At 36.2% G+C, this 123,703-nt stretch overlaps 11 protein-coding genes across 16 annotated transcripts; 5 read left to right on the top strand and 6 right to left on the bottom strand.

The window, feature by feature from the left end:
• Positions 1–213: 213 nt before the first annotated feature.
• On the top strand, positions 214–6,018 carry LOC120001925 (nuclear transport factor 2-like). The gene is made up of 10 exons (XM_038850812.1): positions 214–467; positions 550–636; positions 735–869; positions 2,088–2,394; positions 2,935–3,197; positions 3,329–3,515; positions 3,748–3,869; positions 4,055–4,120; positions 4,595–4,673; positions 5,492–6,018. The coding sequence occupies exons 2-10, from the start codon at positions 598–600 to the stop codon at positions 5,710–5,712; spliced, it is 1,419 nt and encodes a 472-aa protein (XP_038706740.1). The 5' UTR covers positions 214–467; positions 550–597; the 3' UTR covers positions 5,713–6,018.
• Positions 6,019–12,087: 6,069 nt separating this feature from the next.
• Positions 12,088–14,924, top strand: LOC119997082 (auxin-responsive protein IAA13-like). Of its 3 annotated transcripts, none has more exons than XM_038843894.1 (5): positions 12,088–12,846; positions 13,605–13,927; positions 14,106–14,223; positions 14,333–14,394; positions 14,484–14,924. In XM_038843894.1, exons 1-5 carry the CDS (start codon positions 12,461–12,463, stop codon positions 14,546–14,548), a joined length of 954 nt encoding a protein of 317 aa, XP_038699822.1. In that variant the 5' UTR covers positions 12,088–12,460; the 3' UTR covers positions 14,549–14,924. The 3 variants fall into 3 exon arrangements, with proteins under 3 accessions (XP_038699822.1, XP_038699807.1, XP_038699815.1); XM_038843879.1 differs by having other exon boundaries at positions 12,097–12,846; positions 14,100–14,223; XM_038843887.1 differs by having other exon boundaries at positions 12,101–12,846; positions 13,608–13,927; positions 14,100–14,223.
• A 2,356-nt stretch (positions 14,925–17,280) lies between these two features.
• On the bottom strand, positions 17,281–25,464 carry LOC119997076 (3-isopropylmalate dehydratase large subunit, chloroplastic-like). Its single transcript, XM_038843868.1, has 15 exons — positions 25,343–25,464; positions 25,030–25,164; positions 24,768–24,938; positions 24,093–24,245; positions 23,942–24,010; positions 23,724–23,840; positions 21,418–21,492; positions 21,216–21,293; positions 21,019–21,114; positions 20,831–20,880; positions 19,384–19,438; positions 19,081–19,212; positions 18,535–18,582; positions 18,266–18,424; positions 17,281–17,683 (listed from the first exon to the last, which is right to left on the bottom strand). The coding sequence occupies exons 1-15, from the start codon at positions 25,394–25,396 to the stop codon at positions 17,543–17,545; spliced, it is 1,533 nt and encodes a 510-aa protein (XP_038699796.1). The 5' UTR covers positions 25,397–25,464; the 3' UTR covers positions 17,281–17,542.
• Positions 25,465–28,399: 2,935 nt separating this feature from the next.
• Positions 28,400–51,554, top strand: LOC119998293 (DNA mismatch repair protein MSH1, mitochondrial). 3 transcript variants are annotated; one of them, XM_038845589.1, is made up of 22 exons: positions 28,400–28,736; positions 29,335–29,467; positions 29,586–29,683; positions 32,982–33,057; positions 33,211–33,330; positions 34,030–34,077; positions 34,451–34,515; positions 36,557–36,642; positions 38,696–38,860; positions 40,156–40,265; positions 40,374–40,479; positions 40,571–40,646; positions 42,474–42,532; positions 43,658–43,725; positions 44,286–44,459; positions 44,913–45,119; positions 46,610–46,866; positions 47,030–47,173; positions 47,830–47,887; positions 48,440–48,739; positions 50,100–50,837; positions 51,057–51,554. In XM_038845589.1, the coding sequence occupies exons 1-22, from the start codon at positions 28,618–28,620 to the stop codon at positions 51,282–51,284; spliced, it is 3,435 nt and encodes a 1,144-aa protein (XP_038701517.1). In that variant the 5' UTR covers positions 28,400–28,617; the 3' UTR covers positions 51,285–51,554. The 3 variants fall into 3 exon arrangements, with proteins under 3 accessions (XP_038701517.1, XP_038701526.1, XP_038701534.1); XM_038845598.1 differs by lacking the exons at positions 28,400–28,736; positions 29,335–29,467 and having other exon boundaries at positions 29,668–29,683; positions 32,982–33,038; XM_038845606.1 differs by lacking the exons at positions 28,400–28,736; positions 29,335–29,467; positions 29,586–29,683 and having other exon boundaries at positions 33,029–33,057; positions 33,211–33,861.
• Positions 51,555–56,721: 5,167 nt separating this feature from the next.
• LOC119995212 (antifungal protein ginkbilobin-like protein 2) lies at positions 56,722–57,120 on the bottom strand. The gene has a single exon (XM_038841644.1). The coding sequence runs from the start codon at positions 57,118–57,120 to the stop codon at positions 56,722–56,724; it is 399 nt and encodes a 132-aa protein (XP_038697572.1).
• A 20,640-nt stretch (positions 57,121–77,760) lies between these two features.
• Positions 77,761–82,570, top strand: LOC120014088. The gene is made up of 4 exons (XM_038866041.1): positions 77,761–78,036; positions 79,960–80,030; positions 80,314–80,449; positions 82,192–82,570. Exons 1-4 carry the CDS (start codon positions 77,880–77,882, stop codon positions 82,275–82,277), a joined length of 450 nt encoding a protein of 149 aa, XP_038721969.1. The 5' UTR covers positions 77,761–77,879; the 3' UTR covers positions 82,278–82,570.
• Positions 82,571–83,136: 566 nt separating this feature from the next.
• On the bottom strand, positions 83,137–87,697 carry LOC120000506 (histone-lysine N-methyltransferase family member SUVH9-like). Of its 2 annotated transcripts, XM_038848615.1 has the most exons (3): positions 85,350–87,697; positions 84,832–84,894; positions 83,137–83,577 (listed from the first exon to the last, which is right to left on the bottom strand). In XM_038848615.1, the coding sequence occupies exon 1, from the start codon at positions 87,428–87,430 to the stop codon at positions 85,430–85,432; it is 2,001 nt and encodes a 666-aa protein (XP_038704543.1). In that variant the 5' UTR covers positions 87,431–87,697; the 3' UTR covers positions 83,137–83,577; positions 84,832–84,894; positions 85,350–85,429. The 2 variants fall into 2 exon arrangements, with proteins under 2 accessions (XP_038704543.1, XP_038704533.1); XM_038848605.1 differs by lacking the exon at positions 84,832–84,894.
• A 9,345-nt stretch (positions 87,698–97,042) lies between these two features.
• LOC120003932 (surfeit locus protein 6 homolog) lies at positions 97,043–99,872 on the bottom strand. The gene is made up of 3 exons (XM_038853093.1): positions 99,667–99,872; positions 97,518–98,565; positions 97,043–97,247 (listed from the first exon to the last, which is right to left on the bottom strand). The coding sequence occupies exons 1-2, from the start codon at positions 99,667–99,669 to the stop codon at positions 97,519–97,521; spliced, it is 1,050 nt and encodes a 349-aa protein (XP_038709021.1). The 5' UTR covers positions 99,670–99,872; the 3' UTR covers positions 97,043–97,247; position 97,518.
• Positions 99,873–101,665: 1,793 nt separating this feature from the next.
• On the top strand, positions 101,666–102,915 carry LOC120003940 (transcription factor MYB2-like). Its single transcript, XM_038853106.1, has 3 exons — positions 101,666–101,932; positions 102,047–102,176; positions 102,267–102,915. The coding sequence occupies exons 1-3, from the start codon at positions 101,767–101,769 to the stop codon at positions 102,763–102,765; spliced, it is 795 nt and encodes a 264-aa protein (XP_038709034.1). The 5' UTR covers positions 101,666–101,766; the 3' UTR covers positions 102,766–102,915.
• A 4,516-nt stretch (positions 102,916–107,431) lies between these two features.
• Positions 107,432–110,689, bottom strand: LOC120002998 (probable folate-biopterin transporter 8, chloroplastic). Its single transcript, XM_038851887.1, is given in 3 exon segments — positions 107,432–108,007; positions 108,010–109,044; positions 110,053–110,689. Coding segments are annotated over 3 exon segments (1,296 nt in total). The 5' UTR covers positions 110,204–110,689; the 3' UTR covers positions 107,432–107,897.
• A 6,131-nt stretch (positions 110,690–116,820) lies between these two features.
• On the bottom strand, positions 116,821–117,758 carry LOC119995220 (the record flags this gene model as incomplete). The annotated part of the gene is made up of 2 exons (XM_038841656.1): positions 116,821–117,085; positions 117,174–117,758. Coding segments are annotated over 2 exons (699 nt in total), but the record flags the coding sequence as incomplete, so codon positions are not given.
• Between the last annotated feature and the right edge of the window lie 5,945 nt (positions 117,759–123,703).

Genomic DNA, 123,703 nt, shown 5'->3' on the forward strand with positions numbered 1-123,703 from the left:
TACATGTAAATGAAACCTTATATCTAGGAAGTTCAACCCAATGTCAGTCCATTTGAATAAGAACTTAATAGGTGACAATAGACATCTCATATCTAACAATATAAGTATACTAAAATACCCACTTAAATGTGCCAAATAGAAATAACCCCTACTACTATAATGTCTTCTGAGCACAGGATAACAGAGAAGGAAAGTGGTGAGCACAGGGCAGAGTAGGGATAACAGAGAAAAGTTGCTTCTTTTTTCAGTATTTAAGGTGAAATGAAATTAATGGAGACTTTTACGCAATAAAGATTGGCGACGGCTAAATACCCAAAAAGAGCAGCAAGTGATATATGTATGTGTGTGTGTATATATATATATAGCAGCAGCAACAACTCATACGCGCACACAAAACAACAAGAAAGCCAAATTCAGCAACTCAAAAACCAGTGGAGAGTATCTCCTATCAAATCTATCCCTCAGAGGTCTCTCCCTAAACCACATCATTTCTCACATCTCTCCCTTTATTTCTTCTTTATCTGTATATGTTTTTGTTTGGTGGTGCAGATCTTGAGGGGCATTTTGGATCTAGGGTTTTTTGAGGGTTTTTTGAAAATGACCACTCCGTTTCCGATTCCGGTCACTGCTGCTCAGGTTTTTCACTTTTTTTTTTGTCCTATATCTGATTCTCTATGTTATCGGGTTTTCTATTGTTGATATTTGTGTGTTAATCGTGGATTGGGTGTCGTCAGGTGGGGACGTACTTTGTGGGTCAGTACTATCAGGTACTTCAGTCGCAGCCGGACTTTGTGCACCAATTTTACAGTGACGCCAGCACAATGCTTCGGATTGATGGAACCACCAGAGAAACTGCCACCGGGATGCTGGTACCTCTCGACTTCTCTGTTTCATTTCTTTCCCAAGTGAAATGCTTGAGTTGGTCAACGGTTATGCGTGTGGTAGAAAATTGTAATGTGAACAGGCTTGAGTCTGGTCACCAAATGTAAAATGTTCAATAGACAATAGATAATGTAATTGGCCCATTTAAAAGATTTGTTTTTGTGTTATTTTAGTAATGATGTTTGGTGTTCATTTATTATTAATTTTGAAAGGGCTGTCTGGTTCCAACTAATCAAATTTTTTTTTTTTCTTCCTTTCAAAGTTTTTTGAGAGTGTGTTCCTTTTATTACATTGGTTGATTTCACTTGGTCATCGTACTATCGTTGTGGTGTTCTAAATTCTGAAATAGTAAAAAAACATATTGATTAGATGAGGGAATTATTTTGATGTGCATTTCGTGGAGGTAACACAGGAGAACTAGTATTTCTGAAGAGTGTGAAGATAGAAAAGACTGGAGTCAGTCATTAGGATGGTTGGCTAGTCAGAATTAACTTTGTTGAAATTTCAAAATAAACAAGGATAAAACTTGGTGTGGTGGACAAAGTTCCTTCGATGCAACCTAGGGGTCACAGCTTCAAATCTTTGAAACAAGCTCTCTGTAATGTCGGGGTATGGGTTTGTACGTTTACCCTTCTTCTACTCTGCCTTTACTTCCGGAGCCTTGTGCAACTGGAGTTTACCTTCTTAAAAATTTCAACATAAATTTGTTTTATATGCTGATTCATACGTATATGTGTTTTTGGTTGGTCCTCTTATCAATGCTGCAATTATTCTGAGAATTGATTTTGTGAAACTTATGCATTCTACAACCTTATTGTAAATGAGCATGTTAAAAGTTTAATGGACAAGTGCTTAAAAATTTAGTCTTGCACACATTTTTAAATTTTAAGTCTTGGGTGGCTATAGGCTTTTAAAGGTTGCTATAACATGAGGGTGTGTTGTTTATCAAAACCAGACTAAATAAATAAATAAAATGAGGGTTTCTTCATCCACTCACTATTACATGCTCATTGTTAGCATGTAAGTCATAGGTGTACCATAGTTCATAGTAGTTGATGTTATTTGTCTTAAAATTGAAAGTACTTTTTCTGCTTTTTTTGTAAATGCTTCCTTGACACAGCCTTTTCTGGTTCACCTTCTGTTTTTCTTTGTAATGATTAGAGCTATTGGATTACTTTTCTTCTTATCATCTTTGACTATTACAGCAAATTCATGCACTCATATTGTCGCTCAATTATACGGGTATTGAAATCAAGACAGCGCATTCACTGGAATCTTGGAATGGAGGTGTTCTTGTGATGGTTTCCGGTTCTGTGCAAGTAAAGAATTTAAGTGGCAAGGGGAAATTTATGCAGACATTTTTTCTTGCTCCTCAGGAGAAAGGTTATTTTGTCCTTAATGACATTTTTCACTTCGTTGATGAGGAACCAATTCACCATCATCCTGCCATTTTATTAGCCCAGAGCAACCTGGATGCGAAGTTTAACCCTTCTTCTATGATTGCAGAGCCAGGTATCCTAATGTTACCTGAGTGGAAGAGAGATATGGATTTCTTGACTCTCACAATCGCTTGGCGTAATGACAAAATATTTATGTGTTCCAACAAAGATGTGAAGGCTTTTATGAATATAGCTTGCTAATATAACTTTGTAAAGCTGCGTGATTATATATCTGTGTTTAACTGTGAGAATATTGCTGATCATAGAAGACGACAAATGTTGTCTAGATAGAATAAGTTAGTTTGGATTGAAGTAATTGGTGATGATGAAATAAAAACGGTGCTGTTTGCTGCAAAAAAATTATTTTATCCCCCCTTTCTGTCCAGCAATCACATTTGAAGTCTAATATGAGTTACTTTTATGCGTCTCTAAACATGCATTGATAAAGTGAGAACCCCCCCACCCGGGAAAAAACCCACAAAAAATGCATTGATAAAATGCCTTCAGCTGACCTTGTGATAAGATTTTCTTTTTTATGATTAGATGTTAGTGCATATCAAAAGATAAAAGAATGTACTCTTTCTTTTGCGTTTGTAATATGACGGTTTTGCAGTTTCCAATTATTTGCTGGGTGGAGAAATTCAAGCAAGGGATTTTGTGGTCCCTGCTGATCTCAGAGAAAATGGTCCTATTGACAATTATAGTTTCACAGAGCAAGAGCTGCAACAAGTACCAGAACCTGAGACTGTTCTGGTTGACAATGCTGCTGAAGAGAATGGTACATTTCAAAATTCATTCAAAACTGTGCAAGATCAATTGCCTGCTTCTGTCGAGGAACCTGTTGGAGAGCCCCAAAAGCACACTTATGCTTCTATTGTATGCACTATAATGAGTAACTTCGTTGTTATACTATTATACAGAGCCACCATATGCACTTGCATTTGTGATTATAGAGTACCTTATATTTGGGGTACTAATTATTTTTATTTTTATATCTTAATTTGAAGCTGCGGGTAGCTAAAGTGCAATCTGCAACATCAGTTTCTCCTCAGCCTACCGTTAACAAAAATGCGCTGCCTGCTTTGGAATCAAACCATGCTTCGCAGGCCACTCAGCAAGCAGTTGCATCATCAGATGCATTTGAGTGGTCTGGAGGAGAGACGATGGAAGAGTTTTCGGCCATTGAAGATGAAGGTTTGCAATTATTTTTTGTTATTGTGCTTTGTACACTAATGATATCAACAGATACCACTCAGCAGTAGAAACCGAGGGCTGTTTTTGTTTTCGACTTTGAATAGTTCTGAAATAAGTTACAACTGTTTGTTTTCCAAAAAGTAAATGGTTTCCTTGTATTTTGTTGTTTCGACAACTTAAGTGGTAAAATTTTGAGGATATCTGGTGTATTAATTACTCGATAATGTTTCAGATGAAGTCAAGTCCGTTTATGTGAGAAACTTGCTACCTACTACATCAGAAGCTGAAATCGAGGAAGAATTCAGGAAATTTGGTGAGATCAAGCCTGATGGCGTTGTGATCCGAAGTCGCAAGGTTTGTTTCCTTGGGTTATCTTAATTGATATTCTTGCATTTGTTCATAGCTGCTTTGTAATGCAAGGTAAACAGTGTATATCTGCTTTGCCCAAACCCCACAGTGTTGATGGGAACCTAGTGCACTCAGTTAACCTTCTTTTCCTTGCATTTCTTCTTTAGAGCTAAACACTTCTTTTTCTGCAGGATGTTGGTGTATGCTATGCTTTTGTCGAATTTGAAGATATCTCGGGTGTTCATAACGCAGTCAGGGTATGATGTACTCTACAAAACACAGAGGCCTCAATTATGGTTTATGAGTTATAGGATTTACTAAAGACCTTAATTTATCTTTTTATAAGCAAAATACCTTAAATGTTAGATTTAAAATGGGCTTACATTGTAGACTCCAATTCCATACTACCTCTATCAGGCCCTGGTTTTGCACGAGGCTTGTAATTATTTTTAGGGAATTAAGGATTACCAAGATGTCCGGTCTTCAGAAATCTTAAATGATAGGAAGGATGAGATTCTTGACTTTGCAAGGAAGTCATTTCCATACTCGGAAACACTGCAGCTGTTGGCCACGTCAATAAGTTTGTATCAAGAAGCTGTATAGGGGTTGACCTATCAATTTTGACATATTTAATTTCGTTGTTGATTTAGTTTAATAGGGACCTTATTAATTGAGACATTGGGCAGGGACCTTCTCACTGGATTTGTGTGCCCCTTGTGTTGTCTCTGTAGGTGGGCACTGCACAGGTTGCCGGACGACCAGTATACATTGAAGAGCGGAGACCAAACAGCATCCCCTACCGAGTGGGAAGTATGTTTCTAAATTCCTGTCAAAATTGTTTATGCACGTGTTAAAAGGGCCTAAATTCACTGGATTTTACTGGTGCATTAAAAGTTTATTGCAGTTTGATTGACATTTTGACCAGATTTGATGTGACCTTGTTGAGTGAGAGAGGCTTCTCGAGTGAGCTTGACCTGAAGTTGAGTTGTTGAGCCTTCCCATACTTGACTAGTTTAAAGCGTTATTGGATCCGGTGTGATACTTTGGATGGAAATGGTCCGTGTTTTGAACTAATATAAATCATAATGTTCTTTTTGGGGAATATAAAATAAACTCGTGTCATCACACTGGATGAGTTTGGTTGGACAAATATAATTATTATTTGTCTCAACTTATAATTGCCATTCATGACATATTTCTTCATGAAGAAACAGTGCTTAGTATGCTTTAAAAAAATTTGTGGAAGCAAAAGATTTTATTAGTGGGTACCAAGGCGGTGCAACCAGAAGTTGCAAGGCACATATACTAATACTAGTAAAAAAGTTACTACACAAACCATGAAGCCATACTTTTACCCTCCTTGGCCAATTGAGCACTACATGATTGACAGTAGAAATATTTGAGCTAGCTTCTGTTCGTAGCATGCTTAGGGATCTAGGATAAAACCTCAGAAACACCTCTTAGCAATGTGGGCTTAAGACACCTCCTTCTGGCAGGATACCTGCCACTGTGGCACTTGTTTGCTTTTCCATTTATTTTGTTTGTAGCATAATGAAAGGGATATCTACTTTTTCTATGACAATCACAATCTTCTGTTGTAACTTTGTCGGTGCTCGTGTTCTGGACAGGAGGGAGGGGTAGAGGAAGGGGCAGCTATCAAACAGATGCTCCTCGGGGACATTTTGGCGCTCGAAGTTTAGGTAGGGGAAGTGGTTACGATGGAAGTGACCGGGAGTACAGCAGAATGAGAGGAAATGGCTATCATAGACAAAGTCCTCGCCAAGACAGAGGGTTGTCAGCTCACCAGGTATCAAGGAGTGGACATTATCAATCGGAGTATGCAGCTTAGATTCTTCTAACGTTTGGGGGAAATCCAGGTTTTGGTTCTTAGCCAGTTGCAAACTCAGCTTACTCATCTTTGTTAGTTTCAAGAATTACATAATGATATTTTCAAGAACCTGAGTTTTCAATGAGATGTGTTGCGATTATAAATCGCTTAGTTTGACTCTTCTTTCTTCTAGTGAACTAAGTTACTGTAATGGGTAATGCGTTTTCAATTTTGAGCTCATTTGTTCTGATAAGAAATTTTCAATGTACTGATGAAGGTTCTTCAGGTTGATATATTTATTAATTCATTTTTGGAACTTTTTCTTCAGATGTTAAGTTTCATGCATCTTGGTTATCCATTCGTCGTATTTTATTTCATTTAATCTTACTTAAGATGAGCATCTTGGTTAAACTGGTCATGGCACTTCATGGAGAATGGACTACTGAAACTGATCTTAACTTCTGTCTTTCCTCATCTTCTCTGGAACCAGTTACATGTTCAGTGAGCCAAATCCAGAAGACCCATACAACCCATGAACAAGGCCATGTGATGATTTTAGAACCTGGTAATGAAAAGGGGAAACAGTTCCATAGTCATATATTATATACCCTCATATTTCTTAACCTCAAACTCGCGTTGCTCCCTTCCTCTCCTCTCACCATTTCCCGTCGCAGGCTTCACCCCGCGACATTTGCAAGCTTCGCAAGGTAAGTTTCGGTTCACGCCCACATATTTGACTGCTTGATGTAGGTCTTACTTAGTGATGTCACTTTTTTTTTTCCCCTTCTCTGGGTTATGCCCGTCATTCATAAATATCGTCTGATCTAACTTCGATTAGGGTTAATTTCTTCTATTCTCTGTTTTGGGATCTAGTTTTTACTTGAGTATCGGAGTGTCTGCGGTCAAAGCACGATCGATAGGCTCACTAGTCATCTTTATTTTTAGGATTAGGGGCAGTCGGATCATGGAGAAACTACCAACCAAACAACCTCTCTTAGCACAAGGGAGTGTTCGGCCAAAGTAGGTACAATTTTTGTTCACTACACAAACATTGGAATACAGTCTCTTAGCACAAGGGAGTGTTCAGCCAAAGTAGGTACAATTTTTGTTCACTACACAAACATTGGAATACAGTCTCTTAGCACAAGGGAGTGTTCAGCCAAAGTAGGTACAATTTTTGTTCACTACACAAACATTGGAATACAGTCTCTTAGCACAAGAGAGTATTCAGCCAAAGTAGGTACAATTTTTGTTCACTACACGAACATTGGAATACAATGTTCCTGTCACAATTCTTTCACCAACCAAACATTGGAATCTTTGTTATTCCTATTTTCATTCTCATTCCGGTTGACTATACGAAACGTTCAATTATCTTCAAATGTTTTAAAATTGGAAAATATAATCACAATCTGATAATGTGAATGGTAGGAAACTGATATGTACAAAGTATGGGGAGGTGGAAGGTAGGAGAGATTGTTGGGGTGGGAGAAACAAAATGGAGCAAAGAAAAGCTGGCTGTCTGTCTAATCTTAACTAAAAAAGAATATCCCACTCAAAACCCGTTACATTCCATTTAAAGCAACTCCCGTACAATATCTTTCCCTACTCTCTCTTATAAGTTGTAGTACACCACGCGATCCCATATTGGGCGAGTGAGCTCGTGAGTAGGGCTCACCATTTGACCCGGTCCAAAATTATATCTGGTTTGGAGAGCGAGACCCAGAACCCTTGGGCAGGCATGAGCTCCATTTCTGGGGCTTGGCCAGAAGCCCGACACCTCGGGCCAATTTTAGTTCGCCCGAGCTCGAAGCTCGGCCTAAACCCAACTAGACAACATACATTATATATATAATATATATACATATACAGACAGCAGGGCAGTGTGCACTGTCTGCATATATATATATATTATATTTACAATGTACGTGGGTATATATATACATAATATATATACATATACATGTATATAATACATATATATTACACATGCACATATATTATATAATATTTTTTTCTCAAAAAAAATACATATATAAATATTATAAAGTCAAAAATCGAGCCCAGGCCAGGTCTGGCCTGGGCCAGGACCCAAAAAACAGGGTCGGCCCGATGTTGACCTCTACTCGTGAGTTTGCAAAAGAAAAAAGTTCTTTTTATCCCACTCTTAGAGCAACTTCAGTAGTGTTAATTTGCTAGCCCAGCAAAAATTTATATTGGGTCCCACTTCTATTACATAAAAAGTCAAGGCAAACACGTCTCTCAATACAACCACATCAACAAAACACATCTCCCAATATAATCACATCAACAAAACACAAATTCCTATACATTTTCCTTCCCACCCAACATGGTGGACAACAAATTCTCATGCCCTCCATGTTGTCCCCAATAAAACTACACTAAAACACAATCTTTCAATATAAAACACATCTCCCAATATAGCCACATCAGTAAAACACAAAACCCAATACAACCACATCAGCAAAACACAAAACCCCATACATATTTGTTAGTCCAGATAAAATAACACCATTGCAAGTACTCTTAACAAAAAGTGTCGAGCTGTCTCGGACTTAAAAATCGGAAAAGAAAAAAGAAGGGCGGGGGTTTGGTTTGGTTTGGGTCGGGTCGGGTCGGATCCCAATACCCCATCTTAGATCTTCCGGTCAAGCAGCGTACCCTGCCGACTTACGTGGCACACTAGGTCCCACCTTGTCGGTTTGTCCCCCAGCAACAACCCGTTTATTTATTTATTTCCTCCCATATTAATTTTATCACTCAACATTCAACATTATTTTTTAAAAAAGAATGTTAAAATATGATAATTTTATTTGTTAATTGAATAGTAACTACAGAAGGTGGTTGGATGCTTAGATTTAGGGGCGACGAAAAAAATCGGTTGGAAATTAGTTTTGGGTTGAAGAACAATACGTGTTTACAAAATATTTATATGTTCGGATCTTAATACGGATTGTATTTCGGGCGTACTTAATTGATCAAACCCTGATTGGTTTAAATTCAGACAAATAAATCAAACGATAACTTATTTCGAATTATGGTTCAGACAAGTAAATCGGATTAGATTTTTGTGTTTAGACCAGAATATGATTTTAAACCAAACAAAAATTTTGTGTTTGGACTTGACTTTCAGACATATAACTAATGTCTAAACTTTGTTTAATCTAGGTCGGACAAATTCGATCATCCAGACCGGACAGAGTTTTATCACCCCTAGTTAGATTGATGTAAATGAATCATTTTTTTCCACCGTTGGTAAAGTGTTTGGTAGGATGAGACGGTCCAAATATTATGAAATATGCAGCTTTTTTTTTTAAAATACCAGTGAGAAATATGTTTTTCATTGAAATCAAATCTTGAACACACATATGCTTAATTCAATCGATTATCAACCGAGCCACCTCTCGTTGGGAGGAAATATGCAGCTGTGCCAAAATCTTTTGGTTATTTTATTAAAAAAAAGGAAAATAATTTGGGTATCAAAATTATATGGGTTGGTAAAGAATGAGAACAAACCGACATTAAACTTTTTAATTGGTCTACTTTTTTTTTACCAAACAGCGAGTAGTGTGTATAGTAAAAAGTAAGCATCTTTTTCTTGGAGTGAGTATAATGAGCTTACCATACTGTCCTCGACATTAATTTATGGTAAACCTTGGAATGTCATGGCAAACAAGATTTTACATTTAGATCTTGTCGACACAGTCCTAATTCTGGAACAGTTTCAACAATACTAGTACTACTATTCTATGTTTTCCACTTTAATGGAAAAAGAAATGGACATATTTTTATACCCATAATTTTTTTTTAATCATCCTTCATTTCTTCAACAATTCCATAAAGTTTTCCTGATCTCGTAAGCTTTAAAGCTCACTTGTAGGGAGGGGTTAGGAGCTCCATTTCATCCGCATGAGTTTCGGTTTGGATTGTTCAGGTGACCCGAGATTTAGGCCTACATAACTGTCTGAAGGAAATGCTGGACTGAGTGATTTCTTGGTTAAAAAAATGACTAGGCCAACTTTGCCGAACAAAGTGCATATATATATATATATAATTGGTTGGATATTTGGATTTAGGGGTAACAAAAAAATTGGTTCCAAATTGATTCCGGGTCGGACAACAACATGAGTCTACGAAATATGTATTTGGATTGTATTTCGGACGTACTTAATTGGCCAAACCCGGATTGGTTTAAATCCAGACAAGTAAATCAAATGATAACCTAATTCGAGTTAGGGTTCGGACTAGATTTTTGTATGTAGACTCGAACCCAGTTTTAAATCAGATAAATTTTTTGTGTTTGGACCCGAATTTTAGACATATAATTTATGTCCAAACTTGGTTTAATCTAAATTGGACAAATTCGATTATCCGGACCGGATAGAGTTTGCCACTCCTACTTGAATTGGTGGTAGATGAATCATTTTTTCCCACCTTTTGGTAAAGCGTTTGCCAGAATGAGACAGTCCAAATATTAGGCAATATGCAGCTGTGCCAAAATCTTTTGGTTATTTTAGAAAAAAGAAGAAGGGGGGAAATAATGAAATTTTGAGTAAACATTGGAATGTTATGGCAAACAAGATTTTTGATTAGATCTTGTCGACACATTCCCAATTTTGAAACAGTTCCAACAATACTAGTACTACTATATGTTTCCAACTTTAATGGAAAAAAAATGGACATATTTTTATACCCAGGGAAAAAAAATTGTTGTGAATTTATTTTTAATCATCCTTCATTTCTTGAACAATTAATCAAGTGACTAGGCGAATCAATTGGAAGTATTTCCATGAGATTTTTCTGGTCTCATGAGTGTTAGGACCCACTTCCGGAGAGAAGTTAGGAGCAACATTTCATCGGACTTTGGCCTAGTTATGCATGTCTCCGGCGCGAGTGTTAAAAGTACCACATCAAAATATATGGGAAATTTCTTACAATTTATAAGGATTTTCTAGTTCAAGTGAGTTGGGCTTTATTGTAGCAGCTGGGTTAAGGATGAATAAAGCCGTGCGGGTCCGATTTATCCTTAGAAAGTATTTTCATGAGTTTTCCTGGTCTCGTGACTTTTAAGGCCCACTTCCCGGGAAGGGTTAGGAGCTTCATTTCACCAGCATGGGTTTCGGTCTAGTCTTGCCTCTCGTTAACGTGGTTTAGACTGTTCAAGTAGCCCGAGATTTACATTAACGTGGTTTAGACTATTCAAGTAGCTCGAGATTTACGCATACTCAATTGTTTGAAGGACATGCTGGACTGGGTGATTCCTCGATTAAAAAAATGACTGGGACAACTTTGCGAAACAAAACATATATGTGTGTGTCTATATATATATATTATGTGATGTGTGGTCCCTTACAGGATAGCTTGTAATGATAAATATATGGTTCAATAATACGGTTAATTCTGCTGCCTTTCTTTGTTATTTGGTTTTAAGACACATAGAGTGGTCACTTTTTTGGGGCAGACCCACACCGTCCAATGGAATTGCAGGTGTTTAGGTCTCAACTTTCTAAAACAAGGTTTCATGCCCTTTGTCCTTCAAATACTAGACAAAGCACCACAGAGGAATGCATACATATATATACATATACACAAAAGATTAGGATACATGCTTTTGCTTGTAAAAAGACTCAACCTTCAATAACACTTTAACCCTACCTAATGTGTGTGCTCCTCTTTATGCTAAAGTTTAGAGACACCTAAGCTCAATTTTTATTGTGGATTAATTAAGATCTGATTCGATTGACAATCGGTTAGGTTAAACATATGTATCTAAAGTTTGACCTAATGAGAAACATATTTTCAGTGGTATTCAAAAAATAATAATTTGTGGATTAATAACTGATTCTTGTAATTTATATTACAACTCAGTTTTTGGAGTTTCTTAAAAAAGTTGATGAGAATTTCATTAATGAAAAAAAGATTAGAGTTTGTTTGGTATGCTTGTTTTTCATTTAATTTTTTTTATTTTTTAGAAAACAAAAAATAATCTTGAAAATACATTTTGTTGTCTATTTTAGAAAAGATAGAAAACAAAAATAACTGAAAAATTGCTTGAAAATAGAAAAAAAATTAAAAAATATATAAATATTACTCTTCATTTTGCAAAAGACCATCATTAATTATTTAATTTGGATTGTTATCACAGAAATGTTTGAATTGTTTTTATAGGAAAAAGGAAATAGCAGAGAAAAAGAAACACAGCTGTGGATGTTCAGACTAAGAAGTGCAGAAGGGGGGCAGGAAAGAAAGAAAGAAAGAAAGAAAGAAAGCAGAGTCTCTTAACTGGTAACACTCTTTGAGTTCTGACTTCTGACCAGAGACTTAAAAACACCTGACCCCCAAATTGTTTGTCTGTCCGTCTGTCATTGGCTTATTTCTTATTGCAACAATCTTTTTGCCTTTACTCTCCCTCTCCCCAGTCTTCTGTTTCAGAATTTATATTTTTACTACAAACAGAGAAAGATGGACTGATAGAGAGTCTAAAAGGGTTTATGATCATGTCAAGAAAGAACTTTGAGAAGTGCTAGGCGCACTAGCAGACACATGGGCCCCATTATCATCACTCCTTCCACCACCAACTCCTCTCCCTCTTCCCTTCCTTTTCCACTCATACTATGCTCTCTCTTCTTCTTCTCCTCCTCCTCCTCTCCATTTCCGTCAAATTCTTGCACCTACTTGACGTCTCTCTCTATTTTCTTCATAACACTTCTTCTTGAGTCTGTTTGCTATCAATTTCTTGTTTGTTCTGATGGAAGGTGCTGCTCTTGGTTTACTTAGTTGTGGTGGTGGTGGTTCCTCTGGGGGCTCCACAAATGAGTCCATAGTGTCAAAAGTGGAGGTGGTGGAGCAAGATCAGTATGTGGAGGCAACTTCATACCCAACTGAGAATGAGGTTGAGTTGGGTTTAGGCCTGAGCCTTGGTGGTGGTGGTTGTGGAGGTGGTGGTGGTGGGAAGGGTAAGGCTGGTGCATGGGGTGAGTGTGGTAGAATCTTGACTGCCAAGGATTTTCCTTCTGTACTCTCTCATGCTCATAGAGGAGCTAATGCTTGTGCTTCCCCTGGGATTGCTGTTTCTGGGACAAAGAGAGCTGCTGATTCTTCTCCTCAAGAGGGTGGATCTCCTACTGGTGGCAGGTTTGATTACTGATTGAAACTAATGTCAAGAAAATCAAAATCACTATATTATCCTTGTTTTCTTATTTCTTTACTTCAATTTCCATTTTAGTACTGAGAAAAATGCTATTTGTTGAGCTATTTGAGAGGAGAGAACATTAATTTTTCTGGGTCTAATTTAATAAGAAAGCATTAAGCAAAATCCCAACTGTTCTAGCCTCTCTTTTTTTAATGTAGCTTCCCCACCTCTGATGAAACTGGAATTGACTTCCCCATTGGAATCATTTCATCCATTGATCATGTTATATTCCCCTGTTTGTTATGCTTCTTCCTAAATAATTATGTTAGGCTATATGTCTAATTTGTTGTGGTTCTGTTAAAGCTTTTCCATGATTTGGTCCTGACTAGATATGATTTCCTATCATTTCTTCCCTAGTTGTTCTGATGTGTAGGTCAGGTTTTTGACTTGTTTCTAGTCTGCCCTATGTTAAGGATTTTTTGGTGATGATCTTATGGCACTGTGGCTGCATAGAAATTTACTAACTCGATCGATTATAACTTGTTCTGCTACCATAGATGTATTGGCAACTTCCACAAATATCGAATCTCATTGCGATTGTTTAGATTCAGTTATTGGGTCTTTTTCTTTTTTTCACTCCAATGGTTTGCCTGGGTTTGTGAGAGTTAGATCTGAATATTCTGTAGGAATTTTCCATTCCTATTACCTGCTTTTCCTCTGATGACTCGAATACTAATCGTAGAGATTTACTTTGTTGCAGCAGTCAGGTTGTGGGATGGCCACCTATAGGGGTTCACAGGATGAACAGCTTGGTGAGCCAAACAAAGGCCCTAAAAGGTGAAGAAGAAAAGTCTGCAGTTGTTGGAAAAGACAAGTCTAAAGATGGTTCAAAGAAGAAAATATGCAATGGCAACAAGACCGGTATTGTGAGCGAAAATGAGCATCTGGGATTTGTTAAGGTCAATATGGATGGAGTTCCTATAGGAAGGAAGGTGGATTTGAATGCTCATGCTGGCTATGAAACGTTAGCCCGAACTTTGGAGGACATGTTTCTTCGGTCCAACTCAACTCTCAATTCCATTGGTGAGTTTTGTTGCCTTCTCTAGTGTCTTGATTTTCAGGGATATAAGTTCATATTTAGCGAGTTTCTTTTTCTCGATTCAAATAGTTAGTATGGAATGCTAGTCACAGTGAATACATATTCTTTGTAGTTATAAGCAACTCACTTTGGTGACTCTGTGTTCCTTGTATGAAGGATCGGGTGGAGAGAATGAACAAGTAAAAAAGTCGTCCAAGCTTTTGGATGGATCACGTGGATTTGTGCTCACGTATGAAGATAAGGACGGAGACTGGATGCTTGTGGGAGACGTTCCATGGGGGTATGAATCCGCTTCCTGAAGTATCAAAAACTCATTATTCAGTTCAAAATCAATTAGGTTAACTTATATGATGCTGTAACTTTTCTTCCACACTCTTCTTTGTATTTAGGATGTTCCACAGTTCAGTCAAAAGGCTCCGAATCATGAGGACTTCCGAGGCTAATGGACTTGGTATGTAAATGTACAACCATGACTCTTGTAACTGGCTTTTATTGCTTCTGGCATCTCTGATTGTTTGATTGCATCTCCGAGATTTGAAGATGGAAAGAAAGAAGCAAGTTTGTTTAGCATCAACGCTGGCCCTTCCAAAAATCCGATGAGATGAAAAAAAAGTCCCCCCCACAGTTTGAAAACACAAGATAAAGTAGAAAAATTGTTTAGTCGGAGCATTTTGCAAAGAGTGGTGCTGCGCTTTATTTCATTTTCGTTGTTGCCAACCATCCTCTGGTTCTCACAGCCTTTTTTGGTCTCTTAGGTGATGATATTCATTGTAGTTTTCGATTGCTTTATATGGTGCTGCCATATAGGCCTGCGCACTTGACGACTACCTGGTGCTTTCTCATACTGTAAATATGAGAGTACTTATATCTAGATTGTTAAGTTTTCTCAAGTTTGCAATCCAGTGGACTCGGATTTTGTTTGTTATAGAAAAAAGTGTTTGTTTGTGGCTAATTCAGAAAATTTTCGCTGTTTTAGCTTTTCGTGTTCTCTTATATATTGTAATTCAGTGTCTCCTTTTTTGAGTGTTACTGCTTGATCAATTTGATTAATGTTCATTCTGCTGCTGAATCAATCTCTGAAACGTATCATATGTTGTGTATGACCCGAACTTTTGATGTTAGGATAATGAACTAGACCTGTTGCAACCCGCATTATGGCGGGCAAAACCCCCGAACGGTCCCACTCGTGGATTGTTCGTACTATAAATATTTTCGTTGTGAAAATCCTAGTGATAATGTATTCAGATAGAGTTTGTGATAGAGAGCTCGTAACTTTATTAATAATGTTTATTATCGGCACCCACCACGTTACATCATTAATCATTTGTTCAAGTTCAACAAGTACATAAAACAGCTGGAGACAAAGATTGGTACTTGGCAACCACAATGTGATGGGGATATTTGTTGTTTTGGATCTTAGTTACTAAAATATCCAGCTGAAGATAACTCAACTTGTAAAGTTGCTTAATCTATTGTAGTATTGGATAAGGGGATGTTATTGAGACAAATGAATAGGGATAAGAGACTTTACAAGTTAAAGGCATGACGGTAATTGGTAGATAACATCTCTTATACTTCACAAAATAAATTAGGAATGACTCTTCACCTAATTCTTTTGTCTTTTTTTTGTTCATTTCTAGGGTAAACTTCAGGTTAGATGTGCTTTGGTCATTTGTGGTTAGGTTTTTGGATGGCTGAAAATGAAAACCAACCTAAATTTTAAAAATTCCAGCATATTTCCGGCTTAGAAAACATAATGTAAGCAATTTTCCTAACAACGGTATCCGAGACTTTGTCCTGATTAGTCTTTTTTTTTAAACCGAGAAATCCGTGCGGGAAATAATATTGAAACTGATGGCCATGAACTTGCAACCTCTCCGTATTTGCAAGGAGTTATCATAATCAATTTCACCATCCTAACCAAAACTTCTCTGTTCTGAATAGTCTCTAAGGCACGAGCATTGTCTCCGTCCTTCCCAAACCCTAATAAAACATAATGTAAACATTTTCCTAGCAACCCAACCAACCGACTCCACACTGGCAACATGAAAGACCGGCCGAAACCCATGGGGGAAATAACGTCGAAACTATTGAGCATGGGAGTTGGAACTTGTAACTTGTAACCTCCCACATTTGCAAGGAGTTACCATAGTCAGTTTCACCATCCCAACCAAAGTTTTTTTTTTGGTTCTAAATAGTCTCCAAGGCACAAGCAATGTCTCCGTCCTTCCCGAACCCTAACAGTACCCCCTAAGGAGATATTTGCGAGAGTAAGGTTTTGTTGGATTGATTGGGAAAGAAAAAAGAAAAACCGCATAAAGACTTGATAGAGGCCTACTAATCTTATCAAGTCCACTATGAATCCACATCCAGAGAGTGGGGAAAAAAGGAGGAAGAAGAAATGCACTTAGGTTTCTCAAAGCAGTGACGGTGCATCTGCATTGAAGGATACTGCTCTTCAAAATGGGACAGAGTTGATGCTTAAGATTATGCAATCATGGTGATTTTGACTTATTTTGAGAGTAATAGTGGTGGAGACCCAGTAACCATAATGAATTACTTTTAATTTGATTGAGGAACAACTGTATTCTACTACCAATGGAACCAAAAAAACTACTCCAAATCATTAGAATGGCTCACGCTTAGTCTTGTTTAACCTTCATTCTCTCATCTCTCCTCGTGATTGTTTGTCTCTATTTGGTTTCCATGTCTTGGAAAGAAGAAGAAAGTGAAGGATTTTGCCCTTTCTTGCTTTTGCACTTTTGTTCCAAACCTTGTCCTACTCATATACCACACAGAGTCTAATATGGAACTCTAATGATGGCACCAAAAACAGCTGGAAGGCTTTTTGCTCCAATGCAATCCCAGGGGGGGGGGCCTTAATGGGGTGTAAGAGGAAAGGTAGTCGCCATAATGTCCACTTGAGAGGATTTTCTCACCCTTTCTGTACATGTTGGTTTTACATGATTTTGCCACTTTGTTGGATCAGAAAGGATCAATTTAAACCCTCTAATTTTTTCTGCTAAACCGACATATTTCCACAGAGAACCGGTAAAAACTTATGCAACCAAAACAGGTTTTTTCGCAAGTGTAAAGGCAGAAGGCAGCTTAACTGCAAGACCAACCCGCCGAGTAGGAACGAAAGTAAGGGATGGTGTTTATGCATTTTTTGTGCGGTCACTGCCGGCATTTACACTGCAAGAGTGAAATCTTAACAAAAGAAGCAATATATTGCATCCATTACCAAGAAATGACAATGGTCTACAACGAATTCTCCTTGTGCAGTTACTCTTCAAATACCATCTTAGGAATATATTAACCCAACAAGAAAATGAACATCCTATGGCAAACAAAAGCTTCATTACCAACTAAAAGTACTAATATACAGTCTTTTTCGAACGGTACACAAGACATTGTGTTTACTTCAACTCCACCATTCAAGTTACACACAAATAAAAAGGTGAGATAATTAGCACCAAACAAAGTGAAAAGAGTACATAAAGCTACAGAAGAATTATCTGGGAAGAGTGCTAAAGGTGTACATATGATATGAGCTATGACAGGATTCTCTTCTTCCAACAAAACTGGTACGCAACAGCTTACTGAAGGAATTCTCTGGGATCGGTAACAAAACCAGTTAAAGCCGAAGCTGCTGCTGTGTAAGGTGAAGCAAGATATATCTGGCCTTCCTTATGTCCCATCCGGCCAGGGAAATTCCTGTTCGTAGTTGAGACACAGACCTGCAGAGCAATGCCCTCACAAGAGTTAGAAAAAAATCTAATACGAGTCATCACTGTGGGCCTCCGGATAGCCAAGCTAGAAAAAAATAACATCAAAGCAGATATTGACTAGTTTCATCCTCATCAATGGCTAACAATAACATGCAGTGAAAAATGTGCTCGGAGTTCCAATTTCCCAACTTCCATTGCCTAAAAAGTGCAAGACCCTTAAATTGGTGCAATTTATACCTCAATAGCAACCATCCTCCCCATTTCTGCTCACAAACATCTCAAAAGCAATCCAGTATTTAACGAAGATAACCAAAACATTTCCTCGAAGGATATCAAAAACTAAAACCATCAATACGTCTTCCCATGTACGTGTCATAAGGACATGATTGAATAAGTAACTTCCAACGATATTATTTTCCATTAATTTTGCATGCTAATATGAAGCAGCAAAAGGAAATAACAAAATTATTTCAAAATGCCAAAAAAAAAAACCCAACTAAAAACATCTACGTTTCCTACCGTTGAATCAAATGGAGCTTAATATCCTTCTTAAAACTGTGTAAAAAAGAAGTCAAGGAAGCTAAAACTTGCCTTCGGTTCATTCATTCGTGCATAAGTATCTTTAGGGCCACCCAAACAAGCACCACAACTAGGACTTGTAGGTGTGTCACAACCAGCTTCTTCAAAAATCTGGGAGCAAGTCTTGCCTCCTGATCCTGGCACAGGGAGACTATATACGTCCATCCAAACCTGAAAATTTACCGCTACCAACATTGATCTCAACTTTTCATTTTGAATTTTTATAACTTAATAACCACAAATCTAAAGTTGACAGCACATTGTAATACAGTTTTACAGACCTTTTGGGTGGCTGGGACAAGGAATGTGGGAACTTTAACCTTTTTACCCTGCAGATAAAGTAAATAGATACATGAAGCTCAAGGAGGAAGAAAATCAATATCCTAGCAGATTACCACTACTAGGCATGTCTAAGAAAACACAAAGGTTGGCTCCCCCGACCCCCCACAACCACAAAAAGAAAGGGGTGACCATAGCCCTCGTGATCCATAAAAAAGAATTCACAAATATACTTGAGGAAAATGATTGTATTGGTAAGATGATGCAAATTAAAATAACATTACCACATGGTATGTACAGTCATACAAGTGTTCTTAATGACATTGTTGGCAAAGCACATCCTTATCCTAAAGTGATACCCATCCCTCTAGCTAACATTGAGTAAAAATATTAGTGCATTGACATCAACAACAGCAACAATATTGGAAAGAACCACTCATGACTCATGACAATGATAGTACTAAATGGAGAAACACTAAAATTAAATGTTAAATATTTGTCAGGTAACAATCAATAGCACAGCAATATACAAGATTTATAGCTCTTACCGAAGCTAGAAAAATTTTGGCTGCAGCCATAAAATCCTCTGTTTTCCCACCAGTACAAGATCCAATATATACTCTGTCAATCTTCACATCTTTGCATTCTCTTGCCAATGCACGCTTATCAGGAGAATGAGGCTGTGAAATACGCGGACAGAGTTACTTCCATAAGACGAAAAGATAGAAACCATCTATGATCAAGAAGAATATTAAATAGCTTTTACGGAACATATACTATGGTTTCTGAAAAGTCTAGTTTCCAAATAAAAATTGGAATACAAAAATTTCTTTCACCCTCAAATCACCTACCTTAGCCACCAAGGGCTCCAATTTCGAGATATCAAATCTATACTCTGAAAGAAATCTTCATCAACAAAAATAAACTCGTCAGTTTGAATTTGAGCTGTGCATGACCAGAAAGTAAACTAACACAGAATATAATAAGTCAATGGGCAGAAACAGAGTTCCTTTGCCAAATGGATGGGGTAAGAACACCTACCCCTTTAGAAAATTCACATAGGAAATACTTTTTAGTAAATGAATTAAGTTTGTCTGCCACATGAAATGTTTTCTAATAAGTGTCCTTTTGGAAAACAAGAAACACGGTATTATCACAATCCAAAGATTTTCAATTGTTTTCTTCTACTTCTAGGATTGAAAATGAAATTAACTATAAGAACTAATGAGCCTGCCAACCACATTCCAAATTTACTCTCTTCATAAATGATATAAGCGATTTTAACCACTGAAATTATATTGCTGATGCTAGCTTAATCAATCTAACTCCAAATATGACTTCATAGTCACCATATGTTAGTTTTAGCGAGAATCATAACTTCAGTGATAAGACGGCAAAAGCAAGAAAAATTCCAAGTTTTAAGTAATAAGTTGTGTGAGGCCTAAAAGATATAACTTTGTTTGCAAATTATATGCGATAAATTGGTAGTTCCAGGCTTCCAGCTACAATAGATAGTTAGAAATGATGATTTAGAGAACTATATTGTTGGGCACACCAAAAGGCATTCACTGGATGAGAAAACACAATGGTACTGCATCTAATTTGACCATAATAGGTAACATTTGTTCTCTAAATGATACTTTGCCATCATCTCATTCAAAATGTTATTTAATTCCAAATAATAAATAGAATGATTTAATTAGTTATCACAAGGTGATTATATATGTACTACATAGAGAAAGTAGCGCAGTGTTGAGGAGAATCGAGGTGATTTGGATAGAAGAGTAGGAAGAGAAGATGAAGACTTAAAAATACATGGCTTGAAGTACTAAGAAACGACATGGATTCAAAGTCAGTTGATGAAAGTATGATCCTAGATAGAAATGAATGGCGGAAACGAATTCTTATAAACTCATGTAAGGACACTGAACTTTTGGGATAAAGGTTCGGATGATGATGATCAAGCAAGATGATTATATGGTAGGATACCGAAGCATTTTTTTTTCCACGTCAACGATTCTCCACTCTCCTCAAAAATAATTCAGCCAACTCCTATATATAATATAAACATATTTTATTAAAATGTAAAAAAAAATTCAGGTATATCAATGCAATGGAATGAAAATATTTTCTCTAGTCCAAAAGATTGTGTTACTTTCTCCAACTTCCCGAGAGTAATTCTGATCAACTAACACATTTATTGAATTCGATGAATGGGAAGGTGGGTACTACACCTGAAAAGGAATACAACCACATTTTGTTAAATAAACAAAGAAGCCATTTGATAATAGGATCTACCTTGCTTGGCTATCACTGTAAACTGGTTCATATGGCACAGATGTCCTATTCTGCAAAGAGAAAAATACATATCGTCCTCCATTAGTATCAAAATGTAGTAACATATGTAGAAAGAACAACTACTCCAAAGAGAAACATGTCTACTGAAAATGATATGCCCAAATGATACTAAAATCCCATTTACTAACCTCCAGGTACTTATACGTAGTACCATCAGCAGGGACCACACCATTCTTTCCCCCAGCTTCAACAACCATGTTGCATAATGTCATCCGTTCTTCCATCTATCAATTACAGCCAATCAGAAACATGAAGTTCAAGATCCATTGAAAGTATGTACTCTTGCAGGTGGTATAAATGTTATTTATTGTAAGGGTTTACTTACACTTAGATTTTCAACAGTAGAGCCAACAAACTCCATGGATTTGTATGTTGCACCAGACACAGATATTTCACCAATAATCTGAAAGAGAAGATATATCTTTGAGACAACGCCACAGAAAAACAAACATAGTCGCAAACTCTAACGAGGGTATTTTTCATGCCCACAAAAATAAAACAGACAACTCAAATTCAAGCACGCTTACTTGCAAAATCAAATCCTTTGCAAGCAGATAATCAGGCATTTCACCATCCATAACAAATCTTAAAGTTGGGGGCACCTGCAATAAAATGATGCAGGAAAATCACAGGTTACTGAAATAGCCAACCACAGAAACAAACACCCAAGACAGTGTTGCAAAATATACTTGTGACAGCTAGAAAAAAGTCAAAACACATAGAAGTCATAGCAAATTGGGAATGCTATTATTCAATATTTTTTATGACTACTGCCAACCGTCTCAAATGATCAATGTTTTCATGACTAAAAATCCTGATGTTCTTACTTTTTTTTGGAGTGCACACACAAAAATATGCAAGGCATCTTGGGGAAAATCAAAACTATAGATCACAGGAAAATAAGATCAATCAACTCAGCAACAAGAAGGAAGTATCTAGTAGCCATACCACTCCTGATTGTAAAGGGCATTCATATTAATTCGGATTATGGGTATCTATTTGGTGGTAACCAGGTTGGCAGAAGAAGAGATAAAAGGTTGCGATTACGTGACTAAAATAGCAGAAGAAAGAGACTTGGTTAACACCAATTCTTCCTCTGGTACTTTTTGGATGATTTGGAGGGAAAGGAATATAAAAGTCCAAGAAGAAAGGGGGAAAAAATTTGTAACCCTCAAGAACATTTGGAATATGCAGTTTCAAAAGCAAGTTTAAAGTTGTAAATAATAATCTACTCATGGACATCATATACCTTTTGTGTTATAGGCACTTGCAAGGGAATACCTTATTAATATCTTTCTTCGTCTCCAACAAATTTTTTACTCCTAGAAAAAGGAAGTAATAATGTGCGGATGGAATAATTGTTTGTGTGGAAATGACACAATGAGTAAACATCATAAATCATTATATCCAAACTAATTAATTGTGCAAAAAATGGACTCGTACTACTCAAATCTTAAAAAGCCCAAAAAGAGCTGGGATATTTTGCAAAAGTTTATAATTTCAAAAGGAGCAATTAGATGCACGTGTAGATTCAGTACTAACTCCATACAAATTAAAGTTATCAGACATGTCAAATGGTATCTCCAACAATAATCAAATATCAAAAGGCTCAGATCTCAGACCTAGTCTCGGTACTCTTTTCAAGCAGTTACTGAAGAATCATCACATTAATAAAGTGTGAAACTTAGACATTTCGCAATTTACATTTAACATTGAATTTCATACTAGGCCTATAAGCAAAAGCTCCTTCATCCTTTTTGAGATCAAAGAAAGAGTAACACTCCATTGATCTCCACATATATGTATTTGCACGGACCAGTATTGGAGCTCTCCATCTTGTGAAAGCATTTTCTAAGACAAGATTATTTGATAAAGGATGCAGGTATTTATGTCTAACTTCAAAACATATTAACAAAAAAATTCTAGCAAGTATCTCTGGCGACTGGCAATGCATCCATTTCACCAAGTTTTAGAAAATAGTTAAACTGGTACAGCCAAAATTCATTAAGGAGTGAGTGCGGAAAGCAGATTACGAAACATCGATTATTGCTCTCTGCAACACATCATGTTTGATTTCGTACGTCTGGGATGGCATGTGATGTAGAGTTGTATACTAAAGATTATTCACAACTTATGAGACTTAGATTTCTAAATGCCATAACTGATTCCATGTATTCTCAAAGATATTAAGGGCAAAGGTGTTTGATGAATTAAAAAAATACTTCAAAACATTAACAGGATGACCTACCTTTGCAAATGCCATAACTACCAACACTTGAAATCAAAGGAATTAAGAGTACGTGTCTGAAAAATTAAACATTATAGTACACAACAATTTCAGGATCACCATTTATTGTCCAAGCACTGTCATGATAGCAACATAAGTCATTATTCAAATGCTCCGAGGCTGATCACAGATTACTAAAACCAAAAACAACTTATAGATCAAACATAACCTAACTAGAGAACAAACATTTAGTAAAATTACTTCACCTATTGGCAATTACTGAAAGTTTGGAGAATTGTACTATAATAACTTACTTATAAACTACAGTTATACGGAAATACGATATATACATAGAAAAAGGAAGTTCCTAATTCAAATGTATAGAATCAAAAGATACAATGCAATAGAGTACCACGGAATCATGAGGAACAGTAAGGATGCTAATATATTAAATGAATTACCAAATTGCACATAAGTTTTCAAACATCAAAAATAAGAAGCACAACATACTCTATTAAGAGATCCACTACAATCAGAAGAAAAATGTATGTAAGCTTAAAGGATATGACTGATACAACCAATAATAAGATTTCCAGTCTTCCAGACCTTGAGCAGGAGTTTCCCAGCTCCGAGTACAAAACCTGCATCAGTGTTACCGATTCCAGTAGCAAATTGGCCAAATGCTCCAGCAGTACAGGTGTGCGAGTCAGTACCTAAAAGGACCTGAGCACAGAAGTAAAGGATTTTCATACCTAGTCTGGCACATAAAGGACTAAAACTTACATAAAAATAAAATAAATTCAATCATGAAAAATGCACTGCACCTCTCCAGGCCTGCAATGACCTTCTTGAGCAAGTGCAATATGGCATACACCTTTATAATCAGGGTTAGCCTGCAAAGACATGAAGCAAATTTTCCACTCAATGCTATAAAGGAATGAAGCTGCTATTGAAAGAAAAATCATGGAATCATACCTTGAAATTGCTCAGATCTTTAATATCATAAAAGTACTTTATATTTTGCTCCATGCAGAAGTCCCTCAAAATATCAACATTACGGTTTGCACGTTCATCACTTGTAAATATATAGTGATCAGGTATAATGACAATCTTCTCTCGGTTCCATACCTTCAATGTCAAAATAAAGGCTTCATGCCAATTAAGAAACAGGAGACAGAACCAGTGTAAGGCTAAGCCAAAAAAAAAATTCAACGAACAGACACATAGGCAAACAAGCATGCACGAGTGAGGGAGGGAGATGGAGAGAGGAAGAAAAAGGGGGGGGGGGTGTTTCTCTAAACCAAAGTATAAAAAAGCTTTCCATCAGACAGCTTCACTGTCAAGTGGTTAGAGCAAATATTACATGATACAAGCAATAAAACAAGATAATAATCAATGATAAGTCTGCAAATGTGATTTTTAATGTATCCAAATAGTATGATACATCACACGAATAGCTGCCAATGCCACTCATCCATTTACAGCATTTCCAAATGAAGCAACTATGTTAAGCACCAAGAAGTCGTATTCCAAAATAGAGGCTTGCAAATCCAAATCCCACGTAGAAGAAGCCAACAAAGTAATCGAATCATATGCCATTAAGTAACAGCTAAACAACTAGTAAATGTGAAAAATGCAAGCACGTAGTACCTTAGCATTCTGGCCGAACTCCTTTTTGAAGATTCCGATTGAACCAGGGCCACAAACATCATGGGTCATCAAGATATCAACGTTCACCCAAACATTCTCACCTGGACTCAACTGGGGTTTCTCAGAGGCCTTTGCCAAGATCTTCTCAGTCATGGTCATACCAGTTTTGACCTTCAAATCCACAAGCAACCCCATCATCAAGTAACGAAAAACTTTTGACACAAATTAATAAAACCCACACAGAAAAAGATAGAAACTCAACAGATCCAGTGGTCGCAGGCCTACGCTCCGCCTGCTGCGGCGCCATAACTGACACGATTCTCCTCAAAGCTTGTTTCTTGCATTTGGGAATGGAAAATGGTACCGGTGAAGAAAAAAATGAGAGACTCCCATCTCTCTGCGCAACAAAAGACAATACAAGTAATGAATTTTCGAATCATAGAAAACGAACCGAATCCCCTCAATAACAAAAGACAAACTAAATAACATCGAACTGTTGATCATAACTCAGTGTTCATATATCAACTGTAGCTTAACAAGCAAGAAAAAGAGGGAGCTCGGTAAAAAGTTCAAACCTTGTTGGAAATGAAAGATGACGACGGAGGGGCGACAACAGAGGAGGACGCCATGGGGGTTCGTTTGTTTCCTGGGAAAATAGACGCTGGACTGCGCACGATGAGCACGCGTCTCTAACCTGTATAATATAGGCCAAATGTCACACACACCCATGTGATTAGGGTTATTTCTACATGTACCCCTTATTTTGAATTCGCAAAAATTAGACCCCTATATTTTCTGTTTGTGTCATGAGTGGTCCCTCCGTTCAGTTGACCATCATTGACTCACGGTAAAACATAAAACACACCGTTTTGACTAAATGACATTCATAAAAAAAAACCCAAATAACAAAAATACCCAAACAACACTACATCTAATCTGGGATGTCGTAGCCATCCTTCTCCTCCATGGTAGAATCGGCATCAGCAACTGGTTCCTCATCTTCTTTCACTACTTTTTCAATTATGTTGAAAATATCATAAATGTAAGATGCCAAGTTATCATAGTAAGGTGAAGAGATGTCAAGCAAACACTCAAAAGCTGCCTCACATCATTGTTACTCTCAGAAGAGTTCATGCCTGGGCGTAGAGAAGGTGTTCGATGGAAGTCCCAACTGAGATCTGGCTTTGAGAATCATTGTGTGCAGGATGGTTTTTTAGGGCCAAACGCCAAGCGTATCAAAGCTTTTTCATCTGGGTCTATATTTTTGCATTTGGGGGAACAAAACAATCTTTGCTTCATAAGGATCCATTGGCGCACGATCCCGAGCAAGCGGGACTGAGAGTGAAGTCTCTCTTTCTTTCTTCTATTTTATGGATTTCTTTATTTTTGCCCCTCTTTCCCTCTATTTTGTAAATAATGTTTTATTTGGGCTCTTTTTTTTATCAATTTTATTAACTTAAAACGGCGTCATTGTGACTCTACCTTTGCTAAAAAATAATCAAAACGACACAGTTTTGTGAACTGTGAATTAATGACGGTCAACTGAACGGATGGACCACTCATGACTCAAACAGAAAGCATAGGGGTCCAATTCCTACGAATTCAAAACAAGAGGGTGCATGTAGAAATGACCTCAATAACAGGGGATGTCTATGACATTTGGTCCATAATATATTGGTGGTTTCACAATTCACATATAGGATGGCAACAAATGGGTTTTGAGTTGGGTAACTTTATGACATATTTATATACTTAAAATTGAATTTCGGACTTATATAATTGATCAAATCCCATATTGATTTAAATTCAGGCAAGTAAATCCAATAATAACCTATTTTGGATTAGGGATCGGACAAGTAAATCATACAAGATCTTTGTGTTTAAATCGGATACAAATTTTCTGTTTTGACTCAAATTTCAGACATATAATTTATGTCCATACTTTGGTTAATTCGAGTCGGACAAATTTGATCATCCGGGCCGAACATAGTCTAGTCACCTCTTTCGCATTCGGGTTGGTGTCCTCGATTTTCTTTGATGGCGGAACATGCAGCAAGCTGCAAATGCTTATGCTTGTGTGATCAATTTGTTAGATGGGCCGTTTGGGCCGCACAACCCATTCATCTTAATGATAAATAAATAAATTATTGTATAAGATAAAACCAAAAAACTCAATTATGGCAAACACCATCTATCCTTTTTTTCCACTTAATGCTCGGTTTGTTTGGAGGAAAACTAACATCTCATGGAAAATATATCTGAAGAAAATAATTATCATGGAAAAAAAAACTGGTTTCTAGTGTTTGGACAAAAAAAAATTACTAATGTTTTCTATTGTTTGTTTGGTGGAAACATAAATTTGAGGTACAATATTATTATTTTATTGTTATGATATAATGTGTGTATACATATATTTATCAATGTGTCAATACATAGCAACTAGAGAATGGGAGATAGTCTGGTTGGTCAGGTTGTCTGTCCAGGACCTTGAGGTCTAGGGTTCTATTCTCACTAGGGGGCTTGGGATTTGGGTAGTTTTTCATTCTCTGTGGTGGCCTTCATGCCCCTCGGGCATGGCTTAGCGTGTGTGTGGCCTGTGGGCCTTTAAAAAAAAAAAAATACATAGCAACTATAAGACATAAATATTAAATTATATTTTGAGACAATAATCCAACAAAATACCGAATAATCCAACTTCTTTTATGCTTTTTATATACAAACACATCCAATATTACTTCATTTCACTATATATGTGGATGTGTATATAACTATAAATATATGTGGATGTGTATATAACTATAAATGGTCAGTGTACACAAGTATGCTCAGTACATTCTCTAATAGAATATATTCACAATCACAATAATATAACTTGTTAAGACTAATATTTTCTAATTAATATTTTTCATATATATACATATAAGATGTATAACCTTCTAGCTTGCTAGCTTTATTCCAACACATGAGTCCCATTCAAATCACACTAACAACTACATCAAAAATCAATATTAGGTTCCACCTCTGTTACGCCAAAAAACAAGCAAACAAATTTATATTAATGTATCAATATATTTTGTTAGCCCGGCCACATCAACAAAGTATCCAGTCAAATCAACAAAACACATCTCCCAATACATTTTGTTGGTCCCAACAAATTTATACCATTGTGGTTGCATATGGTTTGCTCTTATGCAATTCAAATAGAGGGCAATAAGGAAGCTATGTGTGGGCCTAAAACTAGAGCCCAGAAAATGACCCTAGACTACCAAGTTCAAGCCCACAACCGAACTATTTATACGGAAGGGCATAAAAGGGAGGAAGTAGTTTTTTTGGTGTAATTGAATTTTCATTCGAGGAGAAAATTTCATTTGTTGTTGTTTTGGGAAGCCCAAATCACCCATCCCCATACGGCCATACCCTCATTAAAAAAAAATTAAAATACTACAAATGAAAAATTCAAATGTTTTATTTAAAAAATACTAGAGAAATATATTAGTTTAAAAGAAAAAGAGAAACATTATTTTATTTTGTAGTTGGCTTTCGCAGGAGGATTTCATCAAAAAAATAAAATAAAATTGAAATAGAAATGTCGAAGGACAAGATCTGAGCTTCGGACAGGACACGTGTAACACAAACCTTGATGATCAGACATCGTCTCTGCCCCTAAAAAAACAAAAGGCACTGTTACAGTGTTTAGTGGAAAACTTCTTCGCTGTTCCTTTCTGGCGGGAAGAGCAACCCTACAGACCAGAGACAAAAGAACAGAACAATCTCGAATCCCTAGAAACCCTATAATCAAGCTTTACTCCATTTGCTTGGGTAATCCGCTCATCCGAAGAGTGTTGATGCCATGTACTGGTTGGCCACCCGGAACGTCGTCGTTTCATTCCCCAAATGGCGCTCCCTTGCCTTCCTGCTTCGCCGCCCTGCGAGCAGATACTGTTCCTTTACCCCCTCGCCGCTTCAATTGTAATCTTCTAACCTTCTTTCTTTCTCCGTCGTTGAATTCTGCATCAGTGATACATTTTTCAATGACTTGCGAATTGCTTCTGTGTGCTATATACATGTGAGTGACTGTTCGTGCGTATGTATATATTTGCATTTACTGTCTGAATTTCGCATGTTGTTTTCACTTTTTTTAATAGATAAAGTTATTAGGGTAATTGTCGAAGTTACTCTTTAATTATTTTCCTTATCTATAGTAGGATTGTTTTGTGTGCCTATAGAAAGGCGTTTGTAGAACTTGTTAGAGACTATTTTGCTGATTTAAGTCATCGTTGGTATATTGAGAGGTTTAGGTGGATTCCTGATTTTAGGAGTATGTTAGTGTGTCTCTTTGGGATTTCTTGGGTGGAAGCTAGTTGAGGCTGCGTTTCTCTTCTCAATGGTATTTTCTCTTCAAACTGAGAGTATTTTAGGCAAAATCGGTGCTTATTAGAATATCTTTTTAAATAATGCAGGAAAATGATGTAAACACTATTGACTGCATATTGCATTTGGTTCTTGCTTCAATTGTGTGATCAGCAACAAAGTTTTTAAGATTTTTATTCATTAATGATTGCTGCAGACAGTTGGAGAGGATCCGTTGTTTCAGGGACCATAAGGTTTTGAAAGAGACCACTAGAAGTGCCAAGAAACAAAAAGCATGGAAAAGTGTTTTAAATGACAAGGATCTTTCAAACATAGAATGGTGGAAGGAGGTCTGCTACTTTTAATTGTTCCATGTGTTGCTAGATAATCCTCACTTCCTGCCATATATGGGCTGTTGAAATATTAGCTTTCCTGAGATCTTATCTTCTATTTGGCATTATATTGCAGAGGCTGCAGATATGCCGGAAGCCTTCTACTGTCCAGCTGGTTAAAAAGATATCATATTCCAATTTGCTGGGCTTGGATGTCAACTTGAAAAATGGAAAGTAAGTTCTTGTAATTTTGTGGTTTTATTTTACCTATAAATAGATGGTTCATGCTGATTCTTGGATGTTAATTTGTGTCATATCTATGTGTCTTATTTTAGCTGCAAAAATTTGTACTCTCTTAGTGCTGAAAAAGGTGGGAGTAAATTGGATTAACTATACTGCATGTGTGGATTTTACATGGCCAACTTTGATTTTTAAAATAAAAAAAAATGAAAGAGAGTTAATAACAGAATAATTTGCTGAGGTTCAGTTTTGGGAAATGGAAAAATAACAGAATAATTTGCCTTGGCCTTTTGAATTACATATTTGGGCCTAAACAAATTGCTTAAAGGTTCCACTGCATTTTGGCTTGATTAAATTACCAGATGAATCCGGCAGCCATTTTGGGCTGAGTTAAATCACTTAAAGAATCCAGCACCTTCAGGTTGACTTGGCCTGAGGCCACTCGTCTTAGGGTCACCGTGTGAAAACAATTGAGTTACAGGTATGCACCCTCTGTTGCACTCATTGCATGAGGCTCTTGCTACTGTTTTAGGATCTACCGATCTAGTGAGGGAAGTTGTAAGCAGCTTCACTCAGATATGACACAGAGGTGGTTTTCGTGGTTTGAACTTGTGATGCCTATGCTATATAGAAACTTTGCCAATGGGCCAAGACTTGTCCTCATTTAAGGTGTGCATTAACAAAACAGGAAAAGAAACCGTGCAATTGGAGTTTTTCGTGATGGATGAGATGATAGCTTAGATGATGATGATATGGGGATAGTTATGAAGACTACAACATTTTAGTTGACTATTATATAATTTTTTAAACCTGAACTGCTTGAAATGTTAGTAGATTAATTAAGTTAACTATTATATAAATGTTTATTATGTTCAAGTGGTCAAGCCAAGCTCCTCTCCACCTCGCCAAAGGGTAGAGATTCAAATCCCCATCCCTATTGCGTAATCATAAAAAAGAAAACAAAACAAAAACTTTATTGTGTTGCACTCTGGATTTGAGTTATTTTCCTTTGGATTCCCACTTGCAGCGAATCTTTACCAGTTAGCCATAAATTGGCTTCTATTTAAGTAGTCCGTCATCATCTGAGCCTTTATCCCGAAAGTTTGATGGCAGTTACATGAGTCTATGAGAAAATCAACGAAAATCCACTATGTGTATTTGTTTCAACTATTCAATCTATTTAGGATCATACCTTTATAAACTCCTATTGAATCCATATCCTTTCGTACTACTTCAAGCCATGTATTTTCAATTCTTCATCTTCGCTTCCTACTCTCTCCTATACAATTTTTCTCAATTCTCCTCATTGCCGCACCATTATCTCTACATTGTACATGCCCCTACCATTTTAAACGGTTTGTTGCATCTTACGTTCAATTGGTGCTACTCCTACCTTATATCTAATAATCTCATTTCTTATCCTATCCTCTCTCGTGTGGCCGCACATCCAATGAAACATTCTTATTTCTGCTAAACGTATTTTTTGGATATGTTATTTCTTGATAGCCCAACACTCAGAATTATACATCATCGTGGGTTGTATAACCGACCTATAGAATTTTTCAACCTTAAATTAATTCTACGGTCGCATGAAACTCCAGATGCACTCCTCCAGGCTCCACTTCATCTACTCATTTTTAATCCTATTAACTACATATTCACTAATGTCTCCGTCATCTTGAAAAATCGAACCAAGATATTTAAAACCTCATTTTTTTTGTTACTTGTCTCCCATCTATTCATTTGTTTGTTCGTTCCCTTGTCTTCTCTTACTAAACTTACATTTCATGTATTTTGTCTTAGTCCTACTTAATTTAAATCCTTTACACTCTAAAGACTTGTCTCCACATCTCGAGTTTTGAGTTAACTCTCAATATTGTCTCATCTTCTAGAACTATATCGCCCGCAAACATGCAACAAGGTACCTCAATCCGCCATCTCTCCTCACATGGAGTTCGTTTCCCCAACTAAACCCCCAATTTGCATTCTTGAGTAATCTCTCCCGAAAATCTTTATACTTGTCCACTTTTATATCCACCACCTAATTTTATACTCTCATGTGAATCTACTTCTTTTTGGCCATTTCTTAAAGCATATGTCCATCACTACCATTCTATGTTGTGTGTTTAAACTCTCTCCCAGAATCACTTTATAGTCCTTACAAAGTCTTCTTTTTATCTTTCGCATAAGAATGAAATCTTTCTGACTAGAGTTATTCCTATTTCTAAAGATAATTAAATGTGATTATCTCTTCTTAAACCGTATATTTACTGGATACAAGTCATGCAGAACCCATACCCTCCATGTATACTATCAAAGTTTCCACTATTTCTCCCTACATGTCCAGTTAGGTCTCATCCTAAAAAATATTTTATCCCTACATGGAATGCCTTGAACAATCTCATTGAGGTCCTCCCAAAATTATTTCTTGGTATTTTCATCTAATATTATTTGCGTGGTGTAAGCACTAATGATATTAATTAACTCATTCCCTAGCATCAATTTAGCTATTAAGATCCTATCGCGTTTTCTTTTCTTCTCTACAACATTTTTTTTAGTTGTTATCTATTACTATATCTACACCATTTTTATTCCTATCCATTCCACCATACCATAATTTATAACCCGTGTTTTCAAACTCTTGAGATTTTCCACCCACCCATTTAATCTCCTGTAGGCACATTATGTTTACTCTATATCTAATCATGGTGTCAACTAGTGCAGTTAATCAATTGGTAAGCGATTATATGATCCAAGTTAGTCAATTTGTAAGTGATTCTATGTTTCAAGTGCCTATCTTAATCCTATAATAATGAATTAGGTTCTTTACCCCACCCATCTATAGCGAGAGGCCTTGCCTATGTTTCACCAATCTGGGAGCCGATGCAGCGCGTCGCTTGCTGGAGGATTCCCTAACATGCCCTTGCTCATTTATCACTACACCTGGGTTTGATATGGCGTGTCGCTATTGAGGTACATCCGTGTCAGCCCTCGATCATTTTATCGATTCACCCGGGTTTCAATGCAATGCATCTTAAGTGGGGAACGCAGTACGAATTTCTCATTTTGACTCTGCCTGAGCCTGTAGTCTGTTTGCTTCAATTTTTCTTGGTTTGTTTCTGGTGGGATTAGCTGTGGAAGAGTTACTTGATTATATGTTGTTATTTCCTAATGTTTGAGTGATGCACGATCAATGGTTTGGACTACATTGCAAAATTTTGCACTTGCACTTTCTGTGGGGTAATAGCAATAGCGATTCATTTAAGTAAAGTTGCCATCCTTTGTACTGCAGACTAAAGGAAGGAAATCTTAATTGGGAAATGTTACAATTCAAGTCAAAGTTTCCACGGGAAGTATTGCTTTGCCGAGTATGTTACTTATTATTTTTCTTGGCTGTACTTAATTCATATGTTCGTCCAAGTCATTTATTCTTTTTCTTTCCTTTCTGAAAATTCTTATTTTGCCATTCATTAGTTTATCTGGAATCACTTGGTCACAGGCAGAGGTTTTAATGTATTCAGGTTGGGGAGTTTTATGAAGCCATTGGAATGGATGCTTGCATTCTTGTTGAATATGCCGGTTTAAATCCTTTCGGTGGGTTGCGCTCAGATAGCGTTCCGAGAGCTGGATGCCCTGTTGTGGTATTCAATTTATTTTTCTCATAGGTTTGGTAGGGTTTTTTGGCTATGTTTCATGCATTAGGGTGTCATTACTAAATAATCTGAGTTAGTCATATCTTTCTTTGTTTGTACATTAGACAAAAGGAAAACAAAAACTAAAGTTTGAATTGGCTGTTGTCTACAGAAAGCCTATTGGATTATTTAGTGGATGTAGGGATTTCCAAGATTGACATTTGTGGATGAGAGCCTCATTCATCGTTCAAAATTATTGTCCCTGACCCTCTATTTAATGCTTCAGAAAATTTACAACAATTGAGTTGAAGTATATAAAAATTGTTTTGGTGATTTTCCTTCCTTTTTTATTTCTTGGCCTAACTTGGTCATCTCAGTTTTCATCAACAATCATGTCAGATTCCTTTTCTGATTTCCAAATGCTTCATCTTAGTTGATTTTGCAAACAAGATCTGCAGGAAAATTACTGCTGTTCATACTTTAGTATGATTTATGAAATGAAAGATCAGATCTTTTGCATACTCTATTCGATGTCTCAAGGTACATTTCTGCTCTATATAATTCTCAGTTTGAGAGGTAATTGTCTAAATATGTATGCTGTTGCTGTCACAGATTTTCCTTTTCCTCTGCAATAGCATTTATAATGCATCTAAAGAGATAGGTGGTTTATTTTATATGCTCTCAATTTTGACCAACACTCTTTTGCAGAATCTTCGACAAACTCTGGATGATTTGACTCGTAATGGGTTCTCAGTGGTACGTGTAACAATTATGATGTCATAATTGTGGAATTATTATCTATATGGTGGAAATGCTTTTTCTTATGATATGGGTAAACGGTGGGTAAGGGGATTGATTTTTAATCCTACGTACAGGACTGAAGTTGGAAGTATCAATTAATCTTGCTCTATTAGCTTCATGCTTTTCACCTTTTACTTGCTCTCTGTGCATTATCATGTAAGATCTTTTAGTTGGTTATTTCTAATACAATGACTCCTGGATGGAATTTATATATTTTTTTTCTCCTTGAAGGAAATGGCGTCATTCTTCTTATTCTTTTATTTGGTCTTAATGATTACCCGCCTATTTAAACATTGAGTTTTCACTATTTGTGTTCTGGCTATTGTAGTGCATAGTGGAGGAAGTCCAGGGTCCAACACAAGCTCGTTCTCGTAAAGACCGCTTTATATCTGGGTAAGCACATGTTAGTAACTTGGTATGAAGCCTGTGATGACTTGAAATTTTGCATTGTTTTTGATTAGCTCTTGCTCTACAATTATATACATGCTTAGGTAATATCAATAATTCAATATGTACCTCGTGAAATTTCTTCTATTCTATTTGTTAGATTCATCTGGTTTGTCCTGGAAGAAAATACGTTAGCTTATTTACTGGAGTCACATATTCTAAAATATTACTGGTACACACTATATATATCTTTTGGCTCTGGAAATGTATTCAAGTAAATTGAATGAAATTTCATTTCCTGTTAAAAAGGAATCTCTACCGCGGTGAGACTTTTTCCACAAAATGAACATGTCCAGCTTCCTGAGAAATTATGATTGCTAAGAAGAATACAGTTTTCTAGATCAATTTAATTTGAAATATTTTCATGAACATGATGTTCTGTGAAAGGAAACTTTTTTAGCGAAGTTACAAAGATGTGATCTTTAGATAATTGAGATAAATACAATTTTTTTTGGTTCTGAAATATATTATTTGAGTGTTTGGTGATTCTTTACATGCATGGCAGGTATCTTTGAGAGTCGACTCACTGTTGTGTCGTTATTTAGGGGCCAGACTTGTTTGTGTCTGATGATAGGTCCTAGTTTTGCATAATCTTTTTTCCTTCCTTTCTTTATACATTTTAGTGTTAACTTTATATGTAGCTTAAAGTGGTATCTAGGCATTTCATGAAGTCTGAGTAGTCCCATATATTATTAGATAGCATTTCTATACATGCCATCATGTGCAGATATAATTGGATACATACATGCGACTGCCACATTCTGCTTGATTTTTGAAAATGAGTGGAAATAAAGTAGGGTCGTTAAGGGGAGATGAATCCTTTGTGCGAGGGTGATATGGAAAGTTAAGAGGAAATTTTCAAACTCTAATGCAGAGGTTGTTTCGTGTGCTGAGGTGGCACTTGTTCTGGAAAGTTTCTTTTTCTTTTTAAATTTTTTTTGAAATCTCACCTATCTTCTGGGAAAAATCTTATGTAGGTTTGAGAGAAAAATTTCTGTTACCCTTCCTTGTAGTTCTCTTCCTTCCCTTTGTTCATCTAGAAAACATGCTTATTTAAATTTAAAATATTTCCTATTTTTTGTCCACCCCATTCCTAGTAATCAATGTTGTCAAAACCGACCTGGACATCGACAAGGGACTGGGTCACTGGTTCAACCAGTGGGTCATCAGTTGAACCGTAGGTTCAATTAAAAAATAAAAAATATATTATAATTAAATTTAATGCTAAAAAATAAAAATAAAAACCAAAATAATGAAATATGATCATCCAAAAAAAATCTGTATGTAATATTGACATTTAACAATGTAATCATAATATATTATATTGACATATTGATTATATTGATATATTTTGATAAGTGATAATTGATACACATATATTGATATTATCATATTATATGTAAAAAGATGAAATATATATAATGAAATTACAAAAGAATTTAATGTTTTGTAGTCATTTAACCCTATAAAATAACCTCTCCGGTTCATATAAAACCGGTCGGGTCATCAGGTTTCCGGTCTGATCGGCCGGCACAGTCCGGTTCTCACAACATTGCTAGTAATATAGTGTTTGAGAGGTCAATGCCTTCATTAGAGTGCGAGGGAAAACCCTATCCCAAACCCTCCTCATCCCTAGGGTCATAGACTCTAATCATAAACCACAAAGTACAGAAATGATATTGAAAAATATATTGATGAGAAAAACGGTATTGAAAAGTATCACGGATCCTTTTGATCTTAATTAAACTCAAACAGCTCATCAGTGGATTTATTTTAGATATTATGGAAGTTACAAAAATAAGCCGCTGGCAGTTGCTTCTGATAGAGATTCTTAACATAATTTTATAATAATTAGTTTTACAATTTTCGGGCATATAGATCTGCTCCCATAATTGCATGGATTTTTGAGATTTTTTATTTCATTATTTTGTTTCTTTAATGCGCTTTGGTATTCATATCTTGCTCTGACTTACTTTTTATTATTCAGGCATGCTCATCCAGGTAGTCCTTATGTATATGGACTTGTTGCAGTTGACCATGATCTTGACTTTCCAGAGCCAATGCCTGTTGTTGGTATGAATGAACTATATTATACTAACTGATTAGTTGCTTTTGTTGTTACATTTCTGAAAATGATTGAGAACTTTCGCTAAATGATAAAGAATGTTCGCTTGCTATATTTGCGAACTTAAGTTCTCAGGTTATGCTGTCCATTTGATGCTACCAATGGTCTCTATTTATGCCTTTTAAAAATACTTCACGGTTGACACTGTCTGAGTCTATCTTCCCATGTCCCTCCCTTTACACCATAGTTGTCAAAAGCGCTTGCCGGGCTCAACTAGTTGTTCAGGTGAGCGAAGGCAAGGCCATGGCGCTTCCGGTACACTTGGGGCATTGGCCTTCACCTAGGCAGCACCAGGCAGTGCTTTATACCAGGCAATAGGTGACCTTAAGGTGTGCCTAGGTTTTTTTCCCCCCTTGGGCCATATTTTTGTGAGTTGGGCCTACTTTAATACCAAAAAAAAGAAAAAAATCAGCATACGTCTTAGTAACTAAAAGGAAAAAATGAGAGACAATTGTCTTGAAGACGGAAGGGTGAAGAGTGAAGACCTAATCATTGTTGCAGAGATTCAGCCCTAAGCCCCTTCAAAGCCACTTAATGTAGCTTCTTTCTGAACTTTATGGTTTATGGATGTAGTGATGCACTTTGCGGGCTGTGGCTTTGTGCTTTTACTCTTTAGTTCTTTAGTTTTACTGCCTTGTTTGATACAATGATACTTTGATGATCATTGATGTTAGATACTGAAGTATATTTTATTTAGTATGTGCTAGTATATAAATGATGTGAAAAGTCTCAACCCAACAAATTAACTTATCGGGTTAAATACTTAAATGGCAAAATATCTAATCTTAAGTCTTAACATGGTATCGGAACGAGAGTTCTTGGGTTTAAACATTACCTTCTGCAATTTAAACTCCCATTTGTTGTTGCCCTAAGTTTGGACCTTTGTGGGGCCTCTAGTGTTGAGCCTTGTTTGTTGTGCACGTGTTGGGTCGTTGGAGTTGTGCAGCCCACACGTGAGGGGAGTGTTTTTTTTTTTTTTTTTTGAATGGAAAAAGTTTTATTCAAACACCAAGGGGGTGCAGCCCAAACAAATTACAAGGGGAGATAAACAGATGATACAAAATGTTCCCAGAAAAGGAAGTGCCCCAGAACCTAAGGCAATCAAACCAGGTGACTAAGAAAGTGTCTATGGAGGATTCTTTGTTTTTGAACACTCTGTTATTCCTCTCCAGCCATAGCATCCACATCACAGAAATTGGAATTAATTGGATAAAACTTCCTTGCCTTTTGTCCCTGCCTGCACCCTTCCAAGCCAATAATTCTTTGTCCACTGAAGAATAGTGACCCAAGAAATGCCCAGCATCATCAGAACATTTGCCCAAATTTTAGAAGACCATGCGCAGTGCAAGAGAAGATGGCTGATAGATTCCAAACCTGCTTTACAGAGGCAACATCAGTTCATCAACGAAATGCCTCGCCTTTGCAAGTTATCCATTGTTAGGATTCTACCCCAAACTGCCGCCCAGCAGAAAAAAACACACTTAGGGGGAGCCTTAGATTTCCAAAGCCATTGCCAAGGGAATTGAGAGTTCCCATTGTGCAATTTATCTTTCAGAAGTTCCTTATAGAAAGAACTCACAGAAAAATAGTTGTTTTTTGCTCCCTTCCAACAAATTTTATCCTCACAAGCAGGATTGATCTTTGCACTATAGACAAGGCTCCAGAAGTTTGTGAAAGTCACCACTTCTCAATCTTGTGCCTCACAAGTGAAGTTGATATTCCAGGAAAAACCTCCAGCAGAGGCTTGAAATAATTGGATAATTGAAGCATCCTTCAGGGTTGCTAAAGTGTATAAATTTGGAAAAGAGTCCTTCAGAGGGGAGTGTTAGAACATAAATGATGTGAAAAGCCTCAACCCAACAAGTTAACTTATTGGGTTAAATGGCAAAGTAACTAATCTTAGCATTTAATATATGCTATGATAAATACTTTCTTTATGTGTGTTTAGTCTAATTTTACTGCTGCACACTTTGTTATCATAATTTTGTGTGGAACTACTAGGAATATCTCGCTCAGCAAGGGGTTATTGCATAACTTCGGTCTTTGAGACACTGAAGACATATTCTTCAGAGGATGGTCTGACTGAAGAGGCCTTGGTTACTAAACTTCGCACTTGTCGCGACCACCATCTATTTCTTCATAAATCGTTGAAAAACAATTCCTCAGGTATGTTTGTTCCTGTTCCAGCAATTTTGTGTTAACATTTCTTTTATTGATACTGTCTAGCAAGGGCTGGTCATATTTTTCCTTCCAATGTGCTCTCCATTTCATCCTTCTTGGTGTGGTTTTGTTGTGGAGCCATAATTCAATTACTTGGTGAAGGCACTGGCTGAGAAGATGACGAGTCTTTTGTTCTCTGTATTTATGTGGAGGTGAAAACATAAGGTGAGGTGGTTTGACCACCGCAGATGATGTACTTCCTTGTGGTTTAGGTATAAGCCTAATAAGATTGAGACTTGTAGATGGGAACCTTGTGCCCGTTTATTGGTAATTACAGAGCAAGGATTTTATTTCCCCTTCTGTGCTGTGTGAGAACATGAACTCCTAGTGATTTAATTGCTTCCGTGATATCAAGCACATCATCTTTTACATGTGTTGCACATTTTTCTAGGAGGAAAATTATTTGAGAGAAACAGGTATGTTTTAATTGCAGAGGACATGTGTTTTATGGATGAATTAGGCTATTGTCTGATTGCTCCAAAATTTGGCATGACGATATGCATAGGAGTATCAAATCCAGTAATTGCCTTGAACAAAAGGTGAATCCTGCAAAAAAGAAGAAGTAATGGCACTTATTTTTAAGGTGTATGCTTAAAATTGTTCACCCCCGATACTGGGAAGATTTAATCCAACAACTATTGAGTCAACTACATGAATATGTAACAAAGTAATGCTAGTCGTCCACCATGTTGATTTTTTCTTGCTGTGCTATACTACATAAGGCTACTCCACTAATCCTTTCCTTTGACACCCATATCATTCCTTATTATTTAACCATTCTTTTTTAGCCTTCTCATTTTTCTTGCCAAGTCTTCTTTTGGATTTTCTCACATTTTTTTTTCCATGTTGGCTTTTGCATCCTATGGTTTTACATGTTCAAACCACCTTACGCAATTTCTCTCCTCTTCCTTCCACGGGAGCTACCACTTACTAGCTCCCCATTTTGTATACTAGAGCATGACAATTTGTGTAGCTCTCCATTTTGTATACTAGAGCATGACAGTTTGTGTAGCATACCTGTAAAACTTATTTGTTAACCTTAAGAGCATCTTTAGGTTACACAAGACTTGGAGAAAATTACCTCTTCATAATTTGATCGTCATTTTGAATTTTTCTCCAAAGATGCACATAAGCCCTCTCTTAGGTATCTTTATAAAATTCTAAATTAATGGAATCTAGATTGCACAGAAAATGACAAATTTGTTGTCTTGTGTTTTATTGCTGTATATCCTTCTTCGCAGGGACTTGCCGCTGGGGAGAGTTTGGGGAGGGTGGCCTCCTATGGGGCGAATGCAGTGCTAGACATTTTGAATGGATTGAAGGAGATCCAGTCACTGAGCTCTTGTTTAAGGTGTACACTTTTAAATAAATTTATTATAATGTAATAGGCTAATAGCCATTTTCATTTTCTATTTTATTTGGAAATGCTAAGCTTTTGTAGTGTATTCCTTGTATTTAGGTCAAGGAACTTTATGGTCTTGAAGAGGCGGTTACATTTAGAAATGTTACAGTGTCTTCAGAAAATAGACCACGTTCGTTGCACCTTGGGACTGCGACACAAATAGGTCTGTCTGATTTTCATCTAGGCTTTATGATGTTTGTTTAGTTATGTAGTTCTCAGTCATATTACATGTTTTGAGTGTATGTAACTTACAGGTGTGATACCAACAGAAGGAATACCTTGTTTATTGAAAGTGTTACTTCCACCAGATTGCAAAGGCCTACCTGTATTGTAAGTGCTAAATTTTAATGAAATGCAGTGTATTCCATTATTTCATTGGTCAAGCCATGGAAAAAATTATTTGAGTTTTAAAGAACTGTTTGCGTCCTAAATTTAGGATGAAGTGACACTTGTAGTAGCTCCCTTGTCTCCTTCTCCCACTCGCTTTTCTACGTGACCTTAGGTATGCCCTCATTTTCATATGTAAACACTTTTTATCTTCGAAGTTTAGGGCATGGAATCTTGGGTACAAATTATTCAAAGTGGTCATAGTTTCAAACTTTGTAACATGAAATCCCAGGGAAATTATTGGAGTTAGTTTTAAGGCTTGATAATTGATCGTGGAGGATATAGGAATTAAAATGTGAGTTTAGGGACGATTGGTGATCTCAACTAAAATCAAGGAAATTGGTTTTACTTGCAAAATTAAGAAGAAATATGAGAACACAATGAAGAGAAAGACAGCATCTCAAATATGGAAATTATTGAGCAAATGATCTTGTCTAAAGACTGACCTTTCTGATAGTATCTCTCCACTTTTTGGCTAGAGCTCTCTCTTTATTTTGATACGGTGGTGCTCTTATATTAAGATGAAGGCCTCGTATCGCCAATGTATGTTTGTCAAGTTTTCGATAGTATTGCTGCTTTTCCTTAAGAACTTATTTATACTCCTTTGAAAACTTGGCTATCGCTGGAAGTTCCAATAACACTGTGAAGGGCTTTTCTGCAACCTTGCATCTTGGATGTCAACTACTTGCACAATGCTTTCCGTTCCTCTAAATTGGTCTATTGTCTCTCTTTTGTTTCCCATTATTCTTTTCAATCAATAGATCTCTTGTATTTTCTTTTCTTGGTCAAACATCATTTCTACAGAAAAATCCCTTAAGAGCAGATTGACAGTGGAGACAGATGATCTGTGGCCTGGAAATTCAAATATTTTATTAGCTGAAAGAGCTGCAGGAGTATTATTAGTGTTAGAATATGTATAAATAATGTGAAATGCCCCAACACACAAGCTAACTTATTGGGTTGAATGGTAAAGCAACTAATTTTAACATGGTATCGGAGCACGAGGTATTGGTTTCAAACTTCAGCTTCTGCAATTTAAACCCCATTTGTTGTTGCCCTAAGTGTGGGTCTTTGTGTGTGTTTATTGGTGCCCCAAGTGAGGGCCTTGTATGGGAGTAGCCCTAATGTTGGGCCCCGTTTGGGAGTAGCCCTAATGTTGGGCCTCGTTTGTTGTGACACGTTGGTCCGTCGGATTGTCCAGTCCACAAATGAGGGAGAGTGTTAGAATATGTATAAAGATGTGAAATGCCCAACCCAACAAGTTAACTTATTATGTTAAATGACAAAGTAACTAATCTTAACAATTAGATTTTGATCTCTTTCTTGTCAGTCAGAATCTTTCTTTTTTTGCTGTTCGAAAAAACAAGAATCCTATTAATTTTTCTTCCCTTTTCCTGGAATATTATCCTAGATTTTTAGCTCGAAACAAATATACTTATTTAAATGAAGCTCTTTTAGCTCGGGAAAATATACTTCTTTCAAAATGAAAATTTGTATTTCATGAATTCATTTCTTATTCCGGATGGGAGTTCATTAAAGATGGAGCTTTAACTATAACATGGAGCCATTTCTGGAATCCTTGGGTCATGATTGATCCAAATATGCTCTCCATCTTACTGTGCATAACTTGTAGCCCATGTTTATTGGCGCTGCAAATGGGCCTAACCTTGTCGCGGTTATGTGTGTCCAAAGAGTTAAGTTTATGAGAGAGAGATTGCAACCTAATAGGGACTTTATGCATTTAATTTTTTTGTTTGTTTTACTCTGAAGGTATATCAGGGATCTCCTTCTTAATCCTCCTGCTTATGAGATTGCAACCAGAATCCAAGGTGAGTTCTGCCATGCACTTCTTTTCATTGGTGTAGGAGTTCATTAATATTTTTTCATTCCAGTGCTACTGCCATTTAATTTTGGCCTTCCATGTGAGTGAAGTGAAGTGAAGGCTTTTTTGCCCTAGCCAAAAGTACATGCACGTCATTCGTTGTTGTTAAGCTACATGGTCTATATGTTGTCTTTGGGACCATTGTGAAATTAATTATTTTGCTTTGCAAATACTTTTTTAAAAAAAATTATTTTGATGTGCACTCCTATTTTTAATTCTCTAATATCTTGCTTTTGGAATGTCAAAGACTTGAAATATCTCAAAAAGGGGATGCCGACCCAGACCCATATACAAAATTGGTCATTTACCTAACAAGGAAAATCTATAAACTCTCAGCAGCTTGTGTAAGTACAAACTACATGTTGAACAATCTTTATTTATGCCCTTTCACTCTTTTATTTTTGCAAAAGAAAAGTATTCAATGAAAAATCTAATTGTAGAGCAAGTGTTGAAGCAAAACTTTGATTTATACAGTCTTACTGCTTGAATAGTACGGAAATTTACAAAATGCTTGATCATTTCTTTCACACTAAAATGCTCAATATTAAACATATTGGCATCCCTCTCCTCTTATGCTAAAAGGATATGCCAATGGAGAATGGACATACAAATGATGCACCTTTTCACATGCAATCTCCATTTGTGATGATCTTCTTTTCTTTTACCACTATCACCCAAGGGTATCTTTGCTTTAGCAGCAGTCCAAACAAATCTTCATCAGACTATTGGTGGCGCCTCATTTAAATACTTCCAGGAGTTTTTGACTCCTCAAGCAACCAAAGTGGAAGTAATGTGATAAGCATCTAGGGTTCCTACTTCCTATGGGGTTTGTATAGATTAACACATTGCCTGCTTGGCTCACTAAATCCAAGATGATTTTAACTTGAAGGATGTTTCCTAATTTAGTATGCTGATCTATTGGATAAACTTTTCCTCATTGTCAGCTGGTTCTCATGGTCATTAATACCTTTAGGATTCTTTTCAGTGTTCATACTACATTTTCGGCCAAATTGTATTTATCGGATTCTTATATATGCTAGAATTTTTTTTCTAAGTTTTGTTTTTTTGGCAGCAACATGCAAACTGATGAGCCAAGTGGCATGCTCCATTCCTGGCTTTACTTGTGTTTCATCTGCGAAGGTAGTATTCCTATTACTTTTTAATGAGTTTACTTGACAGTAACTACTAACTACGTGTTTTAGGTTTCTTTTTTTACCCTCTCCAATAACGGTTTAGTTGAGCATTTAGCAACTGATTTTGTTTGCTGTTGCTTTTAGAAATTATTGGAAAGAGGTCATTGTTTATTTGTCTTTCCCTTGGATGTTTGTGTCTCTTCTGTACCATACATTTCTATTTTAGATGTTGAATTGTGCTATTATTGTTGATGATTTTCTGAGAAGAATGTATTACTTAATGGATATTTTGATGACTTTCGTAGAAGGGCTGGATTAATTCCCGTCGAAATGGTTCATGTTCCTTTTATTGGAGACTGTAATGCCCAAAATGAATTTAAACGTTAGGCTGATTTTGGCTCTTTTATAATTATTCTCTCATTGTTCTACTGCTTCATTTTTGTAAGAGTTCTTGTCTTTTGGTGGCCATTCTTTTGATTATTATGTTAAGTGTCTTTTTTATTCTCATGGTACTTATTGCACTCTGCTTTTGTTTCTGAACGCTAGATTTTACTTTATGTTGCACAGCTCGTGAAGCTGCTTGAACTGAGAGAGGCCAATCATATCGAGTTTTGTAGGATAAAAGATGTGCTTGATGAAATATTGCACATGTACAGAAACTCTGAGCTTAATGAGATCCTGAAATTGCTGATGGATCCTACATGGGTGGCAACTGGCTTAAAGATTGACTTTGAGACATTAGTAAGTAAATGTGTGTTGTTTTGTTGTTTCAGTTTTGAATCTGTATTCTGCTTTTTGAAATGAATAGATTATAATCAATGTATGCCTATGGACTATAAGGTGTTTCTTTCTGATTATTCTCTTTCTCAGGTTCAACAATATTGCAAACATGACTGGAAAAACTTTTAATTTTAATATTGTCGGCCAATGCTATCACCGAAGGAAAGAGAATAGGAACTGTGTCTAATGTATGAACAATTTATTTATAAATTAAGGTTTCGCCACTTTTGGTTATGTTGGTATGTTAGTGATTTGCTTCATAGACTTCTATCAAAGTTATTCATCATAATATTTGAACCATATTTCTTTACGTTAGCACTATTACGTTGGTATGATTTTACTGCTGAGGTGTGTCTGATAAGCATTTTGCTGGATACAATCGTTTATAATTCTAGTTATCTTTGTCCCCTACAGATTGACGAATGTGAATGGGCGTCAGGTAGAATTTGTGAATTGATCTCACTAGAAGGTGAACATGATCAAAAGATATGTTCCTCACCTATTGTTCCCAGGGAATTTTTTGAGGATATGGAATCTTTGTGGAAAGGCCGTGTGAAGAGGATCCATATAGAGGAAGAATTTGCAGAAGCAGAGAGGGCAGCCAAGGCTTTATCTTTAGCTGTAATTGTCCTCCACCTATTTTCCATCTATGATTAGTATAGTTAAACGGTGATTTTTTTTCCTGCATGATAGAAGAATAAGTTTATTTTTAAGTGCTTTCTGGAAGATTATGCTGAGATATAACATTACATCATAATTTTTTTTAACATTACAAAATTTTTACTTTATGACTTTCCTAGGTTAGCTTAATATATCAAGACAACTCTATTAAAGTCTGTCAATTTTAATTGCTGATCGTCAATATTAGTGTAATTGCACAATCTTTTTAGGATGCACTTCATGAACCTCCAAAATTTTCTGAAGAGCATATTAGTGCCTCACATTTGCATAATATACTAAGCCAAAGAAGAGATATTTGTAGCTATTATGTATGAGCTGTAAACTATTAGCACCTTAAACTGCTCTCTAGCAAAGCTACAATAGCTTATTCTTTAAAAAAAAAAATGGAAACAAGAATTTTATTAAAGTGCCACCATGTAGATGGCTAAGGTGCCAGACAGTTCATCAGCTTTGTCGCAAATCAGGAACTAAGTCCTTCTATTACCTTTACTAACGACTCCTACACCAGAATAATACTTAATGAAACCAGAGATTTTCAACGTTATAGAAAGGGGCTTCTACTCTTCTAAGTGCCCCAATATTTTTTGCAGCCATGTGTTTGACCAAGTAACTAGCGGTGGCAGATCATGAATTCATTTCTTATTTTTCGTTCTGATTTATTAATATAAGGCGGTTGGCTCCTCTTTAATTTTCTTGAGGTGACCCAATCAATTCCCGTTATCCTTCGTATCTTATGCAACGGGTTTGTAGCTAACTGTTTGGTTGTTCTTTGTCTGAATGGTGCCGTAGTGTTTATTGTATCTCTTTGCTGCCATGTTCTAGTCACTTTCAATGCCGAATCACTATTTTTCTGGAGAACCTTTGTTTTGCTCAACAAGCAATTCTTTCTGTTCAAGCTGGTAATTGGCATCCATTGAAAATATGGAAATGTTACAGTGTGCTGGATGTTGGTTGGATGGAGAATTGAGGAACAGTACCATATTTTTTGGACACATGATTGATGTCACTTCCCAATAATAGCTCAAGAGATATGTCGGCTGTGCTATGACTTTTTTGTTTTTAGCTTGTATCTTTGACCCACATCCCAGTGGCCACACGTTTGTGGTATTGAGGCAGCTTCCTAATGTCTTCATCTCGGCACTTTCTTAATGAAAGTCCTTTTGTTTAGTGGCCATCTTTTCTTATGAATGCTCTTGTATTTTTGAGCATTATATAGCAATCATACTTTCACAATAAAATTGGTAACTAACGTTTAGGCAAGAAGCTCCATCTATGTTAACAAAGTCTAATACCTCATCTTTGTCATTTAAACAGACAAGCTGGTTTCATATTGATTTTTTTTTTTAAAAAAAAGAACACTTTTGAGGGGGCCCTTCGTTATATTCAGCCTACCTGTTTATTTTATTTTTAATTGTTTAACATTCTTACAGGTTACTGAAGATTTCTTACCTATCATTTCAAGAATAAAGGCCACCACGGCCCCCCTTGGTGGTCCAAAAGGAGAAATATTATATGCTCGGGAACACGAATCTGTTTGGTTTAAGGGGAGACGATTCATACCTTCTGTATGGGCTGGCACCCAAGGGGAAGAACAAATTAAACAGCTCAAACCTGCTATAGATTCGAAAGGTAAAAGAGTCGGAGAGGAATGGTTCACCACCAAGAAGGTGGAGGATGCTTTGATCAGGTGTGGTTTTCCTGCATGAATTTATTGAAGTTTCATCATTCTTCCTTATGAATCAAGTCTCTTGTGCATTACTTCATTCTTTCTTTCTTTTTTCTGGCGGGGGTAGGGAGAACAGAAAGGGAGGGTTTAAGATGGCAATCAATAAACTATTTTCTCATTTCAGGTACCATGAGGCAGGTGAGAAGGCAAAAGCGAGGGTTTGGGAGTTGTTGCGGGGACTTTCTGCGGAGTTGCAAACTAAAATTAATATCCTTGTTTTTGCTTCCATGTTGCTTGTTATTGCGAAGGCATTGTTTGCTCATGTGAGGTTGGATACCTTTTCTACACTATTTTTCGAGAGGTTCAGCCATCTTTGTCTTAATGTTGTTTTAATTACGGTCACAGTATGCTGTTTAAAAGAAAAAAAAATTCTACACAATTTTTTGAGAAGTTCAGTCATCTATCTTGATGTTGTTTCAATTATCGTCACAGTATGTTGTTTAAAAGACCAAAAAAGAAAAAATCCTTTGCAGCAAATAATGCATCGATCTAAGAGACATATAGATGTGCTCGCATGTGTGTAAATGTCTGTATGCTTATTCTACTTCCAGAGGAGAGATTTGTCTAAAAAATCCAATAGAGATTATATCCTTTTTTTTTTCCTTCTGTCCTTGTCTTTTGGCCCTCAATCTTCTCGTTTTAGGATCACATACTTTAATTTTCTCCACTTTTCCCACCCAAGCACCATCTTGAAGTTGTACATACCAAAACATCTTAAATCATTCCCACAGTTCGAATCAAAATCTAACTGATATGAGGTAAATTTCACATCTTGAGCGAATGAAAATAATTGACAAAACAATGTTTTTATGTTGATAAACATTTTTCACTTATTAACTTGTAGGCTTTTCTATTCTGATAACTTTGTGTTGCACTATTTGTGGTCTTGATGCGCCACTCTTATTTTGACTTGCTATATTACAGTGAAGGAAGAAGAAGAAAATGGGTTTTTCCTGCACTGACTGGGTTTGAGAAGTCCAAGGTAGAGTAGCAAAAGTCTATATCTGATTTAGTCAATTGTGTATTTTCTTCTTTGTTTGTCAATTATATTTACTTTCTTGTGTTGTGGAATGTGCAAATACTATTAACAGTTGCTTTGAGCAACTGTGATTTGAATTGCTTTTCCATAGATTGTGCTGTTAAAAACCAAGAGGAATGATAGGATAAGAAACTAGACAACTTGATCTGTGGAATGGGTAGCTTTGATCTAAGACAAGATGAGAGATCGTGCATTTATTCTAGCACACCATGTTGTGCCATTTAATTCTCTTAATGGGTTCCCTCATGTAGCCAACCCCAAAGTTTTATTGAATTCAGCTTTGATGAAGATGATAATTTGGTTTAGAAAATGGCTGATGTGGAAGATATTCATGTTTGTCAATGTGGAATGCATCTAGTGATACTTTTAGCTGATTTGAGCTGTTAATATGAATTATTTGTAGTAGAAAACCCATATTATTTGTCGTACTTTACAACCTTTTGTCATTGTTACATAATACGTGTATGGCTTTCACATGTAGTGTGTTGTTTACAGGATGTAAAATCATTGGATGGAGCAAATGGGATGAAATTAGTTGGTCTATCTCCGTATTGGTTTGATGTAGCGGAAGGCAGCGCTGTACATAACACAGTAGATATGCAATCATTATTCCTTTTGACCGGACCCAATGGGGGTGGTAAATCTAGTTTGCTTCGGTCAATTTGTGCGGCTGCATTGCTTGGAATATGTGGATTTATGGTGCCTGCAGAGTCAGCTGTGATACCTCATCTTGATTCTATTATGCTTCATATGAAATCCTATGATAGTCCTGCAGATGGAAAAAGTTCATTTCAGGTATTCTATTTTTTTATCCTACTAGTTATTTATAAATGGGTTTCTAAATTTCTCTATCTTTCCATCAGGATAGTTGTGGTTTATGTGGCACTATCAGGTGGGGGTTTGTAGTGATGTCTAGCCTGTGTTATTTATGAGTGAAGTGGGTAAGGTGGTGTAGGTTGTGAGTGTGATGCGGTGGCTACGATAGTCTTGTTGGATGCCCAACGGATGTGGGGCAGCTTGGATTGTGATGGCACTATGGCAGCATCATGACGGTTACTCATTAGCTGGCTGGTGGACTTGCAACACAGGCTATGCTGGTTTTGTTATAGTCATTCTGTGTATCTTTTGTCCTGCTTGCATGTACTTTAGGATTTATTAACATAAGAGTGCAGTAAAATCTAAGAATTGAATAAATTTCACCTTAGGTCCTCCAGTTTATAACAGCTTGGAAGGAAATCATTCAGTTGCAGTAGTTGGGTCCTATTGTAAAGGACAGTCACTGCTTTTACTGTTTGATGTGTGTATATAAATATATAGATGTCTTGTTGAGTTTCTTTTCCCCGCTTTTCGGGCAGCAGGGAGATGGGAATTGGGTAGGTGTGTTATTATATTAATTCATATCAACTATACCTCACTCCCTTATACGTGGACATCATGTGATATCATTTTTCAGTTTCGTCGATGTCTTTTAGATCCTCCTGATTAAGGATGATTTTGCTCTAGTTTATAAATTTAATGGGAACCCATTGCAATAGATAAGTGCAGTCAGTGTCTGTGGATGAGACACCTATATGAAAATACTTTGCTATGCCTTGGCATTCAGTCATATGAACCTCACATTTAAAAAAGCATATTACATGCGTGTCTTTGAGTTTATGTCAATTGGGCATCAGCATGTTATGCGACTCTGGTCTTTGAAGTTTTCTACAGTTTGGTTGTGAGATTGGAGCATAGACAGAGAGTAGCGCTAATAGAGCCCGGACAGAGAGTAGTGCCATTAGTGCATCATTTAAGCTTGTTATGAAAGATCAGAAGAATCAATGTCATAATACAAAACTAACAAGGAACTAGTTACACTACTTGGGTTTAACTTGGAATGATACATCTTGATGAAGAAAATCATGAGCCAAGCTATGCTAATAAGCTATATAAGCTTAGTTCTGCTGCTGTAAATTTTTTTCTGGTCTTCATTGCTCAATACAATTTTTTTCTGGTCTTCATTGCTCAATAGGTCCCAACTCAAGCCCCTGAGCAAAGTTCTTGTGTCCGCTAACATTTTAGGTTTTCTAATTTGGAATTTTACATTACTCGTATGCAATGATTTTCATCTGTTAATTAATTTTTCCTATCACATTGGGCCTCGCTTTCATCTCAGGTAGAAATGTCTGAGATGCGGTCCATTATTACTGGAGCTTCATCAAAAAGCCTTGTGCTTATAGATGAAATATGTCGAGGGACAGAAACAGCGAAAGGGACTTGCATTGCTGGTAGCATTGTCGAAACTCTTGATAAGATTGGTTGTCTGGGCATCATATCGACTCACTTGCATGGAATTTTCTCTTTGCCTCTAAAAACGAAGAATACTACACATAAAGCAATGGGAACAGAATGTGTAGATGGACATACAAAACCAACTTGGAAGTTGATAGATGGCGTTTGTAGAGAAAGCCTTGCTTTTGAAACAGGCAGGAGGGAAGGACTCCCTGAAACAGTAATTCAAAGAGCTGAAGAACTATATTTTTCAGTTTTCTCAAAAAAAGAGCTTTCAGGAAAAATTGACACGAGCGTGGTAGACTTCTGTTCTGATATTGGTTGTAATGGTTATGGTTCTGAGAGTTGCCATTCTCTACCAAGTTCGACTTTCAGGGAAGCTGGCTGTAAACTAAGTCACTCAACTAACTCCACTGAAGTGTTGCAGAAAGAAGTTGAGAATGCCATTGTCACCATATGTCAGAAGAAGCTGATTGAGCTCTATAAACCAACAAACACATCGAAACTTGCATTGGTACAGTGTGTTATCATTGCTGCGAGGGAGCAGCCACCTCCATCAACAATAGGTGCTTCAAGTGTCTACATAATGTTGAGACCTGACAAGAAGTTATACGTTGGACAGGTATCTATTTGCATTTGTTACTAAATTCTTTTACAACAATGTACTCAGGATTTCTGCAAGGAGATAGGGTTCAATTAAGTACGCATTCCATATTTCGAGAACGAGTTCTGTTTTAGTTATTCGCTGAAATTATTCGCATTCCATATCTCCATTTTTCGAAACTTTTTTTTTTCTTGCCCCCCAAAATCTTGGTGGAATCTAATTATGAATTCTTTCCAGACGGATGATCTTGAGGGAAGAATACGAGCCCATCGATCCAAGGAAGGGATGCAGAATGCCACTTTTATTTACTTTCTATTGCCAGGGAAGAGCTTGGCTTGCCAAATGGAAACACTTCTCATCAACCAGCTCCCTGATAAAGGCTTTCATTTGGCCAATGTGGCTGATGGTAAGCATCGACATTTTGGCACATCCAATATCTCTTTAGACACCATGACTGTTCGTTGATGAATTGATCGTTTCATTCATCTACGCTTTTGTACAAACTGCTTAGCTAATCACCAGAGCGAGAAAGAGCTGGGTGTCTTTCACTTGTATGTAAGATAACGAAACAATTGTAGAGAGATGGAAATTTAGATACCAGTGGCTGCAGCGATTTTGTTTTTGATTGTCAGTTGCTCCACTTGCAGTAATGTCATTGACCTGGCGGATAGGAAATATTTGGTTGTATCTATCAAGTGGCTGATAATGCTTCTATATTAGCTTATACTTCTTGTTTGTTCTTATCCTGGGTGATTCCATAGACTGGAAATTTCCAAGTTTGTTTTCCCTACGTGATTTTTCATCCCAGTGAAGGATTTGGTAATGCATAAGTCGGGTACTCGTTCCGAGTTTTTATGCTGCTGTTTATTATCTCTTATGCTAAACAAACGCAAAAGGTAGTAATACAGGTTACAACTACCGTTGTGGGTGCAAAAGGCTGAGAAGAAATTGCATATAATACTGTGACTATTTGTCTAAGAATAAATAAAAGTAACAAAAGGAAGAAAGATATAGTACTAGTGAAATTATTTTATTGGAATAGCCATCATGGCAGAAAAAAGATGGATTATTCTTGGCAATTGAGTATTTGAGAGCCCAAATAGTTTGGTCAGTTGTTAAATATATGCTTGTCATGCCTAATTTCACAGTCAACAAGCACCAAATGACCCCCAAACCTACCCCAACAAAGACTAAGCACGGCCGCTCCAGCAACTCCAAGACAATCTTCATTTACAAGTTGCATGACCATATACAAAATCTATAACATCAGGAGAGCTCTTAGCCCTCTCTGTTTAGTTGTGTTTCTTGCCTCTTATAAAAGTAGGAGTTTTGATGCACTTTATATAATATTATGAGGATATATATTTCATTGATTACTCCATCATTATAAATATAAAAAAAATTGATGATTTTGTTGTTATTATTTCTTAGACAAGGTCTAGGGCTTTAGGAATAATCGTATATATTTATATATTTTTAACGAGTAGCCGTCCAGTAGATACCAAGTAAAATTTTTTTACAAAGTGTAAATGACAAGCTGAAAGTAAGGAGAGATTAAGACGATTTAATTATGCAAAGTTGACATGAGCTAAATTCCATATATAAATAACCAATAGCCGTCTAATTGATACCAAATAAAATAATAGAGTATAAATGAAAAGCTGAAAGTAACACTTTGCATTATAGTGTATAGGGGGAGAGCTTGAGAGAGAGAAGGTTGTAGCTTGTGGATATGCTGATACGTCACTGATAGTAACATTAGCCTCACAAATATATCATAAAACACAACACAGGAACTTATTAGATCATCTTCAGTACTAGTACTGCTTCATTCATAGACATAAGAGTTATTGAGTTTTTGGTTTCTTACAAAGCACTGAAAACAACATAATGCTAACACAAGGCATAGCAAAGGACCAAATTAACCTTGAAGGAAAAGACATAAATAGATATAGCTGTTTCAAATCATCCAAACTCCCACCCCAGTCACTTCCACAATAACCAGATGATATCATTGGTTTTCCAGCTTCATAAAACACTCCATACTGAATGGTTCCTTGCAGATACCTTAGGACTCTTTTTGCTGTCCCAAAATGTATCTGGGAAGGTTCCTGCATAAATCTTGACAGTAAACCTGCAGAATACATCAAGTATGGTCTGGAGACTGCCCACTAAACTCCTGAAAGTTTTTGCATCAACATTCTCTGAACCATCCTTCTTTTTGAGCTTCTCATTTACAATTAACGGTGTTACGGCAGAGTTGCAATCCATCATGCTGTGCCTTTTGAGAATTGACATTGCATAACTTGATTGAGAGACAAAAATTCCCTCTTTTGTTTGATCTACTTCAATACCAAGAAAGTTTCTCAAAAACCAAGATCACTCATCTTATAAGCCTGCATCGTTGCTTCCTTGAATTCCAGAATTAGCTAGTCATCATTCCCTGTTAGGATAAGGTCATCCACATAGATAGATAGAATCAGAATCGCACTCCCAACTTTTGGAGTATAAAGAGTGCTTTCATTCCTGCTTCTTTGCAAGCCTTTGAGTTTGAAAAGCTTATCCACCTATGAATATACTATGCCCTAGGTGACTGTTTTAGGCCATATAGGGTTTTTCTAAATTTGTAGACCTTATCTGCTTCCCCATGAACAACAAAACCTTATGGCTGTGAGACGTAAACTGCCTCTTCAAGATTGCCATTCAAGAAGGTAGACTTGACATCTAGTTAGTGAATTTTCCACCTCTACTGAGCAGCTACAGAGAGAAGGTTCCTGATAGTTTCCACCCTGGCTACTGGAGCAAAAGTTCCTTGGAAATCCACCCAAGAAATTTGGGTGAAACCCCTGGCGACCAACCTGGCTTTATATTTCTAAATTCTCCTATTTGGATGAAGTTTCACTTTATATATCCACTTAATTCCCATAACTTCTCTATCAGTGGGTCTTTGCAAGTTTTATTCTTCTCAATCATAGCCATTTCTTCTTCCATAGCCTTTCTCCACACAGGATCAGCTTGAGCTTCAGTGTACTTTTATGGTTCTTTTATGGCAACATTACATTGTTCATATACTTCAGTAATAGACTTCATCCTCCTTGATGGTGACACTTCCTCACTCTCCTCCTCCATTTCAAACATTGCACCTTCTGGTACTTCATCAGTTTGCTATTCTAAAACAGTTTCAGCCATCACTTGTATTTGTTCAGAGCTAGTGGGCATAGTAGGTGAACCAAAAAACTCCCCATCCATCAAGGTATCCATAGGACCATCTTGAGATTCTCCATTCACATATCCCAGTTCAGAACAACATCTTCATCAAATATAACATCCCTGCTAACCAGAAAGTTTTTGGAACTCAACTCAAACACTCTGTATGCTTTGGATTGGTCAACAAAAAAAATAAACTTTCTACTCTTCATGTCAAGTTTTGATCTTCTTTCTGCACGTATGTGAATGTAGCATACACTGCCAAAAACTCTGAGGTAGTCAACTGGCTTTAACACCAGACCATGCCTCAATAGGATTCATACCATTCACAGCCTTGGTTGGACACAAGTTTAGAACATGAACTGTAGTATTAATTGCGTCTGCCCAAAAAGTGTTAGGCAGATTCTTCTCAATGAGCATTGCCCTTACACTCTCCATAATTGTCATGCTCTTTCTCTCAGTTACTCCATTTTACTGAGGAATGAACCCTGCTATTAGATGTTTGAAATGCCCTCTTCAATGCAAAATTTTCTCAAGCACTTCTTAAGTGTATTCACAACCCCTGTCAATTCTTATCCTCTTAATATGCCTACCACTTTGTTTTTGTGCCATGGCTTTAAATTTTTTGAACATTTCAAAAATTTCAGCTTTTGCTTTCAGAAAGTATACCCAGGTCATCTGGGAATAATCATCAATGAAAGTAAGAAAATACTTGCATTGATTAAGGAACCTTCATTGGCCCACACAATTCTGTGTGAACTCACTCCAGAATTGCATCTGCTCTCCAAGCTCCTTGATGAGGGAAAGATTTCCCGTGATGTTTTCCCATAATGCAGCTCTCACAAAGTCCCTTTTCTTCAGTGATCAGTGCCAAACCAGAAACCATCCCTTCATTGTATAACTACTTTAGGCTGCTTGAATTCGAGTGACGAAATCTCCTATGCCAAAGACTTGCTGTTTGAGTTTTCACTGAAGTAGCTTGAAGAGCAAACAACTCCCGAGGCTTTTGAAAATCAAAGAGGAAATTTCTGTGACCTTTCGTATGTATAAACATAAGCTGTTTCTCCACATTGTCCTTATCAAGAATCAGACATCCATCATTTTCAAAAACAAGTCTATATCCTTTCTCCATCGTCTAACCAATAACTAGCAAGTTATTGCTCAGAGCTGGTACTTACAACACATCACATATTAACTTCACTCCACTCCTTCAGCAGTAAGAATTTTCACTTTACCCTTCCCTTTAGCTTCTACAACCGACCCATCTCCCAAACGAATTCTTGAAGTGACTTCATAATCAATATTATCAAACAAAATTTCATTACTAGATATGTGATTACTGCACCCATTGTCTAGGTACCAGACATTTGATTTAACTTATGGACGGAGCTACTAAGGTTCTCAGGGGGCAAGTTCCCCACTGGATTTTGAGAAAAGATTTAATAGATATACATATTAGTTAACCTATTAGACGAGAAAGTCCTACTTCGTTTGATGGTAGCATTAATTGTTAATTGGAACTCCACCTATCCCCTCCTCCCTCTCAGTCTCTCTCGACTCACTGTCTGTGTGTGAGTGCAAGCGACTATGCCCTATACGTCTTCTGCTCTCTAGCACTCCACTGCGGCACTGCTCGTCTGCTCCAACTCTCCTGTCTTGACTCCTTGCTTCAGTTGGGTTTGTTGTTCCTCACACTCACCCAGTTACCCAACTCACTTCATCTCTTGAATCTTCGGAAATCGGAAGCCATACTAGTTTCCTACAATCGACAGCCTGATACTCAGCTAATTTGCTGGATAACTAGAGTGCTGTGTAGTGCTCTCATAGGTCTTGACTCTTGCTGAGTAATCTGCTGGACAATCGGTAACTGTAATTGTGTGGATTATGGAACCCCTGTGTAGGTGTGGCACTGAACTTGTGTGGAACTTTTTAGAATTTTTTGTAGATTTGCTGCATTTGCTTTATATTGAATATGGATTACGAATTTATGATTTATGGATTGATTGGAATTTGCAGCATTTTCTTAATGGCAAATTTGTTCTTTATTGCAGCAGATTTGAACATGTAACTCTCTGCATTTTTAGTTCGTATGAACTTCTTTTTTTAATTTTTAGTTTCGTACAGATTTTAAAACATTTACACAATGGAGATAATTTATGGATTATATCAGGATACCTGAATTAGTGAATTGTGACTAACCTTGAAGAGTCGGGTGTACCCATCAACCAACTGATAAGGTAATAGTTTTGCATTTCAATCAAGGTCAGTTGATCAGGTCGGTTGAATTATCGGCCGATAATCAACCAACCCGACCCAATGTAAACCCTACTTTTTGGAGTGACCATATAAATAGCTGGTATCCTATTGGGGCTATAGTGGCAAATCTGACCGTAGTTATGACACAAACCGAACATTCATAGCGGACGAATACAGTTTTACCCTTTTAGATATAAAATTTAGTTTTCATGATATGGTTATATCAAACTTTTTGGTTAAATATAATATAGAAGGCAAGATTAAATTTTTAATAAAATTATGTTTAATATTATGACACTATTTATCTAAAAAGACCTAAAAGTAATAAGAGGAAGAAGGATGTAGCATTTAGTGAAATTGTTTATTGGAATAGCCTTCATAGCAGAAAAGGATCAATTATTCTTGGCAATTAAGTGCCCAAACAGTTCATGATCAGTCCTTAAAACGGATATCTCTCATACCTAATTTTACAATCAACAAGAAACACACGAGCCCCAACAGTATTTACACAACCATAAATATGAGGAATCACCTCATATGCAGCAACATAAAGACATGTTTTACACGATAACTTTTCGAGCTTCGTTTCACAAGTAGCATGACCATAGACAGTACCATCAATATCAGATGAGTTCTTGTCGTAATTATAATTTGGCATGTTTTGTGTATTACTCACCTTCGTTCCAAATTTTGATCCCTCTGAATACGCCTCTTTGTTGCATGCAACGAAGACCATTCTTGTGTTTAGCTTTGGAGCAGCAGTTGTCACTGAACTCAACAACCCAAATAACCCAATCATGATTACTACTACGACTCTTATCTCTGGAGAAAAACCCATGTCTCACACCCTGGCCTCTCTCTGTTTGATTGTGTTCCTTAATTACCTTTCTGATAAAAACTGGAGTTTTGACGTGCTATATATATATATATATTTCATTGGTTACTCCATCATTACAGTTGTAGAAAAATGATAAAGCCCAATGTATTTACATTTTGTTAACGAATAGCCGTCTAGTTGCTACCAAGTAAAAGAAGTACAAAGTATAAATAACAAGTTGAACGTATGGAGAAAACAAGATGATTCAATTTCTCAAGAGTTTACATGAGCTAAATTCTTCCATGTATATTAATGTATAGCCGTATAATTGCTCTCAAACAGTAAAATACAAACAAAATGAAGGCATATAGGGAGAGTCATACGGTTTATAATTGCTATCAAACAGTAAAATACAAACAAAATGAAGGCATATAGGGAGAGTCATACGGTTTATAATTGCTATCAAACAATACAATACAAACAAATTGAAGGCATATAGGGAGTCATACGGTTTATATTTGCTATCAAACAATAAAATACAAACAAATTGAAGGCATATAGAGAGAGTCATACGGTTTATAATTGCTATCAAACAGTAAAATACAAGCAGTAAAAAATAATATATAATTTTTTATTTTACCCTTTCAACCATTTGGAATCCGCCATTACTTAATATCCGTAAACAACTAAACACTTGTGCCAATCATAGCCTTAGTGGAATTGAAGTGGCCATTTAAAGCTTTTAAGAAAATAAAAAAAATTCTATTATTATTGACATCCATAATATCACAAAAAAAAGGGACACCCGAAGGGCACATGACCTAGATGGAATGAGGGTCCACTGAGTTCAAGCAAGCCTATGAACAGAACAATCAATACACAATAACTAAACCATATCTGAAATCCGATTATCATAGATAATCCTGTTGGTTCGAAAAAAAAATTATTTTAACGTATATATTATATGGAATATTGGAAGTAAAAAGACGAATCGACTTAGTAAAGGCACAAATAAAAAATACAAATGATGCCTATTGTACACCCTAAGGCTCACGGCTACTTTAAAAATATGGTTTGCACGTTTAAAAATTATTTTATTTCAAGAAACAATTTTTTTCATGCAAATTAAATCATATGTGAACAAGTTTTTAATCTTAGAATGCTTTCTAGATTTATAGCCATACAAAAATCACATAAATAAATCCTAACATGCATCTAGATCAATTTCATACAAAATCATGCTCACATAAAATTAATCAAACAAGAAGCTATTACAAACCTCTTTATAATCGAGGTTCTTAGCTTTCTATAAGATCACGAACTAGATCATGAATTGAATCACTTCTCGAACACACGATCAAGATCTCCTTACGAACTCACGAACTAAGCCTTGATCGCCACGATGTTTCTGATCAAGGTAATCCCTATAGAATTCCTTGCGTGCAAGCAAAGCCAGATCTCCAATTGTTTGGTGAAACAAAAATCACTTAGAACACAATATGTCACTCGGCCAATAGTGGACTATCGGCCAGCATTTGTTTTGAGTATCTCACGGGTATGAACGATCACTCACTCTTTATTTTTGTTTCTCACGATTAACAAAGAAGTCCCACTTTTGTGGTCTCTCTCGAACATTGTTTCAAGAGAAAGCGATCTCATCTTTTTTATGAGAAACAAAGAAGTACATTAGAATATATCAATTAGTCTTTTAATCCCTTCTAATTATTGAAGGAGTAGGTCTCTCTTTCTTTGATTTTCAGGAGGATTTTGCCGAGGTACTGCACCATTCAAGCGTTTGTGTGCCACTTGTCAGTGTCAGGCCGTCGATTCGTGGTGAACGTTCCTTATAAATTTTGAGAGCGGTCATTCTCCATTTTTTACTTTTCACTCCCAAACTTTATGAGCCGAGCTAGTATAATTTTGAGATAGTCATCCTGTTCCGAACTACCCTACTTCCTATCTCAGGTAAATTTTCACTATCTTTTTCCTAAACATGTCTTCCTCTTCCGATTCAACTTCTTCGGCTTCTTTCTAAGGTAGTACCTCGGGTTCCAATTCCTCTACCAAGAAGGCCTAAAGCAATAGGTTGGTTTTCACTGAGAGTTTTGAGGTGAACTTAATTGATTCTCCTTGGGACGGTGCTAGTGCGACAACATCTCTTCGTGTTGCATTTGCGGCCCACGTTGAGGTGGCTCAAAGGAATAGTCATTTCCCTAAAAAACATCCTGGGGGCCTGCACTTCCTAAGGACGAGGAGCCGACCTATATCTCGGGCTCTAGCCTAGATGAGCATAGGATAAGAATGATTAAAAATAAGTTCAACATTCCATGGCCTTGCTAAAGGATTGAAATGACCAAGCGCCCCCTTCATCCTAATGAGGGGGAGTTCGTTGTTGTCTATAATTCCTTGAAGTTGGGAGCTTGGATCCCTTACCCTTCCTACGTAACCAGTTTCTTGCATCAGTTCGACATCTTTCCAACCCGTTTAACTCCTAATTCTTGTCTTTTCTTATGTACTATTTTAAATCTTTGTACTAAATACATAGTCCCGTTCAATTTGGTCCATCGTCTTCCTACATCTTTCGAGGCTGAATCATCATCACAGGACAAAGGGTCTATACTACTTCCAATTTAGAGACTCAATCCAACCACCCCGGTATGATTTTTTCATCAAAAAGTGGAAGCAAGGTTAATATTTTTTAAGGCTCCTCCGCAGCCAGGGGAGCATCTTCCATTGTGGACTACTTGTGGTGTTCCCTTCATTTAGTTTTTTAATTCTCTACCTAAGCTCTCTCTATCATTTAAAACTTCACACTTTAGATTGATGATTTTCTTTCATTCATTTGTAGAAAGAAGAAATTGATGTAGAGTTTGTTCTCAATGTTCCATAAAAGTAAGGTGAGTATAAAAGTTTCTGCTCTGTTGCCTTGTAATGATGGGACAATAATGAATCTTTTTTATCATTCATTCTGAAATTTCTATTAATATCAATGAAGTTGATGATTATTACAATGTTTTTTGTTTGTTTTCACGCTATGAATATGTTGAAATGTAGTTAATTGTACTAAAAAATAAATAAATTTCTTCTTCTTAGTGAAGCTCATTCAGAACACTGTTTGTCTTATTCATCCATTAACACATTCTACCCATTTAAACCCTGATGATTAATTCCATGTATAACAATGGAACTTTTACTCTCTTGCCTAAGGTCTTAACAATGAATCTGCAGATTATCAGGCACATATCCTTTTTTTTCCTCTTTTTTTGCTACTTATTTGATATGGTTTCTGATAGATATAATTAATATTTGATGATCAATTTCATGTATTTATGTTTTTGGTTGCAAATTGTTATGACCCTTAGGATCATAATGGAAACATCACTGTTACTTTAGAACTTCAGGGAATGAACTTAGACTCAATAAGGGAATTCTCAATAGTTTTGGAGTTTAATTATGAATTTAATGTAATGTTGGGTGCTATTATTTTAGAGTTTAATTATGGATTAATATTGGTTGTTATTGTAGTAATTTGACTTGTATTAATGCTGGATTTCATTTAAGGCATTTTTGTAGGTTTTTTTAAGCCTCCAAATGGGTCAGGCTCAACGGGCTGAGTCTAGGCCCTTAAACGAGCCAAGCCAAGCCCGAGCTCGACTTTTTGGAGCCCTATAGGGCTCAGGCCGAGCCTAGGGCCTGTCAATGCCCGGCTCGGTCCAACTCATTTTCATCCCTAAAGCTAGTTAAGGAAGGAAACAAATCAAGAGACCTTTATATTGTACATAGAGCTGAATGGGCATATTTCAAGAGAAGACTTTCAAAATTAAATTAAGGCATATCAAAATTCTTTCCATATTGGTTTAAAGGAGCCGAACTCAACATAAATAAGAAGAATCCAAGCTTGCTGCTCCATTTGCTTAGTGCAAATTCAGGTGTGAAGAACGGATCTTTGTTGTTTCACTTTACTGATTGCTACTGCAATTTGAGGAGTGAAGAATTTTGTCTTCTCGTGAGTTCTTCTAAACTCAAATCTAATCTTTTATCCGTGAGCCTCACCTCAAAATCTCTTGAAAGTTCCTCTTAGTTTGTTGAGTGTAAACTGTAAACACATAGTGAGTGAACATTGAGCCTATCTTTGTAAAACCCTAATCGGGTACCATATTTGTGAGAGTAAAAGAAGTTTGGGGGAACTTGAAACCCGTATACAAATAAGGGGGTGAGCTTTTCGAAAACCTCTAAGTTGGTGTTGAACTTGTTGAAAAATCACATACCCTAGCGGATTTGTAAATTTCAAAGCGGTGTGCTTAGGTAGTAAACGTAAGAGAAAGGCTGTGAACCATTCTAAACTACATTTGTGCTATTTAATTTCTTTACATTTACTTCTTTGATTAAGTCTCCTAATCTAACATAACTTGATTTACTTTGCTTTCAAATCTTACATAGCTCTAATCTAACCAGGCGTTATTTGTTTATATCATTTTTGCTAAGTTGTTCTTTTTGCTCTAATTTAATCTAACTTGAATTACATTTGACTAATCTATTTTTACTTTACATCTACTATTCAATTCGGTTCATATTTCATGGCTATTGTTATGTGTTGAAAATCGCAAGTTAAGTATTTTCTAGTGTTTATCTTGTTAAAAACTTTGCTTCGATTGGTCCCTGTTGTATAATATGTCCATGCTCCTATAAGTCCATTTGTTTATAATTATGCTTTGGCATTGATTAAATCGATAGAAATTTTTATCTAGACACATTATACACCTAAATTACACGTTTGAAAATTCTAAAGATCCAAAACTGATTTGCTTGAAATAGACTAGGGCAGGTGTTGTTTGGTGGTTGATTGGTGAAACTGATTTAAGAGGATTTTTATTTAGAATTTGGGGTTACAATTTATCCTGCTCTTATATATTGTAGGTCAACAAGTGGTATCAGAGTGGAAGGTTAGCTAAAATTGTGTAGACTTGACAACCCATTAGATATGGCTTATACAAACATATATGGTGAGGTTGAGGACTTGTCAATGGATCACCCCCATTCTTTGGCGGTAAAGAATATGGATTTGGGAAAACTAGGACGATAATTTTTTTTGACGTCCCTAGACCTTGACTCATGAGATGTAATTGAAAATGATCTACATTTTCCTTTGAAAATAGTGAGTGAAACTTTAGTAAAGAATGATACAAATGAATGAACTAATGAGAAAAAAAACACTAGTGTGTCTTAATTCTAAGGCTATAAATGTTCTTCATTGTGCTATGTCTTGGTCTGAGTTCGATCATGCATCAACATGTAAAGATGATAAGAAAATCTGGAATATGCTTAAAACATGAAGATACAAGTCAAGTTAAAGATTCAAAAATAAATATGCTAGTGCATCAATTTGAAATGTTCCAATGAAGTATGGTGAACTTCTTTCTTGCATGTTTAACCTCTAATTGTATTGATCTTTATTTTTTAGGAAAAGTTTATACCAATGCAAAGAAAGTGCAAAAAGGTTCTAAGGAGCTTGCCTAGAACTTGGAGGGATAAAGTAATAGTCATACAAGAAGTTAAGGACCTCCAAACCTTGAAGATGGAAGAGCTCATTGGTTCTTTTATGACACAAATTGGATATGATGAGTCGAGAGGATGAAGAGGAATTTTCAAAGAAGAAAGGAATAGCCCTAAAAGTGGATGGTGAAGATAGCTCCGATGATGAAGAGGAGGCAACCTTGCTAGCGACCTTGAAGAGGACTCTCCCTCTTTGACTCTCCGTCACTCGCAACTATACCCTCTGGCCTCTATGTCTTTCACGTTTTCTATCCAGAGTTTTGATTTATATCATTCTTATGTGTTCAAAGATATGAAGCTGCTTGGCTTTGGCCCTGGATTCCACTTTTGGTCTACAATCAATAGTGATGCGGGAATCCCACATCGGAAGTAAAGGGGTTCCATGTCTAGTTTATAAGTTGGGCAAACCTAACATTAGTCAACAAGCTTTCTAGTGGCTAGTTAGGCCCAATCTTGTGGCTGGGCTTGGGCCTGGGGATTTGCCCCCTGTCCATGTGGGCCTATATGTTTTGTTAGTAGTGTACCCACCTTCGCTTGTGCGTGTGCGGGCCTTGCTGCATCAAATAGCGTATTTGGACTCTCTTCCCTCTCTTGGGCTTGGTTATCTTTCTAAGTTGCTCGTGCAAATAAAGAAGCATCTCTATTTCCCTTGGGTATATCGACTTTCAAACTTGGCATTTATTTTGCCTAACAACGGCAAGTGCTGAAATATACTTTTCAGGAATGAATATTGTCAAGATGAATTTGCGCAATCGGATTTTTGACCAATAATTAAATGGTTATCTTGTATGTTTCATAGAAAAAAAGTTGCTTTAACTTATGACTAATGATGTTGTAATAGATCATTTTCAAAATATGAAAGCTCCTAGAGAAAAATTGTGATAGATAAAATTGTAATGTTTTATTGTTTGAAATTATTATTAATGATTACCTTCGTGCTATACAACTAACCCCAAAAAATTTTTAGGGGTGCTACCTCCGGACCACCATTACTTATTCCCCCAATGAGATTGGATCCTATATTCACCACTAAAAGTGGAGCATGACTGGTGTCTGGACTGGAAGCAATACTTATTATGTTCTTTATGACTCACTCTTAGAAGAGTTGAACTGCTGTTAATAGCTATAAAAAGCACTTCCCCGATCAGAAGAGTTTTCAAATGAATCAAAATGATATTATTTTAATATTAATCCACCCCAACATAATTTCCTTCCTCCTCTTGATTATGTCAGAAGCATCAAGACAACACATTTGGCTAGTCTCTTTAGAATGTATTAGAGGTACTTTTTGTTCGCCTCACAAAAAACATTCTTGTGGTCATATTGCATAGTTATCATAAAAATTAGTACTCTTATATTTTTACCCTAATAGATATAAAAATTAGTTTTATTTTACCCTATTAGATATAAAAATTAGTTTTGAGACTGTGGTTATGTCAAGTTTTTTGATTTAATATAATATAGAAGGCGAGAATAAATGGTGATGGACTCGCCCTTTGGAAGTTAATTATGACACAAACTGAATATTCCACAGCGGATGAGTACTTTGCTACTATTTTTAATTTACCCTTTTAGATATGAAAATTAGTTTTGAGTATAAACCCTAAACATTCCACAATGGATGTATATTCTCTTACAATTTTACCCTTTTAGATATGGAATTTAGTTTTATATCAAACTTTTTGATTAAATATAATACAAAGGGCAATTATATGTAATATTGTGACACTATTTGTCTAAGAAAAACTAAAAGTAATCAAAGGGAGAAGGATCTAGTATTTATTAAAATTGTTTTATTGGAATAGCCTTCATATCAGAAAAGGATGAATTATTCTTGGCAATTGAGTGACCAAATAGGTGTGGTCAATCGTTAAATACATACTTCTCATACCTAATTTTACAATCAACAAGCACCACATGACCCCCAATCCTATTTGGACAATCATCACACACCCTCTTTGCAGTAGTAGTAGTGTTAGGTAGCCCATATAGTGGTAACTCATGGGAGCTCAAGTCTTTTAAACGAATCAGCATATAAAACTTTTTCTAACAAGATTCATTGTCGATGAGTTTTATCGGGTAAATCTTAATTCCATTGTTTTTTTTCAACGGAATTCCTTAATTCCATTATTTTTTTTAATGAAATTTCAAAAACAAATGAATTCAGAACTAAAATAATGAATTATAGACTGTGGTTTAAAAAACAATAGAATCTATATTAAGACAATAAATTATGGACAACGAATTATGGGATAAAAGAATGAAAATAAAATTATTTCATTGATTAAATCAATGAAATAAACTTGGTGGGCTCCCATGGGCTATCAAACTGATGAGCTACATGTCATTTTCGTTGCAGTAGTGCTAGGTAGTCCACGTAGCCCAATCTCATATGGCACACTGATTCATCATGTGGCATGGCAATCTTGTAATATGACTTTTTTCTCTTTCTTAAACAAAATTTTAAAACGTTTTAACTCTCAAAATACATATTAGATTTAGAAAAAAAAATCACATATTTAGAATCAGCGCATAAACCTCTTTCTAACAAGATCCATTGTCAATGGGTTTTATCGGACGAATCTATTTCGAAAAGTAAATTCTAGACTAAAAACAGTTGATTCTAGTTTAAAAAATATTTGATTATGGACTCGAAACAATGGATTCTGAACTTGTACTTCAAAAAACCAATGAATTCTGAACCGTGCTTTTAAAAAAAGAATTGATTCTGGACTGTGTTATCAAAAAACAAAGGATTATGTACTATTCTTTTAAAAAACAATGAATTATGGATTGTGCTAGATGATGACTATTTGCACTCGTCACTTAACTAAGTACACCCAATTCTAAATAAACCTCAGTAAAAAACATAACAATTATGAGTATACCCCAAATTTGTGTTTTTTCTAAAAAACACCATCTACACCCCTTCAACCCTAATCCCCAATTCTTCTCTACACCACCAACAAGAACCCTAATTCACCATTCCCAAGTCCTACCTCATATCAAACCCATGTTGGACGACAAATCCATGCTGGCTACCATCCCAGGTGCTAAGAGGATGATTATGGAATGAGTAGAACCAACAGCTAGCAACATTTGCACATCAGAAAGCTTAGGCAAAGCTATTGCACCAGTTCAAGCATAATAAAGAAACATACCTCCCCTTTTTGTAGTTGCACCATGGGGTACTTGATGAAAATACAAATGACGCAGAGAGACAACAAGAAAGGTAGACTGCAGTTCAACAACAACTCAAGTTTCATGCTATCGGCTTCAAGATTAGGAATAGTATCTTCGTTGGTGCATCTAGATTTGAGTAATGTGAACCTGAGTACTCCAGCGAAGACTCAGACGAAGATTCTATCAACTTTAGGGAGTGATGCTCTATTCGTAAGGGAAGAAGGAGTCTGAAGGGAAGGAGACTGGACGAAATGGTTGGGTAAAGTGGGGTGTTATTAGATGAAGGATTTTTTGAATTTTTGGGGTGTACTTGGTTAAGTCGGGGGTGTAAATATTCCTCATCTTGTGCTATCAAAAAACAATGAATTTTGGCTCAGACCTATGTTTATTCTATGAATTAAAACAGTGGAATAACTTGTTCCTTTCAATTTTGTCTCAGACCAATGGTTATTTCGCTGCATTAAAACAATGGAATAACTGATTCTACTCAATTTCGTCCCAGAGCAATGCTTATTTCATTGGCTTGAAATAGTGGAATAAGTAAATCATTATTTTTTACTTGAAATCCATTGAGATTTATTTGAATTTCATTGTTTATTCGTTTAACTAGTTCAGTGTCGTTGTTATTCAACCTATCAACGACCTCATTCATGCACTAACATAATATCTTCATTATTAACCACCATATTGTAACTGAAATCCATAAAAAAAAATCTTTTATCAACACTCAAAAATCAATGAAATGAAATTAAAAACAAAAAAAAAAAACTAAATCATTGTTTTAAATCATTGGAAAAATAGTGGAATAACATCAAATTAATGAAATAACTATCTGTCTAATATAAATCTGTCTGATATTAAAAACAATGGAATAATAATTTGTCTGAGATTAAAACCAGTGGAATAACCATAAAAAACAATGGAATAACCATCTGTCTCAGATTAAAACCAGTGGAATAACCATAAAAAACAATGAAATAACCATCTGTCTCAGATTAAAACCAATAGAATGACATCAAAATTAATAGATTCTGAAATAAAATCATCTATACATTCAGAACATGAAGGCAAAATAAAAAATATACCTAGTTAATGGTTCAAACTGGGTTACAACCGAGTCACAAATGGATTTTCACTTTCCATCGACTATTTCAGTCATCCAAGGGCTGAAACATGTAGAGTTCGTCAAGGCAAGTTCAACGGTGGTGGTGGTTAACGGAGGGGTGGCCTATGGTGGCCGGATCATACTCTAAAAGTTTCATTGGACGTAACTTCAAGACGAGATGCAGGCGAACTAAGAGGCTATTAGCAGCAAACGAAGGTTGAGGATGAGTCATGGTGATCCGGGGCTTCAGATCGGTAGGTTGGTGACCCAGATCGATGGTTGGATGGTCGCTGGAAAGAGGAGAGAAGGAGGAGAGCAGGAGGAGAGAGAGGAGAGAAAGAGAAACGTCAGGATGAAAGAGAGGAGAGAGAGTATTTGCATTTAATTTTCAAATTTTAAAATTTATTCACATAGGATTGCTGACTGGACATGCCACCTAGACTTGGGCTGCAATGGGCTACCAAAGCCATGGGCTATATGTCATTTTGGCTGAAGCAATTCTAAGACATTTTTTGCACCCTTACTTTTTGAGCTCCGGATTACAAGTAGCAGGACCACATACAATATCAGCAATATTAGGAGAGTTGTTGCCATAATTATGATTTGGCATATTTTGTGTATTCTTCACCAAATCTGAGATAACCAAATTTACATTCTTACCAAAGTTACATTCTTATCTTTGGAGAAATACCCATGTCTCACCCTCTCTCTCTCTGTGTTTAATTATGTTCCTTACCTTGCCTTTTTTTTTTCTTCTTCTGATAAATATTGGAGTTTTGATGCACTTCATGTAATGTTGTAAGGACCTTTCAAAAAAAATATAATGTTGTAAGGATATTGGTTACTCTATCGTTATAATTATAAAAAAACTATGGTTTTGTTGTTATTATTTCTTGGATACCTCTTATACTTATTTTATAATTCTCTAGGGCCGAATAACCGTATATTATTTACATTTTTTAACAAATAGCCGTCTAGTTGATACACATGGCTCTCTCTCCTCTTATGTTTGTTTTATCATTTTTTTTGTTTCTTCTTTTTTATTAAGATAATATTATACATAATATCTTAAATTTTTTTATTTTATCTTTTAAATTAAATTTAAACAAGACTTTTTTCAAAGCTTATAAATTAGCTTATGCTATAAGTTTCGCCAAACACCTAACAGCTTATTTCACAACTTATAAGCTATCTTATTTTTCACAGCTTATAAGCTAGCTTATGTTGATAGAAAATAAGCTCTGCCAAACGGAGCTAAAGTATAAATGACAAGCTGAAAGTATGGAGAAAACAAGACGATTGGATTACTAAGAGTTTACATGTGCTAAACACCATATATAATAATCAATAGCCGTATAATTGATCCCAAGTAAAAAATAAAATAAAAGTATAGATGACAAGCTGAAAGTAACACTTTGAATTGTTAATCAATTAACAAAATGAAAAAAAGGAGTTTATTTTAAATACCATATTAACCTTTTTTAATATAATTTTGCCTATAGAGAGAAGGTTGTAGCCTCTAGGGGTGACAATATTGAAATTATCTCTCCAATGAGATGTTGACGCGTAACTCCACTATCTAAAAAGAATGAGACCGATGAATATGACCAAGTTGGTAAACATCTCGATCAACCGAGATATCTCCTCGACAGGACTCTCCGGTATGGCTTTAACATATAATTTTAGGAATCCCAGATGACCAAACACCTTGGAGTATCGAGGAGCACTTATCACCGAATAGAAAGGAAATCAAGAGGGGATTTACCTGTAGAAATCTCACTCACAATCAAGGGTAATTAATTAATTTTTATTCAAAACAAAAGGGGATTTCCACTCAGGTAAAACTCTCTCATATTCTCACTTTTTGTTGATTAACTGAAGAGTAACCTCTAAACACCGAGGAATCTCCATAGCCTTATTCTCCATTGAGCTAACTTGAGCGTCCCTTTTGAGGTACATCTCGGGGACCCTAAAACTTATGCTTTCTCCTGCGTAGGGACATGGCAATCTCGATAGCCTTACAAGATTCAATGATTGAACCAATAGTTTAGTAGTTAAGTTACTGATATTTTAATAAAAAATAAATGGGATAAGTACCACAAAAGTCTCTCTACTTTATAAAATGTGTTGATTGAGCCTTTATATTTTTTTTGGGCCATTCATGCCCTCCTACTTTAAATAATGGACTTTGTTAGCCCTCCAAGCCTTTAGACGTTAGAATCATCTTATGTGGCAACAAGTTTTCATGTGGCTTTTTTTTTTTAAAAAAAAGAACAAGTTGTTAAATATGATGTGGATCAACAAACATAAATGAAAATCAAAATAAATGTCATCAAAATCAAAATAAGAAAAAAAATCTTTTATTCTTGTTCTCAAAATCAAACACCTTGCGGCCAGAAAGCAAATCTCCAGAAGCAAAGGAAATAAATAAAAAATAAGAAAGATTGGATTCAACTTAACAAAAACAACACTAACTCGAAATCAGGTCACCCCCGTGATTCTCATCTGAATCTCCTCATCCCTTCTTCAATTTGGGAAAAATAATCCTCCCGAACCTCATTGTATGCGTCCAAGATCCTCACATCCTCAAGGTCGTCGGTATCCTCGCTGTCTGCCAGCATCTTCTAATATGAACCTTAGTCTTTAGTTCTGTGAGTTTTATTAGTATCTGTAAAGTAATGCTGAGTTGGCAGTGCTGTTAGTTAAACCATTGTTAGTTTAGCTGGTTAAGTCGGTAGTCTTTGGTTTATAAGCTTGTACTAGCAATTTCATTTGACAGTTTATGAATGAATGAAAGAAGAGTTTCTCTTCATGCGTGTTTCTTTGTGTTGCCTCCTCTGTAAATCTTCTTCTTCCTTTGTCCATCACCATAACCATTCTTGCAAGGTCTAGGTTGAAAGGGGTTTATCACCTTTTGTCCTCGAAGTGGAACTGGGTCAATTTCAAGTCCCTAGACTCAGCAGTGCCATTGTCATGGAGCGAGAGAGACAGATAAGTAAACACGGTGAGAGAGAAAAATGTAATTTTAAATTATATGATAATATTTCGAGACGTGTCATCAATTCATTGATTAAATATATGTGTACACCTAGTTAGCAATTAGGGATTTAGCTGAAAATCCAGCTCAATTATTTAACTGTCATCTCAGCTCCGTTATAACGGAAGTTATTATTAAAGGCTACTTTAACTTATTCTTTAAAGTTGAAGGGCTTGAATAACCCAAAAAAAAAAAAAAACAGGAGTGACCAGCGTAACAAACCTCCATACGGTGTGATCATTTAAATAGCTGGTATCCTATTTGGGATATAGAGGGCAAGATTAAATTTTTTAATAAAATTATATGTAACATTGTGACACTATCTATATAAGAAGAACTAAAAGTAATCAATAAGGTAAAAGGATGTAGTATTTATTGAAATTGTTTTAGTGGAATAGCCTTCATATATAGCATCAAGAGTGTTGCTGCGTAAATTATATTTTAACATTATGTAGGTATTCCTCTGCAAAACTAAGAGTAGCAACTTTACATTCTCACAATATTGTGATCCCTCTGAATACGTCTCTCCATTGCATTGAAACTTGATCACTTCTATGCATGGCTTTGGAGCAACAGTTGTCACTGAACTCAACAACCCAAATAACCCAATCATGATATTACTACTCTTTATCTTCGGAGAAAAACCCATGTCTCACCCTCTCTATCTCTCTGTTTAATTGTGTTCCTTACCTTTTTTTCTTCTAATAAAACTAGGAGTATTTGATGCACTTTATATGGTAAAAAGATACTTCTCGTCCCTCAACTATGGGGCGAGTTTCATTTTTGTCCCTAAACTTTTATTTCTCTCATTTGCGTCCCTCAACTATTGAAAAGTATCATTTTCATCCTTTCAAATGAGATTGAGGTTGGGAAAAACCTGATCTGACAAACAATATGATGCCACGTAAGATTTTTCAATGGCCGGATTTAATCGAGGGATAAACATGGTACTTTCTCATAGTTGGAGGACGAAAAAGGGAAAAAAAAGAGTTAAGGGACGAAAATGAAACCTGACCAATAGTTGAGGGATAAAAAATACTCTTTTGCCCACTTTATATAATATGTAAGGATATATATATATATATATATATATATATATATATATATATATATATATATATATATATATATATTTCATTGGTTACTCCATCATTACAGTTGTAGAAAAATGAAGTTTCTGTTGTTGTTATTTCTTGGATAACTCGTATGATTATCTATTCTCTAGGGCTTTGGGAATAGCTGTATATATTTACATTTTCTTAATAAATAGTCGTGCAGTTGCTACCAAGTAAAAAAAATACAAAGTATAAATAACAAGCTCAAAGGATAGAGAGATTAAGACAATTCAATTATTCAGAGTTTACAAGAATTAAATTCCATATATATTAACGAATAGCCGTATAATTGCTATCAAACAGAAAAACTACAAACAAATTGAAGGTATATAGGTAGACGGAGTTAACATATAATTACATATTTTTTAATGAATAGCCGTATAATTGCTATCAAACAGTAAAACTACAAACAAATTAAAGGTATATAGGTGGACGAAGTTAACATGAGTTAGATTCCTCTTGGGGGAGGTAACACAAAAAGACAAAATGTAAAAGTTGTGTGACAGGTCAAAAAACTTTAGAAATGAGGACAAAAGTTACAAAGTAATGAAAATGCCGTTATATTGTCAAAAATATTTCATCTTCTTCTTCTTTGTGCCTACATAGAATAAGTTTGTCGTCCGACCATCATTAATCCTGAGAAACGAACCATCAAAATGAAACTCTATGGAAACCCAACCAAAACTCAATCATCAACGACCGTCGATAATCACTTGAGTCGTTGAAAAAGCTTGGTGAAATCGCGGACCACAGTTTGAAAAATAGTTCGATCCGGCCAACGCCAATGTCCCGCCATTTTAATAATGTGCTTCCAATAATGGGAACGATAGTTGATGGAGGTAAAGAGGTAAGTTCAAAAGACATTACCTGAAAACCTCTTTCTTGTGCTATAAGATTCTAAATATCTTGCACTGGAGCTGAAGGACTGACTGTAGGGGCTGAAATTGAATTGTTCACAACGGAGTTGCCATTGCTGCTATCAGTATATATCTTATGTCGAGTAGCTTACCTACAACATGGTAAGCAACTCCATTAGAAATTCTTGCAATGGTTGAGGTAGGGCTGGCTGCTGAATGGTCTGGATAGACTATTGTAAAGCTGGGGTTGAATGTACAACTTGCTGTGAGCCTTGTATTGATTGAACAACTTGTCGAAACTACTGGTTATTACGTTGAAGAGCGAATCTGCAGACATGCTTGCTGCATATGCTTTGTTATCTGCTCCATAGTCTACATCAAACTGTTATTTGCCGAGGAGATTTCTCGGCTTAAGAGTTTGACAATAACGAAACTTACATTTCCTTCTCTTTCAGCTTCATCGGATCGAGTGGGCTGAAGAATGTTATGTGATTCCCTTGGTGAAAGAGGTGGAGACGGATCTCCAACTGGTTCACCTATTGCTATTTTTCATGTTATCTTTATCATGACTGCAAGTATTTGACACAACATGTCCCACCAAGTGTGCCAAAAATATGTTGGATATCTTCTATGTTGGACAAGAGATGTCACAATTCCGGTTGTTGGGAATAGGAGTGTTTGGGTTATGCATGATGTGTAATACCCCGAACTTCTTTTCTTTTAGAACTTAGGTAGGACCAACACGTGTTGAGTATGTATATATATATATATAATCATTAGAAATTAATAACGAGTGATTTGGGGGGTGTACGAGTGGTTTTAAAACTGAAATTTTTGACTACAGGGGTAACCGTCCGGACTGTTTTTAAAAGCCGTCCAGACAGATATAGAAGAAACTGAAACAGGTGAATTTTTAGCATAGGTGTCCGGACACCTCCTTAAATTTTTCAGCCGAGATTTGTTTAAAACACTCATTTTCGTGATTTCTTTCAAAATACCCGACCTAAACAAACCCTAAACCTCATTTTCTCTCAAATTTCCTCCCTCCCATCAATCTAAGATCATCAACCAAGGTAAGATTATCCTCTTTCAAGTTGTTTCAAGTTGAATTCATAACTTCTCTCGCTAGTTTACATATTCTTAAATTTCTCTCTTTGTTCTAATCTTTCAAGGTTTGAACCCAAACTCAAATCCATGAGTTCCTACATCATTTGAGGCCTGAAGGAAGCTTGAATCCCTTCCTTCTACTTGTTTCTACAACCTTGGTAAGTTTCTTAAACCTAAAAGCTAGTATTTAGAGATTGAGTGATTTGGGATTCTAGAGTTTTATGGGTTTTGTGGATTTGGGGAAAATCTTTAAATTAGATGAAATTAGTGTTTAATAGGTTGATTTAGACTTGTTTATGGTTGTATTGCTAGATTCTATTGTTGATTGGAGTAACAAGCTTGAGTAGGTGAAGTTCAAGAGCTTGGAAAGTTTTGGGGAAGAGAAGGTAATGGGTTCTTGATTTATTGGATTAATTTGTGTTAGATATGTGAAATTGAAGTTGTTTGTATATTGATTTGAGGATGGGTTTACCGAATAATAGGTTGGTTGAGGCCGGGAAAAGTCAAGGTTGAGTATTGATTTACATAGCTAAATTTTGGAGTGCGAGGAAGGGAAATTTCACCATTTGTTGTTCTCTTTGAATATGTCTTCCTATTGAGAACATTTATCCTTCCCCATTGTTCATTATGATGCGCTCTCACCTTAATTGTGCCTAAGGGAGAACAACCCCACTTTGTGTTTTCTTCGTGGTATGACTTGAGTTATATTGCATACCCTACTTGTTCAATCGTCCATTGAACATGAATTATTCTTGAACATGCATCATGTAGTATATATATATGTAGGTTGTATGTATACCCTATTGCATAACCATGTTAGACATGCATTGTAATTGCATAGTAGATGTCGGGTATGCACCCGTATATCTCCTAGTTGTGTTAAATGTGAAATGTGGAATGCCGTTGGGCCGTTCAGGGTTCCTATGAGTACAAGAATGCCGGTGGGCCGAGTTAGGATTCCATATCGGTTTGAAACACCATATGATGATGTCGTTGGGCTGTTCGGGGTCCCGATATGTATAGGGATGCCGGTTGGCCAAGTTAGGATCTCGTATGGTGTGATTATTTACTTGTATTTGGTGTACTTGATGTTAGCTATCATATTGTTGCATTAGTGTCTTTCTTTAATATTTCAGCTTTATGTTATTCACTTACTCTTTATTATTCCCTACTGGGCCTTTCGCTCACCCTTTTCTTTCTTCTATTCCCTCCTCGCAGGTGAGTCTAGTTCCGGTACCAGGGTCGCGAATCAGGAGGAGGGTGTGTGACATGGATGGACCCCTGGAGAGTGATAGGACTAGATAGTTCTAAACTTTGATTATGTTATTACTATTTTGGTCGTATCTATATTTTCTTAGTTGAGACATTGTGTGATATCCCCATACGATGGTGGGATGGACGGTAGGGAGGGTACTCCGTGTGATCGGGACTCCCGAACCTGGTTTGTGGACTTTGTGTCCTGACGATTTCTTATGTTGCTGGATTGCTATTTGCACTGGATGTGGATTTTATATGTTGTTGTGTGGAGAAATTATGTGTGACTGTTAGGTGGCCTGAGGCCCTGCTTAGATGTGAAATTGATTGATGATATGAACTACTAGAAGGCCTGAGGCCCTGCTTAGATTTGAGAATTGAACTGTGTTATGAATTGTTAGATGGTCGGAAGCCCTGCCTAGGTTGTGAATATATTGTGATTTTGCTACGTGATTACTCCAGGTTGGCATCCTCCGTAATATGGGGGGGGTGCTGTCGAAATTTCCGATGGTATAATGATTGAATTTATTATGGTTTGATTTAGATGGTACCAAAAGTAACGCATTCCGGGTCAGGGCGTTACATGATGTGTGTTCAGGTGTGTCAGGACTTACTGTCAGTCCAAAGGTTTTTGATTAGGGATTGTACCAAATCTGACCTCTTTACCGAACGAGTTGTGTGCAGACTAAGAACATAATACTATTGGCTTGAGGTTGCCTTTCGAAAAAAGGACTTAAAATTCGCACTATGTCAACCTAGAAAAATAGGAGATAAAAGATTATCACCGGAATGAAATGACTTCTACTGAAAGAAAATATAAAAAAAAAACACATTGTTGCAATGCATCAGAAATTTCATTGAAAGGGAATAGATCCTGGGATGTATTAGGGCGTGCTTTACAAGCTAAATAGACATTCCACTCGGATGAGTACTTTTGTACAGTTTTACCATTTAGATATGTAAATTAGTTTTGAGTCTATGGTTATTCAAACTTTTTGATTAAATGTAATAAAATCGTGGCATTATTTGTCTAAGAAGAACTAAAAGTTATCAAAGGAAGAAATTGTGACATTATTTTTACCAGCTGTTGCTTTAAGAAACTTCTCTGTATTATCAGGGCTCATGACATAGCTCCTATAATTATATTATTATTCTCTAGGGCTTTAGGAATAACCGTATTTATTTTATATTTTTTTAATGAATAGCCGTGTAGTCGCTATTTATATTTTAATAAAAAAAATTATTGTATCATATTGTGAATGTAAAAAATGTTCATATAAGCATATTTAATTATTTATAGGTGTTTTCTCAAGGGAAATGATGAGCAGGGATGACGAGGATAGCAAATACTCCCTTCGGCGTGACCAATGATCATGTAAATAATTGGTACCCTGTTAGGGCTGTGCTTACAGACTCGCCCTTTGGACAATATTTATGACACAAACCGAACATTCGACAACGGATGAGTACTCTCTTATAATTTAACCCTTTTAGATATGCAAATTAGTTTTGGATCTATGGTTATAATAAACTTTTGAATTAAATATACTACAAAAATATTAAATTTTTAAAAAAAATTAAATAGAAATCAAAGGGAGAAGGATCTAGTATTTATTGGAAATTGTTTTATTGGAATAGCCTTCATATATAGCATAAAAGGATAGATTATTCTCGGTTATTGAGTGCCCACGCAGAAGAGTTGTGGTCAATCCTTAAAATGGATACTTCTCATACCTAATTGTACAATCAACAAGCTCCACATGACCCCCAATCCTATTTGCACAAAGATTATGCACCATCTTTGAAGCAACACTAAGACATTTTTTACACTCTGACTTTTTGAGCTCCGGATTACAAGTAGCATGACCACATACAAAATTATCAATATTAGGAGAGTTGTTGCCATAATTATAATTTGGCCTATTTTGTGTATTCTCGACCAAATTTGAGATAACCAAATTTACATTCTTACCAAATTCTGATTCCTCTGAATAAGACTCCAGGTTGCATTGATCCATGGAGAGTGTTGTGTCTGGCTTTGGAGCAACAGCACATGTCACTGAACTCAACAACCCAAGCAACCCAACCGTGAGTACTACTACTACTCTTATCTTTGGAGAAAAACCCATGTCTCACCCTCTCTCTCTCTCTGTGTTTAATTGTGTTCCGATCCTTGCTTTTTTTTTTTCTTCTTCTGATAAATATTAGAGTTTGGATGCACTTCATATAATGTTGTAAGGATATTGGTTACTCCATCCTTATAATTATAAACAAATTATGGTTTTGTCGTTATTATTTCTTGGATACCTCCTATACTTATTTTATAATTCTCTAGGACCGAATAACCAAATATTATTTACATTTTTTGACAAATAGCCGTCTAAGCCAAAAATGCATAGTATAAACGACAAGATGCAAGTATGGAGAAAACAAGACGATTCAATTACTCAGAGTCTAAATGTGCTAAATTCCATATATATAATTCTTATACGGACATTCACACAAAACGATAAAATGTGAAAGTTGTATTCCAACAAAGATGAGTCAAAACAAAGTTTAGAAATAAGGACAAAAGTTATAAACTTACCAAAATATCCTTTTATTGTAGTACAAGTTTTTTTTTTTTTTTTTGAAATGACATATTAGAGTTTAGGAGTTAGAAATTAGTGTTTAGGTTTTAAACTTTAGAATTTAGGATTTACAGCTTAATTTTTACTATTTAGGGTTTAGAGTTTATGATTTATGATTTATGGTTTATGATTTTTTTTCTTTCAAAATCTATTATATTCTAACATTATGAACACCAAAATATTCAATTACACAGCTTAATATTTCTTTTTGTCTTGATTATATAAAAATCTGTTAAAAATAAGGAAAGTTGGATATTGTTGAATTAGTGGTTCATCTGAATGAGTAGGTGCAAATTCAACTGGTGTCTCTTTGAATTGGCTCCAATTCTTACCTCCAATTCCCTTCCAAAACTCATGTGAAATCATGAATTTTTTTCAAAAAATGACATAATAGAGTTTAGGAGTTAGGGTTTAGTGTTTAGGGTTTAAACTTTAGGGTTTAAGGTATAATTTTTAATTTTTGGGGTTTATAGTTTAGAATTTAGTATTCAGAATTTATTTTTTTAAAATCTACTATATTATAACATTATGAACATCAAAATACTCATTCAATCATTTTAATTCATAATTTAACATGGTTTTGATAGTGAATTAGAGCTCTCCTATCCCGTGTGTGTGACCGTCTTCTCTATGGTCGCCATCTGTGGCCAGAGTTTCTATACTCTGATTGTGATAAGCCTAATAGGCCCAAGATGCATGGGCTAGATTAAAATTTGAGGCCCAAAGGCCCAAGCTTGGCCCAAGAAGAAGACGATATTATTGACTATTTTTATTGCCTGCCACTAAAGAATTCAAGGTGAGACCTTGCGAGTTGACTCTTGTTTTAAACACACAAAATGACGCAGGCCAGACTTTGTGTGAATCGCTGATGTCGTCGTTGATTGCGGAGCCCATATATACAAACACAGACAGTCTGTGTATCAAGAGAAGAAGCAGAGGATGGAGATACCGCAATCATGGAGGGGAAGATTGTCCTTCAAGAGTGCAACGATTGTGCTGTTCATATTGAACGTGGTCACTGTTTTTTTCTTGCTTCAGGGCTCTCTCTCCTCTTACTCTGCCCGATACAGGCTCTCCTCTGACCAACCCGATTCAGGTACTTCGCTTTATGATCAAAAGGGCGATTCATGCATAAATATAAGTGGGCATTGGTTGAACTGTGATTGAGGGGTTTGTTTATAATGGGCGTTTTCAGGTTTAATTGGATTATGGGGGTTGTTTAGATTGAAGTGGTTCATTTTACTGTGTGTTTATGTTGTAGATGAAGTTGTGTTATTTTAATTTTGTTGATTTCTTCCCTAAATGCTTAATCATCGTATATGTTAATTTTCTCAACGAATTTTTTGTTTTTGATATCTTTTTCTACTGACTTATTGATTGATTTGTACCGTGATTGAGGGTTGGTTATTGTGTTTTTCTGTAGTGAGAACTTGGGTTAGATCACCTATGCAGTCTATGACTTGGGAAGGTTGTTCATGTTGGTAGGTTTACATTATGAATTTTGTTTAGGATTACCACAGCCACTGATGAGAAGGGGATCTTAATAGTTGAGGGAAAATAATTTATCCTTTAATGGTGTCATTAGTAAACTTTTTTTTTAAAACAATCTAGCTCTGAAATTATGTTCTTTTTCTTGAATCTCATGGGAAAGAAGCATGAAACCCTATGCTGTTTGCCACAGTGATAGATGGGTTTTACAAGATATATCCAAGATGAGCCCTTTGTTGCATATTCTCTACAGAATATGGGAGCTTTAGACTAAGTAGTGGAAAGAAACAAACAATGGAGTGTAAATTCATCAAAGGAAAGAGGATAGGACAGGGTTAGGAGATGCGTGAGAGGAGGCTTTTTTGGCATCTCGAGGAAGTAATATCATTGGCAATGAGGTTGAAGTGGATATATCTCACAGGAAAAAAGTTTGTCGGATGAAATGGTGAAGTCGGAAGTCGTCTAGATTTTCTTGTTCTGAATGCCCAATAAGCTTTGTTGTATGGATGCTGAGTTGTTAAGTGATAACTAATAAGAATAAAGACTTGAACTGAAGTTCCTAGGTAGTTATTCAAGTCCATATATGATACATAAGCATAACATTTCAGATATTCAGGTGCTATCTTTTTCAAATTCCAGCTACATTCAGTTAAACTAAAGATAGGATAAGAGACAGAGCTATTTGATCTAGGCCAGAAGAAGAAGAAGCATGATGATGATGATAGTCTTTGCTTGCGTTTCTTTATATAGTGGACTCCAACTCCAGCTAAATTCTCTTATGGACAAAGTCTTTGATGATGATGATAGTCTTTGCATGGGTAAATGTATGTGTTCCAAAATTTTGTTGTATGATTTTTTATTTTTCGGGGGGTGGGGGCTGAGGGGTCGGTAGGGAGTGTCCTACAATATGCAATATGACTTAGCATAACACTTCTCAAAATTTCTTTTAACTGATTGGTTTCTCCTGCGTTTCTCAAGATTTTGTGTGTTATTATGGTTTTCTTTGTATCAGTACCAACAATTACGCAACTTCTCAGCCCCTATTTATGTACCAGTTTCTTAGTTTCTATGCCTATTTCCAAGAGCAACCATGTAAAGATATTTGTCAGAGGCCAAAACTCATATCATTTTTTTTTGGATTTTCAAGCCAATGGATTCATGACATATGATTCAATTGTCATGATAGCTGCCTGTCAACAGTCATTTTCCTTGGATGTAAACATTACAAGCATAATTCTCTATCTTAATACACTCCTTGGTTGTTATTCCGCGGACATATTAGTTACACTTGATGAAACTGGAGAAAACTAGTAATGCAATGAGTGGATATATGATCATCTGGTATAATGTGGGTTCGAGTACTCTCTATGGATGGTATGATTCTTCGGTGAGGTTGTGTACATGGGTGATGGGACCCTATATAAAGATAGTGATGACGTTCGTTATGTTCTTTCGTTCTTTTTTATTTTTATTCATCACTTGATGAAGAATCAACATGCTAATTAAGTAACACTTACCAATTCTAATACAGTTCAACTCCGCTATGTCAAGGAATCTGAAGAGGTGCGGCTTGCCATGCAACCTTGGGAACTGATAAAAAGAGTGAGTTTTACCTTCAAGCTTTCTGTCGTGTATTTGATTAATTTACTCCAAAATGAGAAAATATGATACTAAAAATTTCATGAATATTAAGGTCTTTTCTTTTTTCATTTTTCTTTTATAATCCTTTTTTTTTCTCCCAATGGTTGACTTGGAATTTAACCTAGAAACTTCACAAGTTATCAAGGTTGTAATCATTTTTCTTCTCATGAAAAATGATCTTGTAGTGAAAAGACTTGTAAAAGTCGGTGATTTGGTGCATTAGTTAAATTTTCTCTGTTTATAGGTGAGGGAAATTGAGCAAGAAACATATGCTGAATCTGAAACAATACAACGAAAAGACACAAAGCAGACAACTGCCATTGATCTTTCTAAGAGGTTAAAGGATTTTCGTTCTCTAAATGATGCCTCCAGCATGAAAGGTGATTCTCTCTATCTCTATCTCTCTCCCTCTCCCTCTCATACACACACGCATTTGATTTTTGTATTCATCAATATTTGTCGAGCACAGGAGAGAGAACCCCAAATGCAAATACAATTACCTTATGGGCAGCTATAATCTCAAATAAATTGAAGCCCGCATGCATGAATCACCATTTTTTGAAAATGTTCAAATAGTCATGCAACAGGTTAACGTGTGATGCTACTGAAGTTCCACATGATAGTTTATACTTATTTAAAGGGAAGTTTCATCTGACAATGTTCTTTTATTTTTCTTGTCATGTGATTACTTAAATCTTTAATAAAGTGATGCCCGAATGCATGAGTCACCATTTTGTGAAAATGTTCATATAGTAATGTAATAGACGCACATGTGGCTCAGTTGTAGAGTTGTAGGGATGCAACTTAGAGGTCAAAGGTTCAATTTCTTGAACGGACGGGCCAATTCTGATGTCAATCATCAGAGGGATGGATGGAAGTGCTATGGAAGGGAGATTCCTGTCGGTGAGGGTGTGGACTTAACTGTACCCACAAGCCAATTCTAATGCCAATCGTTAGAGGGGGTAGCGATTTTCTATTTTCAATGGAATTTTTCCACAGCTCAATTGATAGTGCTCCATCATGGAAGTTCCATTTTTTTGGGAAGGACGATGTACTATGATACTGCCTGTCTTGTTCCTAAGCTTAGGCTTGACCTTGACACCTCACACTCGGCACAGTGGAACGTGTAACCCGCCTGCTGCGGGTATGAGTAGTGGAAAAAGCCAGATACGAATATGTTGAGTAGCTGGCGGCGAATTGTTGAGCCCTTATGCAGCGTCCCGAGAAAACTAGGTAGATCCAGGTTTAGATTGAATCAAATATTCTTTTCTTAGGATAGGCCCCTTCTGGAGAAGTAGTTCGCCCACTTCCACCAGTTTTGAGGAAGTAGTGTGGTGCTTGCCCCTTCTCCTGGCTCTCCATATATTATATAGGGGCAAGGTTTGTGTACATCGTGCCTGTTCCCAACCCCGTCCATAGTGAGAGCCTTGAGCACGGGTGGTGTTTACCTTTTTTACCTGATTCTGAAAACTTTCTTTAATGTTCGCTTTGGTAAGAAACATAGTCACCTGACATGAGTTTTTGGCTTTTACATACATTAGTATAGTGCACGGTTGCTTCATTATTTTGTAATTTGTATATTGTAGAATTGTGTCGCAAGAATTCTGGAACTTGGAAGGTTCATGTTGTCATTAGATGTGTAAAAAGGAATTTTTTCGGTCAAAGAATCTTTTTACGTTACTATTTTTTGAGTTTCTGGAACAAAATGTTTCTAATGATTTTGCTTGTACTTTCTAAGTTTTAGAAATTTACAATTGTTAATTCAACTGTGGAACATAAATCATAGTTTATACTTTAAAATCCTACAAGTGATGCTTTAAATCCCAATAAATTCTCCAATCATTTTATATGAGTGGAAATATTATTCTGAAAGCCTGCCATCAGCAGGAATTTAGAAACTAATGTTTCATAAGATAGAAAAGGCCTGTGTCTCTTGGGGTATTCCTCATGCTTCTCATATCTTTTTTATCCAGATTGAAGGGGAAATGTTTCTTTGTTTCAAGCCTTTCCAGTATTATACATGCAAATATCTACTCTTTTGCACATTATTTCATATTGGAGTTTGGTTGGGTGGAGACTTGATGATGGTTGGATTACTAACATGTTGTGTGGAATTCCTCAGCTCTTGAGGAATGGCGGAAAAGGAAGATGGAGCGAGCTAGACAGAGAGACGTGGGGAAAAATGGAACAGCCTCGTCTCAGGCTTAACAATGCTCCATCGGGCTATTATCATTGACAGCATGTGAAGTTGGTATATCATCTCGAAACAATGCATTTGTATATTCCATAAAGGATTTGGTTATCTAAATGAGCTTCTATTTGCTGGCACAGTAAGAGAACTAGAAAGCCTTGTATTATAGGTGGGGGTCTGGCTACCAATATTCATGTGGTTTTCCAGAACTGTTGTAATGTTCTGTTTAAGTAAACTGAGATGTTATACAGAAAAACCATACTTCAAATCATCATTAAGTTTGCAATACAGGGTATATTCGCAGTTTTTATAGTTCGAATGCATATGCAGTATTTTGGTATTCTTATACCGCAAGACCCTACAGAGTTGAGTCTCCGGTATGATACAAGTTTAAAAACTATGCTTTTAAAAGTTTGTGGTTTTTGGGAAAGTTTTTTGAAGGAAGGAGCAGGACCTCATCTTGAAACTTGAAAGTGGTGGGGCAATTACTATCACTAAATTACAGGGCCGACCCTACCTGCCATATCTGCTTGCAAGCTGTTGATCTATGTACCTGGAAATTTGGGCTAAGAACATATATCTATGAAAAAGGAGGGAAGGATGGGGAGACTAAAATTTGAAATTTCCAAATTCTTGGGTAGTGGGATTCAATGTTGGACTTCAAAATTTTTGAAGGAAAAAAAACACTATTTTCCCGCCAATTTTATGGAGAAAGAAGACGTCTCCATTGACACTCCCAACACACACAACCTCAGCTCCTCAAAAACAAAAGCATCCAACATACCAAATCATTATGCCAAGACATACTGATGATTGAGGATCCTCAAATCAGAGAAAATTCAACCCTAATAGCTCACCATAATTAATACACCAAGATAAAACTACAAGATTGGCAACATTCCTTGATTTATACAGTTGCTGTACATCTTTATCCTATGTTCATCATATATACAGAGACAAGATTTATAAGTACAAAAAGTGTTCATAGTAATGCATAAAAACACAGAGAACCTGCTGGAGTCTACTGCCAGTGGAATCATGCTTGCAAGGCTGCGTCCAAAATGGGCATGGAAGGCTTATACTGCCAGTTAACCCAGGTACTGCTGGCCGAGCGGATTCCAGTCAGATAGGAACTTTTCCTAGTGCATTAGATCTCAAGATACAAAAGAACAAAAAAATGGAAGAGCGGCTAACAGGTGAAGGGTAGACATCGATCCGATATGATGTTGACATTTGTAGCATCAACTCACAGGGCAAAGGACGAAGACAACAAACTTTCAGGATGAACTGCATTAAGTGCATTTTTTCACGTTTCATCTGCACAGGAAAATACAAAATGGAAACAGAATCGTTTCATATGATCTATATTGCATTCAACAGAATAATGCATTGAGAAAGCACACGTTTTAATAAGACTAATGCAAACACAGCATACACACACAATTGCCCCATAATAACCACAGATGACAGAACAAAATGCATTGAAAAGCACACTTTGTGACATAGTCAAGCACCGACTGCATCTCAAAGCACAGAACGTCACATAGAAGCTATTTCTTCTCTTTTTCCCTCTTGAATTCTCTCCTTTTTATACCTTTTCATTTGACCCTTTTTTTCCAAAGAGGATATGTAATTAGAAAGTTAGCAAATATGGCGAAACACAAAACACATTGAGATGAGTAATATTTACATACACTGCTACACACATCACAGTAAATACAACTGGAAAGAATCATCACAGTAATATTTACATGAAAATCAAACACAAAGCAGAAGGCTTCTACGGTTCTACCACTGGAAGGTTAGGGAGCAAAGCTGTATATACCATACAGCTTATTTTTGCACTTAAGCAGTAAATGCTTATATGAAAACTCAACCAGTCCCAAACTTAAGCAGCTCCAGTTGCTCAACTCCCTGAAGCTTGTTCACTCATTTGTAAGTACAGGATTTGTTATGGAAGTCTTTTGATACAAGCCAGCAAAGCAAGAACCTATTGGGCTCTAACAAAATAAAAGAGATAAACAACAGTGGGACTATTTCACTGTTACAATGAAATCAAATGTCTAAAAATAACAAACTGCCATCTTTCCAACTTTAACTGGCATGTTTCAGCTTTTATGACCAAAGAACAACCCAAAAGACATGCACATCCATTCTCCAGTGGTTGATAGGGTGGGCACAAAAATAAGAGTAGACTGATTATGTAAAGACAACTAAAAATACAGGCAGACCTAGTATAAAGATATGTATTGAATAAAGCATAAGTTATCATACTCCTGTTACAAATAACATCAGTGAATTTTTTCAAAACCAACATAGAACATCAATGAAATTTTTCTATACTTTTTCATTTTTTCGTTTTCTTGAGCAGCTAAGTACATATATAGTTATCCTTTTTCTTTTCCATTTGAAAAGATTCAAGGTAACAAAACTCTATAACGGAGTCATCAAACGCTAGCCATCTCCTCAATCAAATGGTCACTAGTCCAAAGAATTTGAGCATTCTGTCTCCATACACACGTCCTAAACCCAATTCAATACCACTTTTGTTTTTAGAGCTCCAAAAACTACCTTTTGCAATGGCTTCATCATGCAGCTCCAGTACGTGCAGCCGAATTGCTTTGCCAGCAAGAGCTTATTTAAATTGTTAAAAAAGACAGAAACAGACAGACATGTTTGATCAGAGGCCAAGAAAACCACATTTCTGACAGTATCAGTAATTGATCCTATCAAGTAATAGAAACAAAGCCAAACTCGCAGATTATAATCTACCAGCAAATATAATTTACTTACTGGTAAAATGTTCAAAAGTAACTGCTTTCATGGATTGTCACAAAACATAAATATGTGCTCCATTAGATGTATTCAAAATTTTCAGCAATTTAACAAAAAAGACTTAAGAAAACAGTTGCCAACAGAAACTGCTCTCCCATGATAAACAAATAAACAGATGACAGACATTAAACTACAGCTACAACAGGGCAGAAGAAAGGTGTACATGTATCTGATTTGAATGTGAAGATAACATCTCAAGTATAATTGCATTTGAGTGAGTTGTACAGAAGCTAGAAGTTCCTATAGAAGCTTACCCCATATGTCATGCCCTTGAAGCAATATGCTACAACAAAGACAAAAAAGACCGAAGCACCCAACACCTCTTCAAACATCTTCAGTTGCAAATAGCAAGCTTCCCGGTCCACTCATCAGCCACCCCATAATCAAGGCTAAGCTCTCTCAAAGGAGGAATATTCTCCATCGCAAAAAGCATAAGGTGAGGAAACATTACATTATTGTGATCATAAAAAACACACTGTACCATCACGTTTGGACTTGAACTATGGCTCATATAACAAGCAACATTCCTCATTCTGGACACATCCATGGCAAAATCTAAGGGCGGAATCGACGGATATGATGGACGTGCATAATCAGAGTAGATCTGGGATAAATCCCCCCATTCCGCCCAACGTTCAGAAAAACGATTAGGATAAATCAAAGAATCACCATTCATTGTGAAAATGTGGGCTTGCTCCCTTGTGAGAACAACCCCTGTGTATTCACAAATAAAAGCACCAGCTTGTATCAGGTCAAGTGACCTTACTCCCCATCCAGTCTCCCTCGACCGAAACACTTCCAATCGACTTCTCAACCCCTTTTGAGTAACACGATTCCGGCAACTTGGCGGACATGCACAACACGGCCCACATTCAAATATCACTGGCTTCCCTTTCAATAAAATCCCATTCTGATCATAGGCAAATTCACCACCATTCTTCATAGCACAAAGGCAGCTATCAGAAGATTCGATGCAACCAGAAACACAATCACACCCAGTACCATTACTTGTCTGATTAAAAGCATGTGGTGGGAATACAGTCCCCACAAGGTACTCGTAGTACAAAGGATCATGGTCATTATCAATGTCATTGAAAAGTAAAACTGCCACATTCTCCTTCTTATTTGAAATATCAAGACTAACATAACCAGAAGGCCTAGTGGCTAATAGATTAGTCCTTAGACTCTGAGCAAATTTCAAAATTGCGCTCCCCAGTTCAGGTTGTCCCTCAATTCGTAAAAGCTTATACTTGTAAACCCCAAAACCAGATTTTCCCACGTCAAACCAACAATCAAGAATCTTGTATAAGCCATCATATACATAGACCTTATGACCTATACAACCTTCATACCTGAAACCTCTAATCACTCTCACCTCAATCCCATAATGCATGCTTCTCTCCATTGCAAGATTTCCACCTTCCAACTTCTGGTGCTCACATTGCCTTGAAAGCTTGTCCTGTCCCCCGTGCCCTGTGTAGACAATAGCATCCCCAGCATCCTCATCGTCCTCATAGCCACCAGAAACGATAATGCTGGTGGCAATAGGCTCCCCATTGGAGCTTTGGCTGATAGGAACATAGTCAATACCAGCTTGAGGTTGCCCATGTAATCCAACAACACACAATTCCATCCTAAAAAAGAACATGTCTCCAATTTGAACCCCTGGAATGGACCCCACAATCCGCTTATCACGATTGAGCCATAATCCTCTCTCACGCATCAACGACGCGGCACGGAGATCGCCACGGGCTCGCCTCCCCAAGTTCTCTCCCCGGCGCCTCTCCTCTTCTACCACGGCCTGTATTCGAATGACGTCATAGACCATCCGAGTACGGCGCACCACATCTCGAAATAGCAGCTGATCTTTCATACTCATGTCGGTCACCCGCACAAGCTCACCGGACCTCGTAAACGCCTTCTTCCGTGCCGCCGGGCGAGGAACAACGATTGCATTCTCCTCACTACTTACAGGTACGATTGCGCGAGAATCGGGGTCCACAACCTCGATGTCGCCATTCAAAGCTGCACGAAATAGCTCCGAGACACGGTGGAATTCAGAGTAGAGACTGTCTTGATCAGGAATTTGAGGGGGAGGGGCATTCTGCAAATCAAGGGGGAGTTCAGGGGTAGAATCGGAAAAGAGAGCATCTTGCGTTGGTTCTTGTAGTTGTAATTGTTGTTGTGGTAGGTAGGTTGCGAAAGAAGGGTCTACAGGTTCAAGCTTGGGGACTCGGAGTGCAGTATCGGTGGCGGCGTCGGCGGCGGTGGAGGTGGAAGGAGTGGAAGAAACCGGGCAGAGGTTGAGATCTTGTAGTGGAACCACAGAACTCATTTTTTTCTAAGAGAAATTCAAAGAAGTATGTAATGTCTTGGAAGAGCTTGCAAGGGTAGTTTCATGGCAGCTCTGGTAAACTTCGGAGGAGAGAAGATGGATTTGTCTTAGTTCAAACTTCAATGTCAGAGAATGGTTAACATAATTTTTGGTAACTGAAATACGTGATGAAATTCTAACTAGAAATGGAGTATTCAAATGCTAGGGTTAGAGGAATTGCAATGGTGCATTTTCGTTGGCACATGAATGACTCTTTTGGTTTTTGTTGGGCCGCGGATCAAATGACGTCTACAATAATATTTTTTGATAATTTATTTTGAAAATGACATTTTAATACCCACTTGATAAATGTAGAACATATAAATCAAATAAAAATTATCTTTACTATATCCATATAAAGAAAAATTCTCAAGTGAGGGATCCCTCATTTTATTTAAAATGAGGGATCCATCTCACACTATTTACTATGAGTAACTGTGGCCCCCACATGTGATAGGGTCCTCGTGTGAATGGTGTTAGATGAATCCTGAACTTTAAATAAAATGTGGGATCCATCACCTGAGAAGCCCTCTCCATATAAGTATTTTTTTTTCCACATAAATAAGTAATCTAAAAATTAATAATTACATAATCCTACATTTATCATTCTTTTCCAATAGACATCAATTTTAAAAAAAATCTATATCTAAAACATCTACTCCCCATCTTCATCATTGTCATGTTTGTCTCCATCTCCACCACTGCCACTGTCCCCCTCCATCTCCACTGCCACCGCCACCATCACAGTCCACCACTGTCGCTCCTCCACAATCATCTTCTTCATTTTTTTTATTATCCTTCTTATTTTCATTAATTTTTGTCTTTATCTTGTTAGATCTGAGATGTAAAATAATATCTGAGATTGTAATATGAGATCTAAGATTGTAATTTGAGTTCAGATCTAAGATCATACAAATCTAAGTTCGTATATTACTGTTTCAATATTATTACAGATTTGAGATTGTATGTTACTGTTTGAAACAGTAACATTAAGAGAGCAAAACCTACCAGCTTCGGTCTCCCTTTCTAATGGCCATTTTGGACAAAATCTTACTGGGCATTGTGCGTCTCAGTGAGTGGAGTTTAACGACGGTAGTGATGTAGTGAACCGTAGTCGAAATCATCTGGATTTGAGACAGTTTCTTTCATGTTACTGTTTCAAACAGTAACATCATCATGTTACTGTTGCAAAAAATAATATTAGACTAATATTGACCTATATTATCGTGTTAATGTATTGGCGTTGTAATGCAGAACCATGTACTATAGATTGAGTATTTTTTAAGGTATTTGTTCTAGTAAGAAAGGTGACAATGGTTTGTTTATTATGAAACAGTAACAGGAACATGTCCAAATGATTTTGCAGAACTTGGCAGATTAATTATTTCAGATCTAACACTCATAAACTCAAGGAAATTCTAAACGAAAATTATGTACCCAACATCTACACCTAAATAAAAGTAATGAAGAATATAAATAATAGATCTAAAGTTTTTTAAACTTTACATTACGAAAAAATAGATCTAGAGAGAGGGGAAGAAGAAGAAAAAGAAGAAAGAGGAAAAGAGAGAGAAGAAGAAGAAGAAGAAGAAGAAGAAGAGAGAGAAAGAGAAGAGAGAGAAAGGGAAGAAAGAGAGACGGAGAATAAAGAATGAAAATAAAGAGAAGAAAGGGATTGGGGGTATAAAGGTAAACTATCATCTCATAAGTATTTTTATGTTCATGTATTTTTTTGTTGAACCTAAATGTCCAAAAATACACTAATGAATACCGACTTGGCATTGTCCCCATATTTAATCCAACGGACAATACTAGAGACCCCCAAAATCAAACCCCAAAAGTCCCCCAAATCTATGTGGCATTAAAATAGTCATTGATTAAAAACACATATGTAGAGTCGACTTCACATCCAACACTCCACATTAAATGGAGATCTTTTGGGAGTCTCAAGCATTATCCTTAATCCAACAAAAATAAGTTATGGACAATGACAAACCGGTACTCATTAATGTACTTTTGGACATTTAAGTCTAACAAAAAAACACAAGGACATAAAAATACCCATAGAATGATCATTTACCATTTTATCCTCAACCTCTTTCTTCTCTTTCTTTTATTCTTCGTCTCTCTCTTCTCTCTCTTCTTTTTATCTTTCTTCTTTGTCTCTTTCTTCTATTTTTTTTCTCTTTCTCTTTCTTCTTCTTCTCTTTCTTCTCGTCTCTCTCTAGATCTATTTTTTCACAATTTAAAGCTTAAAAAGCTTTAGATCTATTGTTTATATTATTCCTTACTTTCATTTAGGTGTAAATGTTGGGTACATGATTTTCGTTCAAGATTTTTTTTGAGTTTATGAGTGATGGATATGAAATAATATGTCAAGTTTTGCAAAATCATTCAGACATGTTCATGTTACTGTTTCAAAGAGTAACATAATAAACAACTGGAGCAAATAACCTTTAAAAATACATGATTTATAGTACATGGTTCTGCAGCACAACGCCAAATACATTAACATGATAATGTTAGTAAATATTAGTCTAATATTAATTTTTACAAAATAGTAACATGATGATGTTGTTGTTTCAAACAATAACATCAAAACAATAACATATGATCTCAGATTACGATCTCAAAACTCAGATCTCATATTACATTTTAGATCTAACAAGATGAAGACGAAGAATAAAAATAATAATAAGAAACAAAAACGAAGAAGATGCTTGCGGAGTGCAGCGATGGTGGAGATGGAGGCGGATGGTGGCGGTTGTGGAGATGGAGGCGGACAGTGGTAGTGGTGGAGATGGAGTCAAACGGTGGCAATAGTGGAGATGGATGATAGGTGTCTTATATCTAGGTATTTCTTACATCTGGATTGTTATAGAAGGAAGACAAATGTGGTATTATGTAATTACTAATTTTTAAAAGAGGTACTTATGTGAAAAAGAGATATTTCTATGGAAAATATAATTTTAGTTGGATCAATGTATCCAACATTTGTCAAGTGGGTATTTTTCGTTTATGTAAGCCATCAATTTGAGGCCCACTAAATTAAGCCCGTCTATATTTTATTCACTTTAATTAAAAAAATTAACTTTCCCACGAAAATTAATTTTAGGCCCACTAAATTAAGGCCATCTTATAAGTCAATTACTTATTGATCAAACTTTTCGTTTTGGTCATTAATCTTACATAATTGTGTCTTGGTCAGTTTTCGATTCATCTCGGTTCGTCAATGCCCAAAACTGACATAAAAAAATCAAATAAACTATTTTCTTAGCTTCGTCGGATTGCTTACGTGGAAATTTTATACTTTATTTTTTTAAAAATACATGGCACAATATGATCGTGGTAAATGTGAAAACCAACCAACTTCGACTTTGTGATCATACCTAAATTATTACAAATTAGTCTCTCAAAAATTGAATGTGTACAAAAATAGACTACGGCCCGTTTGTTTAACAATTTTTGAACACAATATATGCTACTAGTAGCATATATTGTGGTCATGCACCAAACAGCAATTTCTGGGTGTGTATTCCGAGACAATATGAAGGCAATTTTATGGCCCTTTCAAAATTGTCCAGAAATGGACCATTCTCAAACATTTTACAACCATTTTCCACTGATGCCCCAGATATTTCATTAAACTGACTATTATGCCCTTATTGTTACCTCAGTTATTGCTACCCATTTCTATCATCCCACGCGAGTTTTTTTCGTCTGAGCTTATCCCAATTGCGCAGCCCCTCCACGGGATTTCTCCAGTATGGTGAAACGGGCGTGTGAGATGGAGCATAATCGGGAGCCGTCTGATGAAGATCATAAGGTGTGAGATGGGGTATAATTCGTAGCTTATGGTATTAGCAGGGAAAGAGACGTATGGTGTTATCTTAATTCTTGGTGAATCAACGACGAAGTGAACATATATATATATATATATTTATTTATTTATTTGAATTAAAATGTTTTATTAATATTTAAGAAACTATTTATTATTTGTTTTACTGTTTATTTGGTTATGTTTTACAAGTTAAAAACATAATACCCCTACACGTAATTTAACACATAATTTTAACAACATATATGCTACCAGTAAAAGTACAACCAAACACCACAAACATTTCAGGCACCATATATGCTACCATTTATTACCACCATATATACTACCACAATATATATTACCATATATGCTACTGTCAAAATTGTCTACCAAACGGACCCGTACATATCAAAAAGTTATAAAACCTCGGAGATCCAAAAGGAGTGTACTCCGATGTATAACATTCAAACGCAATTTAAAATCTTGAACTCAATCAATCAATATATTGTTAAACACAAACAAACAACAATATTTGGACCCAAAAACCGAGATAATATATTATCATTTCTGAAATTGTCTAATTTTGGACCATTTTGAAATAATTTGAGTACCATTTTTCAATTATGTCCTTTTTGACTTTATTTGAATTGATGATATTACCCTTCCAATCATGAGTCACGTTACATGACAATACTTTTTTTTTAATCAAAAAACGTGATAAATACTACACATTATTGTAGCAGTTTCTTTTTAATAAAATAATTATTTTACAATTTCGACATTTTCAAAACTTTTTTCATTTTTTTAATTCTTTTATTAGTTAACAATTATTTTATTAATATAAAAATTGAAATTTAATAATAAATTATATTTATTAGATTAAATTATATAAAATATAATTTTGTAATACTGAATTATTAATCTTGTTATTGTTTGAAATTTTTTACAATTTATTTTCATTTGTTACAACTTAAATGCATAATACCCCTACATGTAATTTACACAACAATTTTAACATCATATATGCTATCACCAAAAGCAACACCAAACATCTACCAGCATTTCAAGAACCATATATGTTACCATTTATTACCGTCATTTATTATATACAATATATGCTATTGTCAAAATTGTCAGTCAAACAGACCCTACATATATAAATAAAAACCTCATTCACAAAGAGTGCGTTTGATAGACAGTTTTGACAGTAACATATATTGTAACATATATTACAGATAATAAATAGTGATAATAAACGGTAGCATATATGGTTCCTGAAATGTTGGTAGGTGTTTGGTTCATCTTTTGCTGGTAGCATATATGATTTAAAATTATTGTGTAAATTACGTGTGGGGGTATTACCTTAAACATAATAATTAAATATTTTTTGATTAAAATTTATTTAAAGAATAATTAGACATAACAATTACAGAATTATTAAAGGAAAATTTAGTTAAAGAATAATTAAACAAAATAATTAAAGATTTATTTAATTATCCTTATTAAAGAATTATCTTCTACTTCCATCTTCACCTACACTAGCGCCCAACATCGTCGCAGTCCACCTTCCTCGTGCACTTCATCTCACACGCTCGGGTCACCTACATCTTCACCTGCACCAACGCACACACGCTCGGGCCCTAAGAGAGAAGGTTGTACAGTGATGATGGTGATGAAGGTTGTGCTAGTCATCGGAGGAGGACGGACTGAATGTGAAGGCGCCGATGAGGAAGAAGAGGTGAAGAGAGCTGCGACGGAGGTAGAATTATGGCTGGTAGGGTGTGTTCAACGAGGAAGAGAGAGGTGAAGAAGATGGGGGTAATTAGGGTATCACATTGAAAAGTTGAGGGTAATTTTGTAAGAAAATGTGAAATGTTAGGAAATGGTCAAGAAATTGTTGATTTGAGAACAATTTGGAAATCACCATATTATCATCGTTCCGGAATTATCTAGGAATATGGGTCCTCAAATGGTTGTTTGGTAGAATTTAACAATTTATTGTTCAAGAATCATAAATTATTGTGTAGAATGGTTGCCCAAACAGGCCCAAAATAATACTACGGACCCGTTTGATGCACCATATATTGTGTTTAAACAATAAATTATTTTTATCAACCAAAAATCAAGGCAATTTTTAAACAATATGTTGCCCAAGATAAAATGGTCCATGTTTCCAATCATTTTCCACTCATGCCCTTGGACGAAATATCACTTATACCAATAAACTGGCTCACGTTACAAGACAGGTTATGTTTTTTTTAATTGATTGTAACAGATACTACCCAAGTGTTTTTTATTTTTTAATTCTTTTATTAGTTAACAATTTTTTATTAATATAAACATTATAAATTTAACAACAAAATTTATTATAAAACTTGTAAAATATAAATTTTATAACACTTTAATTTATTTAATATAGTTATTATTATTTGCTATTTATTTTAATTTGTTACAACTTAAATATACGATACCCCTACAAGTAATTTACATAACAATTTTAACAACATATATGCTACCAGCAAAAGCAGCATCAAACACCTATCAGCATTTCATGAATCATATAATCTACCATTTATTACCATCATTTATTACAATATATACTAATGTTAAAATTGTCTTAAGATGTTACTACAATATAAATGCCCTTACAATCAATATTTAGACAAGCTCATTTAGTTAATGGTCAATTTTAGGCCATTAAAATTAGGCACTTCTTTATTTGTCCACTTCAATTAAAAAATTAATTTTCTTTAAACACTTTTATAAGCACGTCTTAAAACTCAGTCACCCATTGATCAAACGTTATGTTCGGATCATTCATCTTACATAATCATGTCTCTATTAGTGTTTGGTTTATCTCGGTTCATCAACAGCTTGAATTCACATCAAAAAATTAAAAAAAATATATATATATTTTCTTAGCTTGACTGGACTGACAATTACTTACATGAAAATTCAATAGTTTATTTTTTAAAAGAAAAACACGTGGCACAATGGGATCATGATAAATGGAAAAACCAATCAACTTTGATTTTGAGAATGGGAGATAGTCTGGTTGGTCTGGTTATCTGCCCAGGACCTTGAGGTCCAGGGTTCTATTCTCATCAGGGGGTTTGGGAATTGAGTATTTTGGTTCTATTCTCATCAGGGGGTTTGGGAATTGAGTATTTTTCCATTCGCTGTGGTGACCTTCATGCCCCTCGGGCAGCTTAGCTTGTACACACCTGTGGACTTTGAGATTATACCTGAATTATTACAAATTAGTCAATTAAAAATTATACGTGTATCAAAATAGACTAAAAAGATCTAGAACTCAATTAGTGATTTTTTTTTAAAATAGCACAGAGAATTACGCTTGTAGTTGGAATCGAACATTAGGCACACATATACCTAACTCAACCGATTGTCAACCAAACCAACTCTCGTTGGTAACTCAATCAATCAGTGACTAGAACATGTCACATATATAAATAAAAAAACCTCATTCACATAATAATAATACTACATTACAATGACATTCTCCAAAAGACTTAGCTGCTGCAACATTATAAGTGCAGTTGCAATCAATACTTAAAACTACCCATATTCATCAAATCCATGTGCTGGACAATGTCACCAAACTTCAACAACTCGTTACTTGTCAAATCTTTCTATCGTTAGCATGGCTAGACTAAGACGATATCTTCAAAAGACATGTTTTTCTAAACTTTGATCCATTGCATACCTTTTGCCTTTGCTTTCCAAAAAAGAAATTGTTGAAGATCAAGGGGGTGTCGTTGATTCTTTTATTGTTGATGAGTTTACAAAGAGTATTCAAAAAATAGAGTCTTCAAAAACATGTTATCCGATCGACTTCTCTGGTACAGAGCTTTGCACACTTTCGTATTAACTTGATACTTTTGTTATTGATATGCACTCTAACGTTAATTTCTCAGAATCAAAAGAAATCAATGATCTTGTTCAAAAATGATTGATATTAGAAGACATAGTGTATACACACTGCTTTATAGATTTCTAAGTTTTACATTGATTCTACCGGTCACAACTACTGTTATAGAGAGAACATTTTCCACTTTAAATATTGTCAAGAATCAAATTCGGAATAAAATGGGTAACCAATAGTTAATGATAATTTAGTTGTCTAGATTGAGAAATATATTTTTGATACTACTCCAAATGAGATTATCATGAAGTGATTTCAAAATCTGAAAAATCGTTGCGAACATTGGTAATCAACTTTCAATTTTAGCTATTGATATTTTATAAACTTCCGATTTTTAGTATTGTTTTCTATATTTTTGAAGGCTAAAATAAAAAAAAAAATCCTATGTCTGCCCATGATTGCATGTGATTGAATGATGCGGTTATGGAACTAATATGGACTAACAAAGCGTGAAGCCTAATAAGACTTACATAGCATACCTTGAGTTTATATGTGTGTATATTATAATGTCTTGATCCAACTTCCATATTTGCTTGAGTCGATCAGTTCTATTAAATGTCATTGATTCATTCCCATATTTATCGAAGTCTTAGATTTACTTCCATCCATTCAAATCAAACTTGATTGCCTTTCACTTTTTATTAATTCTGCAATGGTTATCACTTTCGCTAGTGTACGTGAACAAATTAACAAGTTTAAAAAGTGGTCACTTAGTTAACATTCAGCAACGAAAAGTCACTTTTACCCTTATGGATAAACGTAGGATTGATCCTATTTGGGATATGAATACAAATGAAATATAATAGTTAGCGTTTGTCTAGTGCTTGCATGGCGACCCTGCGCTGTGGAGTTAATAAAGGCAGAGTAGAGCCGATCCGGTAGGGATGCTTCTCTCGCATTGAATCCCTTCTCTTCTACACTAAAATGGTTACATCGAAGCTAAACCAATTGAATCAATTCCTAGAACTCTGCAAGTGTCATCTCGCCATTCTCAACAATCCTACTGTCTCCTTCTTCTGTGACTACCTCGAAAGATAAGTTTCACAATTTCTATCTCAATTTGAAAAATCTCTCCATGTCTTGTTTCGTTCAAAATCGCAGATTTTAGGGACCCCATTTGGGCGTCCCAGATCGCTTTTCCAAGCATCTCAGGTTACTAGTGTACACAATTTCGAAACGTGCATGCCAATTCAGGGTACGAGGGAGGTAGAACGTTCTTGGTAACTATGGGTGGGTTGACAGGTCAGGTCAATTACATATCCGAAGAGTTGAATATTAAACCTAATTGTTATCATTTTTTATGCAAAAGAAAAAAAAGTACTACCATTTTTATAGATTATTAAATTTGGTTGTTGCCTTTCTTGGATGGGTTTGACACTTCCTAAAATTCCACCAACTTTGTTTGTCATTTATGTTGTTTTCTAAATGAAAATGTGAAGTTTTCCCTCGAATGGCATCAACCCTTTTGATGCATAAAGAGCATCAAATTTATTCTCGTTTTGGTTTTGAAAGGTTTCTACACTATCTGGTTGTCTTCTATTACTCTTTGAGCAACCTGTGTCTTGGTTCGCTGCATCATTCAATGGTAGAAGCCTTTTTACGCTTGTATACGGTAGAAAAAGGAAGTGAGAGAGGTTGTCCCCAATCCAATCCACTTGAGGTATTTCCACGTTCAGGGCCAAAGGCCGCGTTCACATGTAGGAATGATGGTCTAGCTGCAGCAGGATCTTCTTCTCTCATAGCTTGGGTCCTAACAGCACTGGCTTTCGGGTAATTTTCACTCTTGCATCATTAATTAACATGCAGACTATGAAAGCCAGAATTGTTAATTCAATTTTCTTATTGGTGTAGGTTGGCATGTTAAGGAGATTCACATAGAAGAGTACAGAGGCTATAATAATACTCACATTCACTGAGCTTCTCTGTTTTGTTTATTCATGCTGGGTGGTTCAGTAGCTGATATGGTCTGGGATATCGAGACACCGACTATGGAGTGGCAATGGCCGGTACAGATCCTGCACACAAGGGTACTAGCTCTAGGGTTTGAATTAACTATCACAAGAGTTCATGGGAATTAGTCATCTAATAGTCATTATACATGAACATACAGGAAAGGCGAACTATTACTAACTGGGCGCTGCTTGTAAAAACTTAAGTTCTATTCCAAGCCCCAGTAATTCTATAGGGATATCAGGTCACTCTTTGAGGACATCAAGTTAAAGCTGAAGAAAGAAAAAGAGGCCATAAGGCAAATACCAAGAGGTTAACACAAATATAAAATGGACCTTAGGTTGAACTTGCATTGATGAAACCTTCCTTACGGCCTTCAAATCCTGGCCGCATGAGCTTTTTCTCCCTTTTTGCAATGCGACGCATTTTCTTCTCGTGAATCCTCTCAGAAATATTGTGTGATCTCTTTTTCTGTTTCTCTGCTTTCAACTTCTCTGTGGTTTCAACTCTTTCTTTCCACTTCCCAACATTCTTCTGATGCTTCTTTTTCTCCTTCTTAATGCTCTGTTTCAATAGTTTGGGATCATCATGAATCTTGATTCCAGCAGCTCTACTCGTAGCTGCTTTCCATGCATGCTTCTTTGAGACGATCTCACCCTTCTCTGGATCCATCTTTGCTTCTTCTAGGTTTTTCGCCTTTTCAAGTTTCTTCAGCTTTGAAAATTTCTTCTTTCTTCCATGCTCTTCTTCATTTCCAAGTTTAATACGGCTAAATGTGAGTTCCTTTGCAGCTTCATCCACATCCTTCTCCATTTTGTCCTCCGAGACACTAGTTGTAGGCGGCTTCTTTTCTTCAGAACCAGAGTCCCTTTTCCGTTTACTTTGCTGAACGTCTTTAGTCTCATTTTTCTTCTTTTTTCCATCATTGCTTCCACTATTTCTACCACCTCGAAGCTCTTCAATTTTGAGATGCAGTCGTTTCCGCAGTTCTTCATATGTCACAGATCGATCATTATCTTCCAGACTAGACATTACAGATTTAATCTCAGTTTCAGTTTCATCTTCATTATTCTCATTCTTTGACTTTTCTTTTTCCAAGTTTTGCTTTAGCAAATCGAGAGTTGAGGCAGAAGACTTCTCTGGGTCGAGTCGTTCTCTTCTAGCCTTCTTGATGTTCTCTCTTGATTCCTTCTTTGCCAAAACCTTTTCACCCTTGCTAAGACCTTGAAACCATGGCTTGTCTTTGTCATCAATTGGCAGATAGAACCTTGCAGGTATAAGCTCAACCAGCTTGTCGAAGAATAAGGAACTATCATGGATGATAGACTTTAGATCAACCTCCAGAGAAGATTCAGTAACAGTCATATGCTTTTTCCTTGCCATCTGCAACGAGGTTAAAATTGAGGGAACTGCGTAAGGAAAATTGTTTCTGCAAATAGTCTACTTGGTTGTTATACTTTTACAAATGAACAACATCAATAAGTTGCTAGGAAATATACAACTTACATATGGAATATTTGGTTGTTATACTTCAGTTAATTTCAAGCTTTCAAGAGCAGGGAATTAGAGAAAGGATAAATAAAAGACCAGAGAAAGGGAAAAGCAGAAAAGAAACAAATTAACAGCATTAACATGGATTTAACTTATAAATAGTTGTTTGCAGGTGATTGCTAGTATTTGGGCACTTGGAGTATGCCTCAAGGTAGTCAAAATCAAGATTTTACCTAAAATCCGAAAGGGGATGTAAAACCGGAATCATAAAATCTTATATTTTACGTAGTCTGTAGAATTAAATACAATTATCAATAATATAATGCAAAAACAATAAGAATGTTCTATATTCACATAGAAAATGTTCGTTTCAACAACGCATATAGGCTAACAAAAATTAAATATATCATAAGTTCATAATCATCACCCAATGCCTAAAACAAATTCAAGGAACATGTTCCAATTCCCAACACAAATAAACCATAACATTTGAGAATCAACTGTGTTTGTTATGTTTTATTCAATTATCGTGTGACCAGTCTTGTGCCCAAATAATGTATTTTCTTGTCTTCTTATGTTCAAAGGAAGGGAGAGACAGAGATTATTGTGTGCAAACAAAAGAAATCAAATCACATTTGAAGCTGAATGGAACCCTAAAATCACAGACGAGGTTAAGAACAAGAAGTGCAGATTACACATCCAATGAATTGAAGAACCACAAATTCCAAACAGTCTTATTCCATACAAAATTTGGTATTAACTTTAAGAACAAACAAACACAGAGAGAGCTACAGCGCTATGTAAGCCTATATATATATATATATACACTATCTACACTGTTCTCCATCATCCCTGCCATCGGTTTTTAAACAATTTTCACGAAGATTTTTATAATCAAACAAGGAAGAATCATGAGAAGCAAAGACGCAGCGTAAAAGGGAGGTAGATGATAATCGATGCATAATAAAGAATAAAGCACAAATGTCTCTGTACCATCAACAGAAGCAGGATCGTTTGATGCGGGTTCTTCCTCTCTTGATGCGGTTTCTGCTTCTCTCGATGCGGTTTCGAATCACAATAGTCGAAGTCAAAGTGGAAGGAGATTCAATAAGAGCATCGGTGTGGTTTCTGCTTCGAAGCTCCGTCTTCTAGTTCTGGTTTCCCCGTTTCCGTAGTGGGCAGGATCTGATAGGGTTATCGAACCCTATCAATGAAAGACGAAGGCCTGTTAATAAAAAGGCTATTATTATAAAGCCCATTTGCAAATATTCTACTAGTACGGCCCACTAAATTGGCCCATGTCCCATATTTCTAAATCGTTAAAATCTTACAAAATCTTATGATTAATTATAGGATTTTGATCCTGATTTCACACGATTTTGCTTCTGTTTGTACTATAAATGACCCTCACACATCAATTGACACATGGCCCACAAGTTCGGGGGTGTCGGGGGTTTGCTGTAATTTTTTTACAGCAGACTCCACCATAATAAATAGGAGGTGTTTAAAAATTTTTCTAAAAATAAAATAAAATTTTGAATGTGTTTTGGTCGTGCTTACGAATCTAACCGTATAATTTTCATCCCAAACAACAATCAAATTCATCACAAGATAGACATATAATGTTACGGGTTTATATTCAACAGTCCACAATTTTCATCTCTTTTTCATGTTCAATTTGATTTTTGTATGGGATAAAAAGTATACTGTGACATTCGTAAACCCGATCAAAACACATTCATAATTTTTAAAAAATAAAATACATTTTTTTAATGGCCTTAGAGCCATTACAACGGGACCTGCTGTAAAAAATTTACAGCAGGTCCCAGCCACCGCAAGTTTTGCCTCTAAGTGATTTATCTAAACAATTTTCAATCAACACAAGTATAAGTATATGATACACGATGTAATGAATGTCAAGTAGATGAGATTCTTGGGTTAAACGAAGGCTTAACCTAAGGTGATCAAATCAATACAAATCAATCCAACAATGTCAAGAACAACAAATTGTGCATCAATCGGGTATATAAGCTAATTGACCTAGCAAATTACGTCCAAATAACACCAAAATTTATATGCAAGCTAAATCGGCTAATGACACCTTAAATAACAATATATCCAAAAATCAATTTGAAATTCACACAGAAAAGCAGTGCCTTGAGGTTTAATTATGATGAATGCTACACATTTGTAATTAAAAATTTTTACTGTCCAAAGAGATATTACAGTGAGACCTACTATAATAAGCCCCGCCACTTCCCTCCAGCACAACACTAGCTATATTAATTTCTAAACAAATACGCAATTTCCTTTTCAAAAGTCTTAATTAATCAAAACCCAACACCTGTCCTTAATTAATTGACGTACCAAAGCCATCCAACCCCTCTATATTTTAATCCTCCACGTACCCAAAATGGGTTTCCAATAAATACTATTTTAATTAAGATATAATGGAGATTTCATGTCTTAACTCTTAATCTACTTAATAAGTAAGCAATGCAAACACATGTTGATCATCCATTGGTCCACTTGTTTGTTTCATCTCTGGATTGATCAAAAGATCCTTTTAATTGACTAGAATTCCTTACTTGAACCAAACTAGATCTTGTGAAATCATATTGAATATTCTTATATTATTATGAAAATTCTTTGAGTACCCCACAAGGGTGTTATGGACATTTCATAAAAACAATACTAGAAGGATAGGGATTACTTGAAAGTGACATTAATTTGAGTTGATGAAAATCATAATGGTTTGTTAACCATCCATGGGCGTCCGAGTTAACTGAGGATGAATGATGAATCCTTTCAGATGAAGGATTCAAGTTCAACTTTCCACATTAATATTTAATAATTTATCAGGTATTTATAAAGAGTAGGGTGATTCAACTATCCGAGGTTTATATGGGTCAAAATCTCATAATTTTCGTGTAGAGAAAAGACTAGTCGTCTTTCTTTTTTTTTTGGTATGTGTGTATAGCGCACACACTGATGTTAGGTTGTCATAGAGTTGGGGTCCTGGGGAGACGAAAGCTTGACCAAAGCTAGTTTAATTTGCTATATATAGTGTTTTGTTTTGGGTCTTGATTTTAGATGACTATTAGTTGGGGTTGGGGAGTGATGGCAGGGTATTTGGGTTGGGGTCTTATTGAAGAGGGTTGGAGGAAGGGGCCTTGGACAGCTGAGGAAGACAGGTCGCTCATTGAGTATGTGAAATTACATGGTGAAGGAAGATGGAACTCTGTGGCTAGGCTTACAGGTAAATAGTTACACCTCCTCCCCCCTCTCTACACTATTCTACTACTAATCTATAGGTACCTTTCATATATTTATAATGTAATGTATATGTATTTTATGGGATTTGTTTATACAGGATTGAAAAGAAATGGAAAGAGCTGCAGATTGAGGTGGGTGAATTATTTGAGGCCAGACCTTAAGAAGGGACAAATAACTCCACATGAAGAGAGTATTATACTAGAACTGCATGCTAGATGGGGGAACAGGTATATAGTCATCTTCCTTAAGTTGTAAATCGACCCTAATTAATTAACTAATAACACTACTGATGTTAATTAATTAAAAATCATGCATAGGTGGTCGAAAATTGCGCGGAATTTGCCAGGGAGAACAGATAATGAGATTAAGAATTATTGGAGGACCCATTTCAGGAAGAAGACCAAACTGTCTCCTGATAGTTCCAAAAAGGCCAAAACTCACCTTTCGAAGAGGCAACAGTTTCAGAAGCAGCAGCAGCAACAGCAGCAGCAGCAACAATTGCAGCTACAACAGCTCAATCAATTGAACATCAAGAGAATCATGTCCTTATTACTTGAAGATGATACGAATAGTGACCAGAAAGCAGAATCGGGAGTACTAGTTCACTTGCCAAGGCAAGAAATGGCCACTGGTACTAGTAATGGGAGGAGTAGTGACCATGACCAGGCCTCTAATAACTGTGAGGAGAGTTTATGGGATGGCTTGTGGAACTTGGATGATATGCATGGGAATTTTTGTGTGGGATGTGCACCTGCAACTGCAAGCAAAGCTAGTAGTACTGGTAGAGTGCAGAATTTAGTTGCTCCTTTTTGCTAACTTAAATATTATGTTGCTTTAATGAATGTTTTCAAACTTGGGTTGTATTGTAGTTCTAGCAAAAGTATTATGGACTCTTCTTAGTTCTTACTGTGATAAAGCAATCTAATTAAGTCTGCATGGAAATAAGTAATTGTCTATGTTAAGCAATCTAAAGCAATCTTCTTAATTACTATGATAAATGTTCGCAAAATATTTAGACACAAACAAGACATTTGTGATTTTGTCCATGTAAACTTGGTGTAAAATTGAATGGTTCCCTTCTCTCGCTATGTCTCTTATCAAATCGTATTCAGGGGTCACCGAGTTGACTGGGATGAACTCTTACAAAATATTGTAGATGTGAAATTTTCAATTAATGATATATTTTATCATTGAGAGTGTTAAATATTTTCATAAATTAAAAATGAGTGATTACATTGGTAATTTAGTACAAATAGACAAAACTTTTCTTTTTCAACTTCTTTGGACAACTTCCCTTTGGACACACTCATTCATCAAAAGGTGTGTTATTCTTCTTAAATAAATCATTCCAAGAGATTGGAAGAAATAATCATTCTCACAAGATTCTTACAATATATAGAACTTTGGATTCAATCCTTGCAAAATAGAATTCAAAACACTTGTTAAAATTATGTTATCTTGGGCATTCTTGGTTGTTCTTCTCTTGTGCATAAGGCCGAACATCAAACGTTAATACGTGATGCTTCATTGAATTATATACGTATATCTGTTGCTATCTCGTGCACACGTACCAATTGGTGTAGGAAAATAACACTTTAAGGAAAATGTTGATGAAGCAAAATATGTTAAATCGTAATTTTCAACAAAGAGGACATCTATATTTTTTTTTAAAGAACATAGATTATGTAGTAAAGTGAAAATATTTGTAGATATTTTAATTAGTGGGTGTTAATTAAGAACAAAAAAAAAGAAAAGCGAAACACTCTTTATCCCAAAAAGTTTAGATTGCTGATAAAACCAAGTCTCTTCTTATAAAAGATAAGAAAGATGATGATGATGTCATGTGAATCATTAGAAATATGTAAAATGTATAGCTAATCCAATAACGAAAGTTTCGTAAGAGACTTGGAGTACACTACCACGAGACAAATAAAGATGTTGGCATATCAATAGTAATATTTTGTCGTTTAGTTCTTTTGCTGGAGTTTATGTGACATCTTTTTCTCAATTAATTATTTAACTTAGGATCATCTGATCATCTAATCTAGTGCTGAATATTGGATCAAGATTTTCTTCATTGCACTAAGTTTATATTAATTATTTTTTTAAATCTTTGTTTGTTTTCCATATAGACAGCTTCTTTCCATATAATTAATCATATTTCATTTTGAATTTTAAATCTGTGCTTCTTTGCAGCTTTAAATTGTCTTGCATTGAAAAAGACATACATGATCTGTCCCTTTAAAAAGACTTGCTCTCTCAGAAAAAATCAACTAATGAACCACCAAATATCAAGAATAACAGAGTCATGATTTTAATAATGAAAGCATTGAGATGCCTTGATGTGTTTATTATACTCATGTGATTCCTTTACTTTTGTGTTTTGATAAGAAACAAAAACTTAAAAGAAACCAGTTGAGTGCATCATGAGAGGCACCCCCAGTATGATACAGTGTACACACATTCGAACGTTGGTACGTGGGATATTATGGAGGATAATGTGCTTTTCACTTGATCTTGATTTGTCTTTATATACCCCATATATTATATATTATATAGCTTAGTATATATATATATATATATGGATCTTTGATCTGATGTTAAAAGATATGGAACTAGATAGATTTTTCTGGATTGCACCTTAATTTGATATGTTATCTTGCATGATTTTGACACCCATCTTCACAACATTAATCCCTCTCTATTTTAATCATTTTTCACGGCTATGAGCAATTTTGCTTTAGGGTTGCTTGGATTGGCATTTTGGAGAGTTAATAGGACGAAAAGAATGCACATTATGCAAAAATAACGCATGCGCACCGTCGCCGTCGGTCTTTCCTTTTTGGTCCATCAGTCTTCCTTTATTTTTGGCCCATCAAACCGTGAACTTATTTCGTCCCAGCCTGTACGCTTATCTCGACAAGTAGATAACAAATTAAATTTCATATGTTTGAGAAAACATATCAAATTTCATTTGTTTAAGAAATGGATATTAATTTATTTGTTTTTTTATTATTCTTAATAAATTTTGGAATTATTTGTGTAGATTACTCTCTAATCCAATTTCGTTCCAATCTTGTATCCCTCCCATGTACTATAAATAGGGACGTCCATAGCATTCAAAATCACACAACAAACACTTGCATTTGCATTCAATCAGAGAGAGTTGAGAGAGAGCTGCCGTTGTTGTTTCCGCAAGATGTCTGGAATGAAGCTTCCATTCCGTGCAGAGCTCAGGTCATTCTATCCTGGGAGGCTGTTGTCGATATTTCCCGAAGCAAATCGATGGGGAGGCGATGAAGTATTAAGAAGACAGAGACTACTCTGGGCTAAAAACATTGAACAATCCAATATATCTCCTTTTCTATTCTAGTTGTTCTTCAGTGGTAATGTATTTTCAGATTGATTACTATCGATAATATGGTAAAGTTGTTCCTCTTTCAGATTGATTTCGTTATTACAGTATGTTTCAGTTCTTAGTATACCATAAACACCCACTTGTTCACTACGTGATCACCGAAAGCATGCATCATCATTGGACTTTGAAATCAAGAAGATTGGGAATTGTTCCAAATCAATGGTTAAAACAGAAGTCCATATTTTAAGTTCGGATAGATTCAATCTTCCCAACTCAAATTACCTTGACAAGTCAAAGGTTGTCAATGGGATGAGTTGAGGCTTTGATCTCACAACTAGAAAGATTCAACGAAGGTCGTCAATGACACAATTTGAACTCTGAAATATTATATCATGTAAAATTTTTTAAATATCACCTTTAACCATTTAAGAAGGCAAATTATTCCAACGCATTTTCTGGATGAAGGTCATCTTTTGTCCCAGAAATTGCTACTGAATGGTATAATGACAAAATGAGGAATCACTATTGCTAAGCATGGCTGTAAAATCCAGTCCAATCCCGAAACAATATGACGTGCAGTTCCAGCACAAACAGGTAAATGGGAAACCCTCACCAATAAGAATTGATGGAAGTAACATTTTGGAAAATGGGTTTCCCATTCTATACTGATCATGTTGGAAAAATGGTGGTGAACCATAGCTTGACCTAAATTTAATGACTAATTAATGACTCATTGAATATTAATTGATGGGTAATCTTCAATAAATGAAGAGAATCATTTTTTGGTTGAATGAAAATTGACTACAAAGTGCAATAAGTGTGTGTAAGGAAATCTCACAATAGAGAAATTCAATGTGGATGTGTTGTTTATAAGCTTAACTTTCGAAGTAAAGCTTTGAGCCCAAGGGCACCAAAGCTTTTGTAGGAGAGAGAGGCTCCTCATTATGGGCTTGGATTGAAAACACATGCGTCAAGCGTGGCGTGGCGTGGCGTGGCGAGGCAAGCAGGTGGGCCCGGTCGATACGGGCCCACTGTGGCAAGGTGATCAATTATTCCCACCTGGAGGCGCGCACCAGATAAATGCCCCCCCTAAGACTAGGTAGCCAGACTTTCTCCCCAGCTTGGATCGGGGATAGATTGCTAATTTTGCGTTGCCTCCACCGAGGTGTCATACTGTCGGGCAGCGAAGCTTACACTTGTTCACTAATTAGGACGGTTCGCCAGGGCCTCTTTCCTCCTCCCTTTTCTGCTCACTCGTAGGGGTCCGGACCCCCACAAAGGGGGAGGGAGTCGACTGAACATCTCAGCCATTGGCGGGAATTTCGCCCGCATCCGATCCCCAATTATTGTTCACCCCGGATGATCGTCTTGGGTTAATTTGGTCCAAAATCATTTTTTGGTTGAATGAAAATTGACTCCAAAATAATCATGTTAATCATGAAAAACAAAGTGCAATAAGTGTGTGTAAGGGAATTCCACATTGGAGAAATTCAATGTGGATATGTTGTTTATAAGCTTAACCTTCGAAGTCAAGCTTTGGGCCCAAAGGCACCCAAGCTTTTGTAGGAGAGAGAGGCTCCCCATTATGGACTTGGATTGAAAACACACACGTCAAGCATGGCGAGGCGAGTAGGTGGGCCCGGCCGTGGACTTGAGCTTTCGAAGGCCCAATGTCTCCTAATTTTTTACACAAAAGTTATTTTATTTTTTGGCCCATTAAGCATATACATTGAATGTGGACAGATGACTTATTCAAGTCTGTTGTTGAGTCTAGCCCACTACCCACTAACCTTGTCAATGCAGTTGAGGTTGAGGAGTTGAGTCAGGCCCTAAAATCAATGTGGATCACTGATTTTCTGGGCTAGTGGTTGCTGAGCTCTCCTATATAAGGAGAGCTTGTCAACAATTTCTAAACACACCACAACATTCTTCTTCTTTCCTCTGCCTTTCTGTGTTTTACACTCTGAGAGGTTGCTGAGCTCTCCTATATAAGGAGAGCTTGTCAACAATTTCTAAACACACCACAACATTCTTCTTCTTTCCTCTGCCTTTCTGTGTTTTACACTCTGAGAGTGCTGTTCATAAGTGGTTCGATCAAGTCTACCGGTATTGTTGTGCCGCTTACTCATGGTGTGGAGCGTTGTATCTTGGGAAGGGATTGTCCAGAAAGCAAATACACCCGTTGGTTGGGGCAAATTCTCTTTAAGGAGATTCGCTAAGGTGTACCTCGCTCCCTCATCTCCTGTCCAGTTGCTTCAACAGTTGGTTTGATATTTTAATTCAACAAATTATTCTTGTACTCGTATGTTACTATGCTGCTGTTGGTGTTGATCAATATATGTTACTGTTTATGCATGCAATCTGTTACTACTACTGTTAGAGTTAATCATATGCATGCTTATGTTCCAACAGATCATCCAATGCAGGTTTTCAAGAGCATTCCCAGTCTGAATTGTGGCTCCGGCAAAACTAATAATGAGAAGCCTCGTTGACGAATTCAGGAGCATAGACACCAAAAACTGAGACTTCAAAAGTCCTATGGTTGTTTTCTCCTTGTTCTCAAAAGCCCTAGTAGGACCAACTGATTCTGTCAACTCTGTGTCTTGGATTCCCTTTCGCGTCGATAAACAGATATTGAACCTAGCACCGTTCTTCCAATCCGTTTGTTTCTCCGGGTTCTTCTACTCGAACTTCTCTTTTATCCTTCTCAATAATTGTTTGGCACATGGGTACATAATGTAGCCATCCTAGAGGCACTAACGCTGCAAGGAACTGTATCAAAATACCCGCTGGCAAGCTTGAGTAATCACTAGACGTTATTCCAATCAAAGAAGCCAACTCCACGCCCAGAAAACCACGGAGAATGGATGACAAACACAATGCTGATGCTAAGAACGAAGTGAGAGATCTTTCACAACCTCGGGGGCATAAATTCACCACTAGCACCAAAAGAGGAAGAAGCTTGAATTGTGCAAGATCCTCTGCAAAACCAGAAAAGCAAAGGGCGAACACCTCATTTGGAATTCCTAGCAAAAGATTGATCTGTCTCACTAGAACAAGGTCAAGAAGAAGGCAACAACCATATAATATCTGCACTGCACCAACCAACTTCCTCAATGGAACATCTTTCCAGCATCGGTCATAAAGTACAGTCAAGGAAAGAAGCATCAACTGAGCAAGCACTCGTGACATCCCTATAACAGAAGGATCGAGATGTAGACACTGAGTTTGATAGCAGAAGATAGAACCTGAGAGAATCGGGACCATGGCACTAGAAGCTACAACCCAAGCAAGAGGGCATGAGATGCTGTCCTCTTTTATTGCCATTTTAAGATCAGATAGCTGTTTTCTGATACTTTCCCAAATTGATTTCCTTGCTTGGTTTGGTCGCAGTGATAATCCAAGAAAATCCTCTCTTGTTGTCGATGAAAACGTGAATTGAATAGATAAGAGCACTGCAAATACGAGAAACATTGTTCTTTGTGGTGCTTTGAGCAAAAAATATCCACCTAGTAAGTTGCCTAAGACACCACCCACAGCTGAGGCCATATATGCATAAGACTGGAGGCCTCCCATTTTGTATTTCTGGCCATACTCTGCCACAAGAGCATCCTTAGCAACTTCTGTAATGGATGCTCCCAGATTGCTTAGAAGCACACACACCAGGAGGTTTGGAAGGGCTTGACCTACAACAGGAGCTAATGCCAATGAACCCCAAGACAAGACCTGCAAAAGAACTGAGATTTTTAACTTCTATCAGCACCTTTCATCAGATTGATTAATAATCTGGCTATAGGCATTCTCTCACAGAGAGGCATAGCTATCAAGTCAAAATAAGCTAAAGCATCAATTTACTAATTCTTTTCTTCTGGGATTTTTTTTCACCTTCCTGCAGAATTTTTAAATGCACCGTAGCATAATAAATAAACTTCTCAAACTAAATTATCACAGAATGTCAACATAATTGAGAAAGCACAAGTCAAAATCTTTGGATTCAGCGATATATGATTTCCATTTGTATTGTCTCTAAAACTGTATAATGATTAACACAGAGCCACAAGAGAATTCTCTGTATATACAATAATCCAAAATCTTAAGACTTTCAGTTTTCTAAGACAATAAGAATATGGATAAAGTAATGCATTTTCAAACAGAGAACTCACCAACTTAACAACAAATGCAGTCAATAAAATTCGAACAACGACTATACTACTTATTAACAATTAGAACATCAGATCAAATGCAAAGAAGATTTTTTTTTTCTTTTTTGGCTTTTCTTATATTTTTCTTTTCTGATCTGAGTACTTTTTTTTCATCACCAGAAAATTTTGAATAAACTATGGTAAACCAGCAAGCCATTCTCCCAATTTCACTAATGTGAACTGTAAGTAGTAACTCCAGTCTCTAGCAAGCACATTTCACCAGTTTATTAAAATATACAGATTAACAAATAAGCAGTTTAATTAATCTTCTTGTTATCCTTTACTTTTGTTTGTCTATTAAAGCGTTGTGTGTTTGGGTGTGAATGTCAAATTAAGCATGATGAACCTTCAGCATAGTAAATGAGGATGTAAGGCACTTTATCACGATCTATAATCTATTCAAACTAATTGCAAACAGAGTATGTATGATGAAAAGGATTCTTGTATGAACACTTTAGACAAACTAGAACACAAAGAATCAATTCATTACAGCCCAAAATGACAATGTAGAAGAAATAAGGAATGGTAACAAAAAAGGCGGACCTCCAATGGAAATATAAGGTATTCTGTGAGCACCAAAAATGTAAAGAGCGTCAGAGAGGATCCCATAGAGAGGCTTGGCCACCATGGGAAGGTTACCAGAGTACTGTACAAGCTGCAATGTTGAAGGGTGTACGTTGAGACCATGTGCCATGTGGAAGTTGAGTGCTAACCATGGAAAGCACCTAAAACCCTATACCCAAAACCCCAACCCACACAAAATCGGCAACTGTCTTGCACCCAATTGAGAAAAATCCCTTTCCTCCTCAATATCCCTGCCTTTTCTTTCCACCTGTACTGGCGTCACCATTACATGCCCCAGAATATTGTTTCTGGGTCTTGTAAACTTGTTGACACTGTTTGGATTTTGGGTTTGAGAGGAACATAGGATTGTTGTTGGTATAAAATCTAAATTAGATAACCTTTGAGAGCGATTATGAACTCTTGGGTTCCTTGTAGTCGTCGTTATCTGGGGGCTCTTAGAAGAAATTAATGATTGAATCATGATAGAAGACGACGAATAGAGGTTAAAGAAACACTCTTTGAATATGAACAAAGAAAAAAAAAAGGTGGGATTCGGGTGTTTACGAAGGCAAGCAACACTCTTTGAATTGCTCAAAAGAAGAAGGGATGTGATACAGCGAAGACAAGCCAGAGGGATATACGGAAGAGTGGAGTGGAGATTTTTGTGTTGATAACGAAAGCTAGAGAGAAAGCAAGGGTTCAAGCAATCAAGCTCCGTTGGTTATTTTGTTGTTTTCTCCTTCATGGGATTTGTTGGGTCCCTTCGCAAGAATATATGTAGAGACAGAAAAGGTCAAAGGAGACGTGACAATTTTGTCCCGGTGCTGCTAAATAACCCAAACAATATAGGTCCCGTTTGGATAACAATTTTTACCAGCATTTATACTACTTACTAGTATAAATGCTTTGTGCAATCCAAACAACCATTTTACGGCTGCAATTCCGAGGTAATTTTAGGAGCATTTTATGCTCTTTAGAAAATGCTTCCTTTTAAGACAATTTTACTAACATTTTCACATTTATCCCCATATTGTCCTCACACAATTAATGAAATTCCAAAAATGACCCTGCAATAGTCACTACGATCCTACTCCTAACCAGTCACCGCTACACCCACCGCCGATCCTACACCCACCGTCGATCCTACTTCCACCACCATCTGGATTAGCAAACCAGTCACCATCGTCGGTCCTACTCCCACCGCCAGTCCTTCTCTCTTTCCTACCGTGCCTACTGTCGCATCACCCCCCGACATCCTACACTTCCTTCCCGGCACTTCGTTCTCATCTACCGGAGCTCCAGCGACACTCGCGATTCCGACTCCCCATCATGGATATGCCAAAACAAAGCAACAAGGGCATGTATTACCAATCACAGAAGAGCTTCCAATTGCAGGTCCAACTCTTCACTGCCAATACAGAGAGGTCTCTTTTAGAAAATGGGCTTTTCTCCAAATCCAGCTTCCCTCACTTGAACTCACAACTCGTTCTCTTTCTTTAACAATAGACTCCACTGGGTATATGTGAAGGATCGGATCTGAGTTAATATGAAGGATATCATCTTGGTTGAGCGTATTGGACTTGCTTTCTACCCTTAAGAGATAGGATCTGGTTTTGGAGGTGGTTAATGGTGTATCTGGTTTTGCAGGAGGTTAGGGGGTGGTTTTAGGAGGATGAGCAAAAGAAGGATCTAGAGACATTTATTAGTTAAAATTTTTGTATTTCTTGTAATTAAAAATTTTGAGATTCTGGAATAAAATTTTTGAAAATAATAAAAATTTTATGATAATTATATATATCTTTAATTTTAATTAACTATCTTTATTTTAGAAATTCATTATATTTTTGCATTGATTTACATATGTTACAATTAAAATAAATAATACCCCTGCACGTAATTTATCATAATATGCTACACAGTAAAAATGTTACCAGCAAAAGTTCAACCAAACATCACACAACATTCAAGCAGTATATCTACTACTAAAATTGTCAAGCATTTCTGCTACCACCATTTCTGCTGGCATATCTGTTACTTTGCAAATGCTTTACCAAACTAGGCCATAGTCCCAAAACTTCCCAATATGATGTGTCATGCCAACTCAGTCTGTCCAGATGGCTTATTTTGAATTTTGAAATATTATGAATTCAAAATATTTTTGTACAATATATTTTGAAAACCCATTTTACTTGAGACATGAATCTCCTGTAAATTCATTCTCTCAAAAACTCTAATCTTCTGAGTTGTGAGCTTTCGATTGCTATCGAACCCGTTGATTAGAAGCTTGAGAATCATAATCTAACCCTAATTTGAAGGTATGTTTTTATTTTACACAAAATGTAAATGCCTTGCATTCTGATTTTTCTGGATTTTATATGGTTTTGCTCGAAAATGAGAATTTCATATTAAACTCACCAGAAAAGGCGATAAGCTTCTAAAGAACTGATTCTTTGGAGGAAGTCAATGTAATGAAGCCCTAATTTTCAAGGTAATCCGATTCTTCAGGGGAAATCAGTGTAACGAATATGAAGCTGAATTTTAACTTGGTAAGTCTACATCATCGCCTATAAATATGAAGCTGAACTAGAATGAGACTTTCCATTTTGCTCTTATTGAACATAGTATACAAGGCGGAGGCATCAATGGTGTGAATTCTTCTATATTAGCTTTCGGGAACTCTCTTTGTAATTTTAGTTTCTGTGGTGATGGTCCATCAGTTGCCTCTAGTTTGTGTATAAATTTACTTCTGCGATAAGACTTCTGAGAGAATTACATCCTGTTTATCTTGAAAGACCATAACTTATTCTTGGATAAATACTAATTTTGGTCACCGAAAGATATGCTTCATTCAAACTCAGGGTGCGTTTGGTAGAGCGGATAGATTAATTTTCAATGCTAGCGAAAATGCTGTGGAAAATATGCTGAGCTTAAAGCTGTGGAATATGCTGTGAGATGTTTGGCGAATTAAAAATTGACTCTAGCGGAAATGCTGTTGAATTAAAGTATTATAATATTAGATTTTATAATTTTATATTCAATTTTGATATTAAATTTAATATTAGCTTAAATTTAATAAATATAATTAATTAAAGTTAATTTATGCATGGTATTTTTATTAATAAAATAACTAAAATCATTATTTTTATTAAATATTAGATTTTATAATATTTTTGTAATTAGTTTAATTTAATAAATATAATTTATTATTCATATTAATGTGAAGTATGTATTTTAAAATAAATGTTAACTGAATGCTAAAATGTGGGCCCATCTACTTTTAATTAAAAAAACCATTAAAAAGGTGGGACCCACGCCCAAAATAATTGAAAAAAAGAAGTTGCTGCAGCTACAGCTTTTTGGCGTGGGTCCCACTCCAAACGCTGCAGCCGCTCAAATTAAGGCTCCGTTTGGTAAAGCGAAAAAATTGATTTTCAATGCTAGCGAAAATGCTGTGAAAAATATACTGAGCTTAAAGCTGTGAAATATGCTGTGAGGTGTTTGGTGAAATAAAAACTGACGCTAGCGGAAAAACTGTTGAAATAAAGTATTATAATATTAGTTTTTTATATTTATATTAAAAGTAATCTAATAAATATATTTCTTATTAAAATTAATTTTAAGTATTAATTTAATTAATCAAATATAATTTATATTTAAAATTAATTTGAAGTAATTTTTAATTAATCAACTTAATTTTCTTACATTTATTGTATTTTTTAATTTATATTTAAGTAATCTACATTTATTGCATTTTTTAATTTATCATTATGTATTAAAATTAAACACCTATAAAATTAAAAGTCTTAAATATAAATATTTTATTTGTATTTTTTAAATTAAATTAATTTTATTTTAATATTAAATTTACTGTTATAATAATTATAAATGCATAGATATAATTAATTTATTAAAAAATAGTTATATTTAAACCTTTAAACACAATTCAGTGGGTCCCATTAATAAAATAGTAATACTTTTTACCGCTGTACATGGGAGCTTCTTTTGCGCCAGCGCTCTTTTCTCCCGTTTGGCATGGCGGAGCCGCTTGAGCTTTTTTTCTGTTACCAGAAACGCTGGCATGTGAAGAGCATTTCCGTTGACGCCGCTATGCCGTTTGGTGAGACATTTGATGCCAACGTGCCGCAAAGCGAAAACGCGGTCGCCGACGCCTTTCCAAACAGGCTGTCAGTCATCGTATTTTCAAAATTTTCAACTCGATCATTGAAAAATACCACGTGGCAACCGGAATGTCACGTGCCACTTTTTACCCTGTTACCTACATGGCAAGAAATTTTAAAAAAAATCACGTGGCATATAAAAATTAAAACTAGATCTTTTAGTATTTGTCAAAACTATCCCTGGCAAGCCTAAATTCTGCCAAAAGATGGAAGTTGGATTTTTTTAGAAATGAAATGGAGGGTTGGGAACTTGGGGATTATTGATCTGCGGGCAGATCTGTAAGATACAGTTTGGACACAGCGGTTATTGGATCTCAGACACGTGGAAAAAAATGTCTTCTAAATCTTACCGTCATTGCATTGGTTTTGGCGCCAATGCGAATGGTAGTCAAACTAATATTTTGTATTTTTCAATTTATGAGCTTTTTACACATAACCACAAAATGTGTGAGTTGTATTCCAATAAAGACAAGTCAAAAAGATATTTAGAAATAAGGACAAATATTATAAACTTACAAAAATATTCTTGTATTATAAAATAACACGTTCCTCTCTTCTTCCTCCTCTTATTTTCTCTCTCTTCTTCTCTCTTCCTCTTCCTTCACGTCGACCATTGGAAGTTGGTCGTTCGGCCATCGTTTTCGACGAACAAACTATTGAAATGAAGCTTTAGGTCAGTCCGACCAAAACTAAGTCATCGCCAACCATCAATTATCACTTAAGTCGTCGAAAAAACTTTGTGAAATTACGGCCATCGTTTGAAAAAGAGTTAGATCCGGCCAACGCCGGTGACCATCAACACCCTCAATCATCTCCACGGACCAAGGAACATCACCTTTGAGGTTTAATTGCTTTTTTCGAACTCTTTTTTTTTCTTCTAAAATCTGCAGATATTATATCTATTTCAGATATGTTCTAATATGTTATTTGTTTCGAAACTTCAACCAGAAAATGTACATTTCATTAAAGACAGATAACATTATGACATATATCGAATTACTCGAAACAGATAACATCAGTTGCAGTCTGCAGATCCTAAATTAGAACCAAAAAACCACGAAAATCACCACATAAATTACTAAAAATAATGATGTGATGACATATCGAAGGAAAACAACAAGCTTTACAAGCCCCGTGGTGAGTATGAGTAGATTTAGTTTGAATACAACAAAAATTGGGATGAAAGTCACTAAAAAATGCCATAGAACTCTCGAATAAGCCATGAGGGGCGGAGACGATTGACAAAGCTTCCAGTGGCAGGTTGAGATGAATCAAGTGCAAGAAAAGCTCTTTCATGTTTGAGGACGAAGATGAGAGCATTTTAGATAATAAAATAATATATTTTAATTTTTTGTCCTTTATGGAATAGTATTTTAAATTTGATGGATCTTATGGAACAAAACTTATTGGAGTGTCCTTATTGGAACAAAACTTTTAATGAATGTACTTACCTCTAATTTTCCTATTAAGGTTTCCTTGTTTTTAGTATTTACAGGGTTGTAGCCGTTCCGACAAAAAGATATAATTGATCAATTAAAAATATTTTTAAGATTTCTCTCAACTTTCTTAGTGGATTCCAATCTTTCTTGGTGGATTGCAAGTTATGTTAGCTTAATCGTGAACTAATCAATCGATCTGTACTTCCACACTGCTTTAGTATACTAAGCACCTTGTATAGACAAAAGCAGTCGACCAGTAATTCTCTGGTTTTAAATTAAGCACTCTGCATTGCTCATCTTCCTTACTATCAAAGTAAAAATAAATTCACTTCTATAAATACAAAAGCAGTTTTGATCAATGTTACTTGCATTCTACTTATTCATAAGTCCATACAGTATAAGAAATTAAGAACTAATAGTGATTAGGGTTCGATGTATAAGCAGAGAAATGGACAGCCTTAATAGTTTAATAAAAAAGATTGAGAACCTCAGGAAGTTCCAATACCTGGAATCCCCACACTACTCAAAGTTACTAGCGTAGTTGCTGCAGAAAGACAGGCGAAGAATCAACAAGAAGCTGCATCAGATTGCATTATTGTTTATTAATGAAAGACATCAACAATGAATTGTATTATGCATTTAACCCACCAAGCTGTGACCCAAAACTCAGGAAATCACACACAACAAAAATTCTAAAACTCAAAAGATGACAGTTCGAAGTAGGAAAGGACTCATTTATTGACAACTAACTCAAATGTGAAATGTCTGGGGAAAATACATATGAAAAAGGTATCATCTGAAGGATCTCTCAGAAGAACTAAGAGGAAAGACTGACGAGGATAATACACAAAAACTATCATGAAGGAAGGAAAGATGGGCCATTCTACATGATAAGTACAACAAACAAGATTAACAAACTAAAAGCCGTAAGCACTGTACAAGAAGTGGGCTGCATTAACAGAATTTGTTCAGAAAACCCAAGTGAAAATCAACACTCTAGATGAGCTTGTAGTAACTGCTCTTGCTGGAGAGAAGAATCTGATAGCCTTTGCCACAGGGACACTTGAAATTTACGAGGAGGCATTCCCCTGTCCTCTCCACGTTCACAGCTTCCTCAAATTCTGCCAAAGAATCAGCCTGCAACACACACCCCTCGCAGTATTCAAAATTAATAGTTACATATGCTGAAAATGTTGAAAAGATAATAATTTTTCAAATCTTGAATTCTGGCAACCAACAAGGGCTAAAGCCTAAAAGGGGGTAATATTGCAAGAAAAAAAATCAAACCTGTGAAGCAAGAATGTGACTGTTCTCGTCAGCGTCTGCTGCTTCCTCAGCTGCATTCAACAGCTCTTCCCACCACATTTTCATTTCCTTCAATCCTTCCTTCATCCTCTTTAGCCTCTTTCACAATGCACACCGATCGATTTCAAGATCCATATTGAATGGAGGATGCTCAAGAATCTCTAGAAAGAAAAATTACCTTAGAATTGGGACTATGTTCCAGACCCATCTCGTTTGAGTTCGACGACCTTGAAAAGGTCTTGGCAGTGGAAGGCATCGAATCAGAAACGGATCTCTGGAGGGAGAGCGGCAACGGCGGCAGTGAAGCAGAATAAGACGACGGTGTCGAATAATTGACACCCACAATCATGGAATTCTTCGGCGGAGATTGAGGTGGATTGTAGGGATCAGAGGCACATCGACGAAGAACAGGGAAAGAACATTCCTGAAATTGAACCAGAACCAATGGGAGAGAAATCTTGGTGAAGCCAGGGAGAGTGGAGTTTTCTTGCCCAGAATATGTTTGTCGTTTGTCCTGAAAGAGCTTCTTGGCAATGGGTACTGACGAGTCCGTGACTGCGGTGGTAGTTATAACGCCAGTACTCGGTTCAGGAGAGCGACGCTTCAAGGGGTTAATGTGGAGGTCGGTAGATGATGGCAGTGCTGGGGTTGGGGAGGGGAAAGAGGAGCCACAGCAGCTGCAGTTGGTGCAAGGTGGGTGGGTGTGATTGTGGTTGTGGGAGTTGAAGCAGTTGAGGTGGTGTGCGTTGATTGTTGGAGATCGTCAGCATCTTCGGGCATCTTGGATTCTGATGCTTGATTGAAGTTTAGCTCACTCATTCTTCTCAAATTCTTGATTTTGGTTCTCTCTCACAGAAGGTGAAATGATCGAACGGACGCAACCCAATAGAAGAAACCGGGTTTTTAACTTCGGCCAAAAAAAGGGAATTGCTAAATATAGGGCTGTTATGGTATTGACAATTACCGATTTATCATACTGATACCGGCACATTGGTTATCGATTTTTCGCATGAACTGGTATACCATTACTAATAAGGCGGTATGGTAAATTTACCAATATAATTGGTACTGATAACGGGTGTGAGCTTCCTATCCATCGGTATTTACCATTACCGATACATATATTATTTTTATTTTTAATTTTATCCATTAAATCTACTTCTCTATGAAATCATGACCGTTAATACTTAATATGTTAGGTCATTTTTCTATTTGTTTCTCTTTCTCACTCTCTCGATCTCTCCGTCTCTCGACTCTCTCGTGTCTCAGTCTCTCTATTTCGCAAATCGGTGAAATCATGATTCATCTATCGAGGCACCATTGAAGCTGCGACTGAGTCAGAGTAACGAAGCTCGATTCTCTCCAATCTCCATACTCAGCCAGCCTTCATCGTCTCACTCTCACACTGAAGCTACAGCTTGTGACAGAGCCAGAGTAAGGAAGCTGCGAGTCTGCGACAGTGATTCCAATACCGACTTCAAGGTTTGTTCTCATTTGTTTCCAATTGCTACTTGTTTTGTTTCAAATTGTAATTTTTGGGTTGTGGACTGGAAACTGAAAAGAGATGTGTTATTAGGTTTTCAAAATTCAGACTGTTTTGTTTTTAAAATTACTGGTTTGTGGCTTGCATATTCTGAGCTATTTATGTTATTTTATGGGTTTTGGCTTGCATAATCTGAAGTATGTGGTTTGCATATTCTGATCTGAACTCTTAAGTCTGTGGCTTGCATATTTATGTTATTTTTGTGGTTTGTGGCTTGCATATTCCAATTGATTTATCTGAAATGATGAAAGATTGAAATCTGTTTGCATATTATGAGTTTGAAACTGAGTCTGAGACTCTGAGCTATGCCATTTATCCTTACATTTTTTAACTGTAGATTTTATGAAATCCAACCACTCTAACAACATGAATACCTGTACTCAAATTGAGCAACCTACAACCCAAATAGAGGCAAAATCTACAGCACCTCCTAGAAAGGGTAAGAAGGCTTCATGGGTGTGGGAATTGCTGATAAGGCTGTAAGAGTAGATTTAGAGGGGAGAGAATACAAGGTGGGGGTTTGTAAAACTTGTAAGAAGGAGATCAAGGCTGATAGTAAGAAGTATGGGATAACAGGGCTTGCCAATCACTTATCAAAACAGTGTAGAAAATGTCCAGCTTATGGATGAAATTTTATTGAGATAGGTCAAAACACTCTTTCACAAGATAGTATGGAGGGGTGCATTAGTCCCCCATGTACTTAACCAAAAGAAATATGAGGAGAAATTGATTAAATTTATCATACGAGATGAAATGCCTTTTAGAGTTGTTGATGGAGTAGGCTTTGAAGAGTTGTTAAAGGAGTTGTGTCCTAGGTTTGTAATTCCAACTAGGCAAAAGATTGCCGAACTAGTGTGGGAGTTGTACACTTTAGATAAGGGTAAAATATTGAGTGTGATAAGGGAACAAAGAGTGAGTATCACAACCGACACTTGGACTTCCATCCAAAACATCAATTACATGGTTGTCGCTGCTCATTTTATGGATAGTGAATGGAATTTGCATAAAAGATTAATCAACTTCACAAAGATCACTAGCCATAAGGGTGATGACATAGAGAGGTGTTTGCATATGTGTTTGAGAAGTTGGGGGATTGAAAAAGTCTTTAGCAATATGGTTGATAATGGTTCAACTAATGATGGGGCGATTGAGTGCATAAAAAAAAGGCTTGAGATGAATACCCTTTTCCTCAAAGGGGAGTACTTGCATAAGAGGTGTACTTATCACATTCTTAATTTGATTGTTAAGGATGGCTTGAAGGAGCTTTATAGCTCAATCGAAGGCATAAGGAATTGTGTAAAAGTACATCCATTCATCTTCCGCAAGGTTAGAAAAGTTTAGGAAATATGCAATAACGTTAAAAATGGATCAAATGTCAAATATACCAATGGATGTTTGAACTAGGTGGAATTCAACTTACAAAATGCTAGAAGGTGTCAATAAGTTCAAAAAGGTGTTTGATAGAATGGCGGAAGAAAATGCTCCTTTTGTGAGTTCTTTCACTGAGAAAGATAAGGATGGACACTTGAGGGTGGGGCCACCATGTGAGGGGGATTGGGAGAAGGCTAAGGCATTTGTGCATTTTCTGAAGAAGTTTTATTATGCTACATTGTCACTTAGTGCATCTAAGTCTTGCACATCTCACTTACTCTTCGTGATAGTGCCAGACTTGATGATTGATATTTATATGAGAATTAATGATGATAGTGATCCGGTGTTACAAAGTGTGGGAAAGTCCATGAAACTGAAATTGGACAAATATTGGGGGAATTTCGACACTGTCAACAAGATGGTATATATAGCCCATGTGCTAAACCCTAGATATAAGTCTGAATTGATTCAAATTTCATTTGAAGACATTGGAAAGGATGCTGAAACAATCAAACAAATTGTGGCTAATATCTAAAAGTGTTTAGTACAATTGTATGAAGCATATAAAGGGGATAGTGCTCAATCTTTCACCACCTCAGGCACCACCACTCGAGTAAATACAAGTTCAAGTTCGCAATCAAGTGGACTTTCTCATGTGATGAAACTCAAAAGAAAAAGAGAACAAATGGAAGTTAATGAGATTTCAAATGAAGTGGATAAGTACATTTCCGACCCTTGTGAAAAGCTTAATGGTGACTCTTTTGATCTCTTGACTTGGTGGAAGGCGAATCAATCATGGTATCCTATTCTTTCAAAGGTTTTCAAAGATATATTCTCCATCCCAAGTTCGACCGTGGCTAGTGAAAGTGTTTTTAGCATGGGTAGGAGGATTGTGGATCCTTTTAGAGCTTCATTGACTCCGAGGATGGTAGAGGCATTAGTGTGTACTAATGATTGGCTTAGAGCTAATGAATTTGATTTCTATAAGGAGCCAACGAAAGCGTAAATTGCTTTATATAGAGATGTTGAAGAATTTGAAACAAGTAAGCAATTCTTATGCTTTTGTCAATTATATTTATAGTGATATTATTTGATATTTGTTATATTATTTGATAATGATATTTGTTACATTATTTGCATAGGTATCTTGAATGCACAATCTCTACCTTCCAAGTTACCTCCTTCGGCTACACGTCCACCAAATCCATAGCTTCGGTGATTGTCACTTTGGTGTCTGACCTATGCTTGAGCAAGATTTTCAATCTGTTCGCATATGAGATGTGCAATTTCTCAAAGTAATTTTTAATTGTTGATTTTTGGATTGAATCTTAATCTGTAATCTTATTTGGCCAGTGAACAAGCATTGGTGGCATTTATGATTTGCCTATTTGGTTCATGTAATCAGTAATCTTATTTATTTTGAATTTTTACAACTTTGCAAGTAGCCAAGCACTGGACTACTGGAGTGGTAATTTTGCTTGTTTTGTACTTTGATACTTGATTAGTTTATTGATGATTGTTTCCAGGTAAATTTACTTATTTGGAGTGGTTGTTTGGCTTATTTGAATGGTTGTTTGCACTTTGTACTTTGTAGGGCTTATTGTTTCTAGGTAATTTTGATTTGGAATTGAAAGCACCGAACTACCAAAGCACTGGTAATCTGGTGTTGCTTCATTTTATATATCGATAAATTTACCGATTACCAGTTACCAATACCGATTAAATGGTATACCGATCGACGATTTATCGATATTTACGGTAACAGTAACGGGTACGATTTTTGCAATACCGATATGATCGGTAATGGTAACGGTAATGCGTGTTTGGTAACGATTACCGTTACCATAACAACCCTAGCTAAATACACATAATTTTTTTACTAAATACACACATACAATATTTCAATCAATCATTTTAAAAGAAAGCCACCTTTTTTATTCACAAAAATATATAAATATGAATTTTTTTTAGAATATTGGTTTATTTATTATTTGAGTTTATATACTAATTAACACTGTGGTGGAGTTAATCGCAGTGGTAAATAAGTGAAGCTCTATGCAGAACTAAGAACATGTAGTATGATATTGTACCTCGAAGCAATTAAGAGACTCATATTTGGCATTGTCATCCAATGTTGAAATGGTGTTGCTTTATCTAATTCAAAGAAGTTCAGTGAGTTGTGAACACAATATGCATGCTCTTCACTACCAAACATTACAACATATTCACGCCAGAATACAGCCAACTCACCTATCAAGTCACGACGAACAGTATCCCATGCATGTTCGTCAAAACCAAGACAAGCAGCTTAGCCCGAAAACCGCAATTTCCATAAGGTATTACATCTTGTACAGACCCAATGTAAGGATGTAATATTGGCAGAAACTGACGAACATAAATATGTTCATGCTTAACGTTACTCGATCTGGAACTCCTTTGTGTAGGGAGTGGTGGAGTATTGTAGAGGGATGAGCAACTGTGTCTCCCTGGTTGTTGGGAATGATGAAATTCGTGGTGAACGAATTTAAACGTAGACGAATCTATGGGTTACTCCACTTGCTTTTTTCATCGAGGATGGGCATCCCACTGAAATATTGTGTCTACTTTGTTGGTGGGACTGAAGAAAATCATGTTCTATGGAGTCGGATGCGATAGGATTACAAAGAGTATGTATGTCTGCTTTTTTATTCGAAGAGAGGCATCTACGCGTACTTTTCATAACAACCGGATCTTGTACTATAGTAGTTGAGGGTTTAATTATCTCCCTGATCTTTCGTAGTAGACTGAACTTTTCTGGTCATGAGTGACGCTTAAATTGTTCTACAAACATTTATAGCTCAACGGTACAATCGATGTCATCGTCTCTAAGAGAAACACATGGCGATAGGTCAAGTTTCTTTCAGAATGCATCGATGGAAGCAAGTGGTATAGGCTGACTATCGTTCATGTATATTGAAAGCTCATGCGCACACGGTAGTCCATAGATTGTACGAAATTTACATCCGTAGGCGTACGAATACGACTTGAGATTGCTCAGATTCTTTGAAAATCATATTCAACGCATCAATCGAAACAAAACGATGAGCTTTTTGTAATGATGATGAATCCCAAATTACGCCTTGTTTCTTGAACCCAATCAATCAACGATTGATGTGAATCGAACACTTGAAAATAATTTATAAATGTTATAAATTAAAACAAGTTTGCTAAAGATGTTCAAAATTGAAGACGTATTATTTTCCTGGTTGTTATACTGCCTCAGTTAAAAATGGATTTGTAACGTCAACTTCAATTTTCTCTTCACAATCATCCGCAAGTTCTTCTTCTTTTTTCATTTCGTTTTTGATAGTATAATCCTGTCAACAATAAATTTCACTTGAGTTTCTGTAATTAATCAAAATATTTTGTGAAACAAATAAAAAATGTCTCCAGTATCTATATTTACCTGATCACTAGAACTACTACTTTGACAATCGTATATCTTCAGCCCAAGCTCTCATTTCTTCCAAATGGTCCATATCCGCAAATGAGAACACTCTTCAAAAATCAAACTAAAAAAAGAGAATACTTCTGGATTACAAAATATGTGATACACCGGCTAGAACTACTAATACTAAGGTCTCAATGAGAGCTTTTTACAAGAATTCAGATGTGCCTCTTCAGTAATAACAACAAGACTTAAATACTTCAACAAGCGAAGAGCAACGACTATAAAAAGTTAGAGAACAAAAGGAAGACAAAACACTGTAGGCTTTTTTGACAAAAGGATGATAAGTCTTCAGTAACAACAAGCT

Source organism: Tripterygium wilfordii, chromosome 1, assembly GCF_013401445.1.
Source record: "Tripterygium wilfordii isolate XIE 37 chromosome 1, ASM1340144v1, whole genome shotgun sequence".
Classification (NCBI taxonomy): domain Eukaryota; kingdom Viridiplantae; phylum Streptophyta; class Magnoliopsida; order Celastrales; family Celastraceae; genus Tripterygium; species Tripterygium wilfordii.

Coding starts and splice junctions, on each gene's coding strand:
- LOC120014088 (XM_038866041.1), top strand. CDS start 77,880: ATGGAGATACCGCAATCATGGAGGGGAAGATTGTCCTTCAAGAGTGCA. Junction 80,031..80,313: donor CTTGGGAACTGATAAAAAGA/GTGAGTTTTACC, acceptor CTCTGTTTATAG/GTGAGGGAAATTGAGCAAGA. Junction 80,450..82,191: donor TGATGCCTCCAGCATGAAAG/GTGATTCTCTCT, acceptor GGAATTCCTCAG/CTCTTGAGGAATGGCGGAAA.
- LOC119997076 (XM_038843868.1), bottom strand. CDS start 25,396: ATGGCGTCCTCCTCTGTTGTCGCCCCTCCGTCGTCATCTTTCATTTCC. Junction 21,493..23,723: donor CTGGGAAACTCCTGCTCAAG/GTCTGGAAGACT, acceptor ATTTTATTGCAG/GTGCCCCCAACTTTAAGATT. Junction 21,294..21,417: donor CAAAGGATTTGATTTTGCAA/GTAAGCGTGCTT, acceptor CTTCTCTTTCAG/ATTATTGGTGAAATATCTGT.
- LOC120001925 (XM_038850812.1), top strand. CDS start 598: ATGACCACTCCGTTTCCGATTCCGGTCACTGCTGCTCAG. Junction 3,870..4,054: donor TTGTGATCCGAAGTCGCAAG/GTTTGTTTCCTT, acceptor CTTTTTCTGCAG/GATGTTGGTGTATGCTATGC. Junction 4,121..4,594: donor GTGTTCATAACGCAGTCAGG/GTATGATGTACT, acceptor TTGTCTCTGTAG/GTGGGCACTGCACAGGTTGC.
- LOC120003940 (XM_038853106.1), top strand. CDS start 101,767: ATGACTATTAGTTGGGGTTGGGGAGTGATGGCAGGGTATTTGGGTTGG. Junction 101,933..102,046: donor CTCTGTGGCTAGGCTTACAG/GTAAATAGTTAC, acceptor TTGTTTATACAG/GATTGAAAAGAAATGGAAAG. Junction 102,177..102,266: donor CATGCTAGATGGGGGAACAG/GTATATAGTCAT, acceptor AATCATGCATAG/GTGGTCGAAAATTGCGCGGA.
- LOC120000506 (XM_038848605.1), bottom strand. CDS start 87,430: ATGAGTTCTGTGGTTCCACTACAAGATCTCAACCTCTGCCCGGTTTCT.
- LOC119997082 (XM_038843879.1), top strand. CDS start 12,461: ATGGAAGGTGCTGCTCTTGGTTTACTTAGTTGTGGTGGTGGTGGTTCC. Junction 12,847..13,604: donor GGATCTCCTACTGGTGGCAG/GTTTGATTACTG, acceptor ACTTTGTTGCAG/CAGTCAGGTTGTGGGATGGC. Junction 14,224..14,332: donor GTGGGAGACGTTCCATGGGG/GTATGAATCCGC, acceptor CTTTGTATTTAG/GATGTTCCACAGTTCAGTCA.
- LOC119998293 (XM_038845589.1), top strand. CDS start 28,618: ATGTACTGGTTGGCCACCCGGAACGTCGTCGTTTCATTCCCCAAATGG. Junction 43,726..44,285: donor CTTGTGTTTCATCTGCGAAG/GTAGTATTCCTA, acceptor TATGTTGCACAG/CTCGTGAAGCTGCTTGAACT. Junction 44,460..44,912: donor AGATTGACTTTGAGACATTA/GTAAGTAAATGT, acceptor TGTCCCCTACAG/ATTGACGAATGTGAATGGGC.
- LOC119995212 (XM_038841644.1), bottom strand. CDS start 57,120: ATGGGTTTTTCTCCAGAGATAAGAGTCGTAGTAGTAATCATGATTGGG.